The sequence below is a fragment of the Lygodium microphyllum genome, chromosome 11, assembly GCF_053477565.2.
Source record: "Lygodium microphyllum isolate KBCC chromosome 11, Lygodium_microphyllum_v1.1.10, whole genome shotgun sequence".
NCBI classification, from domain to species: domain Eukaryota; kingdom Viridiplantae; phylum Streptophyta; class Polypodiopsida; order Schizaeales; family Lygodiaceae; genus Lygodium; species Lygodium microphyllum.
In genome coordinates, this window is record NC_141145.1 from 105,274,142 (window position 1) to 105,418,320 (window position 144,179).

The 144,179-nt window shown below is 40.0% G+C and overlaps 2 protein-coding genes and 1 pseudogene across 4 annotated transcripts in view; 2 read left to right on the plus strand and 1 right to left on the minus strand.

The window, feature by feature from the left end:
- Positions 1-3,518, plus strand: part of UGP3 (UDP-glucose pyrophosphorylase 3) — a 13,964-nt gene extending 10,446 nt beyond the window's left edge. Inside the window, exons 11-17 of the mRNA XM_087687939.1 lie at positions 1,182-1,259; positions 1,905-2,000; positions 2,082-2,156; positions 2,269-2,360; positions 2,459-2,621; positions 2,701-2,761; positions 2,993-3,518. Of these exons, the coding sequence (XP_087544065.1) occupies positions 1,182-1,259; positions 1,905-2,000; positions 2,082-2,156; positions 2,269-2,360; positions 2,459-2,621; positions 2,701-2,761; positions 2,993-3,102 (675 nt within the window). The 3' untranslated portion in view covers positions 3,103-3,518. The remainder of the gene's footprint in view (positions 1-1,181; positions 1,260-1,904; positions 2,001-2,081; positions 2,157-2,268; positions 2,361-2,458; positions 2,622-2,700; positions 2,762-2,992) is intronic.
- A 59,599-nt stretch (positions 3,519-63,117) lies between these two features.
- On the plus strand, positions 63,118-114,145 carry LOC148029190 (uncharacterized). Of its 3 annotated transcripts, none has more exons than XM_087687940.1 (7): positions 63,118-63,802; positions 94,224-94,355; positions 94,485-94,730; positions 94,817-94,930; positions 112,703-112,885; positions 112,974-113,188; positions 113,782-114,145. In XM_087687940.1, exons 1-7 carry the CDS (start codon positions 63,194-63,196, stop codon positions 114,107-114,109), a joined length of 1,827 nt encoding a protein of 608 aa, XP_087544066.1. In that variant the 5' UTR covers positions 63,118-63,193; the 3' UTR covers positions 114,110-114,145. The 3 variants fall into 3 exon arrangements, with proteins under 3 accessions (XP_087544066.1, XP_087544067.1, XP_087544068.1); XM_087687941.1 differs by having other exon boundaries at positions 112,992-113,188; XM_087687942.1 differs by lacking the exon at positions 94,224-94,355.
- On the minus strand, positions 104,445-106,240 carry LOC148029191 (uncharacterized; annotated as a pseudogene).
- Positions 114,146-144,179: the final 30,034 nt, after the last annotated feature.

Consider the following 144,179-nt stretch of genomic DNA (forward strand, 5'->3'; position numbering starts at 1 on the left):
ATCAGAGCTGGCAAGGTTCAGTCTAGGAAGGTTTACGTAGTTTCAGGCTATTTATATGCAGCCCTTCATGACACATGTATCATCAGATTTTCTCGATGTACTGCCACCCTGCATTTTTCTTGTGCATTTGTGTTGCTGTAGGCCGTCGGGGCTCTTTGTTTTCTGTTTTGTCTCAGCTTTTGACTTTCTGATGTAGTCCTCCACTCTTGGGGTAGTCCCCACATTGACATTGTTAGCCCGTTTGGCTACTCAATCGCTAGCCTGAATATATGTCACATGAAATGCTCTTTATGTCGTCCCCAAATGCACGAGCCGACAAATTGTAAGTGAGACACATGGTCCAAGTTACTTGGTACAAGTGTGATGCACTACAGACGTGCACAGAAAGAAATGTATGGCATGCCAATTACTAAATGATGCCTTAGGAACTGATTCTTGGCTATGAGCCCTGTTTGCCCCAACAAAAGAAGTTAGAACAGCTCACATTTACCTCACTAGTTGTGTACATCATCTATGCACTGGATTCATGACAAGCTTGGGAGCCAAGTTCAGACGCAACTTGACAAGGTAAAGCACATTGCGCCTGGTACAGCTTGCAAGGAAATCATGGGCATGAATCGATATATATTTTAAAGGTCGACAGGGAAAATATGGGTACTTTTTTCAACAAAGTGCTTATTTGGGTGGTGGGCTGACTTGCCTTTCACTGTGGCTGTAAGAATGAAGTGCATATGCTTCGCTTCCTGCTATGATCTTTGCAGGGTGATATGTAGTCTTAGCTTTTACTGTGGCTGTATGAATGAAAATGATCACCTTTTATGGGTATGATGATCTGTATGCGCGCGCGCGCGCACACACACACACACACATCATCATCATCATCATCATCATCATCATCATCATCATCATCATCATCATACCCATAAAAGGTGATCATAGCCAAGATATATATGGATAGGATCATAAACATTGGTGTGAATTTAGTGTTCTTGACATATGTTTTATGACGTGTGAAAGTTTATTGGCTTCCTATTGGTAATTGTCCCCAGTTAAATCGACAGAAAGCAAATGATTTGTGAAACTTTTATATAGCAGGGCTTAGAAATAAAGATGCCTTTTGATCCTAAGTGAGTCATATGCTCTGCATCATTCTAATATGATTGGTTGTTATCTTGGCACAGACACCAGATGGTTCTTTTCTGGATGTTATATGGAATGCCCATGAGCTTCTAACATCGTGTATGGTGGACATGCCCGAGGTATCTCTTGGCTATAGCACGTGCTTACATTGTGAATGCAAGATTAAAAATGACATTTTATTCAGTGTAATCCAATAAGCCACATGCATCTTGTTTGGCAAGGTAATTGATGTGCGTCTCTTTAAGCTCTGATAATCAGCTTCTCTGGCTCCCCTCTCGATCTTTTGAATTAATGGATGAAACAAGGAAGCAATTAGCCCTGAATCTAAGTGACACAACTGTATGACCTTCATATGGTAGGATAACGCAGTCTGGTACCATTATAGGTTAAGATAAACTATTTCAAGATTTCCATGCTTCAGTCGTAGAAGTTTAAATGAGACAGCATTGTGGCCTCTTATTTTACATATGATTGAACTACACAAACATTTGATTGACCTACACGAATTCTTGTAGGGGTTAATAAGAGTGTTTGCTGTAGGTTGCACAATCCTAGGCTCTTACACAGTAGTTGGATGTTTTGAGGATAGTCAGGGGAGACACAATAGAACTTTATGCCTTTCAATTGTACAAACAAGAATATTGAGGAAAGATGCTCACATTTAGTGGTATATCCTCTTTAGGAATATGTTTGACAAATGCTTTTATGGGCTGGTTTTACCAACATGTCTATTTGACAATATTCTAACCAACCGAAAGTTTCAGATGGAAGGCAAAGAATGTTATGTGGAGTCTGGGCCTCCATTTATTGTTCTGCTACAGCCTGCTTTGGGTCCTCTCTGGGATGTTGTGAGGCAGAAGGTACGGCCGCTGGCTTGTTATGTATGATCTGTATGAGTAAATCCTTTACTCAAGGAGACTGCTGAGACTTTTTCCTTTTAGATTCATGGAGGTTCCATCAGCCAAGGATCTGAACTTCAGCTTGAAATTGCAGAATTTCTGTGGCAAGATGTGCAGGTTACTATCCCTCTGTACATTTTAGCTCTGTGATGCATTTTCCTGCAAAGTGACACTTATATTTATGTATATATCAATATGCATATCTCATCTTCACTTTGTTCTTTTACAGCTGGACGGCAGCCTACTGATTCTAGCAGATAATATAGTGGGGTCTATCAAGAGGTCCAAGACTGGAGAAAGTATCATTCATTATGGGGAGGGGTAAATAAAAAATGAAAGTCGTGCAATTTTTAGATTTGTAACCAAAATTGCATCACAAATGCTCTTCCTTTTTTATGTTTACCTGTTTTTCCTTACAGGTGTGGAAGATGTAGATTACAAAGAGTAAAAGTAAGAAACAGAGGTGTTGACTGGAGCTGCAAGAAAAATGTCTACTGGCAACATAAAGTTCAGAGACTCGAAGTGCTACAGATTATTCTTCACGGATCAGCAGAATTTGATGCTTATGATGTGACTTTGCATGTATGAGCTATTTAAGTGGAAATGAATCATTTGATACAGTGGGATTATAATGGAGCCTGAGAGCTTGTTTGTCTTACAGGGCTCTCATACATTTGAAGTGCCTGATGGATATAAAATGACGGTGACAGAAGGTGTCAATGGTGAGTTTCTTGGTTAAAGTCATAAAAAGCTGTGTAACATCTAGATAGTTCTGAATACTGTAGGCCTTTGAAGTGGTAAGTTGGCGTACCTTTCGTAATTTCAGGCTTGCTTCAAATGTTTAGTGTTGTCAATTTGCAAAGCTGTAGTTTTACTGTTTTTACTTTGGTTCTTCACATTCTGCATTACAAAGGCATTTCTTACTTGGGTTCGTCTCATTCTGCATTACATAGGCATTTCTTGTGTGTTGGATCGGCTTCCTGCAAGCTCGTTGGCACATGGTTCATGGCGTTGGAATCACACTATCAAGGAAGGACGTGTACAGTTATCACTCCAACCTTAGAAAGAGTATGGCTTTTGATCTTTTACGTGCTGGGAGCCTATTGGTGTATAATTCAGGACATTGGAATTACACTGCGGGGGGCACATGTACAATTATCACTTGAACCTTGGGAAAACTGGAGTTTTCCCTCTCTCAAGTGCCACAGGTTGAAGAACCTTGTAAAATTAAGTCTACCCATTATCTCATTATTTCATCCCCTCGATGAAGTATTGTACACTACTATTTGATCCATAATTCTTTAAGGAATCCAAAGCTTTTCTGCACAAGCTGTGCATGTATTAGAGGACTTCTGTACAATAGCATCTCTAAATGTATATAAGCTCTTTGGAATGAGAAGAAGTATCGGCCACTTTTCACAACATTGTTGGTTTGAAAGATAATACAAAAAACCGCCAAACTTTGTATTTCTCAGGAACACTTCTGCTTTATGCCTAGTAGTGTCATAGGTGTATATTTATTCATTCGAGTGGATAACAGAGTTTTTCATTGTTGGGGTGATATGACTTACAGAATGTTATGTTCATGAATATGTACAGGCAGAATAACCTTGCATTTAAAATTCTTGTAAAACCTGGACTTCACCTAGGACATTTGTACACCTGCTTAAGCCGCTGAGAAAGGAACACCATGTAGAGGGAAATGAAGAAGTGAATGACACATGGTGGGAAAGGAAGAAGTGAATGAGAGGGCAAGCTAAAGACTACCTGCTTTAGCCAAAGGAAGATGTGAACTTCAGGAGCCTTGACTGAACTTTTCAACTATGTGCTGGTGTAACTGGTGGTTAAAAGGATAATTTTCAGGCTTCTAACATTTTTGACGTGCAAGGTAAGCACCATCCAAAATCAGTAGACTTGCCAAGACATTGCATGGCCTAGTAATGATTTCTAGTGATGTGGATGATTTGCCTTGGATGCTTGGAATCCCAAGCATCGGATGGGTTTCTGTCAGTATTTTGAAGCTAGTTTTGCACTTCAATTTGAGAGTCAAAAGTGTTAGCATTCAGAGACTGCAAGGATTGTTGTGAAAACAAACATGATCATAATCTAGATCATCATGCGGGTCATGATCGGCATCCTTCCCATCCATCTTGCTTTTGAGATTCCATGTCCTTTTGAGGCATCCGCCCTGCACATGAGACATGATACAAGCTATATCCACGAGCATATTGAAAATGGACATTAGACTCACCTCCTAGCCATAGAGCCAAATGGGCTCACCCTCGAGCCTTGGAGCTAGCAACAAATTGGGTCATGACCACATTCCAAGAGGGGGCATCCTATACCACTAGCCCACATTGTTCCAAAGTATGGATACGTCAACCTATGAGCCTAGAGTCCAAGAGTGCTGATCACATAATGATGTGCACATTAGAATCTTGAGTTCTATAAATAGGACTCAAGTTGCTTTAACACTAAAGTGTTTCTAGTGCATTCACACTAGGCAATTTTATGACCATTGTGACAGATGCTACTGGCACCCATCCAAATGTCCAAGAATGCAACACTTTTTTCCTTACGAAACATTGTTGTCCTCAACAATATCCTAAAAAATGAAGTGAATATAACTCTTTAGTGAACATACAGATAGTCTTTCTCTTTGGGTGGTTTTTCCACTTAATGAAATACTTGAGATGTTTAGTCCTATGGTCAAGAACCAATTCGGGTTTGAGTGAAGCACAATGGCTAGTGTCTTTAAGTTGCACGATTTCACTAATGGTAACTATAAGCTCACCTTGGCTCAATCGTTCTTTCAAATGACTTGTATGAAACACACAGTGTAAACTTTGATATCGAAAGGTAAATCTAGCTCATAAGACAATCTCCTTAGTGATTTGAAAAGGATGATAGTACCTTGAAGGTAACTTATAGCCCTTGTCGATAGTTATTGAATCGAAATTCATTGGAACTTTTTAGTGTAACCCACATATACTCTTGGACCTGGGTTTTGAGAGATTTTGAAGCAACATATGAGCATTTTAGCGCTATTGTAATACACAGTTAAAACAAGACTGAAGTACAAAAATAAGGTCCATACTTGGTTTTCTTCATCTTTATGCATTTTTATGGATGGATATTGCATCCAATGATGCGATTGGCTTTCACTCTCATCAAAATGCATACACTTATATAGAGATTTGATGCTTTTCTTATCATGTAGGCCTATGTACAGGAAGGCTCTAATATTTTCTTATTCAAGGTTAGGTTTTACATTGGGCTATTGATTTTGAGTTGATCAATTGTCTCAACAAGGGTTGGATTGATCTTGCATTGTTATACTTGACAATAATACAAAGGCTTGGATTCAAATTCATTAGGTGTGTGACTTGTTTCATCTCTCTCTCTTCTTCTTCTCTTTAATCCCTACTTTATGCACCCTTATTTTTAAAACCCTCATGGTTCTGGCTTTCATCCCTTTATTGCTCGACATTTGGTGATGTGAAAGCCATCGAAAGGGTACAAGATGAGAGAGCAGCACAAAAGAAGAAAAAGATTGCAACTTGGGACTGTGCCTATTGCTTCTAGCAAGACCAGTGAAATTGCAATTAAGCCAATTGTATCTATGGTTGTTTCAAAGGTTGAACCTTTTGTTATGATAGTAAAAGAGGATGTTATGGATGAATTGGTGAAGGGAATGCACAACCTACAAATGAAGGTTGCGTAATTGGATGAGAAAGCAGGTAGCAGCCCCCCTAAGTCTTTGCATGAGAGCTTTGTGTGTAGATGTATCTAGTGTGACAACCCTCAGCATGAGGGATGTGACTATGATTTATGCCATGTTGCATTACAAATGTAGATTATCTTTTGGAAGAATAGTAAATGCACAAGAGACGTGTTTACCTCTTGCTTTGAAGTTTGGAAAAGAGAGAGTGCAAAATTTGTTAGAAGAAAAGGCTATCTGAAATGCATATGTAGGAATGTATGTTGCCGCCTTTGGTTTATAGATAGAGAAAGTACCAAAAAAGGTTATTGTTGTCCCCAAAGCTAAAATAAGGTCCCATGGAATGCATGCAATTGAGAAGAGCAAAGTTCCAAATAATGAATTGACTCATGTAAGAAGAAGCATCCGTGACATGATTGGTTGGGACTCCTCGATTGACTTTTACTCAATAGTGTATGCATACTTGGCTGTGCATAATATAGATGTGATTGCGGAAGATAAGAGAAAGAGGGATGAAGTGGTGCACAGATCGGATGCTGTATGCTCGCGTAGTGAGCGCCGGAAGGTCCCCAAGAACAAAAGAACTCTACTTTTTGCACAAAACTCAAGGTAGAAAGCATGCACGACATGAACAAGAGACCAATTGGGTGCAATCTCCCCCCATGCCTTGTGTGAGCGCTCCCCAAAGCATGTATTTTATGTATTAATAATCTTCAAGCTCAAATAATAGCCCAAATTACAAAATAGCATGCTTTTGGCTTTTGAGTTTGCTTTAGCACAAAATAGAAATAAAGCTAATGGGCGGGCGCCCAAATAGTCAGGCATACCCAATACAATGTCCAAATACAAATATCATAATCGTGCGTCCATGCGCATACAAAATAATAAATAAATATCCAACGCCTTAATAAATAGACGCGATAAAATATAGGCACCATACCTAAGGTATGCGCCCATCAAAATATAAGTGAAATCTCGAATACACGCTATCCTCCAATGCTTTCCTCCGCCACTGCTGCTATCTCTATACATCAGCTGAAGCATTCACAATCGTTAGTAAAATAATACAATTAAACCGACAAAAGTGAATACCTAGCAGTCTTCAGCTACATAAATAAATCAACTGGTTAGAAATCAATCGTAACCTTAATTTATCACGAGTGCGCACTCTAAACTCATAAACGTTTATTAATTTAATATGTATTTTGCGGAATCATCCGCTATGGAATCATCCATGTACACACTAAATTAATGAAACGCCCAAAAAGGATAGGTGTCTCCATCAACTTCTCGCATAAAGAATCCACTTTGTGTATGAGCCCTGGTCAATAAAGTTTACGGAATCCACCGTAAAACCTCACGGAATCCACCGTGGCACGGAATCCACCGTGAAATATGCCAGAAATATGCATCCTCGCAGCATACCCCCGGGGTGGGATAGCAATTGTCCTCAATTGCTATTAGCTCAACGTGGAGATAATAGAGTGAGGAAAGCATTTAAGTCTCTAGCGTGCATCCATTGGGCTTCTTCAACATGATATTTTTAAACTTGACCAAATATCTAGAATATCTATGACCAGTTCTAGTGGTCATAAAGTCAGTACCTATGATAGCTTCAGGTTCAAGTATTTCAGTCTCTTCATCTAGCAAAGGTGGATTTTCATAAACAGGGTGTACAGGTAATTGGCCTCTAAAGGGTCGTAATAAACTAATGTGAAAAGTGTTGTGAATTTTCCAGTGAGGTGGTAGTTCTAACTTGAATGCATTGTCATTGATTTTGTGAATGATCTTAAATGGTCCATAGAATCTAGGTGCTAATTTCACAACTGGGTGTTTATCTACACTTTGTAATCTACGTTTTTCTATTCTCAACCAAACATAGTCATCAACTTTGAAATTCATGGCCTGTCTTTTCTTATTGGCTTGTTTTGTATATGATTGCTGGGCTTTGGCAATCATGTTTTTAACCTCATCAAAAATAGTAGCGTGCATGATAGCAATATCATCAGCACTCTGAATTCTATTTGATAAAGATGCAACAGGTGTAGACAATCTATAACCATAAATCACTTCAAACGGTGCTTTCTTTGTAGCTGTGTGTGGTGTATTATTATATGCAAATTGCAGTAGATGCAAATGTGTATCCCATGTCTGTGGTTTAGAAATAGTGTAAGCACGTTAAAGATCTAAAATAGTACTGTTAGTGGCTTCTGTTTGTCCATTAGTTTCGGGATGAAATGCAGATGAGAAATCAATCTTTGTTCCTAGGTTAGCAAATAAAGTAATCCAAAAGTTATTACAAAATCTAGAATCATGGTCAGAAATAATAACTTTTGGTAATCCATGATTAGTGAAAACAGTTTTCAAAAACAATTGTGCTGCTTGAGATGCTGTTAAAGTTTTCTTACATGGAATGAAATATGCTTGTTTACTAAACCTGTTTACAATAGTCCAAATCATATCATGGTTAGCTTTAGTATTAGGTAAACCAGTAATAAAATCCATAGAAATCTGTTCCCATGGTCTTGATGGAATAGATAAAGGCATTAGTAAGCCATACTGTTTACCATGATGTCTCTTAACTCTTTGACAAACCAAACATTCAGAAACAAAGTTAGATACATCAGTGTCCATATGTGGCCAATAAAAATCTTCAGTCAATGTACGCAAAGTAGATATGATACCTCTACGACCTTGATATGGAGGACAATGAATCTCATTCAAAACAAAAGATCTAAATGGAACTGTAACACATAATCTCTTTTCATAAAACATGAATCCATCATTGTAAGACAGTGAATCAATAGGAATCTAGTTATTTTCAACTAATTTATTCCAATCAGTATGAAAAGTAATGTCTTGATGATAAGTATCTTTCATAGAAGTTAAAGAATCAAATGATATAACAGAAATATTATGAATGGTCGGTCTTCTACTTAATGCATCGGTCACTACATTTTCTTTACCTGGTTGATATTGGATAAGGGGATGAAAACTCTGAATAAAAGCTGCCCATTTGATATGTCGGTGAGATATTTGGGGTTGACTAAGGAGATGTCTAATACTTTGTTGATTAGTCTTAATCATAAACTCAGAATCCATTAAGTAATGTTTCCATTGTCTTAAAGCTTGTACAACAGCTAACAATTCTTTATCATATGTGGAATATTTAAGTTCGGATGGTTTCAGTTTATAGCTAGAATAGGCTATAGGATGATTATCTTGCATAAGTACGGCTCCTATTCCAGATCCGGTAGCATCAGTAACTACTAAAAAGAATGGTCTATTAAAATCAGGTAGTTGTAATACAGGAGCATGGGTTAATGCATGTTTCAATAAATCAAAACATTCTATTGATTATCAGAACAATGATAAACAATACCTTTCTTTAAAAGTTTAGTCAAAGACAAAGCAAGTAATGAAAAATTTCGCACAAACTTTCTGTAAAAACTAGCAAGACCAAGAAAAGAACGTAACTCATGCACATTTTTGGGTATAGGCCAGTTCAATATTGCTTCTATCTTCTTAGGGTCAACCTTAATACCTTCTGATGACACAATATGACCTAGATATTCAATTTCTGTTTGAAAGAACTCACTCTTTTCCGGATTAGCATACAATTGATTATCTTTCAACAACTTGAAAACCAAAGACAGATGTTTATAATGCTTTTTCTCATTTTTACTGAATACCAAGATATCATCAAAGAATACTATAACACAATGCTGATATTTCAAAAATATGCGATTCATCATTCTACTAAATGTAGCAGGTGCGTTAGTCAATCCAAAAGGCATCACTAGAAATTCATAATGACCAAATTGTGTTCTAAATGCAGTCTTCAATATGTCAGATTTATCTAATCTCACCTGATGATAACCAGATTTAAGATCTATTTTACTAAATATGGCAGAAACCTTGCAGTTTATCCATAAGATCATCGACCCTAGGAATTGGATATCTATTCTTTACAGTAATTTTATTTAGGGCACAATAATCAATGCACATACGATAAGTATTATTATTATTCTTTACCAACAAGACATGTGCGCCAAATGGAGAACTACTAGGTCTAATTAATCCTCTGTTTAATAATTCCTCAACTTGATTTTGAATTTCTTTCTGCTCTATCTGGTTATGCCTATATGGTGCTTTACAGGGTGTTTGTGTACCAGGAATTAAATCTATTTTGTGGTCTTCAGGACGTGAAGGAGGTAGTCCAGGTGGTAGATCTTCAGCAAAACAATCTTTAAATTGTGCAAGGAATTCTTTATGCCTAGGGTGCATAGGTTTTTCTTTAGCTTGAAGTTCATTCACCCAAATTAGATAAGATTTACTACTTTTGCGTAATGCACGTTTAGCTTGAGTATGAGTAAGCAGTGGGAAAGCATTAGATGTGTGCATACCATACAATGTAATGTGTTTTCCTTGAAAATGAATTTTAATTGAATGTGTGGAATAATCTATGTCAGGATTATGCTGATGACGGCAAGGCATACCTAGGATAGTATCACTAGACTGTAATGGTACAACTAGAAAATTCCTTCTTTCAGTATATTCACCAATTTGAATTTCTAAATCATGCACCTCTTGTGTTCCATTATACCTTCTGCCTAAGAATGCTGCTTTAATGAGATAATGCGTAGGAACAGTTTGTAATTTCAATTCTTTCACTAACTTTGTAGAAATAAAATCATGTGTACTACCATCATCATGCAAAATAGTATTTTCTTTTCCATGCACTAAACATTTCATTGTCAACAAAGAATGTGGAGTTGGCATACTTGGTAAAGTATCCGAAGAAGTAGTAATGTCGTCCTCATCTTCCGTAAAGTCAGGCATTTCCTCATGTTCTTCATCTTCCATTGCTCCAAGATAGTTGATATGGACAGGTGGCTTCTTCGATTGGCAATTGACTGCTAGATGTCCAGGTTGATGGCATTTGTAACACACTATAGGTTTGGCTTTAGATACATTGTTTGCAATGGCAGGAAGTCTAGGAATATTAGGATTTGGCTGTGAAGATGGCTTAGGGTTTTGATTGGTATTTGATGCCAAAGTAGGTGGTTTTGTCCAAGACGTACGGAAAAATGATGAAGGAAATCGACTTTGGTTGAATATTCTAAAATTTGAATTGAATTGCTTAGAACCATAGTTACCATTTGCTTGAAATTGTTGTGGACGCTTGTCTCTTCCTCGAAGCTTGTCTTCAGTGTCATGAGCTAAAGAAATTGCATCTTCAAGAGTTGTAGGCTTGAACATATTGACTTTAGCATAGTAATGCCCAAGTAATCCAGATATATACTTGCGCTTGTGAGTCGCTTCAGGTACGTCTTCAAGCATGCGTAGTTGGAGTAAGGCATTCCAAAAGCGTTCGGTGTACTGGGAAATAGGCTCACGATATCTTTGCTGAAGAAGGTCCCATTGCTTTATGGCTTTTTCATGGAATTGTGGAAGAAGGAAATTCTGCATGAACTTCTTCTTGAAACTCTCCCAGGTAGTGGGACAATCTATGCTCTTATGAACCACGGTCTACCAAAGAGATGCTCTATCCACTAAATGATTAGTGACACACTTGATTTTATCTTTTTCAGCGTATATCTCCTCATGAAAGTAATCATCAAACTGACTGATGAATGCAAGAACAGTTTTTCCATCTCTAGTGCCATTGAAAGTACGAAATTTGAAATTTCTTTTACTTATCTTTGTTTCTTTGCGGATGGATTGAGCTTCGAGAGTCGTATCGATAGTTCGTCGGATAAGATCTTCAGGTTGTGGTCCATCTTTGTCGGTAGTCAATCTTTGTAAATTGGCCAATTGAACTTGCAAGGCTTGCCGGGCTCTTCGTTCTTTGTCCAACTGCATTATAATTAAATCCAACTTTTGTTCCATCGTAGGTTCAAGAAGATCACCTTCAGCCATTAAATCATCCATATTTTGTTCCATCATCCTACAAAAATTCAAAAGACCTCACACTCTCAAAATCCAATTAGCGGGATGAACGTTGCTCAAAGTCGGGTGTACAAGGCTTATAGATTTTTGTTTGGGTTTCACGATCTTCAACTTTTGCGGTTGCGGGATTTGAAATCTTCGTAAAATCTGCGTATGACCTTCTGTATGTGCTGAAACTGGTTCAGCAAGTCTGCGTATGCGAACAGAGTCTTCCAGGGAACAACTTTGCAGTTCAGTGCTTCTACGCAGGAACAGTCCTTATGGGAGTTTTTGGCATAAGTCAATTCTGACTTCGAGTGACTTGATTGACTTGCAGAGTTGCAGAACTTATGAAACTTGATAAACTTTGAAGCTTTGTGTGATTGAAGACTTGAGCGACTTAGCTTATAGCTAAGTCTAAAATAGAACGTCGAATTTTAGGGGGGGGGGGGCGTTTTTCAGCAAGATATGAAACTTATCTCTGATCTTCTGAGAAGACGACTTGATAGAAGGAGATGTTGACGTGGTCCTCCGCCTCCTCACGCCGGTCCTTCGCGATCAGAGGCTGTAAATAGAGGTTCTTGATCGCCAGGAATCCACCCGTATAGACCGTTCGCGATGAGACTAACTGTAGAGCTCGATCGTTCCAGGAGCTCCGCCTTCGCACAAGATGGGTAGCGATTGGAAGCTCTCAATCTTAGCTTCGCTCTGATACCACTGGTGCATAGATCGGATGCTATATGCTCGCGCAGTGAGCGCCGGAAGGTCCCCAAGAACAAAAGAACTCTACTTTTTGCACAAAACTCAAGGTAGAAAGTATGCACAACATGAACAAGAGAGTAATTGGGTACAATCTCCCCCCATGCCTTGTGTGAGTGCTCCACAAAGCATGTATTTTATGTATTAATCATCTTCAAGCTCAAATAATAGCCCAAATTACAAAATAGCACGCTTTTGGATTTTGAGTTTGCTTTAGCACAAAATAGAAATAAAACTAATGGGTGGGCATCCAAATAGTCAGGCATACCCAATACAATGTCCAAATACAAATATCATAATCGTGCGCCCATGCGCATACAAAATAAAAAATAAATATCCAACGCCTTAATAAATAGGCGCGATAAAATATAGGCGCCATGCCCAAGGTATGCACCCATCAAAATATAAGTGAAAACTCGAATACACACTATCCTCCAATGCTTTCCTCCACCACTGCTGCTATCTCTACACATCAACTGAAGCATTCACAATCGTTAGTAAAATAATACAATTAAACCGACAAAAGTGAATACCTAGCAGTCTTACTACATAAATAAATCAACTGGTTAGAAATCAATCCTAACCTCAATTTATCACGAATGCGCACTCTAAACTCATAAACGTTTATTAATTTAATATGTATTTTGCGGAATCACCTGCTTGGAATCACCCATGTACACACTAAATTAATGAAACGCCCAAAAAGGATAGGCATCCCCATCAACTTCTCACACAAGGAATCCACTTTGTGTATGAGCCCCGGTCAATAAAGTTTACGGAATCCACCGTGGCACGGAATCCACCGTGAAATATGCCAGAAATATGCCTCCTGGCATCATGAAGACACTATAGGACATTAAAGAGAGTGACGTGAAGAAGTTCTAAGCAGCCTACTCCTGAGAATTTAATGGAGGATGTATCACAAGAAAGAAAGCAAGATGGAAAGTAAAAGGGTAAGCAACTTGGCTACATGTTGCAGTCTGGCATAGAGACTACAATGGATCTCAAGAAAGTACTTGAAGAGCTGATGGGATCTAAAATGGGCCGGCACTGGCTCATGCACTAGCCGGACCTCTATCGTGTGCTCAACAACCCCACGGCCTCGCGGCCAGGAGCGTGGATGACACATACATCATCTTCCTAAGCATCTTGCATTTGTATGACGTCTTGTAGTCCAACTCTAACCTAATCAACACTCCTCAGAGGGAGTCCCAACACATTGCCAAATAGCACGAAGCACAACATTAGGAGGTCCTCCAACGGCTGAATGCCGCTATCTCACTGCGACTCTCCTACACATTGGGGATTGGCCCCTCGATGCGTCGCTAAACATATATAACATACGATATAAATGACAAGAGTTGTACCGAACCCAAACGGCTAACAAAAGAGCAGAACGCATGAACGAAAACTCTCTAAAAGCTATCAAGCAACAATCTGCAGGAACAAAGGAAGAGGATCGTCAAGATGGCACACCACAAGTGGAGCGAACAATGTCCATGCATGGAGCAGATACCTCTTCAATAATAAGGCCGGCTGAAATCATAGAAGAAATCTATCATAATAGTAAGCCTCGCACTCGTCTCACATGACCACAGATACCTAAGGCTGAATCAAATATAAAGGCAATTCTAGTCCACCAAATGTGCCAAAGAGCAAGCTTCTTTTGTATCTTATCTAGTACATGAATATATGTAATACAACCAAACACTTTCAAGTGTGACAATTAAGCTTCTTGCTTGAAAAGCATTCTTCGGGTGTCATTCCATGAACTATAGCTATGGGTATTCTATTCATAATATAGACAACACTATGAATAGCTTCAAACTTAAAAAATAACTTTATATTATTTTCAACCATTAGCACATTGTTTGCATATAACCTGGATTTTGTAAATCTTGCATCTTTTTAAACCATTCAGCATGGCTGATCCCAACGCCTAGCCTACAACTTGGACAATCTTACTCACTCAACATTGGTCATATTCCTCTAAAAAACAATTGCTATGCATCCAGGAGGTATTATCTGATACTTTTAAATTTCATGCTTCATGCAAATTGTGAATGTCCACGTGCTCAAACAATTAAGAAAATCAGCTTTGGTGCTTAGTGCAAAAGCATTCTTTCAATGGATTTCTCTATCACTCGTATGCAGCGTTGCATGAACCTAGCACCGAGAAACCCTCGTGCTACTAGGTCCTTAATCTTTAAATATCGTCCAATCTATATGGTATGCATAAAAAACCAGCAAACTTTCTATCATTTCATTCAACATTTACACACTTTTCATACACTTCAACCCCCTCACCCATCTAGGTTGTGCATATTGCATAGGTTTAGGGTTCATTTTCCACATTTTTATTGCATAAAAAGCCATTAAAACTCACTATAACATAAAGGTAGGGCTGAACTGAGGCTAAACCTCATACTTCAGACCCCCCATATATCTAAAAACATGAATCTTATTTTTCCTTAATTTTCGGCACTCAAAATCCATTTTTCCCTATTTTTCCCTTATTTTCTCTATTTTCATTGTATTTTTTCCAATATTTAATGACTGAAAATTCAAAATGGGTTATGGGCTGTGGCCCTTAGGTTCATTTGCAGCAAAAATACAAGTTTAGTTGGTGTGTCTTATGATATTTTTCGTTGATATCTCAAAAACACCCAATTTCCCCATATTTTGTATATTTACGGGTTTTTCACTACTAATTTCATCCACAACACTTATGATTCTCTGATTTTCTGATCATAAACAATTGAAAGACATGGAAGACAACATCATAATACATTATCATCTCATGGGAACAAGAATGCATCAAGCAAATTGCATAAAAACACCATTTTCCTTCATAAAAATGAGATTACCGTTCTTTTGCGGGTTGCGGGTTTTTATTTGCCATATTTCGGGACTGATTTCCAACCACCATTACTGCTAATGACAATCCACATTCAGCAATCTTCAATCTTCTTACACCATGGAACAACCCGGTCTTCTTTGGGCAAGCATCCATTATCCATTCTTCTTCTTCCTCTTCACCACATGAATCTGTCTTTAGGGGAGAGAGAGGGAGGAGAGAGAAAGACTGAAATCAGAGATCTTCATAGAGACCGCCATTGGAGGAGCGAAGCACGACGAAATGATTGGCATCCAGGGGGAAATGAAGGGCAATGATAATTGGTATGGGCTGCATTGAGGTTGCATGATGCCTCCATCCCCATCAAGCGTGAATTTTGGCGTAGATATGGCGCCCCTCCTCCTCACGTTTTCATGCTTCACAAAAATGCCACGCTTTGTGCTAGATTAAAATGTTACATGTCCCCCCCCCAAAGGTCATGACCACTTGACCAAACTTTTGTCCACCTCTTCGCATCTTGACCGGTTTCTTGGCCATTTCCCCGTCCGGACTCTGAATTGAGCTCTGAAAAATCCTGGGCGTCCGGTCGGCATCCCGCATTGGCCGGTAACTCTTGTCAACCCGCACGACTGTCTGAAAAATTATGAAAAATCAACAAGTGTCTCTCGGGCGCCTTTAAAGCACTTTGGTACTTAAAATCATCTTAGATCGAGCCGCCGCCTTTGACGTTGAATATTTTTCCCTTGATATTCATAATTTTTAGCTATTTTTAAGCACTTCTCGGTACCAAAATTCCGCTCTCATTGGCGACAACGGGATAGGGCGACTCAGCCCGTCGAATCTACCATAGATCTGCACAAAAACAACCAAAGGAAGCATCAAGCTAATACAAAATAGATACATATTAAACACAGCACAATGCTCACCCTACCCCCTAACAAAACCAAGGCATGACATCCACAAGGAGTAGGCCTAGCATAATCTGATAAAAGGTCCGAAGCTAGTCATTAACCAACCGCTCCAAAACGGCCAAATTAAAAAGAACTATCAAAGAGGTTGCCCTAAGTGGTGGTCTGAACTGCCTACCAAACTAAGGGAAACACAACTAGGAGCTCCTACTAGGCGAGGACTCCTATAGCCTAATCAATAAGTATTTTCTTATAGCACATTTCTTCTTTTAGGATTTTTATTTGATTGCCATACTCAGGTATGTAAAAAGGAGGGAGCTGAGCGTAGTGACCCAAGGAGAACAGGGCATCGGCCTCAGGTCCTGTCTCAGTACCCAAGAACCTACCAAGCCCTCGCAAGGCGACACTTAATCCTTTTCTAACGCTCACTTTTATTTTCGCTCCAATCTTCCTTGTTTTGTTATTTTTTTTTCCAGCAAGAAGCCACCCCTAGGAAGACAAGGTATCGGCCTCGGGTCTGACTCGTCCCCAGGTGTTGAGATATCGAGCTCCACTCGTGATACGCCAGGGTGACCGTTGTGTATTTATGTCACCGACTTGTCAGTTGTAGATGCGGTTGGTACACCGCCCATGAATAATAGCTACATGATAGCTATCCTTATCTACTCTAGTTCTTTTGGCTTACACAACTAAGAAGAGGAAAACTGTTTTCAGCCTCCACCCTTGTGTGTCTTCCCCCATTGTGCAAGCAAGAAAGCTACAAGTGAGACTCCTTCCTTCTCTCCCACAATCTTGACATGGTATCAGAGCCTTGTTCGTGGTAAGGAGCTCAAGAAAGCAAGCCAAGCTCGTGGTGTTCTGGTAAGAGGAGCAGTGTTGCTTTCATTTTCTATTTTGGGAGCAGATCTCTGCAGGTAGCACAGCCGGAAAGTACAGGAGTGCATTGTCTCAGGTTGAGGTGCCCTTCGCGGCCCAGTTTTATGCTGTGCAGCCACTGTTCTACAGTCGGTGAAAAGTTACTGTAGAAATTGCATCGTATGCTTGTGCGCAGAGACATTGGGAGTTACAGAATCATCCTTGGTTCCTGTTTATGCAAAATCGTCACTAGGAAGTGACTGTGTGGTCAAATACCACTTTCGCCAGTTTTGCAGATTTGCCCTTGTGAGGGTGAAGCTGTGTTTTTTTGCAATGACAGAATTTTTTGCAGTGTTCTGTAATGGCGTCTGATTCTCTTTCACAGATTGTCACTGAAAAGCTTGACAAGAACAACTTCCAAGCATGGAAGTTTAGAATGACGAATTTCCTTATGGGAAAAGGATATTGGGAATTTGTTGCAGGAAATGAAGAAGAACTAGTTCTTCCTGATGTTCCCAATCAACAGCAAATGCAGGCATTCAAAATATGGCATGAGAGAGCCAGGAAAGTTATGTATTGGCTGTCTATCAGTATTTCAGACTCTATGATTGTGCATATTCAGGATGCAAGTACGCCAAAGGAGGCATGGGATACTTTGTCAAAAATGTATAGCACAAATACGCAAGCCAGGAAAATGTAGCTCAAGCAAGAGTTGCATAATGTGCAAAGAGAAAGTATGAGCATCAACGACTACCACATGAAGGTGAAGAAGATTGCAGATGCACTTGCTTCCATTGGGTCGCCAGTGGAAGATGATGATTTAGTTTCCGTGACCTTGAATGGTCTAGGAAAGGATTATGCACAGTTCCGAACATCCATTTCCGTCCGTGAAAGATTTCCTGATTTTGAGGAGTTGATTGCTCTTCTAATTTCTGAGGAGCAGAGAAATGGTGGTGCATCTTCTTCAGGAGAAACTTCAAAAGAAGCTGTCTTCTACTCAAATGCTGGAAGAGGTAGAGGCAGAGGTAGAGGAGGCCGATATGGAGGCCGTGGTAGAAATCAGAATATGCAGCAAACTCAAGAAAACCAGTCCTATGGAGGAGGACGTGGTAACTCTAGAGGCAGGGGGAGCCAAAGAGGTCGTGGTGGATGGCAAAGAGGTCAAAATGCAAACAGTAATGTTGAATGCTACTACTGTGGTAAAATGGGTCATATGGCTAAAGACTGCTATAAAAAGCAGAATGACATCATGAATGGAAAACTGCAACAAGGGAATTATGCATCTTCTAGCAGACAGGGTGATGACAGAAATGAGCATTTGTTCATGGTGCAGCACATGAACAATTCTGTGACAAGTGCAGAAGGAAGCAATGATGTATGGTATATTGACTTAGGTGCATCAAACCACATGACAGGTCATGCAGAATGGATGGAGGATGCAAGAAAAATGGAAAAACCAGGATTTGTGGAGACTGGTGATGATACTGCACATCCTATTGTGCAGATTGGAAAAATTCCCTTGTCTATGCAGGATGGGAAAAAGAAATACCTGTCCGATGTATTTCATGTCCCGAATATCACCAAGAATCTGGTTTCTGTTGGTCAAATGGTTGAGCAGGGCTTGCAGGTCAGATTTAATCCTCATGGATGTTTTGTTGAGGATATGAAAAATAAAGGTCGCTTGATAGCAAAAGGAAAGAAGAAGGGCAGAATGTTTACATTGGATGCAGACATGTCTGAATTGAGTGCAGCAATGTTTGCACATGGGACCGGTGTAGTTGCAGATATTGATATCTGGCATAAACGCATTGGTCATGTTAATGTACAGCGACTTAAATCAATGCAGGCCCAAAATATTGTTGCAGGTTTGCCGAAATTCAAGGTTGCAGAAATGCATAAGGTATGTGAAGCCTGTCAGTTTGGAAAACAGGCAAGGAAACCATTTCCTAGACATGTTCAAGAGAGTAAGAACCCATTGGAATTAATCCACTCTGATGTGTGGACAACTAAAGCTGCATCTCTTGGAGGCTGTCATTATTTTGTCAGTTTTATTGATGACTATAGCAGAAAAGTTTGGGTGTATTTTATGAAAAAGAAAAGTGAAGTTTTTGGGCATTTCAAAACTCTTAAAGCTATGGTTGAAAAAGAAACAGGCTTGCAGATAAAATGCCTAAGGTCAGATGGAGGGGGAGAGTACCTCTCAAATGAGTTTGCAAGGTTCCTGCAGGAGCATGGCATAAAGTAGCAATATTCATGCAGTCATACCCCACAGCAAAATGGAATTGCAGAAAGAAAAAACAGACATATTGGAGAGGTGTCTTGTGCCATGCTCAATGAAAAAGACCTGCCAGATTTTTATTGGGCTGAAGCAGTTGCTACAGCAGTCTACATAATGAACAGGACTCCCACTGCAGCAATACATGGAATGACTCCAGAGGAGAGGTATACTGGTAGGAAACCAGATATTTCTCATTTGAAAATTTTTGGTTGCATTGCCTATGTACATGTGCCAGATGAGCTGATATCCAAGTTGGATCCAAAAGCTGAGAAGTGCATCTTTATTGGTTACTCTCTGCAGCAAAAAGGGTATAGATGCTATAACCCCTCTACTCGTAAGTTTACAGTGAGCAGAGATGTTGTTTTTGATGAGATGAGTAGCTGGTATAAACCAGTAAATGTGATTGATGATGTAGATGCACAAAATGGTAATGCTGCACAGAATTCACAGCAGCAGTCACAAAATATTAGTGGACCTGGAGCGTCCTCTAGCAGTGGTTCACATTCTTCGCCATGGACAGGCAGATTGAGATCAGGAGAATCTTCTCAAAGTAATGCAGATAGTGGTATGCAGGTATCACGAAAAGGAAAAGAGAAGGTAGATCAGCCCATGTTTGATGTGAATGCAGGTCACTCTTATGTGGATGGTGAATCCAGTGGCTCAGAACAGAGCATTGATGATGAGTTGGGTATTCCTTCTATTGTTACACCTGGAATAAGGAAGACCAGGGATGTTTTGAGAGCACCTGGGAGTGAACCTACTTTGCGCAGGTCTACGAGAGCTAGGTATCCTGTGGATAGGCTGAAATATGATGGATTTACAGCCATTCACTATGCATATATGGTCAAGGTGATACAGGAACCAGAACCCACTTCTTTTGAGCAAGCCATGGGAAAAGAAAAATGGGAGAAAGCCATGGATGAAGAAATGGATGCCTTGGAAGCAAATGCTACATGGGAATTGGTACCTTTGCCTAAAGGTAAAAATGCAATTGGCTGTAAGTGGGTTTATAAGGTGAAGCACAATGCAGATGGTTCTGTGAACAGATACAAGGCAAGATTAGTAGTCAAGGGGTATGCACAAACATATGGCATTGACTATGAAGAAACATTCAGTCCGGTTGCAAGGATGGCAACCGTAAGAGCAGTCATTGCTATGGCTGCATCAAAGGAATGGTCTTTACATCAAATGGATGTAAAGAATGCCTTCTTGCATGGTGACTTGCAAGAAGAGGTCTATATGGAGCAGCCACCAGGTTATGTGCATGCTGTTCATCCTGAGTTTGTTTGCAGGTTGAAGAAAGCCTTGTATGGCTTGAAGCAAGCACCTAGAGCATGGTCTGACAAGATAGGACAGTATCTTGTCACTATTGGCTTTCAGATTTCCAAGGCAGATTTCTCACTTTATGTGAGAAAAACAGAGAAATGTGTTATGCTACTTGTCATTTATGTTGATGATTTGATTATGACAGGTGACAGTGATGAAGATATCCTTCATGTGAAAATGCTATTGAAGCAGAAGTTTGAGATGAAGGATTTGGGAGAGCTGCGTTATTTCTTGGGCATTGAGGTGATTAGATCACCAAGTGGGATACAGCTTTTGCAGAGGCAGTATGGATTGGACATGTTGTCCAAATATGGGATGACAGGCTGTAAGCCTATTTCAGTTCCTTTGGAGCAGAATGTGAAGCTGAGCACAGATGCAGGTGAGTTTCTAGAAGACCCTACTATGTACAGACGCATAGTAGGAAGTTTGATTTATATGACTATTACCAGGCCAGATTTGAGCTATGTTGTTGGATTGGTAAGTCAGTTTATGCAGGCTCCAAGGAAACCACATTTGGATGCGGCTAGACGCATACTCAGGTATGTGAAGTCCACATTGCAGTATGGACTATTTTATGAGACTGGGGTTCAGATACAGCTGCATGGATACACTGATGCTGATTGGGCTGGTAGTATTTCTGATAGAAGATCTACAAGTGGATATGTGTTCTCCTTTGGGAGTGCTGCAGTCACTTGGAGCAGCAAGAAACAGCCTACAGTTGCCTTGTCGAGCACAGAGGCTGAGTACAGGGGTGCAGCAATGGCTGCATGTGAGGTAGCTTGGTTGCATAAGCTACTTTATGATATGCATCAGCCTACAGATGGGCCAGTTGTCATTTATTGTGACAACATGAGTAGTATACACTTGGCAAATAACCCAGTCTATCATGCTAGAACAAAGCACATTGAGGTGCATTATCACTATGTGCGGGAGAGGGTTTTACTAGGTCTTATTGATCTAGTTTATGTCAGCACAGAGGATCAGGTAGCTGACATATTTACGAAGGCATTGGGCGCAGAGAAGCTGCACAAGTTCAGAGACCTGCTTGGTGTGCAGGAATTGGGATTGAGCTCGAGGGGAAGTGTTGAGATATCGAGCTCCACTCGTGATACGCCAAGGTGACCGTTGTGTATTTATGTCACCGACTTGTCAGTTGTAGATGCGGTTGGTACACCGCCCATGAATAATAGCTACATGATAGCTATCCTTATCTACTCTAGTTCTTTTGGCTTACGCAACTAAGAAGAGGTAAAGGCAGGGCTGAACTGAGGCTAAACCTCATTCTTCAAACTCCCCATACATCCAAAAACATGAATCTTATTTTTCCTTAATTTTCGGCACTCAAAATCCATTTTCCCCCTATTTTTCTCTTATTTTTCCTATTTTCCTTGTATTTTTTCCAATATTTAATGACTGAAAATTCAAAATGGGTTATGGGCTATGGCCCTTAGGTTCATTTGCAGCAAAAATACAAGTTTAGTTGGTGTGTCTTATGATATTTTTCATTGATATCTCAAAAACACCCAATTTTCCCATATTTTGCATACTTACGGGTTTTTCACTACTAATTTCATCCACAACACTTATGATTCTCTGATTTTCTGATCATAAACAGTTGAAAGACATGGAAGACAACATCATAATACATTATCACCTCATGGGAACAAGAATGCATCAAGCAAATTGCATAAAAACACCATTTTCCTTCATAAAAATGAGATTAGCGTTCTTTTGCGGGTTGCGGGTTTTTATTTGCCATATTTCGGGACTGATTTCCAGCCACCATTACTGCTCATGACAGTCCACATTCAGCAATCTTCAATCTTCTTACACCATGGAACAATCCGGTCTGCTTTAGACAAGCATCCATCATCCATTCTTCTTCTTCCTCCTCACCACATGAATCTGCCTTTAGGGGAGAGAGAGGGAGGAGAGAGAAATACTGAAATCAGAGATCTTCATAGAGACCGCCATTGGAGGAGCGAAGCACGGCGAAATGATTGGCATCCAGGGGGAAATGAAGGGCAATGATAATTGGTATGGGCTGCATTGAGGTTGCATGATGCCTCCATCCCCATCAAGCGTGAAATTCGGCGCAAATATGGCGCCCCTCCTCCTCACGTTTTCATGCTTCACAAAAATGCCACGCTTTGTGCTAGATTAAAATGTTACATGCCCCCCCCAAAGGTCATGACCACTTGACCAAACTTTTGTCCACCTCTTCGCATCTTGACCGGTTTCTTGGCCATTTCCCCGTTCGGACTCCGAATTGAGCTCTGAAAAATCTTGGGTGTCCGGCTCGGCATCCCGCATTGGCCGGTAACTCTTGTCAACCCGCATGACTGTTTGAAAAATTATGAAAAATCAACAAGTGTCGCTCGGGCGTCTTTAAAGCACTTTGGCGTACGAGCTGCCGCCTTTGACGTTGAATATTTTTCCCTTGATATTCATAATTTTTAGCTATTTTTAAGCACTTCTCGGCACCAAAATTCCGCTCTCAAGAGCATATTCTTAACAACAAGTGAAATTCACAAGTGGGAGGTTCTTGGTATTTCTAAGCGTGAGTTTCATGATAAAATCATTGACATTATAAAGAGGAGGAGACAATTTCTAGGTGATCTGGCTAATGCTCTGATGCAGGTAGAAGAGGAGCTCGGTTTGCACATATAGGTTGATCATGAGGAAAATGCATGTGCTGGTTTGGAGAGATGTGATGTTGTGAATCAATAGGCTGAGTGTAAAAATGATGATGTAGTGACTAAAAATTTAGTTATTTGCAGTAACACTCATATAGGAGTTAGACAAATGCAACATATTGATGATGAAGCTTTGGGATTTATCCCTAGAAGTAATTATGCGTGGAAACATTGGGCACATGCTACAATAAAAACTATGTTAATATTGGGGAGTGTGAGACTTTGTGCATTGCTTTGTTTGACCATGGTTTGGAAATTAATATAATGGTTCATGTTTCTATGAAAATGGTATATGGCTAGTTGACAAAGATCATGGTTGGAGGATGCAGGCTGTAAATAACTCCTCAAGAGATCTATGTGCTAGATGTCCTAATGTTAAAATAGCTATTGGGGATGTACAAAAAAAGAAACATTTCTTTGTGCAAGATAATTCTTCATATCCAATGATTTTGGGAAAACCATACATTACAACTATTCGTATGGAGACAAGGTGTTGGAGGATGACTGGACTTATGCTAGAGTTAGAAGTAAAGATGGTAAAAGGGTGTCAAATTTCTCATTGTACGTGTGAATCACCCAAGAAATCATGACATTTGAAGAGATTATCCTTTGTCTCCAAATGCAAAAGATTTCAAAGAATCAGGTTTTCAGTAGGCACTTGTAATGCGGGGTTATACTAGTGTTGCCTGGAGGATGCTCTTGCCTTGTAAAGTAGAAAAATATATATTTGCTCTTGGTTTTACTCAGTTTGTAGCAAGCAATTCGGGTTGATTTAATCGCATGGAGACCATGTGCAGGGTTGAAAAACTATATATAGAGAAAGCTGAAAAAGAGCTAAGAAAATATGGGTTGTTGGCTATTGCAGATGAAGGCATTCAAGCCTCTATGATGGGATGAGTTTTGTTGATACTATGGCTGAAATTTTATAGCTAATTGTGGATAGATATTAGCTCGCTTGGGAGAAGTGCACTTGACTCTTTCGGGCCACAAGAATGTGTTTGGAGTTGAGAAGATATTGATTGTGGGCCATATCTATGGACCCTATGGCATGAAGCCTTCACCAATGAAGGAGTTTGATATTGATAGGATGCAGAATATTTGTGCTAGTGTTTCAGAGGTCAGAAGGATTTTGGAAGCATGTGTCTTTTACCTGTGCATGTGGCTAATGATCTGTATCAGCTATCTATTGAGGAAAGGAAAGAAGTTCCAGTGGGGTCAAATGCACACTAAAGCCATGAAGCAATTGAAGAGACTATTGAAGTCAGCATCGACATTGAGGAAGACTAATTATTAAAAAGAGAAGCCTATAATCATCATAATGCATATACAAGCCTGATTGGTATTGGGTGGGCAATTGGACAAGATGATGATGAGGGGAAGAGATATGCTATCAAGTTTGGTGCAAATGTCTTAAATGAAAGGCAATGAAGGTACCCACAAGTGAAGAGAGATTTGGGGCATTGTAATAGCTCTCAAATGTGATAAACAATACTTTATAAGTGCTCATGTGGTCATTGAAATGGATTGCTGACCGTTATTGGGCATGATTACAAGTTCTGCAACATCGAATATTGCAATATTAAGGTGGATAGCCTATATTAAGTCACTAAATCATGAATCACAACACACTACAAGGAGGGATTATCAGTTTGCAAACATGTTTCCAAGGACACGCTTTGAGGATGAACATGGGATGATGGATGTGAAAGAAGTGGGCGATTTTCTTGCTAAAAATGATTGTACTATTGCTAAGGCTGAATTGGCCGCTACTATAATTGCAAGTACATCTCTCATTAATGTAGAGACAACATTAAATACAACAAGAAATAGTTGAAATGACATGGAAAAGTACTATAACAATGAATACATCAATAGATAATGTGGTTACAATGATGGGTAAAACTTGGAAAACAAAGAAAAAACACTTTAGGTGTTATGTGACAACTTTAGAGGTGTTTTTAAAAGACTCATATGTAGGGGATTGGCTAAAAATAGGGAAGTACCTCAGAATGTTGTCAAAAAGAGAAGAGTAGTTTGAAGAAGAGTACAAGAGCATTAAAAGAAAGGAATATGGGGTTTTTCTGAAAGATGGGTATCTTTGGAAGCATGCAAAGAAGAAGAAAAGGGTTCCATTGCAAGTCCATGGTAATAGAGCTACATAGGTACAAGCAACGCAAGAGCTTTATAAGAGTTTGTGAAACTTGCCATAGAAGTGTTTGGGGCACCTTTGAGAAGATAAAGGTAAGATATTGGTGGCAAGGGATGTATCGGGATATTGCATACTTGAATCGTGTACTGCCTGTCAAATCTATTCAATAGTGAAATATAGAGACGGATTGTAGCCAACTTACCCTTGTTTATTCATTATAAATGGGTGGTGGATTTGGTGACTATGCATATAGTATGTGGAAAAAGAGATATCTCATGCTTGCATGCGAGGATTTGACAAATCAAGTGGAAGGGAGAGCTCTCAGTATGCACACAACACAGGATGTATATGCACTTTTCTTTTGGAAGAGGTCTTTTGCATTGTGTAGGAAAAATTATAGTGAGAGACAGAGGAGAGTTAGATACAAATAAGGGTCCCGAATAATTTGCTCTCTTGGGAACTAAAACTAAACTTACATTGAATTCAACTTGTAATTTGGAGGGTAATGGAAAGAGTGAGCGAGGGCACCTACCTATCATTAAAGCATAGGAAAAGTCATGTAAAGGGAGAATGAAGGAGTGGCCTTGATTGTTACTGTATGCTCTATGGGCTAATAGGATGATGCATAATGTAGTGACTAGATACATGCATGCTAAATTAATGTATGGACATTAGCCCATCATGCCTATTGAAGAGGTGGTTGCTACTTGGAGCATGTTGCCTTAGGAGGAGGGGCTGAATAGAGAGGAATTGTTGGCTCTATGCATTAGGCAACTAGAGAGGAGACCAAAAGACATTGAGACAGTAGTATAAAGATTATAGACAACAAGGATTTAGAATTAAAAAAGGTTTGATAAAAGGCATAGACTCAAGCCAAGGGTGATACAAGAAGGTTATTGGATGCTAATGTATGACAATAGCTTAGAAAATCAGCATAGTACTATTTGAAAGGTTTCGAAATTGTGGTTTGGTCCATATGTGGTGAGACATGTACATGACAATGCTACCTATTCACTTAGTGAATTAGATGGGATAGCATTGAGGATTCATATTATAGGGAAGCAAATCAAGGTCTTCAAGAGACATGAGGCTGACACATATGAGGTAGAGGAGTTGGAGACACGTACTACTCATGACAGTGGTGAAGAGGAGGATGAGGTTGATATTGAGGTGGAACTTGAGGGCTCTGAACCTATAGTCAATCGAGAGTCTAGCACATGTCAGAGGATGTATAGGTTTGGAGGGGGTGGATGTCATGCAATTTTACATCTATGTTATGAAATTGTAAGAGAAGCCAAACCTTTATGTTTTTAGTGGTATGCATGTGGGCAAGAGAAAGTTGAGTTTTATGAGATGAAGAGCTACTGTAGTGACTTGTTTACATGTTGATTGACAAGTGTGAAGTTTGTGAGGAAAAAGACTAAGAGGGAAGTCAAGTAAATCATTGACTAGGAGATTGTTGGCATCTGACCTTGTGTAGGAGATAGGGGAACTTGTAGAAATTAGGAAAATTGGCAAAAGTGGAGAAAAGAGGGGAGTTTGGGGCAGCATTAAGCATGCAAAAATCAAGCACGAACAGGGCAAGAAGGAGCCATAACTCCTGCATAATTGAAGTTTTTGGGCAGCAAGGAAGAGGTGGAAGCATCTTTGATATGCAAGGGTGGCTGTTGGCCAACAAAGGAGGAGTTTTGAAGCTTTCTTGGGTGGTCTTGAATAGGGTATACAGTAGGGCAACTCAATGTTCACAAAGATTTTGTCTCCCTCTAATGGCTCCAGGTTCATTTCTGCAAAGGATCTCACTCTCTACCTTAGGGGGAGGCTTTACACTTGTGAAAAGTATAGTTTTGAGATATCTTGGAGCAGCTTATGAGCATTTTAGTGCTGTTATAATACACACTAAAAATAGGGTTGAAGTACAAAAATAAGGCCCATATAGGATTTTATTCATGATCTTCAACCAATTGAAATTGCTTTTTGGTGGATAAGGGAATGTTGTGTACTTATCAAAGACATAGTTTTGAGGGACCTTGAAGCAACATATGAGCATTTTGGTGTTATTGTAATACATAGTAAAAACAAGGCTGAAGTACAAAAATAAGGCCCATACATGGTTTTCTTCATCTTTATCCATTTCTATCAATTGATATTGCATTTGGGTGATGGGATTAACCTTCACCCACCCATCAAAATTCATATGCTTGTATAGAGATTTGATGCATTTTCCTATCACATAGACCTATGCATAGTAGGGTTCTGTTTTTTTCTTATTCAAGGTTAAGGTCTATGTTGGGCTATTGATTTTAAGTTGATTAATTGTCTCAACAAGGGTTGGATTCATCTTGCACCATTGTACTTGATAGTATACGAAGGCTTGGCTTCAGATTCATTTGGTGTGTGAATTGTTTCATCGTTCTCTCTGCCTTCCCATTAACCACTACTATGCACCCTTATTTCTGAAACCCCTATGGTTCTGACTTTCATCCCTTTACTGCTTGACACTGCACTTGGTGCATCATAACAATGGTAACAAAACTTTTTGTCAATATCCTTATCATTGAGTGCCCACACTTTTACAAAGGGAATAGTTTTCCACTATCTTTCTCTCAATAGCTAACTTTTTGGCATTTGGATTGCTAAAGCTCACTAGCTACTAGGTCCATCTAATTGCTCAATCCTACTAAAGTGAGAATCCTTTTGGCAATGCCTTTTGCGAGAAAGATAAAAATCAATTGAGAACTCAAAGAAAGATAAGATATTGACTCTAGATATTATGCTTTGCCCATCTCACCTTGTGTTCATGGAGATTGTGCTAATCATAGAGGTACTTTAATGAATGGTGGTTAGTTTAAATAATGAATTGGGAGAATACAAATAATTATGCTAGATTTTAAGGTGTGGATAGCCACCAATAACTCCTCTTGAGTGGTGTAATGTGTCCAAGTATTCATGAGCTTACAGCTCTCAAACATGGCAGACCTACCATCTTGATAAAGGACATCACCTATAGCATAATCATGTGTATATGCATAAACCTCAAAGAGTTTATTCAGATCAATAATCTGCAATATCAGTATAGTAGTAACCAATTGCTTCAATGTTTAGAAGCATTGATTGATATCAATACTCCAAACAATCGATGGACTAATGTGCTTCTCTTACTTCAAATACCCTTAAGCAAACATATCAAAAGCTCAAAAATATGAGTATAATCCTTAAGAAATTTTGAAAGAAAGCAATAAATCCTAAAAAAGATTTTATTTACCTTATAGTCCTTGGAATATTGCTAATTGAACACTACTTGAATCTTTTTGGGAATAATTCAGATGCCATCAACCAAGATGACATATTTGAGATACAAAAGCTTTGTGCAAAAAGATTTGTATTCAGATGGCTTTGGAGATAAGTGTACTTGCCTTAAGAGATACAAGATGATAGACATGTGGTTTGCATGCTTCTCCAATAACTTATTATAAATGAGTATGCTGTTGAGAGAAAAATAACTATCCACTTTCCAAGGTAGGGTTGAAATAAATTATTCATAATTTGTTGGAAAGTGGTAGGATCATTTGTTAATCTAAAAGGTAAGACTAGAAATTGAGTGCTCATAATGTGTATGAAACATAGTCTTTGAAACATCCTCATGAGCTATTTGAATCTGGTGGTATTTGGATATGAAGAGCGAACTTGGTGAAGTAAGACATCACATAGTTGATCCATAGGATCATCCATTTGAGGTGACTGATATTTATTCTTGATGGTCACTTTATTGAGTCCCTTATAATTCACCTAGAAGTGCATCGTACCATCCTTCCTTCTTTGAGGATGGACTTCCCCCATGGAGACTTACTATGTTCACTAAAGCCCTTAGCAAGGTAATCATGAAGTTGCCTAGCTATCTTATCTTCCTCTTATTATGGTTGTAGAGAGACAAGATAGCTATGGGGCAACATCTCGGTCCTATGATTTAATGTACTGCGAGACATCGTAAGTCCATCAAGTAATTCAAATGAAAAGATATTAACAAATTCATGTAATATTAGATCCAAATATGTATTCATATGATATGAAGTACTACCAATAAGGTGAAAGAGAATTACATTGTACCATTAATGGTTGAACTTTCTTAACAAGAAAATATAAGTAATCATATATGGATCATAAAAACATCTACCAAATTCCAAGGTTGATATCATGTACACATCCGATTTGGTAAATCCCAATGGGTGGATAACCCTTGATTGCATGAAATGAACCATCAACTTCAAAAGAAACTACATTGGTCTTAGAGTCCATATGCAATGAGGAAGAGCTATCAAGGCAGTTAGAAGGCATGTCATGCCTATTGGATTCCATCTGGAGGAGCATGCAACAGGAGGAGGAGGAGGAGGAAAGGAGAAGGAAGGTTAAAGAGTAGCAAGGGTTTAAAGAGTGGATGAAATGGCAAGAAGAGGAGGAAAAAATATATAAACTACAAGAGGAAATAGATAAGTTAGTAGATAGATTAGTCATAGAGTGCCAAAGATGGAGAGCTTTAAGGTTAGGGATGAGTGGAGAAACCTCAAGTAGGCACACAAGGGAAGATGAAGAGTATGTTAGCAAGTATAGATAATTGATGCTTTAACTCCCAAACATTGATATAGACAAAAAAAAAGAAGCATGCAAATGGAAATGTTAGAATCATTTTGGAAATGATTATTTTTGTAGGTTGCATTATATTAATTTAGGCAGAGCCATCTGCAATGTGCAATCACAATGTATTCTAATTATTTATTGTAGTTGCATTATTATTTTGTAATATTATTCGAGAGCTAAGATTGCTCTCGTGCAAATTGTAAAATATCCCAAAGTTAGATAGAAAGACTTGCAAGTATATGAGGTTGTAGGTGTTAAGCTTCTATTCACTTTTGATAGGATTAGTCCAATTAACCTAATATGTATGCATAAATCAAAAGTGGACTGATCAAAGGCCAAAAATATTAGTAGGGTGCTCAACTTATGGAGGAAACCTTCAACTCAAAACCCTATGTATAAAAACTAAATTGAATGGAGTAGCTCCTTATTGTTTTGTACAACATTGGGACCTCTATTCTTCTTTGCTTCCATCCTATCTTCTTTTGCATCACATTGAGAGTGAGGAAGTGAATTAAGAACTTGGATATTGAAGCCTCTCTCCTGCCTTGCATTCTTCTCTTCTTCCCCTTCTTCTTCTATAGCTTATAGAGTGAGAGGTGGAGTTGAGGCGAGATTGGAGTATCTCTCTTCATTCTCAATGTTTCCTCTCTATGATGGAGCACTTGAAAATCAAATTGGTTGCAATGGAATAGAGGGGGCATATCGAGGGGCACCACTTGGATCATGGAGCCAACCATCAAGCAAAAATGACTACAACATGATAGGCGAATAGGTGCTCTCTCTACATCTAAAACCTAGTCATGCATTTGCTCTCTCAGTAGATGTACAAGTGCTTATTTAGATTGAGGAGTGTGTGTAGCTAGGTGAGATATAATATAGCAAATATGGTTGAAGTTGGTAAAATAATAGGACTTTTGTCAAAGTCCCACCATGGAGCATAAAACCCAATACCTTTACCCCACCTTACTATAAGAACTCCCACACACCGAGCCTCCAAGAGCCACTTCCTGACCACAAATTAATGACATATAGGATTTTGAATCTCTAGCATAAGCCCTTCATAATCATCTAGTAGCCAACTACACCCCCAAGATGTACACCTAATCCTTAAGAGAATCCACACATCATGTCTTGTTAATGCATATAGACTAGGATAGACCCTCTAGAAATAATGGATGGAGATTGTAATGGGAAAGACCTAAGAGAAAATGGTTAAGGAACTTGCCCACGTGACCCTATGCATTAAAATTTCAATACAAATAGAGTAGCTCAATCTAAGCAGAAAAAGTTCAAAACAAATAGAGTAGCTAATTCTTATGTGTGCCATTTTTTACATTGCATGTTTTTGTATCCTCGTCTCCTTCTTCCCCCTCCATAGCTAGAGAGAGAGAGAGAGAGAGAGAGAGAGAGAGAGAGAGAGAGAGAGAGAGAGAGAGAGAGAGAGCTATATTAATGTCCTTTTAGATGCTTTAATTGTGTATAGGAAAAAGACACACATCAAGTTCTTAATTACAATCCAACTTACTAAAGTTATCAAAGTTACCTAACACATCATGACCCAAATCCAAATGATTACTTCTATGATGACTTTGCCACCTTGATGAATTGCCTATTTGCCCCAAATGCACCTTATTATTTATATGATGACTTTGCCATCGTAATGAACTGCCTATTTTTCTCAAATGTAGCTTAGTGCCTAGGCTTTTTGAAATCCTCTCACTTTCCACCTCCTCGATAAAAATAATTTAGCTTGGTCAAGCTTTTCGTTGTGCTAGTGTGAGTTTATCCATGATCCATAGTTTGTTTCTCTTAAATCATTTTGATCCAAACTCCAAAGATGCTTGATTCTTTCCTTACTTGATGGCCTTCCATGGGACCATCTAGTTGAACCATTTTTCTTTTAGTATTGGCCTTACTTTGGTCTTTAGTATATATGATTATGAGCATTAGTGCTTCTCTCTTTCATATTCTAGCTTCCCTCGTTTGTTTTTATTCATTATTCACTCACAGGAGCATGAGTGATGACTTGAATACTTGTTGCTCGAGTGGAGATTCCATAGTTTGCATATCTCAAATCACTCAAGCATTAGAGCACCTCCTTTAATGAGTAGACCACAACAAAGAAGGAATAGTAATAGTAAACTTATAGTGTATCTTTTCCTTTATTTTTTTAAGTCTCTTTCTTTCTTTGGATTGAGTAAAATAGGCATGAATGAGAGGCAAGAGTTGGAAGTAGGGGTATCTATGTGAGAGGTAGATGAGCTATGTATGTTTAGAGCTCTTAGAAAAATTAGAGCATATCCATAAATGTTCCACTATTGAGTCTTCTTACTCTCAACAAAAGCAGATGCCTTGAGCTCACTTAATTCATATTCAAGCTAGTGCACTTTCTGATGCCAATGTAAGTGATGTTGAAAAATTAAAAACCCAACTCAAGTTTAGCATATTGTAAGATGCTCTTTAGATTTCAATTCTACCCAATCATGTCAAAGAAAGAGAAAATCTCCCCCTAAGTTATACTTGGAAGTGCCATCCTTCCATGCTTTATAGAATCCAAGCCCTACCTTCATCACTATAGTAAATTACCTTAGAATTCTCATCTTACTTCTCAAAGCACCCCAAACTACCTATGAGACTAAACTCCCCTCTCTATTCTTTGTTGTCTCAACCAGTGATGGGATAGATCCTTTAGAAAACATGAGGCACCTTCTATGTGGTTCATTTTTTTCTACTTACACCATTGAACTTCTTGAGGATGTGAATAAGAGTGGGTTTATTGCTTATGGAAATGTATTCTAACCCACCAATGCCCTCTAGTTCCTTCATTCCTACCTCCTTGGTCTTTGATTTCTATCCACATATCTATACCCTCTTCCTCCACCACCATCCAACTCTCAATCTTATAAAAACTGACCAAAAAATAAGGAAAAGAAAATTTCCAAATGTTTTCAAGATCTCCCATGCATACTTCTTCTGAGAGATGAAAATTTTGCCAGCTCTTGCCAGACTTCAATCCTCAAACAATAGTGCAATAGTCCACCAAAGTCTGTAATTTCAAAATTAGAGCTCAAAGCCTTTTGAGTTTGATGAATCATATATTCATAGTCACATATAATAAGAATGTCATCTACATAGGAAAATCACTACAATCTTTTCACCATCCCTGTAAATACACAACTTAGCATCCAAGGCATATTTTTTGAAATTTAAGCCTAAAAACCAATGGTCCAATTGCATTGCACCTACTTCATAGTCCCTGGGTCCTTCAAGTTATTAATGCCTAGTGGCTTTAGTCCTTCAACTTCTTCCCTAACCCTCTAACTCTTTCCTCCACACCTTGAGCTAGCTTGGAAGACCTAAGCCCTTGATCCATTATATCACATTACTCCTATTATTGATTGGATCCTTGAGTATGGGAAAATACCTAGGGAGCTTTGGCATTGTCCAAGTTAGATCGTCTCTCAATCACACTCTCGCTCAACAGCTTCTTGAAACATAGACAATGAGATTCATTTCAGTATGAAATAGGAGGAAAATCCATCAACAACCACCATTTACCTTGCGACCAAACTATCCACTCCTTGAAAAAACCCCCTTAGACTTACATTAGTAGGAGTTTAAAGTCACTTTCCTTTTAAAATACAGAGAGAGTGTGTGTGTGTGTTGCACCAATGAGGAGAAGACTTCTTTCTATTACCGAACTATCTTTCAAAAATAATTTGGGTATTTTTGAAAAATAATTTTGATATTTTTAAAATTGATAGTTTTATTTAAATGACTCGAGTAATTGTCACTTTCTAATAGTAAAGTGGATTACTTGCTAGTTTACTGAGATGGATTGGAGTGATTCTCTTTTTCAAATAGTAATGTTTTGTTGTTGCATTTCAACCTCTTATCTTATTAAGGGGAAAGAGATGGTGGAACCCTCTTGTTTGAAATCTTTCAGTGTCCATTTCCTCCTCTCTTCCCTCCACTCTATATTCCTTGGAGCTCCTCTTCATTTTCTCTCCACTCCACTCCACATTTCTTCTCTCAATTTTCCTACTCCATGGAGGTGTCTTCTTGGTAAAATAAACTAGTGCTTCCATTGAGTCTATAGTCACTTATAATACACTTGATTAGTAAGACAAGCAGGATCCATTGACCATAACAAAAGGAAGTTGGATAAACATGTAGCAAAAAAAGTAAAATATCCACTCGATAGAAGCCAACTCTTTCTTATCATATTGGAAGGGCATGATAATGGATTTTATGCTTGGTGGCGCCAAGAAAAAAATCAAAGAAATGTGTGTGTGGAATTTTTTCATGCATAAGGAGCTTTAGCTTGAGCCCAATACCTCTAATCTCCCTCACCATAGACCCAACTATTAGTTCAATCTAGTTGGTATGAATGAAGGTTCATGTTTCGTATTCATCTTGTAACTTATAAGACCATTTGATGGTAATAGACTTGCATCCATCAAGCCTCGAGGAGTGGTAGCCAATGGAATGTGTAGTAGATGTCCTAGATATCATCCACGCCTCCATTGGCAAAGTGCTTTACAAGATTTGAAGGGGAGTGGACCAATTTTAATGGGACATGGGCCAAAGATTGAAGAGCCACATTAATGTATGCAATTTCTCAATGAAAGGATTGTGAAGAGAGAGGAAGAAGTTACAAGAAAAGTAGGCTTCATTTTTTGGGGCTTTTGTTGATCACTACACATGAAATATGCATCATCTCTCACAAGAATATGAAGAATAGATTTTCCTCTATGTCCTTTATGCCATGATGTTAATCTTGTGGCCTAATTCAAAGAAAATAGAAAGTAGCCGTTGTCTTTCCTCCCTTCCTACTACACTCATAAAGTACGTTTCTATGAGAGAAGGGGGTTGGGCATAAGAGAAGGAGATGTGAGAATGGTGTAAAAAAGAATATTTGTGGTATGTTGCTAGAGTTAGTGGAGGATTTTTGAAGCATGCTAGCGGCTATCTCAAGCATTAGAGGAGCAGCCTTGGATTCCACATGATGCCTCATACATATTACAATGCATAAGTAGTCTAAGAATAAGTGCTCTCATTTTTATAGCCAATGAAAACTAAATAAATAGAGATTTTTGTGGTGGATAAAGGAAGGCTTGAACTTAATTTTTAGCACTTTACATTTGTTGTCCACTATTTTTTTTACTTTATTATTAAATAAATATATAAAATAATAATAATAATTATTATTATTATTCTAAAAATGATCTAAGAAATTAGAAAATATAAAAATATCACATATTCATTCTCAAAATATTTAAAAACATTGGGTTCTATGTCCAAATATGATGGTTTGGTAGCACAAGGTTGGCTCCGATGCCGTCCATTGTATTCTAAGTTTTCCAAGTGGTTAAAATTCTAAAAAATATCACTAAAATGGATCAAATTTTGATGCATATCATGTATAGGTTTTCTTCCATTATTTGTTTACTCAAGGGTAGCATGAATTGGAATACTTAATGCCCATGGCTTTGTGTAACAATGTTGCATATCATTAGCGCATATTCATGAGAAAATATTGAAAATTTGTTTGCTAGATATACACATTCGTTTCCACATTAATTATGTTTGTGTATCTTTCATTCACTTTATGCATGCAAGCATTATTCTACACATATTGACACATAACAATTGTCTTCATATTGACTAAGTGTGTGAGGAAACTCAAGTTGTCTACATGCAAGGGTTCAAGGGGATCTGAGTGAGAAAGAATGGTAAAAGTTTATCAATCTATGTAAAGAGATGAGGACTAGCGGATCAAATCCCTAACTAGGAAGTATGCTCTTGATGATTAGAGGCCATGGAAATTAGCCAGGGTAGGAGCTTGTGTTACGTTTATGTGGTGTGCTAGACACCTTATGTTGGGGCACTCCTACTTGGAGTTCGGGGTAGACCGTTAGTTGATTGGACTACAACATAGTGTACTAGTGTTTAGAGAGACCTCCTAGCTATAGCCAGTTACTCTCATGGCTACATGGCTATGGATTTTGATTATGTGTCGTTCGATGATGAGCTTAGAGTGTGAGAGAGCTACTGCTATCGGGCCCATTTTAGGCTCTCACAAGTGCTCATTTTTTGAGAGTCTTTAGGATTCCCATAAGGGCCTAGACTCACTTCTTGATTGTATGACTCTTCACTCAAAAGTGGAGAAAGAACTATTAAGGCAAAAACATGAGCATAGGCTAGAGATATCTCAAATTCAATGAGAGCAACATTAAAAACAGCTATGGAAACACACAATTTTTTTTTGCAAATACTCCTTGGACTGTACTATTCCTATATCCCTTAAAGTTAGGGGCTTACAATTCCTCATAGCTAAGAGTAATCCTAGCACATGCAAAGGTGGTAGTTTACCCTTAACACCTAAAGCTGGGGGCCATCTACTCCTTCAAAGACTAGCCAAAGTGGTGGATCAACCCCACCATCTAGTGGTGCCATTAGCAACACCGTAGTTGTCCTCCCAAACCCTATTGCTCTATCCACAGGGATAGCACAACCACCCTTATTATCCCCTCAAGCAATGCAAATCCCAATTGGTAGGGTGGTTTTACCTAATTTAGGGTATTTGTTGCTTATCTTTAGTGGAAGTCCAAATGAAGATGTAAAATTACATATCAAAGACTTCCAAAAATTTGTTTTTAATTGTCAAGTCAATGAGAAAGCACATCATTTGATGTTCTTTAGCTTAACTTTGAAGAAAAATGCAGCCTAGTGGTACTATCAACTTGTGGCAAATTCGATTGCCACTATGCAAGCATTCTACACTGCATTTTGTAGGGATTTCTCCCCCTAAAAAGGGAAGCCAATATTGTTTATATATCCTAATTGAGACTCCATAAGAATTCTGTAAGAGTGTAAAAGTGTATCCCCTACCACTCATTTGTAGTTCTTTTTGAGAGGGTTAGAATTTACAATCCAACTACATGAGCAACACAACATTAAATGTTTTAGATATAGCTATAGTAGTAGCAAAGGGGTTTGAGTCAAGAATCCAAGCTACCTATGCAGCAAGAGGGCAAGCCCTCTCAATCACTAGGTTAGTACCAAATGCAATGCTAATAGGTTACAATTCATTATCTACATTACCTAGTAACATAATGGTGCAAAATCAAGGAGCCCTAAATCAAGGGTTTCCCCAATTACCAACTCTTGCAATCCCAAATGCAATCCAAACCAAGGCCTATGACATCTATGAGTAGTGGGCAAGCCCTTATTGCAAACCAAGGGTCTATACAAGTAGCATCCCCTTTACAAATCATGAAACCTAGTGTGGGTGGCTCTTGAGGTCTCTGGATATGAATCCTCTACATCCAATATTGTAGAGAAAGTCAAGGATATTATGAAGTATTACACAAATGTGATCACAAAACAATATCAATAGATCATTGTGGATGTTGATTTCTTGAAGCATCAACAAAGCCTAAAAATATGGATCTATCAAAGTTTAGCTACACAGGTGGTGTGTGTGGTCAGCACCTCCAGGCCATATAGCCAATACCTATTGGAGTAGGGTTAGTTCTCTCTAGCAAGGCAGCCAACTACATAGTCATGTGAATCATGGTGGTGGAAATAATGGGAATACTCAATGGAAGGGCCCTAAGAAGATCTTGCAAAGGGAAAAATCCACCCTAGAGAAAATGCCCAATGGGGTCAACTTAGTTGAGATGCTTCCAATTAATGATGATATGGCTTCTAACAATGCTATAGTGCTTATTAGAGGTTTAAAAATGAAGGAGGATCAAAAGGATGGCCCTAGTATAAGAAAAGCTAACCCTAAGCCTAGTGTGGTTGACAAGAAGGTCGTGGATGATAACACCCAAGCAGGTCCTCTGAAACATGAGGGTATTTTAGAGGAGCCTATGGTCAAAAGTAAATGTAAAGCAAAATCAAAAGAGACTGCTAAGGGCATTAGTAAGCCAAAAGATCAGATGGTGTGGAAAGAGAAGAAAGTTGTAGCAACTTCCAAGAGTTTGATTTAGTGAATGCTTTGTGTGAAGTAAAACCAAATGTGAACTTGGCACAACTAATTTTAGTTTCACCAAACATTCATAAAGAAATCAAGAAAATCCTACAAATGGTTATGCTATAGAGCCTATTGGAGTCAATCACATGGGCAATGAATGGTGGGAGCATGTGGAAAAATACTACCCTAAGGTACAAGCTTACATGGATGGCATTCTAATAGAAAATGCAGTGGTATAGGCCTGAGCTCATGTGAACATTATGAGTATGGATTTATTGGAGAGACTAAGTCTGCCCATCCAAAAGGATGTCACAACTATCCTAAAAATGGCTAATGATAGTTTGAGATGACTAGAAGGAATGGTGTCTCAAATGCATTTGATCATAGCACATATTGACAGTATTCTTGACTTCCATGTTATTCGATTTGCTAGGAGACCAAGCTCTACCAGAGCTATTGCTTGGATGGCCTTGGATCTTACATTCATACTATTTGATGGATATCCCATCAAATTTTTGGGTATGGGTTGAAAAGAACAATCTCGATTGCCTATCCTAAGTGCCCACTAAATGAGAGGGCTTTACCTCCCACTACAGAATGGGAGGCCCTTGAGGGAACCTCCACCATTAGAACCTTGAGCTCTATTGATTTTGATGAGGATTCTACAATAGAAGTGTATTGAGTATGCTTGAATGAGTAGATTGGAGCAAAAGATTGAATTCATGATGCCGATGTTATAGAGTTGAATCTTGGGACCCTTGATGATCCCCACCTGATCAAGCTCGACACCACATTATTGGATGCTGAGAGTATGGACTATATGGCACTCCTATAGGAGTTTAGAGGCATACTTACATAAAGTTATGATGAATTGAAGGGGATTCTCCCTACTATCGCCATGTATATAATCCCTTTGAAAGAAAGCAGCAAGCCTATAAGGCAAAAGGTTATACACATGCCATTTGAGTTGAAAGAGCCTCTTTTTGAGAAATTGATGCGTTTGAGGAAGGTAGGTTTGATCTTTCCTATTAAACACATTGAATGGTGCTCATCGGTTGTGTTAAGGAAGAATAATAATAATCAAATCCATTTATGCATGGATTTTAAGAAGCTAAACAAGCAAATAGTAAAGGACTATTACATGCCCTTTATCGATTAGATTTTAGATCAAATGGTCGCGCGAGAGATATATTCGTTCATGGATTATTTTGGGGGTCACAACCAAATGGCCATAGTTGAGGAAGATAAGTTCAAAATGACATTTATTATAGCCTTTGGTACCTTTGTGTACCATGTCATAGCTTTTTGTTTATGTAATGCTCCTAGGTCCTAGCAATGGCTAACAAGACATTGGTCAATATATCCCCTAAAGAGCTTAAGGTTTTATAGACAATTTGGGAATTACCACACTATGTGATATACAGCTTATTGTTCTTCAAAAGTGCTTTGAGCATTGCCATGAGTGCCTTAAATCCTCAAAAGTGTGTATTCAGGGTGCCCTATGATTTATTATTGTATCATGTTGTGAGTGCAGACATTACCACTGATCCTGAAGAGCTAGCTATTATTCTAGCCATGAGCCCATCCACTAGCCCTCACAAGGTTCACAACTTTGTTTCATCTGTGGGCTATTATCATCAATTCATTAATGCATTGGGTTAGCTCTCATTGCCTCTAATGAATCTCTTATGACACAGCCATGTTTTTGAGTGGCTAGAACCATATAAAGTGGCATTTGAGAATGTTAATATGAAATTTTCCTATCCATTACCTACTTTACCCTTTGAAAAGTGGGTCATTGGTTTTGTTGGACCTGTGCATCCTTCATCCACAACATGGAACTGTCATATCATTGTGATGACTCACTATTTCATGAAATATTCTTAAGCTCATACTAGGATAGAGAATAACTCCAAGAAAATGGCTAGTTTCATCCTTGAACAGATTGTTTACCGTTTTGGTCCACCCAAAGAACTTATGTCTAACCATAGGACACATTTCTTGAATAAGGCTATAGAAGCTCTAATTGAAGCTTTGAAAATCAAGCACAATAAAACTATACCTTATAACCCCCAAGCCAATGGGCAAGTAGAGAGCACCAATTAACAACTTCTTGAGATTTTATCTAAGATTGTATTAGAAGGTAAGCATGATTGGTAAATGAAGAGGTTGTTCACTTTATCATCTAGTTTTGGACAACCAACACAAGGGTGTCTCCAAACAAGAAGGATGTCTGTGTTGGGTAGCAAATAAGTAGAAAAAACTACAAAATTCATCCCTTCCATTACAGGAGTTTATCGAGGCATGTCTACGTCAAATGTTACTACCTTCACAACATAAAATTTCTTAGCTGTCTTTTTTTTTTCCAATGAACTGTCCATGACTTAGTTTATCACAAAATAAATGGTTTTTTGAAAGGATTCTTCCAATGCACATGATGCGGATAGTTTCAAGAGATAAATTATCTACGATAGGCCTATTAGCACTAACTGTAACAATTGAGACTCCTATTGATAGTATCAAAGTTCGTCCTTGGTACTTCTTGATTTTTTCGTTGTGTTCTAGTGATGTAGGCAGAATTCTTCATGAACTTCAAAGAGCAACATCTGTGTATTTGCGTCAAATTTTATGCATTGCATATCGTGAAGCCCTTTTGTTATAGGAAACTTAAGGACAGAAACACATGTTGTTGTGTTTACCATACAAGAATTGATTTAATGCAACTTGCGGTGACATCCATGAGGACTAACACAAAAACTTTGCATGGAGGTGTATGTGATTGCCCATTCATGGTTTGCAATTCAAATGCAAGGGAAAAGTGCACTGCTTATGCAACCACCTTTTCTTTGGTTTTAGAATTGTGGAGGTTGGTAGTATGTCCAAAGGAATGAAGCCCATCAATCGAGTGGCACAAACTTGTGTGCTTACTACGAATATGTAAGGACTATCCAAAACCTTTATTTTGTCCTCGTAAGCTCAATGTAGTAAATCAAGAACTGGTAAAGTGGAAGACTTTCGAGTATGTCACTAAAGACATAGAAGGAGCTCAAATGAGAAAATGTATAAAACAAGTCTATAAGGAGACACTTATGAAAGACATTATCTCGATGTTTTTATAGCACTTGAATGTATTCATCCCCCATAACTTTTGAAGTTATTAGCAGGGCACTTCATTCAAAAAATGTTTGAAGAATTTGCTAGATAATGTGATGATGCCTATTGTTGACTTTGCATAGAATTATACCTTCAAGGTGCAAAACAAAATCTAGTCCATGCATTGGTATAGTGACTAGTGTACAATATTGATGCAAATTTACTATTAGAAGGAGGATGCCAATTTAAAGAAGCAATCTATCTTTTGATTTTCAAATGACAAACATAATGACACATTATTCATTCAACATTATTTTATGCTTTATTTTCGGCACCTTGTCTCTCGAGGACAAAATTTTTCAAGGCATTGGGTTTAGTCAAATGGAGTAGCATCTCATTTTAAGGTAGCACGACCATTTTACTTAATTGCAAGGTGAGGTTATATAGTTGTTGCCAACCCTAATGTTAGTGTCTTTCTAGTGCTTTCATAGCCTTGTGTTAGTATTGTGTTTATCCTTGTTAGTTGTCTATACAATTTATAACTCAATGTTAGTACTGTGTGATGAACTTGTTAGTTGTATATAATACTAGTTATGTACTATGTCAATAGTACATAGTACTCTTCTTTTATGTGAAAATAGTGGTACATGGTACTATTCTTTTATGTGAAAACTATTTTAGTACTTGTAGTTATAATTGTGTTAGAACTATTAGTGTTCAAGATTATCCATACTCTTATCAATGTTTGTCATCAATACTATCTCTCTTGGTGCTCTTCCTTGTTAATACTATTTCCTAGTAGCCTTCTACATTGGTACTTTCCTTGGGCTAGTACCCTATGTTGGTAATCTACATTATTGTTAGAACTAATTAGTAATGATATTCAATGTTAGTACTATCGATCTTTCATGTTAGTCCTTTGCGTAAGTGATATGTTAGCCTTTGTTAATGTCAATTATTGCTCTATGTTAGTAATCTATGTTAGTGTTAGGACTAATTAGTAATGGTATTCACCATTAGTACTATTTGGTATATTATGTCTCTCTCTCCCCCCCTCTCTTTCTCTTTTTTCCACCTCTCTCTCTCTCTCTCTCTCTCTCTCTCTCTCTCTCTCTCTCTCTCTCTCTCTCTCTCTCTCTCTCTCTCTCTCTCTCTCTCTCTCTCTCTCTCAAACTCACACATGGATTCACTTTATGCATCTATTTTTTACAATACTTTTAAATTTGCAAGGGTTAAGGGTTAGCACGAGATCCTTTGTCTTAGAAACTTTCAGTAGCTAATATTTAGGTGATGAGAATATCACTTTGTTACTTGTTTAAGTGTATACATGTAGACTTGGATGCACATATACATTCACATTCCTCTTCTCTCTTATGTGTGTGTTTTGCAATTACATTCTGATATATTAGTAGCTCACTTGTGCACACATGAGCGAAACTATGACACAAATATTTTTGCTACATTCAATTGTGCATTATTACTTGAACTTACTACAAGAGGGTACAATATCAAGAAATTTGATACACTAATAGATTTTTCATTATTGTGTGAACTTACTACAAAAACTTGTGATATCTATTGTTTTTCAACTTGTTCAAATAGTTAATATCAAGACAACAATATTATCTCACTATTACTTAATTGATTGCGTACATATATAGTCACATGCACGTATATATCCACATTCCACTCCTCCCTCGCTTCTTTGCACATGCTTTACTTACACATCTTATAGTACTACAATTGAGTGAAACCACATACACAATTTGCTTCACTTGTTCATTCCTCTCTCTTTCTCTTGTTCTCTCTCATTCTCATTCGATTACGCTTACAATAACCCTTGCAATTGCTAAACAATCTTTATAAAGCGTAGCTATGTATTTCTTATTGCATGTTTCGGCTATTGCTTCCAATTATCTACCATTTAACACTCAAAAAGTAATACAATCAAATAATTATTAAAATGTATACTAAGTCTAGAGCTATATTTGCACTCGAGGGGTTCACTATATATATATTCTCTATATAACGTGCGTTCATGGCCTATTTATAAATATCCTAATCTGTGAATTTTTCTTGAATAAAACACAACCCTTTTCTATTCAATCTGTAAGTAACCCCTTTATATGACACCCTTCTGTATGTAAAAAATGTATAAAATTGGTGTTTTAAAAACCCCTTATTTTGAACTCACGCTATATATACATATATTCATGAGTGAACCCCCCGAGTATTTGCAAGCGGATAAATTGGTGTGTGTAAAGCAAATGTGCATATTCATTGTACACATCAAATATCAATCGAGTTCCATTGCTAAAGGGTGGCATGGGTGATCCTTAACAAAGTCTTGGACTGCCCCATGAAAACACACTGGCTCTGTCAAGTAGGGAAGCATGTGTTCTAAGAGGACAATGTTTGTGGGATTTTCCTCAAATATATAAAGGGGTTGGGTGGGGTCCTTTGCATCTTCTCCATGATGTCATCCATAAATAGTATCATTGTTGGGCTGAAGTGTGGCCAATCAATGTCATCAAAATATTTCGAAAAAAGGAACTTTGTGTGTCTCCTTCTGGAAGAAGTGGTTGCGAGAGCTATTTTACACTTGCCTTGTCCATATTGAAACACAAATGTTGGCATTTTCTTTGTCAACTTCACACAATCACTTCTAACTAATTGGAGTAGCTCACTCCAGTGGTCCTTCTTCATTGAGCTTCAAAAGGAAATGTCAAACAAGGTAGATATTTCCTTCAAAAACATAGCAAGCGGTGGCTGCAAAATCAGCCAATACCTGCCTACTTCTAATGATCCCTTCTACTTTGGCCGCTTATGTTACCTTTACTCTTAGAAATCTTCCATCTTTGGCAAAGTAATACAAAGAAGTGAGTTATTTATTGGAATCCAATGCTATTGATACAAGGTCGCCACATCCCACGTTGCAATCTAATATGGTGTCCTCTTCTTTTGTATATGTTTGTAAAAATAAGATCCAAAAAGCCCTACCACATTGCATGCCACGTAGAATAGATAGTATTGATACTAAGAGATTAGGAATCTATTGAATGTCTAAAAAACAACTCTACGATAGTTTAACAATAATGGATCTCATATTGAGCTCTCATTGGAGCTTCTGATGTATCTCACATCCACTCATCCATAGTAATGTTGTCTTTTGTGAATTCTAGAGAGATAGTTCCTTCATAATTGATGTCTAAGCATATATACGCTAGAATATATATGACAAATACCTATATTTAATGCATAAAATTTTAATTTTGGCAATTGTAGTTAGTAAATGAAGCCACTAAGTGTGATATATAAACAAAAATCCACATGACCATATTGTGATTTTAAACCTCTCACCTCTTTGCCTCTAACGACATAGATAGGTGTCTCACAATGAACAAGCTGTCCCATGTGCAAGGCCCAACACCTCTATCCTAACTCCATCAATTAGCACCCATCCTTCGCAGCTTGCTCAGTAAGCTCTACCATGAACTGTGTTGCGGCCAGGAAAATTAACATCCCTATATCCTTAAGCATGCAATCAGTCAAATGCATCGATTGACTCCACCTCAGTATGAGAGTTCCATGATGGAATTTCATCCCCCAATTCATGCATGATGCTATCATTAGGGAGATAAAACACCATGATATCACATGCTATGTTTGTGGTTTCTTCATCAACCTCAATTATTTTGTGTTGACCTCCTCTAATACCTCTGTCCAATCATCAGGAGAATGCCTCACTTGGCTAATCACTTGATAAAGCATTTCCTATCTCAAAAAGGTCACAGATAACAGTATGCCACTGCACCTTCTCCATTGTGAAGGCATGGGAGATAGTGTTTTTCAAAGGGCTTCCACATGACTATCAGTATGGCCCTTTGCAAATAGACCTCACTATTAGCAACATATATTTTTTATGAATTTTACTATAAGCAATATTCCTAAGACACGTTTGTTTACACGTGTGTGTGGCACGCACATCCTCTACCATTATAGATTCATAATCTCGAATTGTCTCCCTCTACAAAAAGATAAATCATTCTTATTTACATTGCAAAAATGTGGGAGAAGGTTTAAAAGCTTTGACATAGTGTGACATTGAATTAAAAAACCACAATTCACGTTTGTTTATATGTATGTGTAGTTGCCACATCCCTTGGCGTTGCTAGTTCGTGTTCTTATATTCTTTCCTTTCTTGCACAAGACGAAACATCACTATTGATATCATATATTGAAAGAAGGTTCAAAAGCTTTCACATCATTTGATCACAACATGTGAAATTAATGAGTTGTGTTTCTTTACACGTATGCATATATGCCACATCCATTATCACTACAAATCTAAGACCTTCAATTCTTTTACCCTCTGCACAACATAAAACATTGTTGTCAATATTGCAATGATAATAAAGGTTCAAATGATTTCACATCATGATTTTGCTACACAATCAAGCTTACCATCTTGATGCTATGTAATTCACATTTGAGTGGGGTGTGTGTGGTGTGTAAGGTAAGCCTTTCCATCACAAGATCTAGATGAACCTGCTCTATCATTCTATTCATGCCAATGATATATTGAAAGAAGGTTCAAAAGCTTTCACATCATTTGATCACAACATGTGAAATTCATGAGTTGTGTTTCTTTATCCATATGCATATATGCCACATCCATTATCACTACAAATCTAAGATCTTCAGCTCTTTTACCCTCTGTACAACATTAAACATTGTTGTCGATATTGCAATGATAATAAAGGTTCAAATGATTTCACATCATGATTTTGCTACACAATCAAGCTTGCCATCTCGATGCTATGTAATTCACATTTGAGTGGGGTGTGTGTGGTGTGTAAGGTAAGCCTTTCCATCACAAGATCTAGATGAACCTGCTCTATCATTCTATCCATGTCAATGATATGGACCTCTTTGGTGGTGCCTTCCACTGCAAATCAAGTCCATTGGAAGCATATCCAAATATGGAAAAATATAGAATCTTTGGAACAATATAGATGAATATGTAATACATGGCAAACTTGCAACTTGCAATTGTCTTTGTACCTCTATTGCTCAAGTGCATTGTTTGTTGCATGTGGGATTGTGATCTGCTCTATAGTGATATCGATCATGGGACCTACATAAATATGGTTATGATTCATGTTCAGTAATTTATTGTCACTATAGGAATACAAGAGTTATCTTGGCTATAATACTTTAAAACATCAAACCTTTGGGGTGTGGAGGAACTAAATTAACTAGCGATGAGGGTGTTTGCTTAGCCTTTCTTCGAAAATATCAGCTCTTTTGTTTTTCTTTTTTTACTACCACACTACTGGTATCAATTTTCTACAAACTATCCATAGTCTCTTTACTAGGAGACAACAAAGTGCGATACATTCCAAAGAATGTATGTTAGTTTACTTAGCATGGCTTTGGATCCTTATGTCTCTTGCATTTGTTTTTTCGTTTAGTACTTTTGCTATAAATATTTCTTGCTCGAGGAGTACTCACCTTCTAGGTTGTCAAGGAAGATAGGGTATCGCTAGTATACCTCCTCATTCCACTACTGCTCTATTTGGTAATCCTCATACATGCACCGATCATCCTCCAAGTCCACCTAGTTCTCCCATTCTCTTGGCAAAGTTTGTATCCCTCCCCTCTCCAACTACCCATACATGAACCTATCAAACAAAATCACCATCATGTTTCTAGAATGCATTGGTAAGATAACATCATAAACATGCTATTAAAGAAGGATAATGTGATATACCTATACAAAAGTCTCCATGCTAGCAACTTTGATTACTTTTGTGACTCTATATCTTCATCTCGTTTAAAATCATGAAAGACTATGTGAAACATTCGCTCTCTATGTTTCCTCTTTATCTCCTACATATATTGAAAGAACAAATCATTATCCACTTGAATGTTATAATAGTCCTTCCAGCTCTAAAGTAGTCTCTTTCCATCATCTTGCAACATGGCCCAAAAGGTCTCACACAATTTCGAATAGGTGCATTTTCATCTACCCAAATTAAAGTTATATTATTTGATAATAATGTGTTGGACTTATGATGCAATTAGTATAGACAAAAGCGAATAACCTAGATTTAGGCATGCCCATCAATGTTCGAATTTTCTTGTAAGAACTCTCTATGGCCTTCAATATCTTTACATGATTTGCCTCATTTAGCTTCGAGGACACCAATGTGTATATGCTCTCCTCATTCAGAACACCCCTAGTCTTGGAGCCCCACTCCAAGCATGAGATAGTTATGCAATGTAAAAGCATTGTTACTTTGGACCAACATAGTTCGAATACATATGACAAGCAAGAGAGGTAGTAACTTATTGATACTACTTCTCTCCAAGGCTAGGTTTTGCATCTCTTAGCAAACGTTAAGTTTTGTTAACGAGCTTTTCATTAACACTATAGTATGCCTTGCCCCACTTGGTTCTAAATTTAGAGTCATAGTTGTGTTTGTTTATATTCGATAGGCTACATAGCCATATCATACCTATCCTACACTTCGTAATTTAGGACAACGTCACTGCATTGAGGAAAAATGCATTACAATTAAATGAATTGTTAAATTAGCTTAAATAACTATCTTCCACATAATGTGGACAAGAGTGATCAATGATGCCTTATACCATGCGGGAATGGGTGTTGGCTTTCTATGCACTTCCACCCATGCCTTCGCATCATCAATCAACTTGTCAAAAATAGATGTGTGGTTAGCATGCTCGAGCATTCTTGCTTCACAGACAAGGTCTAGATATGAGGTATGGGTAACCCCCCTTTGTATCAACCCGTATACATTCTATATTAAGGTCTCAAGTACAGTTATATAGGATGGTGACATTTAGCCCATAAAAGCATTCCAAGCATATGAAAAAATGGTATTTCACATGCTTATTTGTATAAGATATGGGTGACAAAAGCTTCCCCTCATCCCGTTTGTCACTTTCATGAGGCAACAATCAACATGCACATGTTTTCTCGCGTTATCTGAAAAGGTTGTGAATAATTAAAGATATTAGCAAAATGAACAACAAACACATTAGAGAATATTAAGGGCCTACAGTTTAGGGCCACTCACATATGTGTATTTCATTTATCCATGCTATAAGTCAACGGTTTCCAATCCAAACATAAAACATGCAATTCAACAAAAAGGCCCAGTGGATGCCACCACTGGTTTCTACCTTGAACTCCTCATGCTCCTTCAGCCAATGGGGGTTCCACTCCTTTGTAATTGAATCATATACCACCTTGTAATGGTGCTTTGGAGTCTCCAATGGTACTATGAATATACCCATCCCTTTAACGTACAAATTGTTGAACAAAGTCTCGGAGAATTGCTTATAGCTCACGACAACTTATCTTATCGTAGGCATAGTAAAGAAATAACATAATGAAACAGGAGGCAAAGGGGTGAATGTCCGCATTTGTATGAAAAGACATAGTAATATTGACATTAATATTCAAAGGAAAAACCATATTCAATAATACATCAACATCTCTTATAACTACTTACCATTAACATTTCTAACAGGTCTTCAATGCAAGCTTGCATAACATGTTTATTGCAACTACTATGAGAGCAATCATGCATGTGGCCGTGCCCCTATTGTGCACTAAATGACTCAATGCTTTATTGGTTGTCGATCTTCTCAACTCCAACCTCATTTGTTTCACTCTCCAATACTACAAGCTTTTTGTTACCTTTCCTCATCTACATCATCGAAGCATGTCCACCCTCTCCTGATGTCACTCACTCTTCCCTCACATGTAAGCACAATGACTGCCTCCACCTCTGGTAATGCTAGTGATCATGTTTGTGTTGCTCTCCCCTTTGCTCTTGGAGGGCATCTCCCCCCTTCCAATTGCATGCTACTAGTGATATAACTGGCTATCTTGCTCTAGGTTAGGGAGGCAAGTCAAAGTCCTCTAGAGACTTATCAAGTCATTACTCTCTTTCCTGGAATGATCCAAAACATGGTAAAAGAGGGAGGTAAAATGCCTATAACAAAAATCAAGAGAGAAGCTACTTACCGTTAATTCGATAGGCCATTGTTATGGGAGCACTAGACTAACTAGATTCTAGATTTGTTACAAGAATTCTAGCTTCTAAGACTAGCATTAGCAAGACTGAGGAGCTCGATGGTGAGTCCCTCCTTTTATAGGTGTTGGAGGGCAGCTAAAGATCTTCTAGAATATTCCATGATGACATTATCGATGATGCAGGTGACGACATAGCATATGTTCTAGGTTCTGTGATGATATCATCGTTGATGCAAGTGATGACATGGCATAACTTCTAGAAGGATCTATGATGACCTTGCAAGGGTGACTTCACATGGTTGGCTCAAGGATGTCCTGTTAAGGGTGCGTTTATATGGGGTGTGGATTCATATGGTATGAGCAAGAATTAATATGTACACTTGAGCATGGCATGTTTGTGATGTCACCCCCTCCTCTAATGACGAGTTTCATAAGGAGAGCATGGTGGTTTGGTCCAAGTTTCATCGGATTCCTCCTGTGAAATTCTTTAACTTTGAGAGGTGCTCTTTGGAGATATTCTACAGGTTCCCAAGTGGGATCATTGATGTCATATCCTTTCCAATGAACAAGTTATTCTAATCGACATTGAGAGATCCTCAAGTCGAAGACATGATCGACCTCAAATTCTTCAATTTGAAAAGATGGTGGGGGATTTGATCTCTCTCTCCCTCAATGGTGAGCTATGGTATGGCTCAAGCAAGGAAACATGGAAGACTGGGTGGATCTTCATGATGCTGGGGAGTTGGAGTCGATAAGCAACTAGGTTAATCTGGGCTACGACAGTGAAGCGCCCAAATCTTTAGTGGTCTAGCTTGGTGGAGGGCCTTGTTACTTGGAAGTTACACCTGAGTAAGCAAACTATATCACCGACTTTGTATGCTGGATGTTGGATACGATGCTGGTCTGCATAGTGCTTGTACTAATTTTGAGCCTTTTGGATTTGTTGCTTGAGTTCTTGGTGTATATCTGCTAGGTTTTGAGCTTTATCTGAGGTGGCCAAATTCTTTACTTGATTGGAGAGATGTGCATCCATCCTTAGATGTTGGCTATAGATGCATGGATACTATTATTATAAGAAAACTCTATAAAGGGCAAGAGCTTAAACCAATCATTATAATGGTAGTTGATGGTGCAACGGAGATATAGCTCCAAGACTTGATTTACATGTTCTATTTGAGCATCGGTTTGTGGATGATTGGATGTGGATAACTTAATTTGGACTCCAAGGAGGTTGCAAAGGCTCTTTCAAAAAACTAAAAATGAATTGGGGACCCAATCTCGTTGATGATGTCATTTGGGAGTCCATGTAATCTGAAAATGTATCTAAGGAAGAGTCTACGTTGCCGTAGCTACGCTTGTGATGGTCTTGGTGGTAAGGATGAAATGTGCCATTTTTGTGAACATATCTAGCACAACAAGAATAGCGTCATACTTGTTTGATTTGGGAAGATATGTTATGAAATCCATGGACAGAGAAGACTAGGGTCGCGTTAGAATGGGCAAGGGTTGTAGGAGGCCATGTAGTTTGTGACAAGGTACATTGGCCCTATTGCAAGTATCACATGATTTTATATATTCCTTAATTTCTTTCCACATCTGGGGCCACCAAAAATCTCTTAAAATTAACTCCAAGGTCTTATTAACTCCAAAGGGTCATGCTGCCTCTGCTAGGGTGTCATGGCATTGTTGGAGTACCTAGAATCTCAGCTTTCCTAGAGGGATGTAAAGTAGATCATTATAGTATAGCAATCCATTAGTTTCTTAAAACTCACAAACTTCATTTCCTTTTTCCTCTTGATTTTTTCTCTTGGCATTGTTAGCCAAATCATCGTGCGGTAGGGCTTTATGGATTAACTAGATCAAGGTGTGGTCATCTTGGCAACATCTGGAGATCGTTGTTAGCTAGAGGTGCTTTGGCTTGAGTAGTATTGCTCATTATTGATCAAAAGCTTATTCTCCCTTCGTAGGTGTTGGGTAGGATCTTCTTGATAAAGCATCTAATTGGCATTGTTGGCATCCTGGGCGATAGGTGATGACAAAGTCAAATCTAGATAAGAAGCCACTCCAGCGGGATTGTCTTCGATTGAGGATGTGGATTGTCATAAAGTATTCTAGATTTTTGTGATCTGTATAAATGATAACTTTATGGGTTGCACCCTCTAGGTGATATCGCCAAATATCAAAGGCATCTACAATGGCAAGGAGTTCTTTGACATGGGTCTCGTAGTTTATCTCTGGAGGGGAGAACTTCCTTGAGTGGAATGCCACTAGATACATATGACCATCATCTCCATGCTGGGACAAGATGGCTAGATGCATATGACCATCATCTCCATGCTGGGACAAGATGGCTCCTAAGGCATAGTTTGATGCATCAGTCTCCAAGAAAAAGAGCTTGGTAGGATCTGAGTGAGCTAGGATTGGGGTAGTGGTGAAAGCGGTCTTCAGGGTCTGGAAGGCCTTCTCAGCTTCTGGGGTCCATGAGAACTTTGAGTTTCCTATGAGTTTGGTGAGTGGTGTGACTATCTTTGAGTAATCCTTGATAAATATCCTGTAGAAGTTGGCAAAGACAAGGAAACATTGGACATCGCGAACGCATGTGGGTGTCTGCCAATCAAGAATATTCTCGATCTTCTTGGGGTCCATGAAGATTCCTCTCTAGGAGATATTGTACCCTAAGAAATTCCAAATCTTTCTGATGGAAAAAACACTTCTCAAGTTTTACATGTAGTCCTTTTTCTTTGAGCTTTTCTAAAACTAATTTTACATTGTGCCCATGCTCCTTTGGATCTTTTGAGAATATCAAGATATCATCCAAGTATATAACTACAAAATCATTTAGATGCACTTGAAAGATATCATTCATCATATGTTGAAACACTGTATGAGCATTGGTGAGACCAAATAGCATAACAACATACTCAAAGTGACCATACCTTGTGCGGAAGACTGTCTTCCATTTGTCTTCTTCTCTAATCCATTCAAGATTGTAAGCTTCTCATAAATCAAACTTTGTGAAGATCTTGGCTTTTTCGAGGCATTCTAAGAGCTCTAGTATCAACGACAAAGGGTATTGATTCTTGACTATTATCTTGTTGAGTCCTTGATAATCCACACACATTCGAAGTGACCTGTCTTTCTTCTTCAGGAACAAAATTGGGGCCCCAATAGGAGACTTCGAGTGCCTAATGAACCCCTTGGCTAAGTTCTCATCAATGTTCTTGCATAGTTCAATTAGTTCATCAAGGGATAGCCTATAGATGGGCCCAAAAGGTGGTTGAGCCCCCTCATGGAGTTCTATAGTACAATCCAACTGCGCAAAATATCCTTCCTTAATTAATCCAATTAAGAATCAGCACAATCAAGGCAATCAGCCTAATATTGTCTTTCAAGAAAACATTCATTTATTCCCCATGGCAACTTGTCATCACTGACCGCTGCCATGCATTTACCATCAAACACAAGCACTTGGAATAATCATCCAAATCACATCCCAACAATCAATTTAATGCAAAAGCATTCAGGATGTTATCTGATCAATCAACAAAAAACAATGGTATCCATTTCCAAATATTGCAGGAATAGTCGTGATAACCTTTCCATCGCATACTTGCTCTCTCCCTTGGAATCAAAGAGTAATTCTACATAAAAATTTACTTAGCACGCCCTTCTTTCAACTAAGGTTTCAAACACTGTACAAGACATAAGTTCTATTAATCACTTATATTGTTTGATAGCCCAGCCTTCTTCCCAACAAGTACAAAAGCATCGATCTTTCCTTCGACCTAGGGTTTCCTAATCCCTAGAGCTCTGCACTTGTCTTTGAAGCTTGGGATTGTAGTTTGTACCTAGCCCAATCCCTGAGTTGGGTTGATGAAGGTAGTAGTTGCCAGACGGACCCCAAGGCATCTTAGTTTTAGCCCTTATGATTGTTATTATCGCTTATCATGCCATCCATCAAGTGTGCAAGCTACAACATACAAATAGTGTGGTGGAAACACACCTATTATTGTGAGGACATGAAGATGACAATGCTTAAAGCCTTTTATGTTGCTTATGAGTTTATCATATGGCATCTAAACACAATTAACTTCTCTTGATTCATGCATTTGAGAATTCACTTCTTCCAATAATCGAGACGAAGTTTATATTTTTTTGGATGAGCTATTCTCACGTGGTATCATTCGGATCTAATGCATCTCATGTGGGAATCAAAGCAAGCATCTAATAATTTGAAAATACATTACTTATGATGTCGCACGGAAGTGTTTGTGAAGTTGCTTGTCGCAGGGATGCTTAGCAAGTTGGGAATAAAGGATATGTGAAGAATACTCAACTTAAGGCAAATATGTGGAGTAGAAGAATTACATACATTAGTGATCAAGGTAAATTGGTGTAGGCTCAAAAATGAAGAAGTAAAGTGGAATTATAGAGAAGGTGTGGATAAAAGATAACACAATTGTTAAATGACTTATGATGAGTATGCGAGAGCAATTTGAAAAGCGTCGTTTGGACAATTAGTACAATGATGAAGCTTCCTTGTTTTAAAACTTTGGTGGAAGTTATGAACTTGCTGAAGCTCCGATTTTGTTGGCATTATGTCATCTTCATGTCCTTTGTTTATCTCCGCGAAGATAACAATCAAAGAGTATGATGTTGGTGATGATCTTTGGCAAAAAGGAATATATTAGAATGAACAAAGACGTCCTCCAATGATAATCTTTGAAGAAAGTGAAGAGAGTGTTAAACTTTGGAAACTTCAACGGTGGCTGCAATCAACGACATAAATAATTGGGAGGTATTGTGAACTTGAAGTTTATTAGTAATGTGCATGAACTAAAAGTTCAACACTTTCAGAGAGAATTCCATGGTGGTATTTTCAAGCGAGTGAGCTTGGTTTGACAAAGAGGTAGGAACTGCGTTCCAGCCTACGTTCTCGTCAGATTTACGAAGGGGAATTGAAATCGGAGATGATGACATCGTCACTTCCTTCTTTTCTACTCCGAACCTTCATCAGTCGACATGGGCTTCTTATTGGCTGATGTCGAAGAAGGAGGAGGAGGACAGAAGACGAGGAGAAGGAGGGGGAGGGGGAGGGGGAGGGGGAGGAGGAATTAGTAATTGCAGGAACAGTTGCCCCTCCGTCGTTGCAAGCTTCTTCTTCAGCCTTCGACGTCTGTGTCTTCCTCCCCTTCTGCCAGGTCGATCCCCTTATACATATACCTCACCATCGGCTTTTGTCATAGTCATCCCTCCCTTAATAAAGCTAAAAGCTTTTATTATTGCCACCTTCAAAGCACGCGGTTACCACAAAGCCTGTGCTTTTTCTTTACCTTGACATCAATAAATACGTCATGCACGTATAATGAAAAGTGAATTGATAATCTAGCTAGATGATCTTTCAAGCCTTCGACTAGGATCCACACCATATATCATAAATTTCTCCATTTTCGTTATGCCCCTTCTTCTTCATTGCATCTTTGGAAGAAAGACTTTTATTGTGGCTTCTCACTCCACATACTCCATTGCATTCTTTTTCAGTGAGCATTCTTCCCATGGAAAATCCAAGAAAGAATAGGAAAATTTGATGTCTTTGTGAAGGAATATGCACCTTAGTACAATCATATTAATCAAAGCAAGCTCCCCAAGTAGGAAAACCGATTTAACCACATGCATACTAATCTCTATTATAGCTCGAAAATATGTAGGTCTAAAAAAAACTCTATTTGTAACAAAATTGTTTCCCAACAGCATGACATTCTTCAAGTACTTGTCAAATTAGCAAGAGCTATCACCAACATAGGAGAAAATAGGTGGCTTTACTGATCTGTGAAGTTCATTGCTATTCAAAAGACACAGAAGTCTCTTAACTTGAAGTTGGAGATAATCTTAAAGTTAGTTTTGTCATTGGATTCCAGCAATGCAAAAAGCCCTTTGCACAAAATTTATGGAAGCAATGATTCATGGTGAAATTCATCACTCCATAATATGTATTCTTCCCATGTAGTAGCTCCCACGATATCATTAAAAATAGGAAGACACACACACACAATGAAAAATAAACTTATAATGACACTGACTTAGGAGTCCAAAATTTTGGCAGAAAACATTGCCCTCAGATTTGCAGAGGTAGACGCGCAACGTTACACAGAGGGCAAAACTCAAACCCTAAACACAAAACTCAAAACTCAAACACAAACAGAAGAAGGGAGAGAGAGAACACAACTCTGAAGTGAATGAATGCTGTAAATGAATGTAAGAGTGTAGAGTGTGCTCAAGGGCAGAGCAATGTCGGAGTGTGACGTCCACCGAAGACGGATCCCAAGTCTTTGACCACCAGTCGGAGTGTAGGAGTGTTGAATAGTGAATGGTAGCAGGCTGGTCACCAAAACGCAGCAGTCTGGAGGCTGGAAACTGGTAAACATAACAGTGTACCACTGATCGGGGGACTGGAAACTGTGCACAGTTTGCTATAAACAACAGGCTATAACAGTGTCTAAGAGTGTCAGGGCTTGCGATGTTGAAAACGCAGGCTGGCTAACCCTGGAGATGATGGACAACAGGCTGAATAGCAGTCTGGGATAGTTTGGAGCAGTCAACAGCAACTGAGAGCTATTGCCTACAGCAATGGACAGGCTCAAGATGATATGGCTGCAGTCGATGATGGCTGGACAACAGATGGAGGCGGGCTGTAGGCTAGAAACTGGGCGCCAACAGCAACAGAGGGTGTGTGGGCTAGTGTAGCTTGCAAAACAAGGATGATTGCTGAATGGGGGTAGCTTGTCTATTTATAGATGTGGAAGGGCACCCCAAAAATTAGGGTTTCCACTAAACTTTTTTAAACCGCTTCCTGTTTTAGGGTTTCCACTGAACTCTCTCGAACCGCTCCCCGTTTTAGGGTTTTACTCTGAAAGAGCATTTTTAGTGTGTTTTGGGGCTGTTTAAGAGGCTAATCAACAAGTAATGCATATTTTAGCTCAACACCCCCTCTCAGGCCCAAAACTGAGCCGAAAGGTTAGGCCAGCCATGGTGATGTTTATGTATCCCAAGGCATCCCACCCCAAAGTAGCCAAGGCATCAGACAAAGGGTGCACGCCGACTGCCCAGTGGCTTACCAAGACTACAGAGGCGATGGTTATCTTACCAAGGAAATCCAAGTAGTCACCCCAGAGAGGACAGGGCATTGGACAAAGGGTGCACATCTGCCGAGTGGCCTACCAAGCCCTACAAAGGCAGATGGAACTACAAGGAAACTTTTGTTTTTGTTTTTGTTTTGTTTTTTTTTAAATAAGTGTGGTAAATTTTATGGGTTGCGGTCGATTGAGAAATAGTGACCCAAAAGACGGGAGTAGGGAGGGTACACCCAACACATCACAAAATAGTACAAGCTAACCCATCCACTCAGGGTGTCGATGGCAAGGAAAAGTAGGTGATGAGGTATCCATGTGATGAAGAAGGATGGTAGTGTGGTAACAACAGCCGCCGGTGGAAACATCTTAGGATCCGCTCAAGTGGTGCTCTGCACAATGAGATGCAAAGTATGCTACATGCTGAAGAATGCTCATGCAGTAGGTGCCACTTGGACAGTGTCCCTCATGGAAAAATTGTTCACTTGCCCAAGCGCCCTAGTACAAAGATGATGGAATCATGCAATGCAAAGGGTAAGGTACAACAGGGGGGAGAAGCCGATGCCGAAGACAAAGTGCTGAAGCTTGTAGAATACCAAGAAGGGTAGGAACCCCCTCTCAACCTAGATGTAGATGCTGAAGAAGGAAGAGGAGCTTGATGTCCATCTTCGTGTGGTGCCAAGAACCATAAGGAATGAAGAGGAGGAGGAAGCATCCCAGCTGGAAGAGCTAGGTAGAAGTCACCGCCATGATAGCATCAAGAGAGATGCTGCACGATCCGCCTCGGGAGGGGAAGCCTCCATGTTGGTAGAAGAGCAAAACTCCAAGGATGATGAAAGCATGAAGGAATGGCGCGCATCCCAAGTCTCCAGCCCAGGTAAGACTGGGCAAACCTGCATGTTAGCCCTACACTGAAAACAAAACCTACAAAGGAGATCAAAGTCTGCAATCACAAAGGTTAGTAGTGAGATGCTCCAAAAACAAAACAAAACAAAAATGAAAAGCTAACTGAAGGAACAAGTGCAAAGATGCAAATGTGTATGTGTGCATGAGTAAATGCAGTGGAAGACTTAAAATGTAGAGACAAAAATCCTATGGGCCCGACTCTAAGAGTGCGAAAAATGAATGTTAGACTAACCTAGGGTATCCGAAAGGACCTAGAGACATGCTAGTCTAAGAAGGTGGCCACCATCACATATGTCCAGTAGCAGGGTTCTACCAAGGGAACACCTGACAGGTGGGGAGGAAAGTGAGGTAGATGCATGAAGTGCAACGGGATCAAAACCTGTAGACCAATCAACCAATCCTTCAGGAGTAGAGAAGGATGGCCGCTAAGGCTGTCCGGGTGCCACATGTCCAGCAGTCGCTGTGGGGGCTGGAGGAGCAGATGGGGCAACAGTGAAAGGCGTAGCCCCACTGGACTGTGAAGTCGCAACGGTTTGCTGAGGCTTTTTAGGTGGAAGACCTTGGGCCTTGGAGTGACACTCCTCGTCCACATGGCCTGCTTTCTGGTAGTGTGTGCAAAACTGGTTTTTCTTAAGGAGTTGCTACCAGGTAGGTCTTGATTCTTTAGTTCCCTTGGAGGACGAGGAGTCACCCTTTGATTGGCTTGCCTTTGCATCTAGCGAGTTCTTGCCACTGGTGGTTTTCCCTCCTAAAGAAGAAGCAACCAACCGCCTTTGCTCTGAATAAGGCTGTGATGAGGATTTCTTGTGGACTTGATCATGTAGCCTTGCGTAATGCAAGAACTGGCACTCAATCTCATAGAAGGTTGGCAATCAAGGTTGGGAGATGATGTGTTGAATGAAATCGAAGTATTTTGCGGGAAACTTATTCAAGAAGAATGTAACCCGATCATCATCTGACTTTGGAGAGCCAGTAGTGGCGAACTCGGCAAGTAACCGCCTATAGTCAGCTAGATTGACTTTCAGATCATCCCCTTCCTTAAGAGAGAACTCTTGAAGCTCAGAGTTGAGATTGATGCACTGAGTATGATCACGAGCCGCATAGCGGTCGAGAAGGTGACTCAATGCTCTCATGCGAGCAATAAGTGCTGCAACTGAGAGTGAAACTCAGGAAGCAATCCATGTATCAGCTCAACATTGGCTGTAGCATTGCAGACTCTCCATTGACGGATGTAGTTAGGGTGAGCTAGTTGAGGGTCTGGCATAGGCTCTAGACCAATGACGACGTCCCAAAGACCCCGAGACTCAAGCACTTGTTGCATGGAATTCGACCAAGTAGCGAAATTTGACCCGTTAAAACGTGTCTTATCCGTGAAGGCATTCTTGGCTGTTGCAACAAGAGTGGTAGTGCTCAGAGATGGATAGTGTGAAAAAGTGTAGTGGGGGTAGGATGGGGGAGTGGAGTACACTTGGGAATGGGCCCTAGAGTGCCCACCAGGCATGCGGGTAGTATGCAAGGTGGATCCATAGGTAGGGATGGGCTGACTAGGCATGGGCATGGTAGCCACATGAGGAACCCAAGGAGGTGGGATGGGAACATGGGGAGTAGAAGATGGGAATCCCTACGTAGGTGTAACCCAAGGAGAGCGTGAAGACGCACCATAAGCTGAGGATGGAAACCCCTGCGTATGAGTGGTCATGGGAGATGTGAAGCTGGGGATATTGAGGGGGATGCCCATCACAGTCGACCCAGGAGTTATGGGTGTGCTCATTTGCTGAAATGTGAGAGGCACTGTGTTAAAGGATGGCATTCCCCATAACAAAGTATCATGGTGCAAAGAGGTAGAGAATGGGGTGGAGAAGGAAAAGGTGCTAGGAGCGGAGATGGAAGATCCAACCCCTAGGGTGTGTGCAGCAGATGTGGAGTGTAATCCAAGATTTTGGAAAGATGATGAGAGATGATCAAGGTGTGATATAGAAGAGGGTGGGATGGGAGGGAAGTGAGAAGTGTGTGTGATATGCTCAAATGAAACAGAAGCTGTAGATGTACCTGAATTCCGTCTGCTTCGTGAGCCCCCTCTATTAAAGTTCACATACGCAAAGCCATCCGGATCCTGTACCTCAAAAGAAGAAATAGGCGAGGGTTTTGATTCATGCAATACAAAAGAATTGTACAAACTTGACATTGGACCTGGCTGAGATGATGAAGATGGATTGCCAGACGTTCTAAATGTCGTATGTCCTCCATGATCGGAGAGGTGGCCAGCCTCACCAACCAGTCTAGATGTGGTAGCAAAACTGGTAGGAGGGGTGTAAACATCATCGTACTTGTTGCGATAGTACTCCTCAAAGTCCTCCTCTATCATAGTAGTGAAATTTGGTGAAGGGGGAGTGTCGTCCTCCTCACCAAGTCCATAATGCTATCTCAGGGGCTTCAATGATGGAGAAGCCTGATAAGACATCATAGGAAGTGGAGAAGAAGGTGTCTGGGACATTGTGATTCGGTTACGACTCGTATTGTGTGCCTTGCACAAAGACTAGCTCTATCCGTTGGATACTCTTTACAAGAGCACCGGCTCTGATACCATGTTAAGAAGACTGCTAGGGTTTGCACTGAGGACACACAGAGTATACAACCACAACAGAAACACAAAGACATAGACACAGACATAGAGAGCAAAACTCAAAACTCAAACACAAACAGAAGAAGGGAGAGAGAGAACACAACTCTGAAGTGAATGAATGTTGTAAATGAATGTAAGAGTGTATGGTGTGCTCAAGGGCAGAGCAATGTCAGAGTGTGACGTCCACCGAAGACAGATCCCAAGTCTGTGACCACCAGTTAGAGTGTAGGAGTGTTGAATAGTGAATGGCAGCAGGTTGGTCACCAAAACACAGTAGTCTGGAGGTTGGAAACTAGTAAACGCAGCAGTGTACCACCGATTGGGGGTTGGAAACTGTGCACAGTTTGCTGTAAACAGCAGGTTGTAATAGTGTCTGAGAGTGTCAGGGCCTACAATGCTGAAAACACAGGTTGGCTGATCCTGGAGATGATGGACAATAGGCTGAACAGCAGTCTGGGATAGTTTGGAGCAGTCGCTAGCAGCTGAGAGCTGTCGCCTACATCAATGGACAGGCTGAAGATAATATGGCTGCAGTCGATGATGGTTGGACAACAGATGGAGGTGGACTGCAGGCTGGAAACTGGGCGCCAACAGCAACAGAGGGTGTGTGGGCTTGTGTAACCTGCAAAACAAGGATGATTGCTGAATGGGCGCAGCATGTCTATTTATAGATGTGGAAGGGTGCCCCAAAAATTAGGGGTTCCACTAAACTTTCTCGAACCGCTCCCCGTTTTAGGGTTTTCACTGAACTCTCTCGAACTGCTCCCCATTTTAGGGTTTCCACTGAACTCTCTTGAACCGCTCCCCGTTTTAGGGTTCTACTCTAAAAGAGCATTTTTAGTGTGTTTTGGGGCTGTTTAAGAGGCTAATCAGCAAGTAATGCATATTTTAGCTCAACAGTGACGTGATATTGTCTTTTGAAATCTGATCTCACCATGATGGCATGGTTGATATTTACTTCTTGCAAATATATTGCTTCCTAGATTTCCTACTATCAAAAACCAATTATGAATTAAGTAAACAAGGTGACAAGGTAAGAAGGAAGCTAGGTTGAGACTCTGTGCCATCAAAACGAATCAGAATGTGGATAGGGGGGAAGGGGTCCTTTTATAAACAAAGGAGAGAGAAAATGGGAGTGAGAAAGATGGATGAGAGAGAGAGGAAGGAAGAGAGATAAAACAAACTATGGAATTTTTTTCCACGAGGAAGGAGTTGCTCGCACAGCCCCTTCTCTAGCGAAAATGATTCCATAAGTCCCCTCGAAAAGATAAAGGAGGGGACTTGTGCATTTATTTTTTGCTTGGGAAGGGATTGCCGGTGGCAACCCCTTCTCGACGAAGAAAAAATCAACAATCATTCATCTGTCAGAGGTAATCGTGGAACTATTTTTCGCTGAAAAAGGGGCTCTCGACAACCTCTTCCTAGTGGGAAAAGTTTCCGTGAGTCCCTTGTGGATGGAACTTATGAAATTATTTTTCATCGGATAAGGAGCTGCCGACAGCTGCTTCTCTGTGAAAAATAATTCCACAAGTCCTTCAAGAGATTAAGGTCGATGGGACTTGTGGAATTTTTCTTCCTTGAGAAGGGGTTTTCGACCAGCCCCTCTCGGGTTAAAAATAAATTCACAAGTCCCCTCCTTTATCTCTGTGAGGGGACTTATGGAATCATTATTTGTTGGAGAAAGGGCTATCGACAACCTCACCCCAACAAAAAAAAACACAAGTCACACACACACACACACACACACACACACACACACACACACACACACACACACACACACACACACACACACACACACACACACACACACACACACACACACACACACACACACACATTCTCTCTCTCTCTCTCTCTCTCTCTCTCTCTCATAGTTCCAAATAAACGATTAATTTGTCCTTATTAACTAAACAACTAAATTGTTAATTAGTGTTAGTTCTAGTAGTCATAACTAAATTGAACCAATAAATTAGAACTATAATGGCATCTTATTAACTAGAACTACAATTAGCATTGTAATTAGACCAATTAAATATTAAAACTAGATGCGTGCTAATTATACTTAAAATTAATTACTAGTGTTAAAAAGTAATTAATTTATCTAATTTATACATCTAATTGATCAATGGTTTTAAATAAATAAATAATACTTCAAATTAATTTGTTTATTAGCAATAATATTAGTTTTTATAATTTATTAGAACTATAATTAGCAGTGTAATTAGACTAATTACTTAATTACAATTATACTAGTACTTATTATAGATCTACTTATTTATTTATTTATTTATAATTCTAATAGTACTACTTATAGATTTGATGAATTAATAATTCTAAGTAAACAATTCATTTGCCCTTACTCAACAAATGGCTAATTTATGTCTTTGGTGGGATTCAAATATTTATTCACAAGACTTATTTGTTAACTAATTTCTATACCTAATTTATTAACAAATAACTAATTAATTTTAATAACTAAGTAACTAATAATTTGTAATTAATTAAAAAAAATTTAATTTATTAAGTAATAAAATTAATATTTATTAATAAAAATTAATTAAGTAACTAATGTATAGTAACTACCTTTCATAACTAATATTTATTAACAAAAAACTATTTGTAAATTAACTAGTATTGATTAATTTATAACAAATAACTGACTAAGTGATAACTAATTAACTAATAAATTCTAATATCTAATTAACTAAGTAATTGCTAATTAAATAATAAAATTAATTAACTAGTTAATTGAATAATTGTACATCAACCAATAAAATCAACTTATTAATGAAATTTAACTTTTTGATATTAATTAACTAAGTAATTCTTAATTAATTTAAAAAGTTAATTTATCAACAAAATTTTTAATCGAATAACTTATTAACTAACTAATATTCATTAACAAAAAATTAATTAATTAATTAATTTATGAACTAATAATATCTATTGTCTTTCATCACTAATATTTAGTAACAAAAAACAGTTTGTCAATCAAGTAATATTGATTAATTTATTAACAAATAACTAACTAATCAATAACTAATAAAATTAATTTATAGAATAATTAACAAATAAATATAAAACTAATTGACATAACTAATATTTATCTTGAAACCTTGCAAAAGCCATGGCCAAGTTGACACTAGGCTTAGCAAAATTTTGAACCTTGCCAAAGCCATTACCAAGTTCGCACTAGGCCTAATCCTGGAGAGGAGTTGCCCAAGCTCTAGTTGCCATGGCACTGAAGCTGTATGTGATGCACCTCTCGACTCTGCGGTTGTCCGAGCTTGATTCGCGTCCATCATCATGTTCACCATCCTGTCGTCGCCCCTTCTCTGCTCAGAGATGCACACGCGGAACTTCAAGACGAAGAAGAGAACGAGGAGGAGAAGGAGGAGCATTGTCGTGCCACGCATGCAACCTTGCCACCCCTCATCATGTCTTTCGCCTGCGCTCCCTGCCAGAACAGCAAGCCCTTCCGGATCCTTCTTCCACTAGCAAGACATCGCAAGAGGAGGAAGCTGCTGCCAAAGCGCTGTCCATGGTGTTGTTGGAGCAAGGCTTGTCAGAGGAGGACGCGGCCCATATCTCTTCCAAGGCCCCTTTTGTCCTGCGGTCGTTTATAGAAGCAGCGTATGAGCTGGACGAGCTTGCAGGGTGGAGCGTCGAATTAGGGTTTGTCCATCCAAAGAGCACGCTTCTGCATAGAGTCTATGAGGCCGCCAAGAGCAGCCATGGACGACTTGTAGCTGCTCTCGTGGAAAGCATAGGAGTGGAGCAATCCAGCATCTCCCGTGTCAGCCATATATTGTCATCACTGAAGCTTCCGGACTTGTTTGAGAAGGTGCTTTTTCTTTCCAGAGAGATCCTTCATTGTTTCATACTGTTTTTATCGGATAATGACTTCTTTATCCAAACATTCGTGTGAAGATATTTAGGAGTGTCTACCAACCGCTAGTACTAACGCTATCAGAGAGCACGTTAAATTGTTAGGCCAACTTTTAAGTCTGAACAAGCGTTTATCAGATAAACAACTTCAAAGTGTGAACACAGCTTACCCAATCAAAAAATCTTAGCTGGCTGTCATAAAATTGGATGAATTTATTTACTTTGATAAATGAAATTCCAAAATAGAAACGCTCGGTTTACATTGGTTGCTCCACTAGTTCTCTTGTACGGGCAAAGCTTGCGAGTCCATGGTCGAGATCCTCCACTGCTCAATGGGTGGTTAGCATTTACCTCTTTCCACCATGACCAATCATCGGACCTTCCTTGACCACCATCATGGCGAGTGGATGGGAAGATGAAGCCATTTCAAGACAGAAAGCTGAAATTTTAAAAGCGCTAAAGATAAAAGCCTAGATGAGGCAAAACTAAGAGAGAAGAGGGTATTGAATGGGAAGAGTGAAGGCTAAGAAATGGGCTGCAACGTGCGAGAGAAGAGTTGTGGGTGTAGAGAGAAGACAAGTGCCAAGATCTTGAGAAGAGGGAGAAGAGAGAAGGAGAAGGAAAAGTGGGAGAAGTGAGGAAGAGAGAAGAGGAGAAGTGAGGAAGAGAGAAGAGGAGAAGGGAGAAGAGAAGGGAGAAGAGGGAGGAGGAGGAGGAGAAATAAGAGAGAAGAAGAGAGGAGAAGGGAGAAGGCTAGAGCGGCTGAAGCAATGGTAGCTTGCAGGTGCATTGTGTGAGCGTTGGGTAGGAGTAGATAGGCGAGATGGGTGGAAGCAGGCAAGCAAAGCATTTACTGCTCCACCTCTTTGCTATGCATTGTGTTCCTTTCAACATCGGATGCACCTATGTTAGTCATCTTTTGTATCGTGGCCTGATAAACCCCGATTTCTTTGAGGATACATCTTGGTTGCCTTTCATCCCAGTGGCGGTATCTTCATTGTTTTCTTGTAGGTACTTATTGAAGGACATCTTGTCAGAGTGAAGCAACGTGGAAGCGAAGGACCGTGACAAAAAGCGAAGAGAGAGAGAGAAAGAGATAGTGAAACACATAAAATTTGCAATGAAGAATGCTGCATAAGGATGCAGAATTATACACAGGTGTAGAGAAGATATCCGCGTATGTCTCCACCTTGAGGATCTTGATCTTCATCAGCCTCGAGTGCAATCTCCGTCACCAACAGGCTGAAATCCGTCAGATACAAGTGTGTAAGATTGTCGGAAACTTAGCCTTATAAAGGCTGAAAAGAATGCCTTGAAATGACCTAAAATAATCAGGTTGGCTGCATTTAATGCAGCCGATTGCAGTCGAGGACAGTCCGACTGCTACCATGTGGCACTATTGACGTGGCACAGGAGATGACTCTCAATACCCCCTCTCAACTCCTGGACAAGGCAGTAGACGGAGGGTTTTGGAATGTCGATGAAGTAAAGCCTGGGGAAGGGCCTTCGCAAACAAATATGCAAGATTGTCTTTAGTCTTACAGTACTCCACATTAATGGTCGCATCCAAAAGCTTCTCCCTGATGAAGTAATACTGGATCTCTATGTGCTTCGTCTGAGCATGGAATACGAGATTACGTGCCAAGGCAATGCAACTCTCATTGTCGCACCGCAAGATAGTAGGATGAGTCTGGGGATAGCCAAGCTCCTCCAACCACCACCGAAGCCACACAGTCTCACATGTGGTAGAAGACGCAGCCCAATACTCTACCTCAATCGAAGATAGGGCCACTGTGGGTTGCTTCTTGCTACTCTTAAGAGATAGCACTAGCACCCAAGGTAAAACAATAACCTCTAGTAGACCCCCTTTGACATAGAAACAGGAAACGGCCGGAACGGCCTCCCGGCACGCGAAATTGCCGTCCTTGGCACGAAGTCGTCATGGGACGCGTTGCTAATCGATGGAACGTTTCTTGTCCCGTTTCAGACAGGGAACGCCATGTGGCACCCACTTACCTTCGGCCGGCTATTGCTCCCGCCCGATAGTCTGTAGACTGTGACTGTGCGTTTTCGCCTGCTTCATCTACTCGTTCTTGCCCCCGGGGACTAGTTCGCCAGGCTCTAGCTGCCAATCCTCCCAGTGACCAATCCGCCAGCCGCCAATCCCTCCGTCTCCTCCCGGCTGTTTCTTCTTTTTCTTCTCTTCTTCCTTCTTCTGTCTTCCTTCTCTTCACTTCTCCCTTCTCTTCTTCTTTTTTCCTTGGACCTTCTCCCTTGAACCTTCTTAAGTTCTCTTTCTTCTTCTCCTCTTCTCTTCTTTCTTCTTCCTTCTTCCTTCTCTCCTTTTCCCTTCTGTCTTGACTCTTGACTCTTGAGTCTTCTAAGTTCTCCCTTCTCTCGAGACTCGAGTTGTCACTTCTCTCGAGTCGTTTTTATTTCAATTTTTAGCCTCTAGTGGCTTCATTTTTCCGCCCGCTTGTTGGGTTGGTGGTCGAGGAAGAAGGTCTGATGATTGGTCATGGTGGGAAGAAGTAAATGCTGACCGCCCATTGAGTGGTGGAGGATCTCAACCATGGACTTGCAAGCTTTGCCCATACAAGCGAACTAGTGGAGCAAACAAGGTAATCCATTGAGCTGAGCATTTGTATTTCGAATTTTTATTGATTTTAATTTTTCAAAGTTACTTAAATATTAGAATATAGAATACCAATTGCTACTTGTTCCATTTTATGCATAATCAGGTTTGAGCTCATCTCCTACATGAGCCAAATTGAAAGGTACAGTTTTGTCCAAATGTGACCTTGGAGAAGCAAAGGGAGCTTCGTGACCGTGTAGCAGGTCAACAAGCTTATCTTGCATCTAGACCACAACGTGTTGCAATTAACCGTGCAACTTTTGTGACACCATCCCCATCAGATGTGTCTAGAGCAGGGTCAGTATCAAGAAGTGCTACTTCCACACCTACTGCAAGCATTGCATCGGCCATGGCATCAACTGCGCCACATGTTGCACGTAGACAGAGTATACTTGATACTAGTTGGGATCCTAAGAAGAAGGAAGAGGTGCATACATCAGTGGTAATTTTTTTTTTATCATGACCACATTCAATTTCTTGCAGCTAGGTCACAATATTTTAAATTGATGTGGAAGAAGATTTGTGAGTATGGCCCTTCGTATGTACCTTCATCATCAGAGACCTTACGTACCACTTTGCTCGACAAGGAAAAGCGCCTTGTTGAGCAAGCAGCAATGACTAGAAAGAGACAATGGGCTAAAAATGGAGTTTTCTTGATTGCTGATGGTTGGAATAATACACACAAGCGATCCATTCATGGTATGGTTGCTTATTCTCGTGGGGGAAATGTGTTTCATATCTTCACATGATGCATCAAGGACAGGAAAGTCAGCAGATGTACTTGCGGCAAAGTGGGTTACATGTATTGAGCTTATTGGCCTAGAGCATGTTGTGGGATTTGTTGCAGATGGAGAGTCCGCAAATAGGACAGTAGGTGTTGTTATCTAGGGATATTATCCGCATATCATAGTTTCATATTGTATGGCTCATTGCTTGAACAACCTACAAAAGGATATTGGCAACCTGTCATGGATTGCACCTGTTATAGAGCAAAAAGCTCAAATGGTTAGCTTTGTTTTGAATCACCAATTTCTTCGCCCTCACTTCTCTTTGCGGTCGAAGAAGATACTTTTAAAATACTCTGATACCAGATTTGCCTTTAACTTCTTGATGCTAGGCAGATTAAGAGAATGTAGTGGTGCCTTGAGGCAGTTATTTCTTAGTGATGAGTTCACCTCATCAACATTGGCAGATACTTCTATAGGTATCTTATGCTTGGAGAAAGCAAATAACTCCACTTTTTGGGATGGTGTAAAGCAGATAGATGCTATGGTATCACCTATTGTGCATTTATTGAGGGTTATGGATGCTATGCAACCTTGCATTGGCAAGGTATATGAGGCTATGGATAGGCTAAATGAAAAGTTGTAGGAGTTGGCATCAAATGATGAGGCATACGAGAAGATACGCCATTTAGTTGTGAGGACGTGAAACTCCTATAGCTCACCCATGCATACAATTGCATTTGTTGTGGATCCTGAGTCCGAGGGCAAGGATCAGGAGAATGACACTGAGGTTATGGATGCATGGAGACTTATATTGTCTCATCTAGTGTCTGATCATGGTAATAGACCAAAGATCAGAGACCAGCTTTCATGTTATAGGACCTTTCGGGGTTCTTTTGGTTGTGGGGATGCATAGGAGAATCACTGTAAGATTGGGGTAGCTTTGTGGTGGGAGGACTATGGTTGAGATGGTCTTGAGCTGCAACAACTAGCCATTTGCATTTTGAGTCAGTCAGTTAGCTCCTCTTGTTTAGAGTAATTGTGGAGTACATACGCTCACATGGGGGAGAGAATGTAACATTTCCAAATTTAAAACACGCATTGTTCATATGAATCTCCTCTTGGAGGCCAAAAAGGTTAGGATAATAGCAAATTTTTTTATTATTCCCCTTATCCCCCCAGCCAACTGTCGTGCTGGAGGGGAAGGGAATAGCAGGTGACAAAGAGGAGGAAGCAAAGAAAATTGGTGTTATCGCTGCCATTGAGATAGGAGGGGGCACCGTGTGAGGTAGCTGACAGCCACCGAGAGTGGAGGGAGGAGCCGTCAGACTCCTGGCGGAAGAGGATTCGTCTTGGTGTGGAGAGGGCAAACGATCTAGTATTTGTCAGTGCTAATTTAAGGATGTTAGGTAACAGTATGACAACAAAGCCCGATCCATTCACAGAGTAGGAGATGCACAAGAAAAGGAGACACATGCTGATGTTGAGGGAGATGCAAATTCATGGTACCCATGATGATGAGGCTAGCACTTCAAGAGTAACTAGAGCAGCCTTAGATTATGATGACGATCTTTGATCTAGTTTACTTATCATGAGTCTCATGATACATGACACATGTACATTGTATTGCATATGATATTATGATCATTGATGACAGTGTGAGTTGTGACACTTGGGTTGTTGTGTCATGCCGATATTATATTTGTACTTGCAGTCTTGCAGTTGCTCTTTGGGCTATTTTGACATGCCGCATTTTGCTTCAGTCTAGAGATTAGACTTTATATTTGTAGTCTTTTTTGGGGCAATAAGCATGTTCTTTCAAAGATTATTTAGACTTTATATTTGTAATCTTTTTAGTTTTTTGGCAATGGTACCATAGGCATGTTCTTTTAGCTTAGACTTTAAAGTTTAGTTCATTGTTCATTGGTTTATCATTTATGGCATATCTATTATGCATTTTATGATTGAATAGCTTACCTCTTGAGCCTTGTAAGTTGCAATTCAATTTCTAATGAGTAGTTTTAGAATGATGCATGATATCTTAAAGTTAAAACTTAAAATGATTTGAGTCCACATGGATTATGAGTGAAATATTAAAATTTTTTCATGAATTTTAATTTTTTAAATGCCATTCCCATTCCCACGTCCCCGTTTCCTAGTTTTGGTGTCCCTGTCACTGTCACCGTCCCCATCCCCCGTTCCCGTTTCCCGTTTTTTGTTTCTATGGCCTTTGATCCACATCACCAGCCCAATCTAAATCACTCCAACTTGCAAGAACAAGACCAAAAGTACCTGTACCTGCTAGATAGGAAATCCCGAGGTTGGAGGTCCCCCTCAGAAACCGAAGTATCCTCTGAATAGCTTGTCAATGCACCTGCTGACGGGCACTCATGAACCCAACCAAGAGACCTACAGCAAAACATAGATCAACCCGTGTGTTGAGGAGCCAAATCAATGATCCAATCAGCTGACGGTAGTGAGTAGCATCTGCCAAAGGAGAATCTATGCAAAGTGGCCTTCCAGTTCGAATCCATAGGAGTAGAAATGAACCGACAATCCTCCATCTCAAAAGTCACAAAGAACTCTTGTACATATCTCTGTTGAGAGATGAAAATCCACCTCTGAGACTAATAAATCTCATGGCCCAAAAAGAAATGGAGAAGTCCTAAATCCGTCATCTCGAACTTCTGATGTAGGGCCGCCTTCGTCTCTTCGACCTTTTGGGCATGATCACCTGTAACATTCAAGTCATCAACATTCAAAACAAACAACACACGACCACCCTCGGAAGTGTGCACATAAAGCTGCGAATCGGCCCTAGAGTACCGATATCCCAACTTGGCTTGGAGAAACGAATCAATCTTCTCGTTCCACGCACAGGGAGCCTGCTTCAGGCTATATAAGGCATTCTTCAACCTGTAAACCTTCCCATTTGACGAATCAAAGCTAGAAGGCTGCTCTACATAGATCTCCTCCTTCAACTCACCATTCAAGAAGGCCAACTTCACATCCAACTGAAAAACATGCCATCTCCTATGGCCAGCCAAGGCAAGAACATCACGAATAGTTGCCATGTGAGCTGTAGGGGCAAAAGTATCATGGAAGTCAACACTTGGGCGTTGTACAAAACCTTTAGCAATAAGGTGAGCCTTGTGCTTGTCCAAAGAACCATCACTATGGTACTTGTTCTTGAAGACCCATTTGACACCAATCACCTTTTTATGAGAGGGATGAGGCACAAGGAACCAAGTGCCATTCTGCTCAATAGCCTCCAACTTGGCTTCCATCGCCTTCCGCCAATGATTAGATTGTAAAGCCTTCTTCACCGATGTAGGCTCTCTATCCTGTATAACACGGGACATCAAGCAGTAGTTAAAGCAAATAAGCTCCGTAGACTGTGCCTGGTGCCTTCGTGACCTCTACGGTCCATCCTGCAGTTCCCACTCCTCAGGGATCCTCTTGATCCCTGAATCTCGGAGTGTCACGGGCCCAACGAGGAGGAGGCCGGATCTCTCTTGGTCGCTATCCATCTACTAAAGACTCTGGTATATCCACCGGTGGGATCTCCACTGGGGTGGTCAGTGGAAGAGAAGACTCGGAATTTGAAGGGAATCTCCATCAAGAGGCTCTAGCTTCAGAGGAACTATCTCAGGAGTTCAACTCTCCCTTGGATCTCCAACTACGGGGTGTTCCTCACCTCCCTCTTTGGCTGGAACTTCCACGAACCGCATATCTCGGCTCGTGTAGATATCCCGCTTCATGGGATCATATGAGTGATAACCTTGGGATTGGGAGCTGTAGCCAACAAATACTTGTCGTCGGGAAGTTGCTTCAAATTTTTCACGTTGCGCATTCGAGATGTGCATATAGGCATCACACCCAAAGATCCTGAAGTAAGAGACATCAGGCTTAGTCCCAAAGTAAGCCTCAAAAGGTGTCATCTTGTCAACGCCTAAAGCGGGGGATCGATTTAGGATGTGGACTGCCGTAGCCACTGCCTTGGCCCATAGAAATTGAGGTGTTTGTCGATGCTCCATCATGGTGCGTGCCATCTCGATTACACTTTGGTTCTTCCGCTCCAAAATGCCATTCTCTTGAGGAGTGTTGGTATTAGCAAACTCCTGGTGAATGCCTCTATCTGCACAAAAACGAGCAAACTCATTAGAAACAAATTCACCATCCTTGTCGGATTGCAAGGACTTCAATCTCTGGCCTGATTGGTTCTCCTCGAAGAGAAGCCATTTCTTGAAGTGGGAAAAAGCCTTCGACTTCAGCGCCAAGAAGTAGGCCCACGTCATCTTGGTGTAGTCATCTACGATCAACATGAAGTATGAGCTGCCCTTCAAGGACTCATTCCTTATTGGGCCACAAAGATTCGTAGATATAAGCTCCATAGGTGAAGTAGACTACCTCGAAGCTTTGTTGGGAATAGCATCCCTATGTTGCTTTCCAGGAATGCAGGAGACACATGGTTGCTGGCTCACCACTATGTCCGACAAACCTCGAATAAACGATCCTCACGATGCCTTCCGAAGATACTCATGGTTTAGATAGCCAAACCAAGCATTCCATAGCTCGGATTGTGACTGAGAGGTAAGAAGAAGAGAGGTAAGAGCGGAAGAAGACTTCAATTTGTAGATGCCATTCTCCTCATACCCTGAAGAGCAAACCTTCCTTGATCGTGGATCAAGGACTCGAACAGCATCACTGTCAAACTCCACCAAGAGACCAAGAGAACAAATCTTATGTACCAAAAGCAAATGATATCCTAAACTTGGCACATGCAACACATCTTTGAAGTGTGGGTACCACCATGTCCATCTGCAATCAATTACATCTAACCTGTGCATCAATAGACACAGAAGAGCTGTCTCCTATGAAAATTTGCCCATGCGAGGGTTGCAAACGGGCAACACCAGCTATTGAAGGAGTCATGTGCCTGAGGCACCACTGTCCAGGATCCACTCTCGAGCATGGGGAGCTGTCATCGCAGCATTAGAAGTCTTCGGTGAAGAGTCCTCAATGACCGCTAAGTGTAGAGAAGCAGCTGATGAAGGTGTAGCCATCGCACCAGAATCCTTCGTGTCCTTCTTCTTGGTGTCCTTCTTATCCTTATCGGGGAAGTCCTTCCAATGGCCGGTCTTACCACAAATATGGCATGTCGATTCTTTCTCTTTGTCCTTCTCGGATTTGTTGTCCTCCTTTTGGTCCTTCCCCTTCTTCTGAGAGGCTTGACTAATTAATGCCTCCGATTTGGAAGCATTTTGTCCGTTCAACTTTTCCTCTTGGTCCAAGACCCTAGAAACTAACTCTTCCCAACGAAGAGTCAACTCCTGCCCTGAAGCAATAAGAGCAGAATAAAAGGTACCGAATCGTGGTGGCAACTGGGACAATAAGGTGATCACCATGTCTTTGGAGGAAATGGGGTTTCCCGCATTTTGAACCTTTATCTGAAGTCACCGAAGCTTGTTGATGTGTTTCCAAAGCAAAGAAGACTTATTCATAGACAGGGTCAGCATTTGCATCTCCAAAGAAACCTTCTTCATAAGGGTCATCCGGTTATATATTTGGTCAAGCTCCAGCCATGTCTCCCAAGCTACCGTCAAGTGCTCTATATGGGCTATCACGATTATTGTACAAAACAAAAAGAGAAAAGAATGAATCTTGGCATTGAGCTTGTCCCAATGAGATTGGGCCTTGGACAACTCCGCTCGAGCATTTGAAGAGATTTTGGACTCATCTCTCACCGAGGGCCGGTTGATCTTCTCCATCACAAGTTTCGCCAAATCGTAAGACTCCAATATGGCCAACATCATCACACACCAGATGCGGTAATTGTCGCCATCGAGCTTTTGATATGATGGAAGAGCCGGTAAGACAGGCGCCTTCCGGTCCATGATCGCATTGAACTCCATGTTAGTTTTTGTAGACCTCTTCACTTGCAATGCCTGCACAAACGCCAAAGAAACCCCCTCTGACTGTGAAAACGCAGCTTGCTAGGGCCCTCGTTGTTAGAGTGCAGCGGTGCGGAAGCGTAAGACTGAAAGAGAGAGAACGCAGAGAGAGGAGAGAGAAAGAGACAGTGGAAGATGATCTGCTGTATAAGTGTGCTGTATACAAAGATATGCAGATATATACACGGGCGCAGTGCGCTGGACTGCGTGTCTCCACCTCGACGATGCAATCTGCTGTTCACCTCGAAGTCCGCTGCAGTTTGCACGATCTCCTGCCTGAAATCTGCGAACAGAGATGGAATCTGCACGTATCTCTAGCCTGGAACCTGCGTATAGAAGTGGGGAAGACTGCTGAAATCTCGGCTATAAATAGCCAGGAACTGGGCGCAACAAATAGGCAGGTCGGCTGCATTAAATGCAGCCGATTGTCCTGAAACAGGTCGGACTGCCACGTGGCAGTCCGATTGGGCAGTGGGGGCAAAAGTATCATGACAATCAATCCCTGGGCGTTGTGCAAAACCTTTAGCAACAAGGCGAGCCTTGTGCTTGTCTAAAGAACCATCGCTAAGGTACTTGGTCTTGAAGACCCATTTGACGCCCATCACCTTCTTATTCGGGGGGCGAGGCACGAGTGACCAAGTGCCATTCCTCTCAATAGCCTCCAACTCGGCTTCCATAGCTTTCTTCCATGGTGCGGACTGTAAAGCCTCCTTTACGGAGGTGGGCTCTCGATCCTGCATAAAACAGGTCATCAAACAATAGTTAGAGCAAACAAGCTCCGTAGAATGTGCCTGGTGCCTCCGTGACTGCCGCGGACCATCCTGCGGTTCCCACTCCTTAGGGACCCCCTCGATCCCTGAATTATGGAGTGTGTCACGGGCCCAACGAGGAGGCCGGACCTCTCCTCGTCTCTCTCCATCAACTGAAGACTCTGGGATATCCACCGGTGGTAATGCCTCGGGGGTGACCGGTGGAAGAGTAGACTCTGTATCGGAAACAGAATCGGAATCAAAAGGCGCGGGCTCCAAAGGAACTGTCTCGGGAGTCCAACTCTCCCCTGGATCTCCAAGAACGGGATGCTCCTTATCCGCTGCTATGGCCGGAACCTCTACGAACCGCACATCGCGACTGGTGTACACATCCCGCTTGACGGGATCATACAAACGATAGCCTTGGGACTGAGAGCTGTAGCCAACAAACACCTATCTCCGGGAAGCTGCTTCAAATTTATCACGATGAGCCTTGGGAATGTGAACATAGGCATCACACCCAAAAACCCTAAAATAAGAAACATCATGCTTAGTCCCAAAGTAAGCCTCAAAAGGTGTCATCCCATCAACGGCCGAAGTGGGTGATCAGTTAAGGATGTGAACTGCAGTAGCCACAGCCTCGGCCCACAGAAACTGAGGTATCTGTCGGTGCTCCATCATGGTGCGCGCCATCTCGATCACACTTTGTTTCTTCTGTTCAAGAATGCCATTTTCTTGAGGAGCGTTGGTATTAGCAAACCCCTGGTGAATACCTTTATCTGCACAGAAACGAGCAAACTCATTAGCAAATTCACCACCCTTGTCGGATCGCAAGGTCTTCAATCTCCGGCCCGATCGGTTCTCCTCAAAGAGAAGCCAATCCTTGAAGTGGGAGAAAGCTTCTGACTTCAACGCCAAGAAATAGGCCCATGTCATCCTGCTGTAGTCATCTACGATCAACATGAAGTACGAGCTTTCTCTCAAGGACTCGTTCCTCATAGGGCCACAAAGATCCGTAGATACAAGCTCCATCGGTGAAGTAGACCGCCGCGAAGCTTTGTTGGGAATCGCATCCCTATGCTGTTTCCCACGAATGGAGGAGACGCATGGCTGCTGGCTCACCACTATGTCCGGCAACCCTCGAACAAGCTGTCCACGTGACGCCCTCCGAAGATAATCATAGTTGAGGTGACCAAACCGAGCAAGGCATAACTCTGACTGTGTCTGAGAGGTAAGAAGAAGAGTAGGGAGGGCGGTAGAAGATGCCAATTTGTAAATGCCGTTTTTCTCATATCCTGATGAGAGAACCTTCCTTGACCCACGATCAAGGACTCGCATCGAATCACTGTTAAACTCCACCAAAAGTCCAATGGAACAAATCTTATGAACCGAAAGTAGATGATACCCTAAACCTGGCACATGCAAGACCTCTGAGGTATGGGTACCACCACGTCCATCTGGAATAAGCTGCATCTCACCCCGTCCTGCAATAGACACCGAAGAGCTATCTCCAATGAGAATCTGCCCACGCGAAGGTCGCAACTGGGCAACACCAACTGATGAAGGAGTCATGTGCCGGGAGGCACCACTGTCAACGATCCACTCTCGAGCCTGGGGAGTTGTCATCGCAGCATCATAAGCATTCGGTGTAGAGTCCTCAATGACAGCTAGATGAAGAAACGCAGCTGATGAGGGTGCAGCCACCGCTCCAGAATCATTCGTGTCCTTCTTGTTGGTGTCCTTCTTGTCTTTGTCAGGGCAATCCTTCTTCCAATGGCCAGTCTTTTCACAAATATGGCATGTGGATTCTTTGTCCTTGTCCTTCTTTGACTTGTTGTCCTCCTTCTTCTTCTTGTGGTCCTTCCCCTTCTTCTGAGAGGCTTGACCTGTCAAGGCTTCCGACTTGGAAGCATGTTGTGCCTTCAATTGTTCCTCTTGGTCCAAGACCATAGGAACCAACTCTTCCCACTGAAGAGTAGACTTACGCCCCGAAGCAATAAGGGCGGAGTAGAAAGCACCGAATCGGGGCGGCAACTGGGACAAAAGTGTGATCGCCATGTCTTCGGAGGAAATCGGCTTCCCTGCATTCTGAACTTGCATCTGAAGCTGTCTAAGCTTGTTGATGTGCTCCCGCAACGAGGAAGACTTGTTCATGGACAAGGTCCGCATCTGCACCTCCAAAGAAACCCGCTTCATAAGGGTCATCCGGTTATACATTTGATCAAGCTTCAGCCATATCTCCCGAGCCACCGTCAAGTGCTCAATGTGGGCTATCACAGCTGTAGTACAAGACAGAAAAAGAAAAGAACGAATTCGGGCATTCAGTTTGTCCCAGTGAGACTGTGCCTTGGCCAACTCCGCACGAGCATCGGAAGAGAGTTTGGACTCATCTCTTACCGAGGGCCGGTCGATCTCCTGTACAAGCTCCGCCAAATCGTAGGACTCAAGGATGGCCAACATCATCACGCGCCAGATGCGGTAGTTGTCGCCATCGAGCTTTTGATCTGCGGGAAGAGCCGGTAAGACAGGCACCTTCCGGTCCATGATCGTCTGGAACTCCAAGTCAATCTCTGTAGACATCTTCACCTGTAATGCCTTCACAAATGCAAAAGCAGCCCCCTCTGACTGTGAAAACGCAGCTTGCTAGGGCTCTTTCTTCCGCGTCCCGAACCTTCTTCACCTGCCGGAGGCGATGAAAAAGCAAAACCTGCACTTGAAAACTGAAAACTCAGCCTTCCTCCTCTTCAGACAGCAGCAAACAACAGCAAATCCACCAACTGGACTCCTTTCCTGCGCGCCCACGCTCGCTTCAGCCTTGTTCCGAGGTGCAGCCCTCCCGCTTGCCCTCAAATGCTGGAAACGCAGCCTTGTGTCGCGATGGAAACTCCTCTTCAGGTTGGTTCTTCACTCAGCCAGCCCTTCTACACTGCTCTGATACCATGTTAGAGTGCAGCGGTGCGGAAGCGTAAGACTGAAAGAGAGAGAACGCAGAGAGAGGAGAGAGAAAGAGATAGTGGAAGATGAAGATCTGCTGTACAAGTGTGCTGTATACAAAGATATGCAGATATATACACGGGCGCAGTGCGTTGGACTGCGTGTCTCCACCTCGACGATGCAACCTGCTGTTCACCTCGAAGTCCGCTGCAGTCTGCACGATCTCCTGTCTGAAATCTGCGAACAGAGACGGAATCTGCATGTATCTCCAGCCTGGAACCTGCGTACAGAAGTGGGGAAGACTGCTGAAATCTCGGCTATAAATAGCCAGAAACTGGGCGCAACAAATAGGCAGGTCGGCTGCATTAAATGCAGCCGACTGTCCTGAAACAGGTCGGACTGCCATGTGGCAGTCCGACTGGCTGCCGACAGCCAGGATCTGATCGCTAACACTTGTCTCCATGTCTTGAACCTTCTTCAGCTCTGCTGGAGGCGATGAAAAGGTAAAATCTGCACTTGAAGGCCAAAAACACAGCCTTCTTCCTTCTCTAACAGCAAAAAACAGCAGCAGCTTCAGCAAATCGTCTCTTTACTTGCACGCCCACGCTCGCCTCAGCCTTGTTCTGATGTGCAGCCCACCTGCTCGCACTTGAATGCTGAAAATGGAGGCTTGTGTCGCGATGAAAACTCCTCTTCAGATACGTCCACCCTAGGTCCTTCAATGCTTTGATACCATGTTAGAGTGAAGCAATGTTTAAGTGAATGACCGTGACAAAGAGTGAACACACAGAGAGAGAGAGAGAGAGAGAGAGAGAGAGAGAGAGAGAGAGAGAGAGACAGTGAAACATAGAAAATTTGTAGTGAAGAATGCTATATAAGGATGCAGAACTATACACGGGTGCAGAGAAAATATTTGCGTATATCTCCATCTTGAGGACCTCAATCTTTGTCAGCCCTGATTGCAGTCTCTGTCACTAGCAAGCTGAAATCTGTCAGATACAAGCATGTAAGACTGCTGGAAACTCAGCCTTATAAAGGCTAAAAAGAATGCCTCGATAATGACCCGAAACTTTCATGTAGCCGACTGGATAGTTCGACTACTACCACCTGGCACAGGAGATGACTCTTAACACATCTATGGCCAACATGTATGCTTTGGGAGATCGTGTGGCTCGAGACCATTTAGACCGACCATCATCCTATCACTCTTTCCCTCTATACTCTTTCGGGGTTTCCAGTCCTCGATTGGCATTGATGGTATCTTCTAAGTAAGTGCCATTTCTACCCTCTCTTTCTGTATCCAAGAAGTTAGATGGGGTAAACTACCCTCTTAGGCCTGTCGAATGGAGTGCCTCCTCGACACCTATGACCTTTGGGATTTTGTTATTGTCCCTATACCTGGACCTTATCGTGGATCTCCATGATGGTGTGACCTCGGATTCAGTAGTTTTATTGGATTGGTTGAGTGCGAGAGCCGGCTCTTTTCTCTTTTTAAGTTGTGTAGATTTTGTGTTTGTGCGACGCGTGTCAAATGTATCCGCACCATTGTAGAGATTTGGTAGAGATTGGTCTCTCTTCCAGTTCTAAACATTTGGGCATCGATTATCTCTTGAGTTGAAGCTATGCCATCTTTCTATCGTAGATTCCCATACGATGAGGGAATCACATCCATAGGATGGAGGAGATTCGAGATGAGTTTGCATCCCTTGGTTGGGACATTTTTTCGAAGGACCTATTTGTGACACTTCTCTCACATCTTCTGTCATTGACATATGATATGTTCTTCACTAGTCTTCTCACTTCTCAGAGCCGAGAGATTCTCACTTGGGAGGAGCTAGTCCCATTGGTGCTTGAGCAGGATGCGTGTCACAGTGAGACAGATTCTTGGAGAGCCCAATGCACATGGTCATACTTATGCGGCTTTATCTACTGGTAGAGGACAAGCTAAGCAAAAGTAAGGGAAGAGGAAGATGCTAGAGTCATTCTTGACTCTGATATAGTTTTAATGGGGACACATAGAGGATATCCCACGTATCCTCATTGTGGGAAGACCTCGCACCTCCAGGAGAAGTGTTGGAGGAAATATCCTCACCTTCATTCAGGAGCGAAGTTTGGATCTACATCAGATCTTCGTTTATCTCTACTTCATCACTTGCTATTACCACTGAGTCTATGTTTCTCCACATTCATCAAGTGAAGGAGCCTTCTTCGATTCTCTCTTCTTCTGAGTAGCCTTGGCTCATTGATAGTGGTGCATTGGGTCATATGATTCCTCGAGGTGGTTTGTTGTTGGATCTTTGTCTGTCTGAGGGTATCGTCACTAACTACTGGTGACATCTTTTCAGTGCCTATTAGTGGTGTTGGGACCTTGCCTCTTGTCTGATTGTCCATTGAGCTCCATTTTTGAGGCCCTACATGTTCCGAACTTGGGTTTCCATCTTCTTTCAGCTCATGGCCTTCCTAGATTCGGTATCCGTGTCGTCTTCATTGTTGAACTGGCCGTCTTTGTTGAGAATTCTTCTATAGGAGCCACCCTTGTGATAGGTTGGTAGAAGGGGGACCATCGATGCTCCATTTTCCTTTCATTGTGTAGGGCCCTTTGAGACAACTTTCTATTGCCTCACCTAGTCTCGATTGTGCACCATTTATCCCATGGTTTCATTCCATTCCCCACCATCTCCTTTGGTGGTTCCCCTGTACATTCCATTCCTTTCAGAAGGGTATTGATGATGTGGCTATGGATTTCCTGGCCCTTTGTGTGTGAGAGGGGGCTTTCGAGGATTGTGATGAGTTTCTTTAGGGTTTCCAATCTACTTTGGGCCTTTCTTGTATGTGACAACCTCTTTTCTTTGTCATTGAGCCACCATCCCTTGCTGGTTGGCCCTTGATCCTTGTTGTTTCTATGTAGCTTATGGTGCCTTCGATAGTTCCTCACTATTGTGAGAAGTGGATACAACAATGGAAGCATTAAAGAATGCTGAAATAAATTGTTAAACACAAGATAGAAGTGAAAGGAAAGAGAAAACACAAGAACCTTGCAAAGGAGAACTCAGAGATGTGCTCAAAAAATGGAATCCATATACCAAACATGAGACAAATCTCATACAATAGTGAGCCACTAGTTGCATGGACATTGACACTAGCTCCATCTCTCCAATAGGGCATGCATTGAATGTGCAAGTGATGAATGATTGAGTATGGAGGAGCCGCCCTAATAAATAGGACAAAATAGTGCTAAGAAAATGATCAAGTTGGCCAATATAAAATGCTAAAATAATGACTATAATGAGCATTAAAAAATACCTAAAATACTCTAAAATATTTAATCCATTGGAATACATGCGAGACTTACTCATGAGCTAACTATATTGCTAACACCTTGTCTCAGATCATGGGTGATCTGATACAATACTATGAGAATGACTCAACAACCCTTTCAATAGAGACTGCTAGAATAGGACCATGGATACCCAAGTAGTGGGTGATTAAGCCATCACCAAGGTGCCTCGAAGAGAACGTGATCGTTGATGCCTATTGTACCAAAATCCAAAAATAGAGAAGAATCATAGCAACTCTTTGTCTATCAACGAAGTCTGGTAGTAGCATATATGACCATCCTATCAAACATGCCTTTGAGCATACGTGAACATGGATTCCCTACCTTCGGCCAAGACCCCCAAAGTGTCCTCTCATGTGAGCTTGGACTAGGAGCCAATCTCGCTCTCTATCAAGTAACAACCCATCATGAACCTGGATATTAATCCCAGATCCAGGATTTTAAAACGTGCCAGACTTTAGTTGATGGTCGGGAAGTCCTTTCGAACATACTTGTATCTGTAGAGATAAGGCTTATATACCCTACCTTACCACCCTCTCACACTCCGTCTCTGGCATTGGAAGGTCTTAAGGGATGACCACATTACCTGTACTAGAAAGAAATAGAAAGAGGGGTAGCCAAACCCTTCTCTCTCTTTGAAGAACAGCCTTTCGTGCATCCTTGGCCTTAGTTGGAGGATTCGAGTTTTCAAGAGGAGAAGGATGATTGTTGAAGAAGTTTGTATCTAGTTTTTTTTTCCCTTCTTCTTCTCTCTCGAAGTTGCTAACTCTTTGCAATCTTTGCGCAAATGACCCTTCTTACTATAGTGATAACATTGGGCCTTCAACTTCTTTCTCTTGTCATTTCTCTCTGAAGTACTAAATGCCTCATTGGAGCCACCATATTGAGATGAAAGCCTCCCTTGTAACTGCAAAGATAACTCATGCTCAAGTAGCATCAAGGATATGTGTAAAGCTCATTGGTGTCGATGATGTTCAGGCCCGCAAAGCATTGGCTACTTCATCAAACTCTGGAGGGAGCTTGTAGAGCACGGCCCCCACAAGATGAGCCTCTGGAAGTGTAGACTGCATGTAACGAAGCTGATCTTGTATTTGTGTAACATGAAGCAAGAATGATTGGATAGTATCCTTCGGCTCACTTCATTTGCTGGCTATCAATAGAGGGTAATTGCACACATAGTCGAGGGAGCCTTGTACAATATTTGAAACTTTGCCCATACCACTGAAGTTGTCCCGTAGAAGGTGACCATTGGAAGAACTTATTTAGAGATACGGCGAAGAAGAGCTGAATATGCATGGCATAGTTACACTCGTACATTGTATGGTATTGTCTGTACTATATGATTCGTATGGTACGGTACGATGCGTATCCGTACGATTTTAAATGAAAAAACAGGCCTTTCTTGGCCACCATGTTTGTCGCGTCTTCATTTGCTGGCTATCAATAGAGGGTAATTGCACACATAGTCGAGGGAGCCTTGTACAATATCTGAAGCTTTGCCCATACCACTGAAGTTGTCACGTAGAAGGTGACCATTGGAAGAACTTATTTAGAGATACGGCGAAGAAGAGCTGAATATGCATGGCATAGTTACACTCGTACATTGTATGGTATTGTCCATACTGTATGATTTGTATGGTACGGTACAATGCGTATCCGTACGATTTTAAACAAAAAAAGGGCCTTTCTTGGCCACCATGTTTGTCGCGTCTTCCCGCATTCTGCGTGCACGTTCCACTTGTGCATGTCTTCTTGCGCAGCACTTTTGGGGGGGGTGGGAAGCCTTGGATACTTCAGTCCACCCCCTTTCCAGCTATGCACTCCTCCCCCAACGCCCCTTGGATTCCATCCAGTTGGTAACCTTGTTTGATTGTTGACCCCTCTTTGATTGTTTGACCCTTCTCTCATGTACAAAAGGCGCTCCTCTCCTCCATGCTTCCACACCAATTCAGCAAACATTTGCCATTCTTATTTGTCTCTCTTGGATCTTGAATTGATTTGTGATTTATGAAGCCCTAGCCTCTCACTCTCTTCTCTTTCCCGCACCTATCAATGCTAAAGGCTCAAGCCTCTCCCATCCCTCTCTCACTCTTGCTCTTTCAACTTTACCCTGACCCTCTCCCTTTCTTTCAAGTTTTAACTTTCAAGTTTCAAGATTCAAGACTCAAGACTCAAGCATCTCACTCTTCCTCGGGCCTCTCTATTTGTTATTGGCACAGCACGAGGCCTTCAATTTGCATGTGATCAATGTGGAGAGGGACACAAAGAAGTCCAACTCCCACCATTGGACATGCAAGTATTGCGGGAAGCGCTATGCAAGTGCAACCCGGCTTCTCCAATATCTTTCCAAGACGCGGGGGGGGGGGGGGGGAGAGTTGCTCCATGCAAGGAAATCCCTCAGAACATTCTCGCCAAGATGAGAGGGGGATTCACAAGAGGGGGAGGAAGTGGTGTATTGGCACCAAGTCCTGTATGTACTAATGAGGAAGCATTGAATGTGGATGTATCTTCAGTCGATGCGGGAGAGGCCTCTACCATTGGTGTTGGGAGCTTCACATCCGCATGTGGCTCTAGCAAATGAAGAATGGAGGCTCATGCGACACCGAAGAGACAATTCTCTCTCTCTCAAGCTCCTAGTCGTGTATGTGGATTGGTTGCCTTTCTTAGAGAAATGCAATGACTTGTGGACATTGAAATTGCACACATGATGATTGAGTGCAATCTTGCATTCAATGTCTTAAAGTAAGAGCAATGGAAAAAGATGGTAAAAGCCATTGTCAATGTGGGTCCATGTGAAGTATAGACCGGTGTTATATACAACAACATGAGGATAAAAAATATTGATGAAGAAGAGGAGAGGATTGATAGAGCCCTTGATCCTATTCGGGCCGTATGCATAAAATATGGTTGCCTCATTCTCACCGACGGATGGGCGGCCCGTAGATATTGGCAAGAGGGGGAGGAAAACGATGGGTGCATTTATCTACCGCCACATTTGGCAAGTTATCATTGAGGTATACATTGCCTTTTAAATTTGTTTCACTTTTTTCATTATAATTTATGCATAAGTATCTATCTATCTATTCTCTCTAATATCTCTTTCGATTCTTTCTTTCTTTCAAACCCCTATCTCTCTTCATTCTTGAATCTTGAAAGTTGAAACTTGAAAGGCTTAACTCTCTCTTGCTCTCTCTAACCTCCAAGTATTGTTACTTATAATTTGTGGTTGTAGGTGGCCCCCTTGAATGTGGTGCAAGTTGTTACTGACAATGCATCGAATTGTCGGTGCGTGGGCCGTTTGCTTGAGGCCGAGTTTCCCACGATTGTGTGGACTCCATATGTAAGTCATTGTTTGAACTTGCTTATGAAGGATTTTGGGAAGCTGAAGTGGGTGACGAGGGTAGTTTGCAAAGCTATATCAATTGTCACCTTCTTCATGGTAAAGGTAAAGGTGCTTGGGATGTATCGTGCACATAGCACACTGAAGTGGAAGAAGCTTTCTTCGACTTGGTTTGCTCACATGTGGTTATTACTTGAGTGCCTTTATGAGGTGTAGTCCGCCTTGCGCCAGTGGTATTTACTCTATGGAATGAGTGGGATGAGCACAAGATAGAGGAGGTCAAAGCTATATAGTGCTTGTGTCTTAATGAAACCATTGGCCTTCTTGTTCACTTCTTTAGAGCGGCATTGGTGGAGGCACGAGCTTGCATGGTGATCACAGAGACAATGTGCACATGTTCTAGAGATAAGAGAGAGGAGATGGATATGGATGCATAAGCCCATCCATGGTTTTGTCACACTGGTACACTCCGCTTACAACTCACTAGCGGTCATGGATGATAGAGAGCTCCGTTCAGACTAGCTTGCTTATTTGACTCGTGTGGTCCCTGTGGATGACCACAATGCATTGGTGGAGGAGTTAGGATGAAGATGACATGTGGCTTTTGCTTCTCCCACTTGTTGGTGGAGAGTGTCACTTGTGAAGCCTTTATTTCGGTGGCAAAACTTTGGATACGCATTGGAGACCCTTTAGCCCTTTGCCATGAGAGTCCTTGCTCAGGATTGCTCTTCGGGTGCATCTGGGGGAAATTGAAGCACATGTTCTCTCATTTATGCACATGACAATTAGAGTAGCTAGTCTTTTGCCGCACTAACTTACACATGATGAGGGCATAGAAACAGGGAACAACCGTTTCAGCTTGTAGGAACGGCCTAACGCGTTCTCTTCGAGGAGGTGAAATGGCCAGGGAACGTTTCTTGCCGTTCCTTGCCGTTCCTTGTTTGAAACGGCCGTTCCAGGCATGTTGACCAAAAATTGATGTTTTTTCCAGTTTTTTCTTTTTGCTTGTGTCACACTCCTACCACATGTTCACCCATTTCCATTGCCTAATGTGCACACACTAATCTCTGTGTGTGTGGCTGAAGATTCAAAGTGTCAAGACAACCCACAAGCCAATCAAAAGTCCATGCAAAGTTCAAATTTGATGCATTATCAACTCTTGCAAATCACAATTAAATTTCAGCCTATCCTAAATTCCAAGGTAATCATGCATTTATATTGTTTGATTTCAAGGGAAATTGGGATAATTGGGGCAATTCAAGGCTTTGGAGCTATGGGGGTAATCAAGTCAATTATGGGCCATTTGGGACAATTTGGAGCATTGAGGGGTATTGGGGCAATTAGAGAGACATTTTTGGGGCAATTTGGGTCATGCAAGGCATATTTGGGGCACTTAAGACGTGCCGTTCCCCCTGTTCCCGTTCCTTGACCTTGGACGTTCCCTTCGTTCCAGGGGGTCCCGTTCCCATTCCCCGTTCCAGGGATGAGGGCTATGATGAGCATGGGTAGTCCAAAGTAGATAAACACTTAACCATAAAATTTAAAATTTGTTGTTAAAAAATTTAAAGTTTATTCTTTACAATTTAGACTTTCGCATTTACAATCTTATGTGCATTGTGTAGGTGAATGTTGATGCATTTAAGTTGATGGGCGAGACTCTTATGAGTATACATCAAGAGGCGGATGAGGAGGAGATGATTTTTATGTAGCTCTATAGAGGGCTTATGGCAACAAATACTCATGATACTCGCAGTTAGCGTGCTATCCGAGTAGGCGGTAGTAGAGGCATGGTCATTCGACGCCCTCCGAAATCCAGGAGGGGTGGTTTGAGTGGCTTGCAGACATATGTAAGGCGGGGCTCTAGTAGCTCACATCTTGTGCCTTATAATGACATTCCCCCCTTTGCCTACACGGTTGGCACCTAGGGAGCCATCATTTCATGATGATCGTAACCACATTAGTGAGGATGAGTATAAGAATGTCTCATTGTCCGATATCGAGGAGTCATCTTCAGATTCTCTTGATAAGCACTTAGATGGTTCAAATGATGATGATGATAGTGATGCTTCATCATAGATTCATAGGGGTCTCTCTTTTTTGTATCGACTATCATTGTATCCACATGCCACTATGATGCATCATCCATGAACCATGTATGTACTAGACTCTAGTTGTATCGCATGTTGTGCGCAACCCATGCGACTGCGATTGCCACCCTCATGTATTCATCTTATTTTGTAGTGAAATGGCTATTTCCACTTTAAACATGTGCATTGTGTTCTATCATTTAATGAATTATGGTTTTTTAAAAAATCAGGTTAATTTTTTTTCGTACTAATATAGTATCGTACCTTAGAAAATCATAAGGTACAATTCAGTACCATATTTTATTGTACCATATTGTACCTTTTGTACTTGATAACTATGCTATATGGGCATTATTGGAATTCCATGTGACCACAACTTTGTTATAGTTATCCATGTCGAAATTAGCTAGAAGATGAGTGAGGTGCTCAGGACACTCAATAGCTCCAAAAACAATATACCATAACTGCTTCTGCACAAACCAAGCTTTCATAACAACACTCCATATTAGGTAATTAGGGTCGTATAGTTTGCCATCAATAGAACGACAAGGGGGAGCCCTTTGGAGGATAGAGAGAGAAAATAAAGGAAAGAAGAGGAGGAGAGAGAGTATACAGCCAAAGCACATCATAGACTGCACTAAACGGAGTTCACATGCAGTGTTGGATCATAAAATTTGCAAAAGAAGGGAAGAATCAGCCAAGAGGAGAAAGGATAAAAACCCTATTGCCTAGCCTTCAGGAGCCTAAGAGGCTGAAAGTGAAAATGCTGCAGATGAAAAACATAGTCAAGGAAGTTTTAAATGTTGTCCTATGTTGTAAAAGAAGGTAGAAAATCGGTAAACGTAGGCAAAAAGAGTGTTAAATGCAGACAACAATGGTTGCAGTAGCAAAACGCAAAAGATCTAATGGTTGAAAAGACCCGAAAGTTGGTTGTGTGTGGTTGCACAGACAGAGATGATTAGTAATCATTAGAAAACCACAACAATGCAAATGTAGATCCTAGAATCTAATACCATGTTAGAAGTGGATGTAGCAATGGAAGCATGAAAGAATATTGAAATAAATTGTTGAACACAAGACAATAGAAAGGAAAGAGAAAACACAAGAATATTGCAAAGGAAAACTCAGAGATGTGCTCAAGAAATGGAATCCATATACCAAACACAATACAATTGCATGCAAGAGTGAGTCATTGGTTGCGTGGGCATTGGCACCGGCTCCCTCTCTCCATAGGGCATGCACTGGATCTGCAAGTGATGAATGACTGAATGTGGAGGAGGAGCCTGAATAAATAGACAAAATAGTGCCACAAAAGTGATCAGGTCAGCCAACATAAAATGCTAAAATAATGACTATAATGACCACTAAAAATACCTAAAATACTCTAAAAGTCGAAAGTACTCGAACACATCCCAGACACACTCATGAGTTGATTATACTGCTAACAACTATCATCTATTAGTTGGGTCTGAGGCTTGGCTCACCCTTCCTCGTTTGGAGTTTTCAGGAGTGATCGGTTTGAGGCCTATCCATTTCCGTTGGCCTTTCGTTGGATTGGCTTTGTATGTGGAGAGGGGGTCTTGCTCCTTGGCTGGCATTCTTCATCGACGGATTCCATCGGCATTGGCACTCTTCTTGCCACCTTTGAATCCACATTTCCTTTGGCCTTCTGCCACATCCAAGATTTGAGAGGGGGTATTAGCAGCCATGTGTATCTTTTGTGGTCATCTTTGGCTTGTGAGCTTCATCTAAGTCAAACAAGGATGTTAGGAGCTATGACATTGTCTTTGCTTCTCATTTTATTCGCTTTAGGCACTTTAGATGGAGAGCACATTACTGCATTTCTTTTAGGGCACTTTTGGCTATCCTAAGTGTCCATATTTTGGGCTTGGCCATTGTATTTCTAATTGTGGCCCCATTTTGCCCATATATAGGTGGCGTGCCTCCCATTCTCATTATTTATCATTGATCCTTCGTAATCAGCCAGCCCTCCTCATTCTCTCATCCCCTTGCTACCATCTTGTGCCCACATTGACACGCAGAGGTACATTTGGGGCTGATCATTGCAGCCTTGTATCTTCAGCCATTGCAGTCACATTGTTCCTTCTCTCACTTGTGTTCTCTCTCTGTCTTCTCTTTGTGTTCAATTTCCTTTCCGTTGTGCACTCTCACAAATTTGTCTCCCAAGCCCTTGTAGCCTAGAATGATCGATGTGGAAACAACTCCTTGGCAGTATCATGGTTTGGGTCGTGTTAAGTTTGGTGTTGACAAGAGCTTGAATCTCGCTTTGCTGGACAATGTGTACTATGTCTCCTAACTTGGGGTGAACCTTTTATGCATTCAATAGCTTTGCCAATTGGGGCGAGTGGTCTTCTTTGGGACCATAGTCAAGGTTATAAACTTTCAGATAAGGTTAGTGATTGCTTGTGGTGAGGCACAACCTAGTGGCCTCTATATGATAACCCAATTGTTTCTCTCCTAGCCGATTGCTAAGAACTTTAGACTTCCATTGTTTTTGGGCTTTAGCCATTACACAGAAGCCTATCACAATGAGCGTCTTTGTCATTTTGGTTTGGATACCTTGGGTATGACTTGCTTTACGAGTTGTGCAAGCATCCTTTCTTCTTGAGAGAGTGGTAATGACTTGAATAATCAACAATTATAGCAAGCATAAAATTCACATAAACTGAAAATGCAAATGTTATCAATTAATCTTGGAAAGAGGGAGCTTATTGGCTCCAAAACTAGCGTCCCTTGCAGTATTTCTTTATCTTCAATTGCGATTTGGATGGAATATAATGTTGAATCTCCTTCGTACTCTAGTTGTCTTTTGCTGTCATAAATTACTAGTAAGCCTTCAAACCAATTTGTCCCTTGGTTTGATCGGGGATTGTGTCAGAGTGAAGCAATGTGGAAGTGAATGACTGTGACAAAGAGTGAACGGAGAGAGAGAAAGAGATATTGAAACACGGAAAATCTGCAGTGAAGAATGTTGTATAAGGATGCAAAATTATATACGGGTGTAGAGAAAACATTTGCGTATGTCTCCACCTCGAGGACCTCAATCTCCGTCAGTCCCAAGTGCAGTCTCCATCACCAGTAGGCTGAAATCTGTCAGATACAAGTGAATAAGACTGTTGGAAACTCAGCCTTATAAACAATTGACATTTTGTTCTTGTAAACATGCATCTGTGCATATTTATTTCTTTTTAGTTGGAGAGTGGTCAGCTTTGGATACACCATATGCCTAGCAGCTTATATGGTGGTCTCCTAGGATAGTCATTTCTCTTTTTACTTACTTTTTCTATTGTATACTCCCATACTTTTCTTTTTTTGTGATGTGTTGGGATTGCTTGTCTGTTTTGTGATGTATTGGATCTAACCATTCCTTTTCTTCTCCCTTAGGGGCACATATTAATCGGTAGGATGAAAACTATGATTTCAGAGACTTGAAAAAAAAGTCAATTGTGGTTTTGTTCGCCATTGCAAGTCTTGATAGACCTTTGGGTAGGTGACGAGCATTCTTTGTGTGCTCCCTTAACCTCTATGAGTTGATCACTTGGGTTTCCTTGGTAAGATAGCCATTGCCTTTGTAGTCTTGGTAGGTCACTAGACAAATGATGAGCACCGTTTGCCCAATGCCCTGGTTGCTTTGGGATGGGATGCCTTGCAAAAGAAAAGTTGGGCTTGAGGTATCTTGATAGTCCATTCTTGGCTCTCGTGTTTTGGGCCCCAGAGGGAGTGTTGAGCTAAAAATACATTCTAAACTTAATTAGCTCTTAATTATAGCCCCAAAACTCAAGCTTATTGAACTTTTATTAAAAAGAAGTATGAACCTAGAGAGTATATGTGTCCCATAAGCAAACCCTAATTTGGGAGGAACCATCCATCTATAAATAGACAAGTTGTCTACCACTCAGTCTTAATCTTGTTTTATAGGTTGCTAGTGCCTGTCTCTGCTATCCATACCCTGTTTGTAGGGATATCTTAGTTTAAGTTGCTTTCTATTGTTGCCCATCATTTGGCACCTATTGTCCCACCTTCTTCATGAGCTGATGATTTGATTGAGCTTGCTGTCATTGCCTAGTTTGTTGTGTTTATGGCCAATTCAGCCATTGCTACTTGCATTTGGGCCTTGACTGCGCCAACCTTCCACATCATCAACTTTACTTGCATTTGCTGTCTACAGTCTGCCACATTATCAATAGCTTGCGTTTACTAGTTTCCAGTTGTTGCCTTATTGCCACGTCATCATTCTAGCTTGTGTTTGCTGATTATGTACTTCGGTTGTCTGTTTGACATTGATTTGATCATCTAGAGCTGCGTTTGTTGCTTCCAAACATTCGTGGAGGCTATTTGCTACGCTTCATGTTCCGTTAGAGTGCAACACATTCTCGTGCTCCTTAGTAGACATGAGAGTTTGAGGGTTAGCATTTCACCTTTGCATAGTGTGTTCGCTGCGCTAGAGTGCAACACATTCTCGTGCTCATACTATTTGCCTCAGTAGACATGAGAGTTCGAGGGTTAGTATTTCACGTTTGCATAGTGTGTTTGCTACGTTGACTATCGTATATATTCAGTATTCACTATTCATTTATTATCTTCTTTAGTATTCATTATCTCTTGAGTTACACTGATTGTGTTCTTTATTAGTCTATGCTTTGTTGTACGATTGTGTTTGTTATTTGTAGATGAGTATTTTTTTATATATCTTTATGGATATAAATGGTATTTTTATGTGTGAATTATTGAAGCCAAGGGTAGTCAAATATGCTTGTATCTTCTTGTACCATGCCCAAGGTGTCTGTTTCAAACCATAGAGGGCCTTATGCAATTAGTGCAGTTTGCTCTTTGAGCCTTTTTAAACAAAGCTAGGAGGTTGAGTGGCATAATTCTCCTCATGAAGACTACCATTAGAAAAAGTAGTCATTACATCCAATTGATACACATACCAATCGAAATGGGCAGCCAAAGCAATAACATTGTGCATGGTGGTCATATGTGAAGTGGATGCAAATGTCTCATCATAGTCAATCCCATGCAGTGGGGCATACCTATCCAACGCTTATCTTTTGAAGTATCCTAGAAAAAATTAGGTTTCTCATTGCATACAATAGCTATAAGTGCGTGTGCGACCATGTTACCTTGTGCATGGCAAGTGGCTTCACTAGTCAATACCATGTTGCTAGGTATACTCTTTAGCAACAAGACATGCATTGAAGTGATCAATGGACTGAAAATTGGGTTGCTATTCAACATGTGTTGCTACTGATTTTGATGCTATAAAGCCTCATTAGGTTGCTGAAATTGATCAAAGTTGGATGCACTTTGTTGAAACAATGGGCGTAAACTATCAAACATATCCATTAGCTCTAATTGTGTTGATTTTTGCTATCACGGGGACATGAATTTTTGAGATGCTTTAATCTTTCTGATAACATTTGATTAAATTATTAATGGAATGTGCAAGGTTGTTTAGCACATGTGATGCAAATGGCAGTTATTTCATGGTAACAGACCAAGGACCACGAGGATGCATTGGGTGTCAAAGGGAAAAGTTGTGATAAGTTATGTCTAATAGATGTTAGGTGGTACTTGGTGTCAGAGCATCCACTGCCATTTTCAGCGAAGGCCAAAGGTTTTAAAGTATGCAAGCGCTTTTGATTTGTGTCTCAAAGTATATGTCAAACAATGATTGGTTATGCTACCAGTGAAGGTAACAAAATACAAGTATCCTTTGATGGACATGATACGTGTAGGTCTACAAACATTACTATGCACAAGCTATAATATCTGATCAACACAAATAGGTCCCTTTTCCCGAAACGAAGCACGATACATTTTGCCAAGGATGTAGTTTTGACATACATCTTTAGTAGAGCTTTCAAAGGAGGAAGATCAAGTGCTATATTTTTGCTACTCAAGCGAAGCAAATTGCCATAATTGAGATGACCAAACCGAGCATGCCATAAGTTGGTGTCATTTATAATGGTGGCATCAATATGTAATGCGTACTCTGATGCTCTCCTTTTATATATATTAAGCTGATATAGGCCATTGTACAATGTGCCAATGACAACTAGGGCATTTCCATCACCAGAGTCATAGATATTGCATCGATCCATGTATAATGTGCTAGTGACAAAGTGAATATCCCCATCATTGGAGTTATAGACGTTGCATTGATCCATGTGGAATTTAACCAAAACACTAGCACATGCAATGGTTGAAACTAAAAGCGATTTCTTTTTTATACCAAGCACATACAAAACCTTTTCAAGCATGATAATTAGCCCACATCTATTGCAGTAACGGGAATCTGTGCAATGCCTTGGATTGCATATGAAGCATTATTAGAATATACAAATGATCCCTCCTTTCATACATTTTTATATGATATAAACAAGTCACGAAAGGATGTCATTTTTTTGGGAGGCACCATTGTCAAAATACCATGTATTGTTGTTTTTAGTCATTGATAAGCCATGTGCACGAGAAGAAGAATCATAGGAACAACGCACAACAAAAGCATAAGATTGGCCAATGTCCAAACTTGCTAAATGTGTTGTTGCATCCTTCACACTTACTGAATTTTCAATAGCAGTCATATGCTATTGCTTCTTTTCACTAGCAATTCTCTTTTTGCATTCCTTAATGACATGTCCCCTTTTCCTACAATAATTACATCTCTTTTTCTTGGAATCCTCATCCTTGGTGCTTGATGAGTTGGTAGAAGAGGCTGATTTGCCTTTCTCTTTTGAGTTTAATGATTGCCATGGTTTTTCTTTGTTCCTATGGCTGGTTGCAAATGTTTGATTTTTCATACTTATGTTGGAGTGATTCATCGGTGTTTGCTTTTCTTTTAACAATAATGATATTGATGCTTAAAATGTATATGTATTAGCATCTCCCTTTGCAAGCAAATGAAGTGTAGTGGCAAAACTCTGATATGACTTAGGTAGGATAGCCAAGATTGTAGAAACAAGAGAAGGATTAGGAATGATCTCATCCATATTTGCAAGCTTCTCCGTTATATTCTTTACACGTGTAATGTAGATATCCATTGAATCACCCTTTTTCATGTGCTCCATCTTAAGCTCTTTATGCAAGTAGGCGCCACAAGCCTCATTGTGCACCTAATACAAAGAAGAACGTTTATCCCAAGCATCCTTGGCCGTTTTGCACAATTGAATATGCGGAATAACGTGTCTCTTGGACTATAATGCAATGCATCAATCAAAGCATGTGAATGGATCTCTCTCCCATCCCATCTCAACTGATTAGTGGTAAAAGGTGTAGTTGCCAGCAGGAGCTGGAGTGAAAGACCCCCTTGTGACAGTGGATGAAGGGGATGAGCTTGCAACATTAAAAGCAATGGGCCTTGTAGGCCTAACCTTAGAACCGGATACATAATCTCAAAGTTGTTTGGTAACTAACATATGCTTTATGATGTATGCCCACATTGGATAATTCTTGCCATGCTATTTGTTGAAGTCCCTAGACATGTTTAGAAAGTCATTTTGGCTTGCCATTGCTTTCTATGTATAATTTTTACAACAGTGGTTGCCAAATGTGTACCTGAAGGTGCAGCGGTACGAAAAAGCAAGCAAACGCTCAAAGAACTTACAATCTTCTGCACCAATGATGATTTTGAAAAAAAATTTTCCACAAAATTTTTGACTAAATTTGGCAAAATTTAGGCTCAAATGGGAATCTTGAGGAGGTGATGTGACTTGAGCTGATAGGAGATTCAATGCAGCCAAGCAGGGCTGAAAGTGCCATGCAGACTGAGGGGCAGAACTGGAGCAAATGCGCAACCCGATTAGTTTGGAGCATTAGCTGGTGAAGAAGAAAGCACCTGAGCTCGAGGCTCGATGATGGTTGTGGCGGTTGTGGATCGCGAGCTAAGTGGCAGCTGACAAGTGATATGGCTTTGATGCAACTGTTAGGTTAGGATTCAACAGCACGTGCGTGGACACACACACTCATAGTGAACAAGTGAACAGCAAGAGAGGAGAGTTATTGGAAGGCCACATCCGCTATGTGAGAATGACAATGAAAATACAATCCCTAAGGTACTTAAGTACCACACCCACTGATGGGTGTTCACATGAGGAAAAAACCCTTCACCTACAATGTTAAAAGTGCCCATGGATAAGGGAGCACTTGCACTAGAGCTATAGAGGAACATGATAAATGTAGCACATTTGGGGAGACTTTAAGTTTCAATCGGTAGTCTGTATTTGGCCTAGAACAAAGCAGTCCTTCTGTACTTTAACATCAATCATCAATTCCCTTTTTGCCTAAGCTTGTCCATCTATACATTCAATACTTTTACATGTGTTGCTGGTTAGGTGTAAGCATCTGCAGTTTTTTTCAGGTTTATTAACTTTATTAGTCATATTGTGTATTTGTCTTGTGCTTCAACTCTTCTCATAGACATGCTATTCTTCCATTTTTTTCTGTTGACTCTTTTGTTATTGGCATCTTTAATTTGACTAGCAAGGGTACCTTGCTTTAAATGGCTTAGTTGTGAGATAAGTTTTAGACTATAGTCTTAGTTGTGCTTTGAATGTCTTAAACAAGATTTTGACTTTCGATTGCTGCTCTTGATAGATAGAATTTTTAAGAGAAGTGCTCTCAGAGAATAAAGATAATGGCGTTGCTGTACGTGTTGGTAGAATGATGCGTGAGATTTCGTTAAGTGCGGATGAAAATCTTCAAAAAACATTCTCATTTTTTGAGAAGGTACTGTAATCTTCTGTGCACTTGCAGAGTTCACATGTTTTATTTTTTTGTTAACTCCTTAAAATAAATGTCAGTTGCAATTCTTGTGTTGACGGACTGTTTTGTGCTGCAAAATGCTCAAGTTTTCAGATGGAGGCAAGGAAGAATGGGATGAATGCATTAAATAGTTCAAGAGATGCTGTTGCTTTCCTCGTTGAAGGCTTCCCAGAAGCATTAACCAGGTGTTTGAATTCAGAATTGAAACCTTTGGTTGCCTACTTGGAGGAAACTGGTGTACCAAAGGACCAGGTTGGGTCTGTGATTATGTGTTATCCCTCTATTCTTATTGGTGGCTCAGTAAAGCAATTTCAGTTTAGATTGCAAAGGCTGAAAAAGGTAAACTGGAATAATTTTTTGATTATTGTTTATGCTTTCTTTAATAAAAAAAGTATCTTAACGTCAGCTATAGAATCTATTAGCAGGTGGGTGTGAAGCCAAGTGAATTTGGAAAGATTCTTATCAAGTACCCATGGATCTTAAGCCGAACAATAGAGAATAATATTGAAGACCTTACTGAATTTCTGGAACATTTAAAGGTAATTTTTCCCTCAGATGTATCACAAGTATTTCCTTTTTACTTTTAATATGCTAAATGCTAGCAAGTATGGCTGCTTTTATTGAAGACTTGTAAAAGTATTTCCTGTTGCCCTCACATAATGGTCAGTTCTCCAGTTTCATGCAATCTTAATAATATCTCCTGACCTTTTGTGTGAACTTCATGAATCTGGTTACTTCTTTAGACTTGCTGGAGATTCCCTTGTCATTGAAGGATTTTGCGTATAATGTGCTACTCCTATGCTACCCGAGCTTGTCATTCAATGCACTTAATACGTACATTTGTTTTTGTAACCTTAGTTCCAAGCCGTAATATAGGCACATGCTCTGATCAAAAGATCATATCCAACTTCAACAAAAAGCATGTGTTTTTGACAGCATCAAAAACCCTAAATACTTCTATAGATATCCATGGCCCTAGGTAAAAACCCTAGTCCTATGGAAAACCTTGAAGTATCACCATAGAAAAGCGAAAACTGCAAAATCCAAAAACATGTTCAAAACAAACAATCACATGTGACAAGAACTAGGAAGGGTGATGGGTGACAAGGATAAAGATATGATGACGGACACCAAAAGCAAGGGATGGGATGAGAGGTTGATATTTTAAAATTTTGTATGCGTATGCGTGCTTGTCCATTGGTATACTATCATGCGACAAATTTGTGTGCATACACAATGTAGTTTGTGTGATTTGGGTGGTTTGAAATCAAAATTTGAGGTCACACGTGCGTGCATGTGTTTGTGTGTGTATGTGTGCAATTTTAAAGGACAAGACGGAGGATGAATACACCCACAACCCCCACCAAACCACCCCTACCCCTTATTGAGCTAAAATATGCATTACATGCTGAATTAGCCTCTTGAACAGTCCCAAAAATGCTTATTTAATGAAAAAATCCTAAACTGGTGAGCTGCTCAAGAGTGTTAAAATGGGGAGAGGTTCAAGGTGCCGAAGCTTTCTATAAATAGGCATGCTGCCCTCTACTCAGCCTAATCTCGGTTTTGCAGGTTTTGGGTGATCTGCTTTGTTGCCCACACCTCATTCGCGGAGGATATCTCAGCCGAGGCTGCCCGAGTCCCAACACTGTCTGCATCCATCCGGCACTTGTTTCCAACCTTCTCCGCGTAGTCTATATTGTTCATTGTTGTGAAGAGCTAGACGGACTTCTCCTATTGCTGTGTTTGCTATAGCTAGTTGCCGTCCTTTTGTCCATGACCCTTAGCAAGCTGCATTTTCTGCTTTTAGTTGGCGTGCAGGCTATTGCCACCCTCCTATTGCTGTGTTTTGCTGTTGCTGCCATCGCCTGGCAATCCTACACCTTCCCAGGGCTGTGTTTTTCAGATTTCTTACTCTTCCGCAATGCCCGACATTGATCCCGACACCATTGTTTGCTGCTGTTTGACATTTGAAGACTGCCTTGCTACGTTTTGGGATTGGTCAGAAGTATGACACACTCTCTGGCTCATTATCTTTGCCTCCGTCCTCGAGACACAAGAGTTCAAGGTACAATTTTCAGTCCTTGCACGGTTCATTTGAAACATGAGCATTGTGTTATATTTATTTATTCATTTAGATGTTCATTGTGTTCATTGTCTCTAAGGTACCCTAACTCTAACTTTGTTTTGCAGAGTTTATGCTTTGTCGTACACTTTCATTTATGTTTGTGCGTTAGGGTATTTCTTTACATGGTATAAGAGATAGGATCTCTTCAAAGAAGCCCAAGATTTTGATTTAAAAGCCCTTTGCAAGAAGCAATAACAACAAGAGAAGAAGATGACTTCGAATACATCTTCACCACATCATGATGCTCTTGAGCCTAGCACATCAAGAAACGAGATGCAGTGGGTATCATAGCTTGCTCCTCCAACTTTCGTCATGGTTGGAGAGACTTTGGACTACTATGGAGTCCATAGATCATACGAGATCTCACAAGCCAAATACGATCTCATCCTCATGTATTGAGCTCAACAATAGATTGAAAGAAAATTTGACTTTTTTAACACTGATCTAATAATTTTGTAGCAAGGACGGAAGCTCCACAAACAAGTGGCCATCTTGATGTGGAAACTGGCATGGAGTACAACTCCTTTTTCTCTCTACCCATTCCATCCACATCTACATTCTACACTTCTTTGCCGCTTTTTTCTATGCCATACACATCTCCATTCACTCCTATGCCAAATACGCAAAGCGACCCTTCTCAATCATTTGAATTTGCTTTCTCTTTTCCACAAGATTTTAGTGATACTTGGATGAAGGATCTCTTCAAACTAAGTATTGGTTCATAAGCCTTGAAGAAAATAGAATACTCCATTCAAACTCAAGGAAAGATGAGCAAACTTTGCAAGATTCTTTGGTAAGTGCTCCTTCTTCATCTTTTGTTTTTGCTTTTATATCTCATGGTTAATTTGATTTTGGCGAATCATCTTTTTCATCATTTGCATTTAATGGACAAAAGAGACCTAACTCATTTTCCACATCTACATCAATAACTCATGCATTTAATCTGCCGCCCATCCCATCCACTATTTCTTTTTGCATCTTCCTTTCAGCCTCCATTAAGTGCACCTTTTATGTCTTTATACATTACATCGGGAAGTCCTGCATCCTTAGAAACATCCTTTAGGACCTTGTCTTTCCTCAGCTGGGTGGTGTCTCCATGATGGAGATTCATTCTTCCATACATACACTTTCGGGATTTCCATGGCCGAGGAATGCCACGCAGCCATTACCAAGAGTGAATCAGTTGGTTTCATAGTTTGCCTCCATGGCATTACTTACTTGGCCTTCTCGTGATTTTGCTGTCCCCCAACCGATAGTTGGACAGGCCTAACGTGTATGGTGTCTCCATCTCCATTGGCACTTTATGGAAACATTCATGTTCCAGTATCTCTCCATCAGAATCTTTGGGATTATGTCAGTGGTGAAGAAGTTTGACTTGGAGTTGTGGCTCATGTAACACCTTCCCAGGAGGATGTGGTCAAAGGTCCGTGCAGCTTGCTCAGCCCGCTCTAGCGTAGCCACTTTCCTAGAGATCAGTAGCACAAAAGGCTTGGGACACACAGGATGCTTAAGCATTGTCATTGATTGCATTGGCATTTTAGCGGTCTATTATTCCACACACACAGTCTGTTGCTTCTTTACAAGAAGCATGGTTGACACTTGAGTAGATGTTTGCTAGAAAACATTGGGTCACTTATCTCTTTCTTGAAGAAAGAGCTTGAGAATGTAAAGATGGATGAAGGTGATTCTATGCAGGATCATCCCAATAAAATTCAGGACTTGTGTGAGCAGCTCATGAATGTAGATGAGTATTATTCGGATGCATAGTTGATCTCTACTACTTTGAATTCATTGCCGCCCTCGTATTTGGCTTTCATATGGCCTTAAATCTCACCATGAGGATTTTCCCACAACCACTTACTTTCCTTCAGTTGGTTAGTTTGCTCTTAGAAGAAGAGCAAACAAGAAAAAATAGTTCGGTAATAGCCTTTGAATAACAAGCTTTTATGGCAAGGCAAAAGGGCAAGGACAGCCAAGCGAAAAATACTGTGCAGAGTTTTAGGAGTTCAGATACTTCACAGAGCAACAAGAAAGAGGGGGACACACAAGCCAAGAAGGGCAAGTGCCACTATTGCAAGAAGTCATATCATTACATCACAAAAGTAGGAAGTGAATAGCCAAGGAGGAGTAGTCAGGGATGTCTATTTCTGATGTACTTTCTATTGCTACTGAGTCCACGTCTTTTGTTGTAGACTATGACTATTGTTTCTACACTTGCAGTTATGACTCTTCTTGGGTTGATAGAGCATTTAGCTCTACCGAGGATGCGAGCACTTGGTTCTTTGACAATGGTGCTTCTAGGCATATTACATTCCACAGGGATTTGTTTTCCTTTGTTATTGCAGCTCTTGTTGGCAAGTCTGTGCAGTGTGCCAACAATGCATTGTACCTTGCTAGAGGTATTGGGGAGATTGTGTTGACAGCAATTAATGACTCTATTCTCCGTTTGCAAGACACATTATTGTGCCAGGTATAAAGAAGAATTTATTGTCCATTTCTTCTCTGGCAAAGTGTGGTCTGCAAGTCACTTTTGATGATTACAAATGTATGCTTAGAGATAAAGAACTAATGACTTTTGTTTTGATTGGCACATTATGTCATGGACTATGTGAATTAGATGCTTATTCAGTTGATTAGTTGGTCTATCTAGCATTTACTCTTACTCTCGCTATATCACAAATAGAGTTATGACATGCTTGCATGGGGCATGTTAACTGTGGTAGCTTGATGCTTATGCAGTGTACACAGATGCTTGATGGCTTACCTCTCTTGGAGAGACCTCCTGAGCATGTATGTTAGGGATGCATTTTGGAAAAAATGCATCGTTTTTTGTTTCCTCGTGATGCTGCTTTTAAGGCAACTGCCAAATTACAAATTGTGCATTCGAATGTATGTGGCCCTATGCAAACAAAGTCATTGGGTGGTTGTTATTATTTTGTCACTTTCATTGATGACTTTACTCATTTTTACTAGGTCTACTCTTTTGTGAAAAAGTCAGAGGTGTATGATGCATTTTTGGCTTTTGTAGCACTTGCTAAAAATCAATTTGGCTGTAGGATTAAGACTCTTCGTTTGGACTAAGGGGGGAAATATATATCTTCCATGCTGAATAATTTTTTAAAGTAAAAAGACATTGTCCAGTAGTACACTACTGTATACTCCACAACAGAATGGATTTGCAGAGAGGAAGAATAGGCCACTCATGGAGATGGCTAGATGTATGTTGAAAGCAATGAGTTTGCCACATAGTTTTTAGATGGAAGCAGTTATGTGTGCTTGCCATGTTTTGAATAGGTGCCCTACCAAGGCATTAAAGAATGTCATGCCTTTTGAGGCTTGGAATAGCCGGAAACCTTATGTGGGACATTTTCGTACTTTTGGGTGTCTTGAGTATGCTCACATTCCCAAGGTACTAAGAAAGAAGTCGGACAACAAGGTTGTTAAATGCATTTTTGTAGGATACAATAGTGAGAGTAAAGGATATAGATTGTATGATCTTGTCCTCAAGGAAGTATTTGTCAGTAGGGATGTGGTTTTTGATGAAAAATCAGAATTATCCCTTGTTGATTTTGATACATTTTAGGCTGCCAATGATTTATTTGAAGGGCTGCTGCCCATTTACATAATGTTCAGCCAGTTGCTCCATTGAGTAATGCAGAAATTCAGCCTATGGCTGATCTAAGTATTCAGGAAGATGCTTGTATACAATAAGGAAGCTAGGTAGAGCTTGTACACAATCAGGAAGCTAGGTAGATGCGTAGATGGTACTTGCACACTATGAAAGATAGTCATTTGGATGCTCCTATTGCTGTCCGTACTAGAAGGCAAGCTCATCTACATGACGGTGCTAATACTATGGAGTTTGTTATGGCAGCACATACATTTGATAATGAGGAGGTTGAATGTTTTGAGGATGCACAACAAAGTGTGCATTGGATGACAACAATGCAAGGTGAGTTTGATTCTATTATAAAGAATCAAACATGGGATTTAGTGACCTTGCTTGTTGGGAAGAAAGCCATTGGTACAAAGTGGGTCTATAAGTTGAAAAGGAATGTAGATAGATCCATTGACAAGTATAAAGCTAGGCTTGTGGCCAAAGGCTATGCACAAAAGAAAGGTGTTGACTATGAGGAGACATTTGCTTCTACATCCTGCATGATTGCGATTCGGTCTATGGTTGCTTTGGCTACCCATGATGGTTGGTCTGTGTATCGACTTGATATTAAGACTGCATTTTTACATGGGGAACTTCATGAAGAAGTGTATGTACAATAGTCCATTGGTTTTGCAGTTGAGGGATCCGAATACTTGGTGCTGAAAAAGGCTTTGTATGGTTTGAAGTAAGCTCCCCGAGCTTGGTATGGTTCATTAACAGCTCATCAGAGTCTACACTTTACATATATAAAGAGGGGGGATCCTTGCTGGTCATATGTCTTTATGTTGATGATCTCCTGCTCACATGGACACATGCTGATCAGATTTCAACATTTCAAAAAAGTTTGCATCAAACTTTTGAGATGTCAAACTTAGAGCCTTTGCACTACTATTTGGGTATTCAGTTTATTCATGATGCTAGAGACATTGGGTTGTCACAATCCAGATATACTCGACTTACAGGATTGCAAGCCAATTTGCACACCAACGGAGACTGGACTCAAGTTGTTCTTGCATGATGGCAATGATTTGTTTGATATCCATACATATGCTCTAGCAGTTGGATGTCTCATTTACTTATACAACATAAGGCCAGATATTGAGTTTGTAGTTTCAGCCTTGAGCAGATATATGCACTGCCTACGTATGTCAGATTGGGAAGCTGTGAAGTGTGTTTTTTGTTACTTGTAGGGGACTTGGATTCTTGGATTGCTTTATGCCAAAGGGGAACTACTGCAATTACATGCTTGCAGTGATTCAAATTGGGCTGGTGATTTTGATTCACATCACTGTACGAGTGGAAATTGTTTCTTTTTTGGCTCATCTTGCATCTCTTGGCTTAGTAAGAAACAATCTACTATTGCCACATCGTCTTGTGAAGTTAAATATAAGGCAGCTTTCACTACTACAGCTGAATATATATGGTTGAGACGTTTGTTGGCCAATCAATATGTATATGTCACAGAACCTACTTTTTTGTTTATTGACAGTCAGATTGCCATTGCAGTAGCACGTAACCCAGTGTTTCATGCACGTACAAAACACATAGAGATCCACTATCACTTTGTCAGAGAGACGCTACATGCAGGAGATATTAGTATTGTCTACTATTGTACCACCAGTAATGTAGTAGACATCTTCACCAAAGCTCTTCCTCATGACAAGTTTGAAGTATTTCACAATTCTTTAAATTTGATATCCTTTGGTGGATGATCCTTGTATATTGATCACTCTTCACTCCAGGGGGGTTTGTTGGGTTTGACTCATGTCTACGCTCATAGAGGAGTGTAGGTGATTCTCTGTAGGAAGCTAGGGCACTTTTTATTCTCCATATAAGAGGTTCTTCCCCCCCGCCTTTATTCACTTTTATTTTATGTGCTTATGTAACACAGTTTGGGCACTTATTGTGTTTTACACCTTTCGGATGTGAATACACATTAGTAACCCTAAGGTTTAAGGATTATACTTTATACTTGCATATTACACTCTTTTGATTATTGTATCGGGAGTTGTGTCTTTACTCTCACACTCTCTTCATTGTCAACTGTACTCTTAGTTGAGCTTCGATTTCTATGCATCCTCTGACCTCTCATAGCGCAAAGTGATTCATAGTGAGGATTGCTTCAAAAAGTGTTGTTTTGTGTGCCATTAGACTAGGTACTTTCTTGGAGAGATAATGTATCCGCTGAATATGAAGGCGCAGTCAACTTTAAAAGCTTTAGTAAATACTTTAGAAGCTTGAGGTATGCCCTTTGAAATTTTAGCAGAGAATCACTTTATTAATGCGAGTAATTGTCGTGGTTGTTGCGTAAATAAAACTGTGTTTTACTCAAATGACCTTTTAAAAGTCACTATCAATATTAATGGTCAAAAAGTTGCAATTTTGTTTGACAACAGTTCTACTCACAATTTTCTTTCTTCTTGATTGACGCAAAGACTTCGACTCCACAAGGTACGTGCTAACTAAGAATATTTTGTTCTTAGAGGGCTTGACTGTGGATTGTTGGGATGGATTGGTACCAAGATTGGATATATTTCAATCCAACAATACCATGAGTCTTATGACCTTCGATTGATGAGATTGGACCATGCTTATGTCATCCTGGGCTAACTAAGAATATTTTGTTCTTAGAGGGCTTGACTGTGGATTGTTGGGATGGATTGGTGCTAAGATTGGATATTTCAATCCAACAATACCATGAGTCTTATGACCTTCGATTGATGAGCTTGGACCATGCTTATGTCATCCTTGGCATACCATGGTTCTTTGATAGATCTTGCTCTTTGTACATTGATTATAAAGCTCATATACTTTCGTTTGAACTTCATAGTCGCTATTATTTGATTGAGGGTTGTCCATCCTTTTGGATCTCTAAATCTAATGTATGTATGATATCAACTTTGGATTTTGGTAGATTTTTGCATGATCTAGACATTGTTACCTTGTTTGTTTTATTAAAAAGTTTGATCGCCTATAATACAATGTAAGTCTCTTTCTTTTAGTAATAATGTCTATACTAATTCAAATGTGAGTAAATATTTGGATATGATTATACATGAATATGCTGATATCTTTCCGTGTAAATTACTCTATAGGCTTGTGTTGTCTTGCAGTACATTAGATCATAGTATTAGGATGTTGCCCAATAGCCATCTTGTCTCTCAGCAACTTTATTAGTTTAGCTTGAAAGAGGAAGATGGGATAGCTAGGCAACTTCAAGATTACCTAGCAAAGGGCTTTATTGAACCTAGTAAGTCTTTGTGGGGTGTGCTTGTCCTTGCAAACAAGGATGTCATGATACGGTTCTATGTAGATTGTAGAGTTTTCAATAAAGTGAGCATCTAGAACAAATGTTTGTTACCTTGGATGGAAGATCTGATAGATAGACTCTGCAGTGCGTGTTATTTTTACCAAGATTGATCCTAGGTGAATACCATAAGATATAGATAGCTCTTGAGGATATCCCGAAGACTGCGTTTTGGTTGTAGCATGAACACAGCTAGGAATGGATTGACTAAGTTGGAAACTGAAATGCAAACTCATTGATGGGGCTATCAGAGCTCTAGTGAGAGTTGTCAGGTCGAAAAGTTACACTACCATATGGTATGATGAAATATGGTACTAAGTGGTACCTCAAGGTTTTATAAGGTAGGGTATGATATTAATACGATAAAAAAAAAAGCTTGGTTATTTTGGACTAACGATGATAGACTCGATGTTTAAAGTCTAAATAGCAATACTATTAGAGTATAAGATGAATACTTGAGGGTTACACACCAAAACCTCAATGGCATATGCCACATGTGCTACAACTTACAAGTACATAGATAGGAATGAATATATCATACATGAATGATTGTGCAAATAAGAGTAGTGTAGGCTTGAGAGAGAGAGAGAGAGAGAGAGAGAGAGAGAGAGAGAGGATATGAGAGGCAAGAGAGAGAGAGTTTTTTGTACTCTTTCATTCATTTGAGTCTTGACTTTCTCTACTCTTATAGTCATTCGATATAATATAAATTTCTCATTATGGGGAGAGAGAGAGAGAGAGAGAGAGAGAGAGAGAGAGAGAGAGAGAGAGATGAAATGATATATTAGTGTCTACAAAAGGCCAAAATGACCTATGAGACCATGAGTTACAATCATGTGTATGATGGTACAACTGTCTGGGCAAAATATGTAGCACAAGCAGACCAAGAAAAGAAACTAACTATGGCTATGTGTAAAACAAAGAGCTCTATCTAGTAACAATGAGCTCCAAAATGGTACAATCTCATGTGGATATGGAGGGCCTAGCTCTAGCCCGAGCAATAATCCCTTGTATCTGCCTATGAAGGTGTCGTCGGTGTCTGTGTTGAGGCCTAGGACGTCTGGATCGTCTAAGCTGAACGGCTCGATCACTCAGTACTCCTTGTCTGTGTGTGGATTGTGGCGGTGAGAGAGGCTCTCGTGTGGACTGTGGCTGTAACTGTATTGAAGTCTTTTGAGTCTCCTTTGCAAAGAAGTCTGTGAGCTGCCTCTGTGAAGGGCCTCGGTGTCTTGGAGCAGCTATACTCTTGAGGCGCATGTCACGAAGCCGTCGTATCTCGAGAAGAAAGAGGCCAAGGCATTGCTGATCGGTAAAATCCATGACTCTGGATAGTGGGCCAAATCCGTCTAAAGAGACAGTGGAAATGACCACGGACCTCATAATACGTTGGGCAATAGTAGATATAATACTCCTTTGTCTCTGGCTCGCATATCTGGCATACGCGCTCCTCTGGTGGGATGGATCTATATTTGCTAGTCTCAATTTCTAGCTGATGTGAGGAGGTGCGCAACTGGCCAATAGTACATCTGATCCCATGGAAAAGGTGGGTGTCCATGTATCTCGGGCGAACAATAAATCCATCATCTGTGGTATGAAGGAAATGCTCGCGGTAGAAAGCCATCTTTGTCCCTAGCTCCTGCTCCGGCATCAACCGTGTCCGCCTGATATCCAATTGGGTAAGATCCATCCTGATGATCTTGTGAATCTCTAACCTGCTCAGATCAAGAGATGGTGCATCAAGGGAGTACTAGAAGGGGGGTAACTTGTCCATGCTAAAGCCATGCAGCTCAAACCAGGCCGACATTTGTGTATACCAGCATGAAGTATCACCCTCTCTGGCAAGTTGCCTGGAGGACTCAAGGGCCAACCGTGCATATCTGTGACTGGGTAAGTTCCATAGGCTATGTATGTATGCGACCGATCGGGTGAGGGCCTCTACCACAATCGGTGTAGCTGCTAGCTCAGCTCTGATGATCTCATGTGGCACTAAGGCCTTACATCTGATCATCCTGGATATCATGGACACTAGGGGTTTCTCCATCGACCTCCATCCGTCATAAGTGCGCCTTGATCTGCTACGGTGGTCAAGACTGGGCCCCCATATCTGTACTTCATAAAGTAGTGTGGATGTGACCAGTGTATCGAAGAGCCATAGCTTGGTGCGGGGTTCTTGGAAATGCACTTGTGAGCACATCCTCTCCAAACCACCTAGTGCTGTGTATCCGCGAGTCAGTCTAGTGTTTGCTGCCTCTCGCATAGAAAAGGTGGGCCCTGTGAATAAGACTCCTAGGTATGTATAAGAATCCACATGTATAAGAATCCACATACTCCAGCTCCTCATATCCATATGTGAATTTAGGTGCTGATCTCCTGACCCACTGTGGTGTAGTATTTAATACCATCACCTTGGTTTTACCAAGGTTCACTAAAAGCCCACTGTCCAAAGTATAGGAGTGTAATGCATCCAAGTGTCTCTGTAGACCCTCTGGAGAGTCAGCTATCAATACAATGTCATCTGCATACAATAGGAGAGGTATCCAAGTGCCAGCTAGTGGAGCTCCTCTATCTCCTTCCTATGAAATATAATCAGCAATCCCATCAATCTACATGCCAAATAATGTCGGAGAGAGGGGGCATCCCTACTTCACCCCAATGGTGGAGTAAAAAGATGCTGAAAGGCCCTCAGGTGTCTGAACTCTGCCCAGAACTCTCTCATGCAGTGCCAAAATACCCCAACTGAGCTCTTTCGGTACTCCCATGTCATGTAATCTATGTATTAGCTTGTCTCTCGGTACTATGTCAAAGGCTTTGCGGAAGTCCACAAAGCAGCAGTAGGTCCGTCGACCATGGGCCCTTCCCTCCTCAATGATTACTCGGAGTGTGAGGATGTGATCCAACGTGGAGAAGCCTCTCCTAAAGCCAGCTTGTCCTTGTGCTCTAAGACCCCACATCTCTACCCACCTGCTTAACTCATGCTCAAGGATGGAAGCATATAACTTAGCCAATGTATGCCCAACCATGATAGTTCGATAGTTATTGGGTAGAGTAGGGTCCCCTGACTTGAGGATAGACACGAGAGAGAGAGAGAGAGAGAGAGAGAGAGAGAGAGAGCATAGCATACTTATAGGTGTGTCTGTCAATGCCTATGAGGTGAACTCATTGCTGGAATAATTGTCTCAAGGCACCTTTACATTCTCTTAATTGGCCCAACACCAAGAAAAAGAAAAACCTTATGTCAGAGCATTTCAATAAGCATCTGTTGTGATCTTTGAAAATGCCAAACGAATTGGTGATTCAAGACGATGGTCACCATTTGAGCTGCTTGCTCAATGATGGATACAATCTAAAACCGGAGGGGGTTGGGGGCAAAAAGACCTTGTTTTTCTGTACGAATACATATGGTACAGTATTGTATGGATCAGTCTGAACTACTCCGAGAGACAACCATGGATCTCCTTTATCTCCATTAGACTCTGATGGAGCTCATAATTAAGAAATGACCAGCTTGAATACAAGAAATGCTAACAAAATGATGGTCGCTTGATAGCAAGCACAAAGGAGAGCAACCCTACATCTAGGGGAAGAAGCCTTAAAGACAGCAGATCAGACTTGCAACAGTAGTTGTGTGTCTGGCCAAATGTGCCACCTTGCCTTAAAGATAGGCTGACTTGCTTGCATACTGGGCAAGATGCTGGAAAATGTGCTGACCTGTGACAATAAATGTGCTGTTAGCTGAGAGAATGTCATGAGGCTCATGAGTAGCAAAAGAGCAAGTTTGAATAGTGGAATGAGGCTGCAGCAGGATGATCATAGAAATGCCATGCCTCCATCTGATGTGCCTAGGATGAGCATGCTAAGCTATCCAAAATTCCCTTCCAAATTTTCATATTTTTCTCACTCTTAAAACAACCCCAAAAGGCATTTTGCGTTTTAGACATCACCCTAGACTTTTCAAAAGGAAAATTGGTGCAAAGTACAAAGTGTACACTTCCACTTTTATCTCTACTCCCAGATTTAATTCGAAGCCCTCCATCACCTTCATCATCATTATCTTCATCATTACCTTGCTCCTTGGAGCCTTAAAGATGCTGCCCCTGTTGCTACACATCAGGTGCGGCTGCGCAGCTCACACTGCTGCTGCAGTGCTGCTGCCACCCTGTCCCTAGCCATTTTTTTAATCCTTACTGCTCCAATCGCCTACCTCTCTTGCTGCTGCTTTTGCTGGTATAGCCTGCCACCTGGCTGATGGAGTGCTCATGTTGGTGCTTGCACTTCCTGGACAGCTTCCATCGACTGTGGGCTAATGCGTTTTGGTGATTCCAGCCTTCTCATTAGTTCCTTGACCTCATTGATTCTAACATTGGTGGCTTGCTGCACTTGGGATCTGTACACGGAGAGCGACACTTCCTCAGCTCAGTCATATGAGAGATGTGGCTATTGGACAATATTTGCTCCTTGAGTTCCCATATCTATATCTTCTCCTTGATTCATTCAGTAGTGCTTTCATTCATCAGATTCTTCTCCTCTTGCATTTTGCATTCTTGTTTGAGTTTATCACATGGTAGTCATGCTTGTACATGCTAACTTTTTCTCTCTGCAAACCCTTGGATATCTTGACAGAACATTATTGAAACAATTAGAGGACCATAGTTACATGGAGTCTCGGAAACAGCGAAATAGAGATGTATTTTGGAGTCGTGAAACAGAGATTCAGCCCAAGGCCGAAATGGCGAAACAGAGAAACAGATTTTACGTCCTTCTAGAAATATTTCAATATTAGACATTTATAAATGAGTAATACTATTTATATGTTGAACATCTGCACCAAACCACTTAAATTCCTCAACAATACAGAGCATACACGTGACTTTAGAAGAGATTTGATAAGTATATTTATGCCATGGCCTATGAATGACGATCACATATGTCAAGATTGAAGACTCAAGGATTAACATCCATAGACTCATATTATGTCATATAGACTAAAAAAACACAGTACTAGGTAAATAGACTACAATGCATGAAAAATAAATACAACCATGATGTATCATGTGTCAACGATCATGTATCATTCACTAGTGACAAGTGTCAAGATTCAAGTAATCACACTATCTTATCAAAATGCCAATGAACCATAAACATGATCAACTAAGAACAATTCTACAAAGTACAGGTCTATGAATCATGATCCATCATCTAATGAGAATCACTAAGCATAATCCAAAGGTATATCCTCTACCTCATCCTCCTTAGGGCTATTGTAACCAGCCTTCCTTATGTGGATGGGTGGTAAATCCTTGATTACAATCGAATTACAGCAACAAACAATAAATGCAAATCTGAAAATACAAATTTACCTATTGATCTTGGACAATGCTCACCCGATTGGCCCCGAAATTGGTGCCACCTTTTTCGGTATTTCTTTAGCTTTATTGAAGAAAAAGTTGATTTACAATGGGATTCTCCCGATCCGCTTTGCAATCCAAACTCCCCTTGCTGTCCAACCAGCAAGTCTTCAATCTGATTTGCCCCTTGATTTGGGCACTTAATTGGCCTTCACCCACTTCATAGACGATGGAAATGCCCCAAATTCAATGGCTGGCTAGTCCTCCACTTGAATTTCTAGACAGTAGAAGTATAAATTTGACAATTTGGGTCAAAAGCCCCAATTTTTTTGAGGATAATTTGTTCAAAATTGCATCAATTCAAGTGCCCAAGTGCATATACCAAGCAATTCTTGTACAAATTGATGAAATTTTGCAAAAGCCCCAAATTTTTCGGGTCCGGTGTACACACTGAAATTGAAGAAATTTCATTGAAATATGAAAAGCCCCAAAATTTAATTGGCAATTGTGCACTGATTTCGCAATTTCTGAGTCAAGTTGTTCACTTTTGCATCAAGGTTCCAATTCCGAGAAAAGGCCCAAATTTTTGGATAAAAAATTGCACATTGTGCTTGTGCATATGAATGCCCGGCAGAGGGGAGAATGTAAAATTTTAAGAATTTCACAAAAAAGTTGATGAAAACAGGAAGACGTCTGTCGACGTGTTGACCTATTCGATAGCGTCAATGCTTGCCAGCGTGTGCCGTCAATGCTTGCCCGCATGTGCCTTCAGCATGCCACGCCAATGCCAGCACGTCACGTCAGTCCATTTCGTCTCCTCTGCCCGTTTCATTAGTTTGCAGCATGTCCGTCCCATTTGGCGCCTGTTTGCACACAAGCCTGCCTACGACTTGTCTTTCACACTTGCCTATTGAGCTTGCCTGCGACTTTGTTGCATGTCTTGACTGCGTACCCCTTGACTGTGCACGCCGTGACTATCTTGCAACTTTTCGCACACCCTTCCTAGCACTTGTCACCTCAGGCGTCTCACCTCACGCCAGTTACCTCTCACTCATCACCCACTCTGATACCAGTTTGTAGTCAAGAAGTCTGTGCGTGAGCTGACCCGAGAGTGAAGGTGGAGAGAGTTGAGAGTAGTAGAGTGAGAGAGTGAGCACGACACAATTGGTATTCGGTACAATGACAAATGTATCACATTTTTAGGTTTTGAATATATATAAAGTACAAAGTGTAAGAGTGCGTTCACACCCGAATACAATAAAAGGCATGGTGAGTCTTTATTGCCAACAGAAAGAGGATAGCAAGTGAAAAGAAGGAACAATCGGGCATGAGTATTGCTGAAAATTTAGTAAATGAGAAGGATGCAATTACACATTTCGCAATCTTGGATATTGGTCAGTCTTATGCCTTTATTGTGCATTGTTCGTATGATCCTTCTTCGCATGAGCATAGTCTTTCAATTGTTGAAAATTGTAGCATATGGTATTTTGACAATGGAGGTTGCAAGCACATAATGTCCTTTTGTGACTTATTTGTATCATATGCAAATGCATAAAAGGGTGGATTTGTTGTATGTGTAGACAATATTTCATATGCAATTCAAGGCATTGGTCAGATTCCCATTATTTCAGTGGATGGAAAGACTATCCTGCTCAAAAAGGTCTTGTATATGCCGGGCATAAATAAAAATTTGCTTTCAGTTTGAGCCATTGCATGTGCTGGTCTTGTGGTTATATTTCACATGGATCAATGTAGTGTCTATGATTGTTGATAATGCTTTGGAAGAAGAAAAGTTTGTTGCTTTGTTAGATGAGGAATGGGCTAAGATGAATAAGAATGCTCTTGCTTACATCAAAATGGCACTCACATATGATATCTTGGTTGATACCAAGGGACTCTCCACTGCACGTGAATTTCGGGTGAAACTCAAAGCTTCATATGAGAATATGACTCCTGTCAATCAGGTCCATCTCATGTGGAAGTTGGTTAACTTGGAGCTTGATGAGTCCAAGTCCGCCTCAGAGCATTTGAGTGCATTTACTGGGATTTTGAGCTAGTTACAGGATGTAGGTTTGCAACTTTTGAGCCCAAGTTGAAGGCTTTCTTCTTGCTCATGACTTGAACAGATTCATGGGAAGCATTGATTGTCTCTTCGAGCAACAACCCCAACTCGACTTTTGATGGTGTGCATGGTTCTATTCTCAAATGAGGAGATTAGACGCAAGGCAAGTGGGCAAAGCTGTGGATTACCCTATAATGTAAGAGGAAGGAGTGAAAAGAAGTGAGATGTTGCAAATAAATACAAAAATCGTAGCAAAAGCAAGGAAAAACTGCTCACTTGCTACCAGTGTGGATGCAAAGGGTATAAAACGCACGATTGCAAGTATCTTAAAAAGAAACAAAATTGCAAAAAGCAAATAAATGCAAAAGGCAAAAAGAATGAGAAAGATAACAACTCTATCCCTAAAGAAACAAAGAAGGCAAATGTGATATCTAGGGTTGCCATTGAAGAGATAGAAGAAAATGAAGATATTGTAGATTTGCTTGTTGCAACTTGAGATTCACATGCTATGACAATAGAAGACATGTATATCACTAAAAAGGATGTGATAGATACCTTGTCTGCTCATGATGGTTTGTCACAATCGTGGATAGTTGACAATGGTTTGTCACAATTGTGGATTGTTGACTATGCCAATAAAAACTCACAGTGGTTTCTATTATTTCTTGTCCTTTATCGAAGACCACTCTAGAAAGCTATGGGTTCACTTGCTTAAGTAGAAAAGTGAGGCATTGGATGTTTTTAAAAGGTTTTATGTGTTCGTTAGTACTTAAAAGGGTTTAAAACTAAAGTGCATAAGAATAGATAATGGGGAAGAGTATGTATCAAAAGAATTCAAGTAGTTTTGTGATGTAAAGGGGATTAAATGGGAGCTTGTTGCCCCTTATAATCCATCATCTAATGGTGTGGCTGAGCGAATGAATCACACTTTATGTGAGAAGATTCACTGCATGCTGTCCATAGCTAATCTCTTGCAATTGTTTTGGAGGGAGGCACTTAAAAACCGCGGTGAATGTTTGCAACCGATCTCTACACTGTGCGCTTGATAGTGGCATCCTTGAAGAGGTTTGGTTTGGCAAACCTGCTTCATATGACCACTTACGGGTCTTTGGCTATGAATGTTATGTACATATACTTGTTGATAGTAGAACCAAACTTAACGTGAAATCCATCAAAGGTATCTTCATGGGTTATGGAGATGAAGGTGAAATGGATTATAGAGTTTGGATTCCAAGCATGAAAAAGGTAATACGCAGCCAAGATGTGGTATATAATGAATCAAAGCTGTTGAAAAATGTCACATCTAGTGACTTAGACAAGAAGAAGGTGAAATTTCAGCACGATTAGCCACTTGAACAACCATCAGCTATTGAAAATTCAGTCTCGTTTGATGCTGGTTTTGATGATTAGTATGTCATTATTGAGCCAGATGAAAATGGGTAGTAAAAGGATGCTGAAAATCAGCTTGGGCAGCATAACACCTTTATTTATTTTCCCAATGCCTACGTCAATACCATTGCAAGGCACAGCATGTTGAGAAGAATTTGGTTGATGCAACACACATCATTCCAAAAGTCTCTGTTATCAGAATATTTAATTCATGTGACTCTAGTAGAGACAGATGCATAGAATTGATGAAAAATAGCTATTAGTAAACCTGATTAGAGGTGAATGCGGTGTGGCCCAAAGCCTTTGTTATAAGGATTAGTGTGCAATGTTGATCAGTGCCATGCAGATTGTGAGATAGCACATTGTGAACTACATTGGGAGAGAGGAAGTGAAGGGAGGGAGGCTCAGGTGTGCTTCTATGCCAGGTCCCAAAAGGAAAAATTGGTCGTTGTTTTGCCAAATGCCCCAATTTGTTAGGATCATCTTCGATAAGGGTGCAGCAACCAGTGGAATGTATGCGCTTGATGGGCGTGCCTGAAAAAGAGTTAAGCCATGCTGTGGCACACAGTCCACAGCTTTTATTGAAAACCACTCACGGGATCAATGAAGTGAGTGACATTAGTTTTAAATGAACAGATCGTAATTTGACGTAAACTATATTTGTTCTGTGCCTTGGTAGTTAACATTTGGTTCCAGGTTTGCAAATTTTTTCAGGGCTTGGGTGTTGAAGGACAAGATTTGATCAAAATTTTTGTGAGGTCACCTGAATTGTTCGCCTCAACTGTACCATTCCTTAGAAGCAAAGTTGCATATCTTAAGCAGATTGGGATTCGTGGTCTTCGCTTGAAGAATGTCGTACTGAAATACCCTCCAGTTCTAATGATGAGTGTAGAGAACAGCCTCAAACCACGGTATTTCTTGAACTCCACATTTTCCAACTCTTGTTAGTCCCATAGTTGGGAACTAGGAATTGTACATCTTTTGGAATACACACATTTTTTGGTTCTTCATAATTGGAACGCATGTAGGGATGCCTTGGTGAGTCACTATTCCAAGGCTTTTAAGATGAGACGCTCTTAAAAGAGAATTGTTTAGTAACTAGAGCACTTTAGTGTGTCTACTTAGTTTCTAGGTGTGGGAGTTGTATGCTTACATGTTTTCTATCTCAATGTTGTGGCATATTGCATATGAAGCTGTTGGGACATATAGCATATAAAACTTACATTCAGGGGAGATAAAAGTGCAACTATGTTTAAGCTTGTAAGATCCCATCTTCTAGAAATGAGTCCTCTAAAAGGCTTTCCATAGTAAGCTGTACTGGTGGCTTCAGTTACTGTGGTGGTTTGGGTAAAATTATGGGAATTTCTTATGTGCATGTGTGGATTACTGGTGGCTTCAGTTACTGTGGGGGTTTGGGTGAAATTATGGGAATTTCGTATGTGCATGTGTGGCTTGCATTATTTCATGTTTTATAAACACTAACCTGGTTGGATGACCTCAACAGGGTTGCCTATTTGGAAAGCATGGGCCTGAGCAAGGAGGATGTTTCGTGTATGATATCTAGATTCCCTCCTGTGCTAGGATACTCGATTGATGGGGTTTTGAGACCCAAGTTTGATTTCTTACAAAATGTAATTTGTCATCCATTAAATGAAGCAGTCCTTTATCCTAGATATTTCAGCTACTGTTTGAAGAAAAAAATAATCCCAAGATACAGGGTGTTGAAACATTTGAGTGTGGAATTTGATTTGAAAAGCATGCTTTCGCAGAGTGATGATGACTTTGCTTCAAAGCACCTTGGGCTTGGCCACATGCTTGTGCCTCCTATCTAGATTGAATAAGAGAATCACATGCATCGATGTTTAACAGATTGTTTTTGTGCTTTGGTTTGTTCTTGTTTCTGTTGCCTCTTCAGCGTTGAACTATGCCAAGTAGTAACTAAATATGATGGGCTCATTATTGTTGATATGGAAAATGTGAGCTATAGAAATACTACAGCTGTACCTTACAATCTCACACTATGATTTTCTTCTCTCACATCCTTAGCTGCTCTTATCAAAAGTTGTAGCTTATTTTGGAAAGCACCCAGTACAAAATTTTAAGACAAATTTCAACCTTTTTTGACTTTGCCATTTCCCTCTTTCCTTGCGTCCCTCACACCGGGGATTTCACTTAGTTGAGGCTTCACACTTGCATGTACATGGAAAGCTAACTACTATAGCGTGCCAACAAAGAAAGATTGATTGAGACACAAAACTCTGTTTCTTCAAAAGAGGGCACGGCACGTCTCTTGAAATGATTGCATTATTAAACTAATGTAGAAAGAGGGCCAAGCTTAATACATAGTAATACTAAAAGTGGCCCAATTTGTAGTGTATATTAAAAACATTCAACAAGCAGGAGTATTCGTCCTTACCAACATTGTGAAGGAAAATGATCCTCAAAGAATATTGTCACAAATACCCAAGACCCCCTTTTTGAAGTTCAGGGATGGGAGTCAAGCTTTAGCAAAGGTTGTTTAATAAATTCCAAAGCAAAAACATGATTCTCCATGACAAATAAATAATATGTTGATACTACTAGCAGTTGCGTGTCATGTATGGCCATTTGTTGCATGTGGGCCTTAATTTGAGTTTGATGAGGATGTTGAGAGTTTTGATAGTTTATCTATTTGTTGGTTTATTTTTCTCGTACGCTCTAGCTAGAGGGTTATTTCTTGCATTCTCGTTTAGGCAGCTTGTTTCTCATTTTTAGGCAAGCATTTATTGCCTTGGGTTGGGTGGACATTATTTCAGGTGCAAGCAACATTTAGTGCATTGTGTTTGGCGTGTATGGCATTTTACCCTAGTTGGATGGTTAGTCATTTTGATCGTCTATTTGTAGCTTCTTGTTTCTTTAGGGATAGCTACTTTTTGTGCTAGCTTCATCTCCATCTCCATCTCCATCTCCATCTCCATCTCCATCTTGTGTCTCCAATTGGCCCTCATTGATGGTTTGTGCTATGCCTCTCCTTGTCTTTCATTCTTGTTCACTCGTCTATTTTGTGGTGTACTCTCATAGATGTTTTTTATATCTATAAAATATAAGGGTAGAGGGTAATGGACAAATTTGATTGTAGGCTTTGAGTAGCTGGTCTAAACTTTGGATTAGGTGTAGAAGTTGTTCAAAGTGGCAAGGTCTTAGTTTTCTCCAAATTTGCTTATGTGCGAATATCTATCTATTGATCTATGTATAATTGTGAAAATCATTGTCATGCTTTAGAATTGGTTCCATGGGAGGAATCTTGATTCTAGTGGAAGTCTTTTTGGTAGATGCTTTTTTGAAGTATCCTCCAATGAAGAGACTTTGTTAGATGTTAAAAATTAGAAATCGTTATTTTTTATCCATATCAAACGAATAATAGGTTGCCACATTGCTTTTGCAATTACATGTATAAAGGAGAAAGGTGAGGTATTGGGCAAACACATTGTAGGCTTCAATTGGCTACCCTAAGCTTTGGATCAAGTGAAGGAATTGCTGTAGGTGTAAACTTGTCACTATGATTATGGTTGCATTGATAGCTTGAATATTTGTTATCATATATTAAAATATCTACATTTTTCCACATGATAAGGGAAATGTAGTATCTTGCACCGAAGATGAAGAATGCTTGCATATTGCTCATGAAAAGCTAGTGCTAATGAAGAATGTAATGTACCTACTAATGGTGAAAGTGATATTGATGGTACTTTCGGAGATTTAATAGTCATTGGAAATCAATTGGAGGTTGTAGAAGATGGGAGATTTGATCGTTGAAGTAGAAGTGATGGCTTATGATTCTCCATGAACTTTTGTACCTAGAAAGTAAACACTCACATGGATTCACTTCATAGGGAAGAGAGCTAGTCTTCTCTCTTGTTGTTGGTTTAGGAGATGGGTTGCCCTAAAGTGCTATCCCACACCCAAAATTGTGTATTGCTTATGGTGAAAATATTATGTGAGTATACATGCTTATATAGGCTAATACTTAGTTAAAAGATTATGCCATGGGTTCTTCCCTTGATGATGGTGCTCAATGAAGCAAGGGACCTTGAATTGATGAAGATGGGAAGATTTGTCTATGTTGAGGCGAAAGGAGTTGGTGAAGAAGATTTTAGGGAGACGCTTGAAAGGTAGGATGGACAAAAGTTGAAGTTCAATCCAAATAGCTCTTGAAGAACATGGTTCTTTGTTGGATCAACCACATGTGTCAATTCATGTAATTGGGCTCTTTTTGCTTGAATTGGCTTTGTACATTACTTGAAGGGTGATTTATTAGCACTAGGATGAATGAGATGATGAAGTAAAAATGAAAAAAATGCAGCTGACTTAGTAAGACAAGTATAACTAAGGCAATCCAAGACTCCCAAGGTATGACTTGAGATGCTCTGAGTAAATGTGTGGGATATTGAAAAAAAGGGATAGGGATTAGAGATGGAGCCAATTGACTAGGATTACCAAATGTGTTTAACTTGAGAACCCTTAGGTGTAGTGCAATGCTTGTGAGTGCATAATTCTTTATTTTTTCTTATCATTTGTTCCTCTTTTCTTTTTTTGTGGAATGGGAATACTACCATATGGGTTAGCTTGCATCTTAGGCTCACAAAATGCTTGGTACACTCAAGCATGCACAATGAAGATTGAATACTAAGCCTTGCATTTGAAGCACAATGCCTTGTTTTTGACAAAGTTGTTGAAGAATAACTAAACTATTGGTGAAGTCTAGTCTACTTATTAATAAAGCCATTTGCAACTTCTCATAAGGAACTAGATAAGCATTGGATGTTGCGATCAAGGTACGCCTTTGTTGAAGAAATTGGGCTACAATATTGATGGTTTTCTTGTGTCTTGCTCTCTTGTTTAAGACTTTAGGGTCATCTAGCTATATTGATGTTATCATGACTTTGAATCTTCAAGAAAAGCATTTGTTGTTGATGTCTTCAAGTCCTAAGTTTGGCATGGCTATTCTTTGTTAGCTATTGTTACATGTTATCCTACATTCACTTGGTGAATCTTTGAGAGTAACATGCAATAGATTTTAGTTCAAAAGATAATAAATGTTTAGAGTGAGGTGGTCAACACCACAACTAGTATTATTCATGCTATTTAGACTTTGATTTATGAAGAAAGACTTTGAGTTCAAATTTGGGTTAAGCTAGGTTGGGCAAGCCCATATGCTCCTTTTCCATAATGATTTTATAGACTTGGAGTGGTTGACAACTTGGCTACATAAATACTATCAAAAGGAGAATGAACAATGTATAAAAATTAGGATTGTACAAAAGAGTTGCAATATCATAAAGAAGATGTGGTGAGATGACCAAGATTGAGAGGTAACGTCACATATTTGATCATGGTATTTTGGCCTAGTCAAGTAGCAACATGCAACTCTTCTTTTGTGAGAAGTTTATCAATCTTATAGAGGTGCTAGGCTTTGTTTGATAGCTTAACACCTGAAATAATTACAAGCACTCAAAGAGAAGTGGAAGATACATATGTGGGACTATTGGAAATATGGATATTGTGCTGCACCACACCAACACTGGTTACACTTGTGGTGGAAAGAAATGAAACTTAGTCATAACTGACAAGACATACAATCGAATTGAAATGAAGAGATTTGCTAAATAGAAATCAGTTAATAACTAGAGAAGATACAATGGATGAGCTCTCTATCAAGCTCAAAGTAGTAGGGCTAATGCACTAACTCACATCTCTAGCTCTCATACAAAGTGAGAATTTAGAGCCTCTTATATAGGCAATTATAAGCCTCAAGGCAAGTTGCATACATTATTCTTCCCTAAATAAAATCTCTTTCTTGTGAGCTTGTTGGAAGAGCATGTTTCCAACACCCTTCTTGGCCCAAATAATTGACAAAGGATAAGATGGATAGGATAAGGATGATAAATGCACTAGATGGTACTCACTCTTAAATTATGGACAAGACATTTGGAACTTCTCTAACAAGTCCAGGATTACAAGATCTCAAGACATCTAGAACTTATAAGGTTTAGGATTTTACCAAAACATGTGGAAGTCCAGGATTGCAAAGGATAGAAACATCTGGAACTTACATATCAAGTCCATGATTACAAGAAATATCAAGGAGATCTGAGAACAAAAAAAACCTAGCCATTACAATGATGGGTATCAAAATGCATAGTCAAGAAATATTTAAGCATATGCTATAGTTTCTTCTTTGTCTTCTACTTGTTTTTCCACCAAATTTGATGTAGATAGTAGGCCCTTTTGAGAATTTACAGTACTTTGCTCCATGGCCTAGTCTTTCAAAATTTGGAAGGATACTTCAAGAAGTAGAAATCTAACTTGTAAGTGTTTTCCTTGCAATTTTTGCATGGGTCAAGCTTCCTCATTTTCACTATATAAGCTAGCTCTCCATCATAGATTATCAATCTCATGCTGTTTTTTTCTTCTAGGAGAGATTTTGTGTCACACTCACTAGGCTTGGAATTGGTTCTTTCCTCTTTAGGATTTTATCAAAGTTGGATGGCATGTTTTTTAGTCGCAATGCCACAACATTTGTATCTTTAACTAGTTTTGGGTCTTCATGCTCTCTTCATTTTGTTAACTACAATAGCAACCGATTCTCCATCTTCCCTTTCATATGATAAATATCAAATTTATGGTTGATAATTGAATTTTTACCTTTGGCTCCAAATTTTGTCTCCAATGTATGCTAGTATTCAAATGTAGTCATGGCCCCATCCACATGATCGATAAGTTCATCTACAAAGCTAGTTACAACGATTCCTAGCACTTGTTCATCTTTCTCCTTTTTTTCAAGAGTTAGTTGAGCTGCTTGAGCTTGAGCTATAGACCTTGTGGTGAATCCAAAAGAGCTTGATGTAGCTCTTGATATAGTTGATTGTTGACTTTGAGCAAATGAATAACATGCCATAACTTCTTCTTCATGAGGTAGCCCTTCATCTTTGCTTGCTAGGTATGAAAGGTTGTTCCATCAAAGTTTTTGTTCTTTGAATCCATAATGAGGCTTGGATAAAAGAAATGAGAGTGCAAAGAAGTTGAAAATTTATTTTGAAGAAACTTTCATCGATTGGAAAGCATCAACACAATTGAGAGTAATGAGAGAAATGAAGCTTTGGTAAAGCTTTGCTATGGCTACCACTAGAAAGTGTCTAAGTGTTTTGCCTATAGCACCTAGTAGGAGAGAAATTTCTTTGAGACCTCTTGGGGTTAGTTAGGGACTATATAGGCTACAAAATCCCTAAGGTACCTCTTGGGATTATCCTCATTATGTCTAGCTAGACCAAGTAAAAGTTGAAGTAATGAAATCTGTGCTTGATTGGGAAAAAACGTAATGCAGTCTACTATATGGATAAATCCCACCATTTTTCATGTTGGAGAGTGTCCCTTGATGTGGTTGAGGTCCCTGAAAGTCTTATTTGAAGTGGTTTGGTGAAGCCCTCCAACTAGGGATAGCAATTGGTTGCCTATTCTTGGATTTGGAAAAGGTAAGTGTAAATGCTACGTGGGTAGATGCAACTCATCCAAAGATTCCTTTTCCTAAATGTTAGTTGCAAATGTATGCTTTTAGAATGAATATGATTTGTCACCATGTTGAAAACAATATCCTCATTGTACTAAACCACACTAATACTGTACACTTATGGTAGAAAGTAATGAAACTTAGTAATAAACTGATAAGACATGCATTTGAATTGAAATGAAGAGATGTGCTAAATAGAAACCATGTTGATGACTACAATAGATACAATGGATGAGATTTCTAACAAGTTGGAAGTAGCAAGATTGATCAACTGTCTCTCATGCAAAGTGAGGATCCATAGCCTCTTATATAGGCCATTACAAGTTGCAAAGTGACATCATTGATGACTGTATACATCATTCTTCCCTAGCTAAGAGCTGGTTCTTATGACATGTTGGAGGAGCTTGTTTCTAGTAGGGATCATAGATGGAATGTTTGCTAGCCCTCCTTTGCTCTATTGTAGTCATCAATTGGCAACCTATTTGGGTCATTAGAGGCACAGATGGAATGACATTCCCATTCAAATGTGCTATGGATTTTTGCTTTTTAATCTAGCTCTTACGCCTTGGAGCTCTTGAGAGAACACCAAGGAAACAGGGAATCTACTGCAAGAAAGTCTATCTTGTATTCAACAACAAGCTTGTTTTCATCCTTTATGTAACCACAACAAGAAAAAGAACACCAAGCACAACAAATCTTCATGCAACATCATAGATTCAAGAATCTCATATAGATTTATCTTTAACAAAATTGATCACATTCTTCATATTCTTCTTAGAATCCATCAAAGAACCACTGAATGGAATTTCATCACATAGTATTCATCTTCAACGCCTTCATACTCTTCTCTCAATCTCTTATATAGATACAATGTTTTTTAGCATAGAAATGACTATCCCTCATGCTTGATCTCTCTCACACATATGGTCCCTCAATAGTACATTGGAAATAAAATGATTAATCCTCAATAACTCTCTCTTGGCCATGGATACCCCTCCCAAGAGCAATGTCCAATATGAAGAGTCACCAAAGCCACTACAGTGTCCCTTGAGAGCTCACTACTATCATTGTCACTGTTGTCTTCATTTCAAGTCTTCTTCAGCTACTTCTTTCTCTTCTTTGAGCTATTTTGAGCTTGTATTCTTCCTCCTCCAAGATTGTAAAACATTTCCAAGATAAATATCCATCCATCAGAATATTCATAAAAGCAAATAGAAGCTTACATAACAGAGATAGAGGCTCTATAGAATACTATAGAGAGATAATAGAAGGTATAAAAATTATACAGCTCAAACCAAAACCACTTCAAACCATCCAAAACCATTCAACACACTCTCAATCATTCCTCAAAAGACTTATTAACAATCTAAACCTCACAAATAGAAAGAAATTAGATTAAAAAAAAGGCAAAGCAAACCCTTTCAGAACTAAACAGACACATCACAGAACCTATTAGAATATCGTATCTCAACCAAAAACAAGTATGTGCTTCTCAAACATACTCAACCCATCCCAACACATTACAAAAAACTTCCAACCCAAGAAAAACCAATCAATCAATTAGAAAATTAATCATTCAAGTCACAAAAACAACAAAAATAGCTCAAAAAAGCAAGTCAATTCAGCCCTCAACATATCCCCACACTTAATCAAGGAGTGTCCTCACGACCTTAAAACAAGGAAGATTATGAAGCCCAAAGACTAGCTCAATACTGCTTTCTCAAACATCAATCAATTAGCATTCACAAACAAGCCTCAATCCCATCAATCTCCAAAAAATAACAACCTGGATCTATTAAAGAATTGACAAAAGAAAAACATCTTAAAGTATAGATCAATCCTTAGTGGCCAAATGAGAACCAAAAAATTTAGTAAAGGATATAAGAGTTTTTGTATTGCAGCACAGAGTCATACAGACAATCTTTAACTCCAACCTCCAACTAGCTTTGATCAACTTCAACTTCAATCTTCTTCAATAGCGACTCCATTCTCTCCATGTGACAAAGATAATATACACACACCACACATCACAGAACATAGAACACAGAACTCACAAATACACAACAAAATATAGATTGAATGGCACTAGTTTCCAAAAATGTAAAGCTAAAAATAGAAAAAAATTTCATTAAAAATCTGATACATCCAAAAACTATGCCACTACTATGTAGGATGGAGATATTTCTTCTTAGAATTCATGCTAAGCTTGAGACGTTTTAAGGCTTTACTCTCATCTACAAAGTGTACATGCACATTCTAGAGGAACTGTAAACAACACATACTTTCCAATAATATAATGAATCGAGTGGGAAAAGCCTGTGAAAAGTAGTACAATACATCCATCTGAGAAACAGTCACATCCTCATTAGGATTTATTGTGAGATTTGGAATGGTCTTTCGAGTGTTCAGATTGGACCGTTGATGCATGAAGGCAAGATACCGATAAAAATATATAGCAAGATGTACAGAAGTGAGCATACAAGTGAGCAAATTGAAGGTAGGAGTTTGAACATGCAAGACGTACAGAAGTGAGCATGCAAGTGAGCAAATTTGTAATCCTCAGATGTTTGAGCATGCAAGTGAGCAAATTGAAGGTAGGAGTTTGAACATGTTGAAGAAATCTCCTAAGACCCAAGAATGAGAGGCCAATTAAAAACTGGTCTTATTGGAATCATGTAAAGTCCACTATCATTGCCATGGAGGATGTCACTATCAAATCCAGGAGTGTTCAATACATACTGAGGTGGAAGATTGATATATGTCATACGAGGTGGAATAGGAATGAGGGTAGAACATTGAAGAGGTGGATATGACAGATCATAGAGAGAGGAAAAGTGTAAGGGGCATGAAGTAAAAACTAGAATATGAGGGGATAAAATAGGGGTAAAATACAAAATAAGAATGGAAGTAGGATTAGTGGTAAGAAGATGAATATAAGAAGGAAGGTGAAAAGCAATGAGGGAATAAATATAACAAAGGAATTTAAGATTTTGGAAGTACTCCTCAATAAACAAGGGATTATCAACAATGTGTTGCAACACTTTAGCACGCAACTACTAGATATCAGACTTATAAAAAGTACTTTGTCGACCGTGTGGACACATGATAGTATCATCCAAAGGAGGATGCCAAGCATCTCCTCTATACCATGACATACGTTGATGAAAATTTTACAGACCATCCGCAAGACCTAACTCCATAGAACGCGTTTGTTCTTTTATTTTACATTTCTTTTTGCGATTTTTAATAAGATTAAGAAAACTTAGGTAGTGGTGAAGGAAGAGGGTATAAATATGTGGATAGAAATCAAAGACCAAGGAGGTAGGAATGAAGGAATTGAAGGGCTAGAAGAGGGGTGGTGGGTAAGAATAATTTTCTAGAAAGTAGTAAACCCACTCTCATTCACGTCATCGATATGTGAATTAACACGAAGGAGCCTCATGTTTTCTAGAGGATCTATCCCATCATTGACAAACAAAGAATAGAGCAGGGAGTTTAGTCTCATAGGAAGTTTGGGATGCTTTGAGAAGTAAGATGAGAGGCCTAAGGTAATTTACTATAGTCATGAAAGCAGGGCTTGGGTTCTATAAAGCATGGAAGGATGGTATCCGGTCTTAGCAAAATTGTGTTTCGGCCAAGGATGTGATACAATAAAGGCTTGTACATTATTATATTATCTTTTTGTACTTGTATTGAAACTCTAAGCTAGGTGGATACTCAAGTTTGTGCTTCGAAGTATATCTTAGGAGGAGATTTTCTCTTTCTTCAACATGCTTGAGTAGAATTGAAATCTAGAGAGTATCCTAGAGTGTGCTAAACTTGAGTTGCATTTTGAATCTTTCAACATCACTAACATTGGCACCACAAGCACTAACTTGAATATGAATAAAGTGAGTGCAAGAGGTAAGTAGTGGAACATTTATGAATATGGTCTTGTTTTTTAAAGAGCTCCAGACACACATGGTTCATCTGCCTCTCACATAGATACCCCTACTTCCAATTCTTACCTCTCATGCATGCCTATTTTACTCAATCCCATGAAAGCAAGAGAGCAACATAATTAAAGGAGGAGATACACTATTGATTCATTGTTACCTATTTCTTCTTTGTTGTGGTCTATGCCATAAAGTAGGTGCTCTAGTGCTTGTGTGATTTGAGGTATGCAAATTAGGGAATCTCCACTTGAGCAACAAATGTTCAAGTCATCTCTCATGCTCCTGTGAGTGAATAACGAATTAAAAGAGAAGAGGGAAGCTAGAATATGAAAGGGAGAAGAACTAATGCTCATAGTCATATGGAGTAGAGACCAAAGTAAGGCCAATGCTAGAAGAAAAATGGTTCAATTGGATGGTCCCATGGAAGGCCATCAAGCAAGGAAAGAATCAAGAAACGTTGGAGTTTGGAAACATGGGAGGTAAAGTTGAAATTATAAAGCAATCAAAATGTTTTAAGGGAAACAGACTATGGATCAAGAATAACTTACACTAGCACAACCAAAAGTGTGAGCAAGCTACATTGCCAAGAGGAAGGCATCTAGAAAGGAGGGTAATTGGGTGGTTTATTGAGGGGGAAAGTGAGAGGAGTTAAAAAAGCCTAGGCACCAAGCTACATTTGGACAAATAGACAATTCATTAAGTTATCAAAGTCTTGAGAAACACTAAGTTGCATTTGGGGAAATAGGTAATGCATCAAGGTGCCATTATAGAAGCACTGAGTTGGGTTTGGGTGGTGATGTATTAATTAGTAACTTTAGTTTTCTTTTTGGTGCTAATGGCATCTGACCGTGAGTTTATTATTTTTTAATGCCATCAACCCTCGAACATGGATTGTAATTAAGAACTTTGACTTTTGTCATTGTCCTATACACAATTAAGACATCTAGAAGGACATTAATACAACTCTCTCTCTCTCTCTCTCTCTCTCTCTCTCTCTCTCTCTCTCTCTCTCTCTCTCTCTCTCTCTCTCTCTCTCTCTCTCTCTCTCTCTCTCTCTCTCTCTCTCTCTCTATGGAAGGGGAAGAAGGAGAAGAGGACAAGGAAATATGAGCGTCAAAAATTGCACATACAAGAATGAGGTACTCTAATATTCCTTTTGAACTTTTAATGCATAGAATGAGTTACTCTATTCGTTCTCATTATCAAATCATAGGCATTTCAACATTGCCCAAAGTAGTACTCAACCATAGTAAGAAAGTGTTGAAAGGGAGGCAAAACTTTTGGCTTCTACTTTATGTGATAGGCCCAAACCTTATGCGAATAATCATCAATGAACATAACGAAATACTTTGCACCACCTAATGTAATTGACATGGCATGGGACCATAAACATTTGAGTAAACATGAGCCAAAGGCTTACCCATGCAAGTAGAATTGTACGTTTTATGTGAGTTACGAGTCTGCCTACCATATAAACAATGATCACATGAATTAAAACATGAGCGATTAAGTGGTGGTGTCCTTCGTCTTTTGGCAAAATCTAACTATGCTAAATAAGCAGGAAAAACTCCCCTTTGAGCATGATTAACATTTAGTCCGACTTCAAGGTGCAGAGGATAGAGCCTGGATGGCATAGGAGGGTGTTCAACATGAAAAGTTTGACTAGGTGATCTCAACAAAGACATTCGGTAATGTCCCGCAAGAATAATGGGCACTACAACATACCCAAGGCTTTTGGGATTCATAAGAAGAAGAGAAAATCTTCTTCCATATGGTTTACTTAATATAGTATTTATTTTTGATAAAACGTGTTGAAAAGGTGAGTGGGGAAGAAAACTAAGGTTTTATTAGCTGAAGCTTTAAGCCTAAGTTGAAAAGGCGTGGTTGGTTTTTGGGAGGGTGGCCGTTTTGTAGGGGCTGGGGCCGCGTGCTTTGAGGAAAAAAGCCAGTTATAGAACTGTTAGGAGAGTTGGTCTTCGTTTGGAGGGGGGGAGAAGTAAGGACGACTGGATGGTATTGTATGCCGGCCTGGTGCATCTATGGAGGCGAGTTAGGCCGTGTTGGGGCTGTGGGTCATCATGAGGCCGGAGCCTCGTCTTGAGGAGATGTGGCCTTGCGTGTCTGGGGGGCCTGTTGAGTATGCTGCAACTCTGGGCAGTTGATTGTTGTTCACGAGAGGGGTGCTTCTAGCCCAGGTGGCTTGTCAATGGCAGATTGAAGTGCAGTTTATGGAATGGAGTGGCCGTGGCAAGATCGGGAGCTGTGAGTCTTCGTCGACATGACTCTCACAATGAGCTTTTGAGCAGGCTGACCTGCATATCTCAGAGATCGTTGGGTGACAGTCAGCTCGCATTTTGATGGAGAGGATCCGGGACGAGCCATCGTGGGTGTTTTTAGAGAGCAGGACGTACTGAGCTATCGCGGGAAAGAGAGTATCTGCAACAACACTGAGGGAACCTGTATGTTGACAAGGAGTAGGTCGTCGTCAGATTCAGGGACGTACTGAGCTATCGTGGGAAAGAGAGTATCTGCAACAACACTGAGGGAACCTGTATGTTGACAAGGAGCTGTAGCTGCAACAACACTGAGGGAACCTGTATGTTGACAAGGAGTAGGTCGTCGTCAGATTCAGGGACGTACTGAGCTGTCGTGGGAACGAGAGTATCTGCAACAACACTGAGGGAACCTGTATGTTGACAAGGAGTAGGTCGTCGTCAGATTCAGGGCCAGTGCCTTTTGATGCCGAGCTGGAGCGTGGTTTGAATTGTGACAGGAAGGTGAATGTGGGCTGTCAGCTAATGGGCGGCAACCTCATCCATTTCAGTCATCCATGTGTCAGAGAGCATGTATAGAAGGAATTGGTGCCGGCTTGAGTACGTGGGGAGTATCAGTTTGTGATGATAGTGGAACGTCACCTAAACTGGAGGAGTATTAAAGGAGAGAGACCTTCATCAGAAGCAATCTCCCTCTCTCTTCCTCCTTCCTCTCATCCCAAATAGTGTGCTTTGATTTTTTAATATGTAAGGAAACCTATGAATAGAAGAAGGCCATTGAAGTCCATGCAAAGAAGACATCACATATGAAATGATAGAGTCGAGAAGTAGTGTTGGGTTTGAAGTTTCGTAGCTATTTATCACCCTATTTTTATGAATTCACGAGGATTATTGCGATTTTTGATATTTAGTTTTGATGCTTATGTTGCAGGTATGATGTTTATAATGACTTTAATGCTTTGATGGATTGATAGGTCCATGGGGTCTCACACTGTTTTATCTTCATCCTTGAGGGTTATGGAAATGTTCGTCGTACCTTGTGGATTCATTGGTTATAGTGTTTGACTTATTTTGAAGAGATGTTATAAGTGTTTGCTCTTAGATAGAGAATTATAATGCTTTGTTTCGGTGGTGGTTTCAAGATAGAGATTAGATTGTCTTTTGCATTGTTAAACGATGTTTGAAAGGATCTTAGTGGTTGGAATGTGCACTTGTTTGAGCAAACATCAAGCCATGAACTCCTATGGGCACTCCTTTCTTCTGTCATCGTCGGGTTGTGTTAGGTGTTTCCACCAACCATTGCTCATTTGACAATAGTACGTATAGCAAACGAGTCAAGATTTTCATTCCTTTAAGAGACATATGCCCAATATGGTGATGCCAAAGAGACATATGTGGAAGATTGGTCACGGCCAAAACATGGTCAAAAGATCCAGGTACAAGCAAGGGATACTGGCTACCAACCTTAGTACCTCTAGTAAAAATAAGATTGCTATGTGTAATCTTCCATGTAGAATCACCAAAAGATACATGACACCTCTCATCATCTGATTGTCAAGGTGAGATAAGACTTTTAGTCAAAGCCAAGACATGATGTACATCATGCAGCACAAATGAAGCACCAATACCCACAAACTATAGTTTTGCATCACCTATGCCAACAATATCACATCCATGATCATCACCCAAAGTCTAACTGAACTTGTAGCAATGTGGTAGTTATAAAACCGATGCTGATGCATGTAAAAATGAAAGGAAGCCCTTGTATCAAGAAGCTAACACTATGACTAAGAAAACTGAAAATCAAGCAACTGAGTAGCATCAAGCAAAGAAGCAATAAATGTGTAATCATTTGAAATGTACTCCAATGTATTTTTCTCTTCAATCTTAACAATGGATTTAACAAATCATGCTGCAATCATTAGAAGACTTGGCATTATCCTGCGCTTTCCCTTTCCCTTTTTCATGTATATCATTGTGTATTTTATGGCATTGTGGCCTTATGTGACCTTGGTGCCTGCAGTAATGACGTGCCTACAGTAATGACAAGTAAGAGGAGGACTTAGGACCATGGGACTTATTGTGTGACTGTTTGAGAGACTTAGAATTCCCCTATTGGGGTTGTGAATGTCTACCATGGTGATCATTCTCTTTACCATCATGTTACTAACTATAAGTGCATGAGAAGTACATGTTGCATCAATGTTCTTCCTGTTTACTTTTTTGTAAAGTAATTCACTCTCTACATGGGAGCATTTAAAGCAATCTTCTAAAAATTAGCACTCAAAGCAGTATATAATGTATCCCAAGACTCATGTAATGTGACAAGCAAGAATAAAAACTTTATATTATCTTGCTAAATTCCCTAAGAGATAAGCTAGTTGAAAATGGAGTGAAACTCATTCAAATGAGTGGATATAGGAGTGCGCTCCTTCATGCAAAGGTCTAGAAGCTTCTTCAACCAATACAATTGTGAACCAAGACTCTGCTTGTTATAAAGATCATATATCTTTTCTATAAATCATAATCACTACCTTCAGTTGCAATAACATTGAAGTACATCTGCTTAAATAAGACAATATAATTATTGTGGACTTGCATAGATCATCAAGCTCTTCCCAATAATCTCTGTTGCAATCTTCTAGATTTATGACCTTGGTTTTCAATGGCATGACTTGTTTCTTTTGCATGAATACCTACCAAATATGAGTCTTTCAATACATCTTTCTCATAACATCCAGGTGCCCAGTGACATGAAGCGATACATTTGGAAGCATATATCAACAATAAGTAACCAATCCCATAAGTGAAAACCGTTGAATAAATAGCCATTGCAAATATGTATGCAATGGAGCTTAAATCCAAAGCTTAGAGCTCAATACAAGCATATTCAAGTATGATAATCAGGGCGGCCAAGCATCAATACATACATGTAGCATCCCCAAAGCATATATATATATATTTAATACATAAGCTTTCATAGTGAATGCTTATTGGCCATAGGGTTTTATGATTAAAAAAACCTTCTAAATACTGAGCTAAATAAGCTATAATCAATCCAAAAGCCTTTCTTAAGCATCAATGCATCATTTGTGAATTATAAAAATGTACTCCATAAGCATTTGTAGAGAATTAAACAAGCAAGTATTTGTTGTTCAAATAGTGAACAATAGGTGTGTTCTAGACTACATATTAATGACTAACTTGAAACTCTCCAAGAATTGCTCAAGATCAAAGCCACAAGTACCCAAGAGAAGATGCCAATGATTATCAAGATTTGACAATGCCTACATAATGGTGGAGTTGGGGTAGGACTGAAGAGGATTGAGTAGAGACATGCAAGACAACCACCACAAATCACATTGTCTATCCTAGAGGGTGCTACTATTGCCATTGATCTCAATGCTCATTTGTTGGATCTCAAACCAACATTTGAAAGGTCATGATGAATGGTGGAAAGGGTCGAAGTGATTGGAGAAGTAACGGGACTAATGCATACCTCATTGGGTGGATGCCATGGAAGCTATGGATGAAGCTCTCTTTCCAAGTTGAAGTGAATGTCGGTGAAGCTTCTCAAATGCTCACTTTGATACAAGTTGAAAGGTGGAGCAAGAGGTGAGAGCATAAGTGGAAACAAGAACTATGGAGGTTCAAGCAAGAGAGAGTACGATGATATGTGAAAAATCCAACAATCACAATGTGTGATTTACCTTCCCTTATCCTATTGTCATAGAAAGAATAAAGAATAAAGTGATAATGGTGGGTAGTTGCTACCTGTAGTGTAAAAGTTTCCGGGCACTATGTATGAAGTAAATGTAAGTGGCTAGGTATATGCGACCTTTAACTCCCTATGTATGTTTTTTTAAATATTTAGTGAAATCCACAAATTACAAATATGTAACCTAACTGAATTTGTTGGTCAATTTATATAAATCAAACTTGAGCTTTTGATTAACACTCAAGACATATAAATGGATGAGGTAACCCCATATTTTGACATACCCAAAAACACACTCTTGTTTGATGATTGGATAAAGCACCAAATAATTATGTATTTATATATAAAATATTCTTACTATAACTTGCCAAGCAAAGATTTAATGGTCCATATTTTGTTCCTACAATCCTTCTATAGTTGGACATCCTATGTTCACTACAGAAACTCAACACTCTCTTAAAACTTGAATTAATTCCCTCTTCAGTATCACTCCCATTTCTCATGGCCAACTTTCAAGTGCACAAACTAGATTTTAGATGGCTTACTAATACTTCGTCTTGTATATATTCCATAATCACCATTGTATGTGCATTTGTACTAAAGACATGTAAAACTATGCTTCAAATTTTGTATGGAGCCTTCAAACAAAAGATTTTCTTTACTTGAAGTTTTCAAATCCAATAATATTTTTTTATCATTGACTCATCTATATCATGATTCACATAGTAGGGGGCTTTCTCAAGCTAATGTGTTGAACACACACAATACACACAAGGAGAAGCTCACTCAACAACACACAAAGAGAGATGGAGACCAAAACATTTTCTTCCTAGTTTTTTCTTCTACAGATAGGTGTAATAAACCAAATATAATAGGTGATAAGCTAGTGACCATGTAAGATTCATAATTATCATTGACATGCTAAGTGTAGATGTGTCATCTCAATACTCGCCCTCAAGCTTAACTATATCTTTACAACTCCAAGAAAGGTTTCAAAGCTTCTCTCCACCTAATGTCTTCATGAAGATGTCAGCTAACTGATCTTGTGTACTGACATATACCAAGGCGATCTCACCTGCAACAAGCACCTTCTCTCTCACAAACTAATAATTTACTTCAATGTATTATATCCTAGGATGGAGCATAAGGTCCCTAGCTAATTGTATTCTCCTCATGTTATCACAATGAAGGACAACTAGACCATCTACTTGCACATTCAAATCACCCAATAACTGCTGCAACCATACCACTGCTACACTACTAAGGGAAAACATGAATTCCTTGGTAGATCTTCCATCAGACATGCTACCAATCCAATCTACATCTGCGTATCCAAGCACCTGTAAATCCTTACTAGCCTCATAAAAAAGTTCATAATGCAAAGTGGACTTCACATACTTCAATATATATTTAACTGCATCCAAATGAGGCTTTCTAGGCATCAACACAAACTAACTGAGAAGATCAATACCATTGCTCAAATTTGGCCTTGTGATAGTCATGTAAATCAAACTCCCTACTATCCTCTTGAAAAAAGTAGGGTCTTCTATCAGCACCACTCAACTTTATATTTTGCTCTAATGGCACTGAAAGAGGCTTGCACGCTGTCATACCATACTTGGACAACATATCCAAATCAGATTGTCTTTGCGAGACAACCATATACCCTCATCACGTTTAATCACCTTAATACCAAGAAAGTACCTTAGCTCACCCAAATCCTTCATCCCAAACTTATTCCTCAAAAGGTCCTTGACTTTAGCAATGCCATTGTCATTGTCACCTATAGTAATCAAGCCATCCACATAAATAGCTATGATAATCAAACTTACATCTCCCTTTTTCACATAAAGTGAGTCATTAGCATTAGAAACATAAAATCCAATGTTGAAAAAATACTCTTTGATCTTATTAGATCATGTTGTAAGTGCTTGCTTTAGCCCATAGAGTGTCTTCTTTTACTTGCACACATATGTGGGATGCTCTAAATCCTCATACCATGCTAGTTGCTCCATATACACCTCTTCTTGTAATTTATCATACAAGAAGATGTTTTTTACATCTATTTGTTGCTACAAACTCCAACCTTTAGCTATTTCCAAAGCAATCATATATCTAATAGTTGCCATCACCTCTTCATGATCTATGCCATATGTTTGAGCATAGCATTTTGCAATTAGCCTTGCCTTATACCTGCTAACAAAACCATCTACATTATGCTTAATTTTGTAGACCCACTTACAGTCAATAGCTTTCTTGCCCTTAGCCAATGGTACTAAATCCCAAGGCTTGTTGTCCTCTAATGTAGCCATCTCCTCATCCATTGTTGCATCCCGATACACATGACCAACAACATCCTCAAAACAAGTGGGCTCAACATCCTCAACCACCTTTAACATATTAGCATAATGGTGAGATGCATAATCTTCAAAACTAAATATTTTAATTGGTTATCTAATGATGCTAGATATGCATACCATTGGATCACTTAGTGAAGCCTTTACATTACCATCTTAGTGGAGCCTTTACCTTACCATGTGCTCTCTACATACTTGGTGTCCTAACTAAAGGAATACCAAGCACATTATCCAAGCTCTAAACCATTGGAATCTATATTAAATCACATATGACTAGTAGATGCATCTTTACCATCATCTGAAACTTTCTTCTTCCCTTTGTCTTCACCTACAACACTAGTAGATGCACTTGAAGATGCGGGATTTGCTCCTTATCTCCTAGACCAAGGGCTCTAACTATAGGTCTAGTACTAGATGATGCTTCTGGACCACTAAGACTCTATGAATCTTGCTTTTCTTTTAGTAACATGACTATCATGATCATGATCATCATCTAATATATCACCACTAGATGTATACCAAATGCTCATCTCATAAAAAATGACATCTCTACTCACTTTAAACTCACATCTGAAAGGATTATAACAGTGATATAATTTGTAGCTCTTTTGGTATATGAACATATGCAATATGCCTCAAGAAGTCATTGAACTCATTATAGATGTACTCTCCCCCTCTATTTTCTATTTTTTTGAGAAATAGACAAATGATGTATGCTCTAGGAAGAGATGTCCTGAATCCCATATGCACAGTGAGGAGAGTGGAACAACCCGACTTCTATAAAGCATTGTACTTGACTATCACTTTCACAATTATGAATATAATATCATGATGCTTTCCTCTTTTAGCTATTGTAATTGTCAGTCCAATACACAACATTGTATTTATGAGTCCAAGTTTCCATCTTGAAACCTAATTCACTTGTGTAATAGTTGTCTACTCATTGTCCATGTCAACATGAATTTAGTCTTCATCTTCCAACCTCCATAGCTCCTGCCATGCTCTAGATCCGACATTTTAACATGGTATTAGAGCTAAGCTGAGCATGGTCAGCTCCTCACTCTACTTCTTGAGCTCCCTTTCATTTTTGCCTATCTTGTTATCGGCTCAAGACTTCATTTCCTACTCCAGCTCCACCTTCACCTTCACTGGAGCTTTCATGGCTGCCATAGTCTCATGTCTGCTTGCAACACCTAGATATCTCTCTACACGATTTCTTCTGGATATATTTCCCTCTCCTCAGAGTGCACCATCCTATCACTTCACACGTTGACATTGTGTACTGCAGAAGCCAGCATTGCCTAAATTGCACCTTGCTGGTCGTACAAATGCCATCATCTCCACATCGGGCTAACCTCACCCAAGAGGGTTACCCAAAATACTCTCTCTATTGATCACAATTTGAGAAATCCTAACAGTCATCTTTGTGGGCATCTATAGCCATTGACCTTCAAGGTCATAAAACCTTTCATTTTCTTACTCCTCTCATTCCACTGAAGACTCTATCACTCTGATCTTACTGAGCACTTAATTTCCAACAAATTATCACACTAAATCAGCAAAGCAAGAAGAAGATCAAGCATCAACATCCGACATTGAGCTCCAAGATAGTATTTTTTTAATACTCATGCAGTGCTGTTAAACATTGATTATCTTGTGTCTCTTGACACATTGAAGTACAACTCTTTTGCTGGCTAATTTTGCTACTGATAAAAAATGGCAGAGCTTGAACAAATAGCAAAGTTCAATGGAGAAGGCTTCCATGCATGGAAGGAAAAGACCATGTATCACCTCATGAGGAAAGACCTCTAGGATCTCTTTGAAGATGATGAAGGTGATGCAAATGGTGGGAAAGAAGATTCACAAAGCGGGATCCTTGCAGTAGCTCCACCAAAAACCAAAGAATGGAAGAAGATGAAAAACATGGCACTAGGCATCATTGCTTGGGGACTAAGTGATGATGTGCTACATCATATCCCTGGCATTAGAGATGCTAGAATTGCTTGGGAGGAACTTGACAAGATCTTTGGTACCCAAGCAAAGAATTCAAATGTAAAATTACTCATGCAGTTTTATAAATGGGATATAAAAGATAGTACTTCCATGACCATACACATTAACAAGTTCAAGAGCCTAAAAACCCAACTTGCAACTCTTAAGAAGAATATTGATGAAGATGAAGCAATAGATGTACTACTTGCAAGTGTATATAAGGATCCATATGAGAATCTTATGTCCACTCTAAGTAATGTTACAAGTCTCTCATTTAAAGATTTTGAGCGCTCACTACTTGATGGAGAAATAAAAGTTAAAAGCAAGGATGCAAAGGAACACACCACCAACAACAGTCTCTTCTTGTACACCAAGGGCACTTATGGAGCAAGAGGCCATGGTTGAGGACTCAACACCAACAACAACAAGGATCGGATTATATGTCATTACTGTGGCAAGACTAGCCATATAGCCAGTGAATGTTTCTACAAGAAAAGAGCACAACAGATGTAGAATGATTACCATCAAAACCAATTCATGAATGAAGAAGAAGAAAAAAAAGATGCTTCCATTACCATCGACAACTTTGATAGATTATTCTAAAGAATTTTCATTGTATCTTTCATATATTTTTTTCATATTGGATCTCTATTTTTCCCTTAGTGGATTTGCTTTGTAAAAACCCTTGCCAAAGATGTAAAGTTTCAAGCTTTAACTTGACTAGGCTACCTATGAGCTAGTCTCTCGAGCCATGTCACCATGTATGGGGGGCAAAAGCTAGCAAGTGTAGGGACTCATCATTTGAGGGGGGGTGTTGAGAAATAGACAAATGATGTATGCTCCAGGAAGAGATGTCATGAATCCCATATGCACAGTGAGGAGAGTGGAACAACCCAACTTCTATAAAGCATTGTACTTGACTATCACTTTCATGATTATGAATACAATATCATGATGCTTTCCTCTTTTAGTTAGTGTCATTGTTAGCCCAATACACGAGATTGTCTTTAGGAGCCCAAGCTTCTAGCTTGGAACCTAATTCACTTGTGTAACAAATGTCTACTTATTGTCCATGTCAACATGAATTTAGTCTTTATCTTCCAACCTCCATAGCTCCTACCATGCTCTAGATCTGATATTTTAACATATTTTAATAGCAGTCTTTAAAGTTTTGAAGTGCTCAAACACATCATTATTTTCTTCATGAAATGCATCAATAGATTTCTTGAACAATAATAAATAAATGTGACAAAACCTTTAGTGTCACCAAGAGATATGTTTGTGTAGGCCTCCAAACATCTGTATGTACAACATCAAGTATATTCTTGCTCATATCTCTATCATGAAAAAGGGGTTGTCTTGCTCACTTATCGATTTGACTTCACATACTTTATGAAATTTTGCAACTCTAAAAGCAAGTAACCCTATAACCAAACCCTTTGGACTACATTAATTTCAACCTTTGCACATCTGCATATTTGATATGTTTATGCCATATTTTAATGTTTGCAACCACTCCTTTGCCTTTAGCATACATAGTAGTATTCATAGCAAGAGTTTCGGTATCTAAAGTCAACATGCGATCAAATCTACTTATATTTGCAACCAACTTACACTTATTATTAAAATCTTTCACAAGATAGCCTTTAACATTTAATCGAATCTATAGCCCTTGCTCTACCATTTGGCTAATAAACACTAAATTCTTTGTTATGTGGATGGCACATGTAATACATTTGATAGACTCTTTGTCTAACCATCGTGCAAGGACAATGAAACTTTTTTAATGTGTGAAATTAGGTGGCATGAATCATCACCTATCTACACATAACATAGATTTTGTAAATCTTGCATCTCTCTAAACCATTCAACATGGCTAGTCATATGATTGGATGCAACTCAATTAACATACCATACACAATCATTTGTCCTCTTTTTTGAAACAACATTCATGATATACCACATAATAAACAAATACTCATTTTTATCTTCATTCAATCATGAGACAATATTTAGTTTCCTTACTACAATTTACAATTACATATAAAGAGAGATGGAGCCAAAACATTTCTTTACTGGTTTTTTTTCTTCCTTCATACACTTTTTAATGTACACAAAGTACATGTAATATACAACATAAAGAAAAGTGACCTACTAAGTCAAACAATACAAAACAAACTATATTAATTGATTGATGTTATAACTATGCTAGCTGTAAATAGGTGCAATAAACCAAATATAATAAGTGATAAGGTAGTGGCCATGTAACAATCATAATGATTATTGATGTGCTAAGTATAGATGTGCATACCCTCGATAACATCTTTAGTGCTTGCTTGCTTGAAATTAAAAGATGCTATGAATTCATCCCACACAAAGATCTTGAATGTTTAACACATATCCTATCCATGATTATCTCTTGGGCTTTTCAATTTGCTAAGAACTCTTATATCATATTTCAGATTTTTTCAAACAAGTCTACCTTTGGGTTACTAGTGATGCATTAATAAGTGGATAGTTGCAAGACATGTTAAGACCATTGGTAGATCATATGGAGAAAGAATATTGTAGCAAGTAGTAGGTTATATAAGAGAGAGATCTGACCAAGTAGAAGGTTCAAGGGATCAAAGATCTAAAGGATTGATTGTTAGATATTTTATGTATCCCTTCAACCAATCCTTTGATTGGTATCGTGAGTACTACAACAATAGTAGAGTTATCTATTTTGTATGTCCCAAGTCATGATTTCTCGCAATAGTACTACCCTTGTCTTTGTATCACTGGTTATCTTTGAGTTTATGAGATTTTATTGTCCCTTTTGAGTATTTTATCACTATCATTTTCGTCTCTATTGAGATTGTTGTACTAGTTTCATATAGCAATATACATTTGGGGATTTTTTTGGTTGAGTATTTTGGCATCTATTTTCATTGTTTTGACTATGTCAAGCTTTGTACAATGGACACAATGGACATTGAGTATAGAGTAGGATATTAGTGTCCACCTATGTTGGCTCTAAGTATGACTGCACTCTACTTTGTAGTAGTCATTCTCAAACCTGATTACATATGGCGATCATGATTCTCCTTCCTCCACACTCTAAGTTGAATGCATATGCATTCAAAAGGTTTTCTTGATGCAATCTTGGCTCTAGGCCAAAGCACAACAGTCCATGTTTGATTAGTGCCAAATGGTATCATCTCTTGAGGCTTCTTCTATTCGGAGCGATGATGCATCCCAAGTGCAACAACTTTCTCTATAGTCGCAAAAGTACTATTTGTGTTCCACTCCTCAGACTCGAACCATGTCTGCACTTTCACCTATTGCTTCCTTTACTCCACTAAACCTAGTGGATTGTTTCTTTGCTTATGTTCAACCGGTTGTCATCCCACCAATACCCCTCCTACATCTTCACTTGCTAGTGTAATGGCCCACTAACTTTATATTTCATTTTTGAAGTTCTCTAGATCTTCCAATGAGGACCTGGATGTCTTCATCTAATAGTTTGATGTTGCTTACATGATCAACTTTCTTGGTTAAGTCAATGAGTCCCACAAAGTTTCCGTATTCAAATCTTTGATGCAAAAAAAGGTTGTGACCTAGAAACCATAAAGGTGGTGCAAATAATACTTTACTTTGTTATCTCCTCTACATGCTCTTTGTACACCCTCTTAGCTCTCACAACCTGCGATGGATGTCACCTAGTCTCAAGCTGAGACTAGAGCTAGCCCCAACCCTCACCATGACCCAATGGAGTAGCACCATGAAGACCAAGTCCTCAAAAAGGACTAAATAGAGGAAAACACAGACAAGTAGGCCCTAGAACAAGACCAGTCACCCCAAGAATGCCAACCCCCCCAAATCACCCAATGTCATGAAGGAAAATGCAACATTAATATTTGCACCTTGTATTAATTCCAGCCTTTGTAAATTCAGCCCTAGCCTATGTGTACATTGTGAACAGCCCTTAAGTTTGGAAAGAGGGTTAGAATAAAAGGGGACTAGAGGCCAAAGGCAAGACATCTTTTGATCATTCAATAATCTTGGCTTTACCATTTCTTGGAGTTAGCTTCTTCTTAGCCTTTGAAGCACTCAGCCATGGCCGTCATGTATTCTTGAATCCCCAACCATTAATACATGATGAGGATGTCTTGGTGCAATAGATTTGTTAATTCTTTGTTGTAGCTTAGATAATTTTCAATTTCAGTTAGATTTCATTCCATGGTTGATTGCTTTCATTACATTGGTATCAGAGCAGTAGCTTAGATCCTTGCAGAAGTCATTTTCAAGTACTAGATTCAGTTTCCTAGGCTAGAGAGAGCAAACCATAGTTAGGAATTTGAGTGACAGGACTTGACTGGACATGAAGGCTTCAAACCGGAGTTACATGTGAAGGTCTGCTACAAACAGGGATGAAGATGGTGATTCTTGGCAATATCCATTGGATAATGGAGGTTTAGGGCTAATTTGACAGGTCGTCATCAAATTTTACCCCATTTTGCTTTTTGAAGATGGGAGCTTTCTCAAACCCTAGGTATGGAGTTTTATGACAGTTTTGGACAGCACTAAAATTTCTCAAATTTCTTCATCAAGATTAAAGGGTTTTTGCTCTATTATACTCCCTGAGGCTTCTACATACATCCTAGTACCAACATTGATTGATCCTGAAGCTTGAAGCTTTGATGGAGCATGGATATGGAGATTGCAAACCCTATGCATAACAGTTTGGGACAGCATCAAAGATTCCTGAAATTTTTGAAGCAAATCATGGGGCTTTTGTGGGCAAAGCATCTCTGAAGCTTCCTCAACCATTTCCCCTCAAGAATCCATCAACATTGGACTGACATTGAAGGAGATTGAAGCCAATGGAGGTCTAGGTATTCAATGGACAGCATGAAGCTTTTATGCCATTAAATTTTGGCATTCCCTCTCAAATTTCGGGATCTCTTGGACACATTGAAGCCTTCTCTATTACCTATTGCAACCTACTTCAAGTAGAGAAGGTAATCGGTCTTCATCAACCCTCATTTGGAGCATTCATGGAGTCATGGAGCTTTCATGGGATTAATGAAGCTGAAGCTTATCAAGGAAGGGATTATTATTGAAGATTGAAGATCTCTTGGACTGATTTTTGAAGGATTATCAAGCTCAACTCACCTATGTCAAGCATTATGGATTGAAGGTCATTCCATCAACAATACTCTTCTCCAATCAATCAAATGAGGTACTCTAATCACTCTTAATTTCTCTTTACATCCAATTGCTGATCTCACTTCCAATTGTTGAAGAGAAATAAGAGGATTAATGAAGCTTTCATTCATAGCCTAATGCATTACATGAAGCCTATAGGTTATGTCAATCATTGTCTTTACTAAACCTCTTCATTTTACTGTAGCCATATGTCTTCATATATTTTCCATACATTCATGAGTACCATACATTTGCCAATATCTCAAGAATTCACTGCCCATAAACTCATGTTGTAGGCTGATTTCAAGTGCCTTTGAGATTTGTACTTGCACCTAAACTCGAAAATGCGTGGGATCCGAGACCCGAGGGGTTTGCAAAGTTCCCTCTCGGGCCGGGTTGCGCTCCCCTTCAGGGTCCTCGTCGTAGGGGAGGGTCACCTCTCTTTTGTCCTACCGACTCGCCCGGCATCCACTTTTCCTCGTGGGCAAGTACATGGCAAGTGAATTCTAGCTCTAAAAATCAGTATGATATGCATGGAATAGGAAGGAAATACAATTGCCTTTCATTTGCCCTTTCATGGTATGCAAGATTGGAATTGAAAAGGCTGAAATGTAAATGAGAAATGGAGAGGTATTTACCTCAGCAGTGACTCACTGCTTACAAAGCTTTTCTCACTTACCAATTGGGTAATGATTTTCTTATGATCAAGAGGCAAAATAGGCAATCAATTTCATGTCAGGGTTAGGCAATAAAGATTGAGTAATGAAGCTCAAGAAATTACTGATTTCAGTGAATGAAAGTAGATGGGTAATGCTCATTCATTATGGAAGAGTTTGAGACATTTAGAGATGGCCATTTCAGTAAATTGAAGAGGAAGGTGCTTCAAGAGATGCATTCATCGCCAATGGCTGGTCACTTGGGCCTTTTCAAGATGTTTGATAAAGTTCATCAAAGCTTCTATTGGAAAGGTCTATGGAAATATGTTAAAGAGTATGTATCTCAGTGCTTGGAGTGTCAGCAAAATAAGGATTCCACTCTATTACCAGCCGGCTTACTTCAGCCTTTACCCATACCTACGGGCAAATGGACAGATATTTCCATGGATTTCATAACGGGATTGCCTACTACCAGTCATGGATGGAATAGTATCTATGTGATAGTTGATAGATTGACCAAATCAGCCCACTTTATCCCAACTAAAGTCCAATATTCAGCAAGGCAAGTCGCCGAGCAATTTATGGAAGGTGTGTTCAAACTACATGGTATGCCTATGAGAATAGTATCAGACCGTGATTCGAAGTTTATGGGCAACTTCTGGAAAAGTCTATTCTCATCTATGGGTACTTTCCTCACTCCTAGCACGGCCTATCACTCTCAGACTGATGGGCAAACGGAGAGAGTCCATCATTGGGTGGAAGTGTACCTTAGGCATTATTGTCATGACACACAAGCTTCATGGGATCGTTGGATCCACCTTGCTGAATTTTGCTATAATAACACGCACCACATGAGCATTGGGATGTCTCCGTTTGAAGCTCTTTATGGGTATAAAGTCCAACTTCCATTAGTTTTATTCCATGAAGACATCAACCCACAAGCAAAGGAAGAGTTGGAAAGAATGGAGTTGCTTATGAGGCAATGCAAGGACAGCATAAGGAAAGCACAAGAGGTAATGAAGGTCTATGCAGATGAGAAAAGAAGACATTTAGACTTCAAGGTTGGAGATTGGGTATTTCTCAAAGTGCCCAAGACGCATTATGCTTCATTAAAGGGTGGGAATAATAAGCTTGCTCATAGGTTTTATGGGCCATACTTGATCTTGGACAAAATTGGAGAGCTTGCTTATAAACTTCAGCTACCATCTTCTACTAGAATACATGATGTATTCCATGTTTCACAGCTGAAGAAGTATGTTGGGCCCGATGTACAAGTATTGGAAGAGTTACCACCATTGGATGAGGCAGGACTGATCATATATGAACCTGAAAGCATTATTGGAAAGAGAGAGAAAGTTCTCAGAAATCATACTCTCATTGAGTATCTCATTAAGTGGAAGAATTTGCCCATTGAAGAGTCTTCTTGGCAACCATCCACTTATGTCAGTAACTTTCCTTGGTTATTACAGGATGATATATGATGCAGTATGCAGTGACTGTGCAGAGACAGCTTGCTGTATGAAATTTCTGCAGACAATAAAACTGTCCTGACTTCATCAAAATTTGATTTTAATGTTATGGGGTGATGCTTGGGAGTGTATACTTCGTTTCTATACCTCATACGCCTCATTTGGACCAATATATCAAAAGTTATGGCAGTTTTAGTGAATCAGCCTTGTTTGGACAGCAGCCAGTTTTCTCACAATTTGGCATGCAAAAAGGTCTTCTTTACATGGACAGTGCTTTCTTATCACTTGGAAGATGAATGGGCATGATTACTATCATCCATGACTTGGATTTAGTCCATTACTTCTTGGTTTTGAGGACAAAACCATCTTCAGGACGGGATGGTTTGTCATGAAGGAAAATACAACATTAATATTTGCACCTTGGATTAATTCCAGCCTTTATAAATTCAGCCCTAGCCTATGTGTACATGTGTGAACAGCCCTTAAGTTTGGAAAGAGGGTTAGAATAAAAGGGGATTAGAGGCCAAAGGCAAGACATCTTTTGATCATTCAATAATCTTGGCTTTACCATTTCTTGGAGTTAGCTTCTTCTTAGCCTTTGAAGCACTCAGCCATGGCCGTCATGTATTCTTGAATCCCCAACCATTAATACATGATGAGGATGTCTTGGTGCAATAGATTTGTTAATTCTTTGTTGTAGCTTAGATAATTTTCAATTTCAGTTAGATTTCATTCCATGGTTGATTGCTTTCATTACACCCAAAAAGTATACCTTTGCCATTAGCCTCTTCACCAGACTCGCTCTCCTCAAGTCCAAGGACCAATAGCACCAACAGGAGGAGGAGAGTCAAGAAGGCAACAAGCCCCCTCACCCCACTTCCACGATCCTCACAAGTCTAAATGACACCTCCTCGGCTACCACATCTATCCTCACCAATTTGTCCGAGCAACTTATTCTTATCCCACTTGAGTTCAGCTAAAAAATGGCACATCAATCCACTGAACTTAATCAATGGGCTCTTGACCTAGCAATAGTACTCGCAGTAGGAACTCACCACCCAAGAGGACCACCTCAAGCAAGCCAACACCGCCCTCTTCTCAGAGCAACTCCAGTAGAAGGACGCCACCCTCCACGAACATTGACAAAGGTGAGGCATACCAAGCTTGTGTAGCTAGAGCAGAGTACTTGAATGGTGCAACCCTATTCTACCTAGAGATCATTGAAAAAATCCAATGTGACTTGAGAAGGAAGTGGCTCGACCGATGGAAAAAGCTTAAATGAGAACTCTTGGCCACCATGAAGGACTCTTGCTTCAAGCTCCCACCTCTTCGTGACAAGCTAGGTGAGTCGAACTCTGATGCCAAATTCACCTACTATGCCCAACCTTAGACCATCACAATCCCGCCCATTCGCGAGTAGCAAGGCGAGAGCACCCTTTCTAGTTCCACCTCCTCTCACTCTCACCTTGCAATGGCTTAGCTGGCAAGCTTAAAGTTGTCGCCCTATCCTGGATTGGACTTCCTACACTTTAGATACTTGCAGATCTCTGCCACCTAGGGAGCATGGTATAACAGCAAAGCACCCCATGCCCATAGGAAAGCATGGTATAACAGCAAAGCACCCCATGCCCATAGGAAAAGAGAAATAGATTTCCATGGAGGAGCTCATCACCACCATGAGCGAGGAGGATGCATCCCCAAAACCAATGGCCTTGAACTTCTTTGACTTCTCCGCTAGCACTAGCTTTGTAGATCCAAAGTAGCATATGATGGTAAAGCACTACCAAGTAATGGAGTAACAAAATGACAAGGCTAAGGAGTAGATTCAAGTACTATAGCAGGTAGTGCTAGACTTGAGTTAGAGGACTAGAAAGTGGAATTTGACCTTCTTTAGCAGCACATTCTAGAGGAACCGTAGGCTAAAGTAGCCCAAGAAATGAAGAAGGCAGGTATTTTCCATCCTAGTCAAAATTTGGTAGACCCACGCCCTCCATCAAAACATCATCGGAGTGCTTGCCTCCAGCCCAAAGCCAGAGTCAAGAAGGAATCATGTCGAGATTAGGGAAAATTATTTTCAAATCTTGATGACCCAAGTAAATGTTAGGGAGGCAGAGATCCTAATCTTGATGATCCACTCTCTAAAGACCCCTCCGCTCTCACGCCAAACATCTTATACCCAATATTAACCAGCTCCGAGTCCATCTCTAACCAAATCTAAAGCTGTGTCCATGAAGCAATGGAATGGCATCCATGCCCTCCTAAGCAACTAGTTTATGTATAAACTTGAGCTTGATGGATTGGAGGCCTGCCTTGTCAGGATCACATTTGAGCATGACCTGCTCAACAGTATATTTAGCTCGGAGCCATCCATTTGGAAAAGCTTGTTATTGAGCTCATCCTCCACAATGTCTCACAACCCCCCTGTGAACTCAAATGGGTTTCTGGCTGCAGCATCACTACCTCCAATACAACCCACTTCCCCCACATTGTGACCCCAACCACCTGGCCTAGTAGGACCCCACCTCTGACATCCACCAAATAGCAACCCACCCCACCCCCCCCCCCCTTTTTTGCCCAAACTAGGACCAAATCTAGTAAGAAAACGTGCCCAACAGAGAGGATGAAGGTGACATTGGTGTGAGTAATTCTATGGGTGGTTTGAGTCCATCATGCATGCTAGTATTAAAGGCAATAGTAGTTAGCAACATTTAAAGCAAGGGTTACCGAGACAATGCATTAATGAGCCAACAGGTGTAGGAGTAGTTA

What these genes read in the sequence shown, in the direction of transcription:
- LOC148029190 (XM_087687940.1), top strand. Translation starts at nt 63,194, where the DNA reads ATGGCACTGAAGCTGTATGTGATGCACCTCTCGACTCTGCGGTTGTCC. An exon ending in CCACTCACGGGATCAATGAA is followed by an intron (nt 112,886 to 112,973) that starts GTGAGTGACATT and finishes ATTTGGTTCCAG; the next exon opens with GTTTGCAAATTTTTTCAGGG. An exon ending in GAGAACAGCCTCAAACCACG is followed by an intron (nt 113,189 to 113,781) that starts GTATTTCTTGAA and finishes TGACCTCAACAG; the next exon opens with GGTTGCCTATTTGGAAAGCA.